The following is a 121,559-nucleotide window of genomic DNA, read 5'->3' on the forward strand; positions in this document are numbered from 1 at the left end:
CCCTTAATTCACTGTTGTTTAAAAAAACTTTGAAGCAAAATGCACTCTTTGGCAATAAGGAAACCCACAGGCTTCTGGCCGTTTTGATCAATCTATCTGACGCCTAGGAAAGCAGAGGCCTTCCTCCATCTTAAAAAGCATGTTCCTGAAATAGCAGACATGGTACACATTGACCACCTATTTACATTTCAGGAGGACATTAACCAAAAAAACCCAACAACCAGGAGACATTGTTTTCAAAGATGTAGAATAAGCTACTGCATCTCCTTGAATACCACTGTTAAAAAAGGAAGGCATCAGATCAGGAGCTTTCCTTTCAGATGCTCTGGCTTCAGGAGAAACAGCTCCAAAGTATCTGTGGCCAAGGCTTTGTATTATGAGTGTTAAGAGAGTAAGACAGACAAATATGGGAGAATCAGAACCCAGTGGGAAATATTAAGGCCTTCCATATTTCCAGATTAATGGTCAAACTTTAAACCCATGCTTTACAGAAATTCTAACTTGAAGTGCTGTCTTTACTAAACATAAATCAGATTTCTCTGGAGTCATTACTGGGTATGCTAAATGGCTTCATTTACAGTGGATATTGCAAAGAAAAATCCAGTTCCCTACGCAAGGAGCAGGAGTTCAGATTCCTTCTTGAAATTTTTGCAATTCTCCTTCATGATCCCTTTCTACAGCATAAGGCAAACAGTAAAATCATTGTTTCATCCTGGAATGGTATTTTTAAGTAAGTTTGAGATGGATGTTGTAAGGATCTAAACCACAAGTTTTATTTTTCACATTAAAATAAAGGATATAAGAATGACAGTTTGAGATGCCTTAGAGATTTCAGCTCTGCAGTGCTCTGCCAACATGGAAAAAAATCAATTTCAAATATCTGTTACGCAGTAGAATTTGTACCATTCCTTATGGGAATACTCTGATCTTTGGTTTTGCTTGTGCCCTTTGCAAATTCTCACAACATTCTCCAGAATGCTGGTCAGTCAGAGTACTGTGCAGTTGCTGCATCCTTCCTGTTTTGGGGTAGATACAGGAAAAACCATCACGTGTTAATTAGGAAATATATCTGAGAAGGTCAAGATAATATAAACAACTGAAAAAAGCATCACTTTTTAAGAACATAGCATATGACAGAGAAGAATGATTCAGACCAAACTGATTAGTAATTGTTATGTTAAATCACAGTGACTTCTAATAACAAAGACAAGGAAAAACAGGCATTTCAGCAATTAACTTAAATGAGATACAGTTACAGCGAGGCTCCTCCTTTTACCCCCTAGATACAACCCCTGTGGATTTGCTGACCATTAGGCAGACAGCCAAATGAGTCCTGTACAGTTGTTGCTTTAGGCACCTCAGTTCTGCTCCTAATAGCCCAGTACTCCTTACCAAGCTTTTTTTTGGAATGATAAAACTTAAAAAAATCTGTTACTTTGCCTGAAATGGTGAAGTGAAAAGCAGAGGGTTAGTTAATTAAGTGAGCGAGGCACATATTGTATCATATTACTAAGGATTAGCAAATGGAGTATGGGGAGAGAAGAGGAAGTAACCAAGTAAACTACAACCCTATTAAACTGACTTTAATAGTATGCAAGGTTTTAAAACACACAGCATAGGAAAGAACAATTAACATGTCAAGGTAAATGGAAATTTGAAAAACAGTGAAGAGTAAAATATCATTTTATGCAAAGCAGACTACATGAGATCTACCTAGTTGCCTTTTTTTCAGATAAAAACAACTCCTCCTTTTTCTAGTTAAAATAAGCCAAATAAGACTAATTTTGATATACCTTATTAAACCATCAAACCATTAGCCCATCAAAAATTAGCCCACAATGGGAAAAAGGCTTCACTGTGAGAGACAATAAGAATTTAGAGGTAGGAAATGAACTGGAATCAGATCAAAATTACAGAGAAAAACCACAAACTCCTTAGTGTTGGACGGATTATACTATCTTCACTACCAGGGCAAAAATACAAAGATTCAACCTGTTGCGTTGAAAGGGGAAGTGTATGTTTGGAGGAAAGTTACCAGCAGAATCCTTTAGGATTAGTTTGGAGACTAAAAATAGTGCATAGTATCATAGCTAATTTTGGCACAGTGTAAGTGTGTGCTTATGACATTTTCTGATGACAAAGTCTGGAGGCAGTGTCAAACTAGAAAAGGCTCGGAATATCATAAAGGTCATTGAACTTCAGTTACTGAAAGGGGGTGAGGTTAAAATGTACAAAGTGCAAGGTTGTCCACTTTGGAATTAATAGGAAAAACAGGAACTTTCTATTACCAGCTAATAGTTCATAGTTTAGGAAAGACACTTAGGTAAAAAACCTAGTATATTCATCTGTTGCAGCAGAACTATGTACTACTGGGGAAATGAAGCTATGAAACCCTCCCCACAGTTTTCCTGTAGACAGGCAAGTGTACAACCTTGTATTACAACATGTAAGAATTTGTTATGTCCTTTTCTGAAATAATGTAAAATGGGTGACAATCTTGATAGAGGAGATTAAAAGGATTTACCTTATTTAGTTTATTACCTTATTTCCTTATTTAAAGAAAATCTGAGAAAAAGTTTATTATTGCTTTCCAAATATACTGGGGATAAAGGAGGATAAGAGAAACACCGAAAGGAAAGATACTTAAAGTAGAACTCAGTATCAGCATAAGATCACCTGAGTAAATTGCCATGAAAATTTAGCATGGAGATTAGAAAAGTTTCCAACTGTCAGGGACATAAAGTACTGCAACAGCTTCCCAATAGGAGTATGAAAGCAAAAAACCCAAACCTGTTTTAAGATGAAAGCTTGATAAATTTACAAATTAGATTATATGACCTGTTTAACTGCTGCAGGAAGAAACTAGACTCCATAGTCCATGAAGTCTTTTCTGACCCTGTGTTCTATTTAGAAAAAAGCAGATGAGAAGGCTTAAGCAATGAAAGAAGCAAAAGGCAACAAGAATATTTCAGTCCAAATATAAAGGAACAAAATTTAAATGAAATGCAGCTGTGATCTGATCGCCTGGACCTAGGTTAGCTGGCAATAAGGTAAACTCTCTTACTTGAAATTTTGGAAAACATTACTATTCTGTTTCTTTTACAGCATAGCCAGCTGCTCTTACAACTACAGTTCTGGGACATTTCCAAAGCTGCTACGGGAGATAGATTTGTGTCCTCTCTGAGCAGTTCTACTTTTGTTTCAGTTATAGCAAATGAGGGCCTAATTTCACTATACTCATAGTCCAGAACCAGAACCTCTTTTGGCAAGGCTCCTGTATACCCCCAAAAAACCCCACTTTGCTCCCCAGGGATATTCCCTATGTAGCAACAGCTTTCAAGTCTTAGCTTGAGAGTGTTTGGCAGAATGGAAAGGAGTTCCTGTAATTTATGTACCTGTGACACCTTTCTACAGCTGCACAAACCTGAAGGTTTTGCTTGCCCTAAAGCTTAGCTGTTTTCGCCAAAAAGAGCAGTTACTCCAATAAAAAGCAATTCTCTTTATAAACCTTGCCTTGAGCATCTTGTAAACAACAAGGGAAAGTCAAAACCTAAAAGCAGTTCTTGGACCACCTTATTTACGATGGAAACAATTTTCAAAAGTCTAAATAAAGTAATTCATAGCCAATTTTTCACCCCCAGTCTTGGGTTCTGCGTTTTGGTGCCCTTGTTTAGCTGGATGCTAGTCTCCGGTCATAACCGACTGCCACAGTTGTGCTGCCTCCATCACTGTGGGTAACTGGATTCATTCCCTTGCAATGGCCATGCCCTCACTGGAGCAACCTCCCCTTGGGCGGTCTTTTCTCCCATCTCCCCAGCACGGGTGAGCCCAGGGTACGCCGAACGCACTTGGGCCAGTACCTGCCTCAGGCCAAAGCCTTCTGCAGCGGCTGAGGGGGCAGCTCTCACCTTCGGGGCTCTGGGGCCTCCCGGTATGCCTTTCCGGGTGCCTGTCAGTCAGGCCTCGCCCCCGCTCCAGGCCAGACGCCGCTTGTCACAAGCCCCTGCGCCCGGGCAAGCGCGGGAGGTCCCTGAGGTAGCCCTGGCGCTCGCCTAACTGGGGCAAGGTTGCTCTTTGGCGAGCGGAAGTCGTGGGCTCCCACAAGCGAAGGCCCCGGCGGCCCTTGGGCGGCGCGCGGGGGACAGCAGAGGGCACTGTGGGCCCCCGGCCCCTGCGGCGGCCGTTGGCGTTGGCCGTTGGGGCAGGAGCCGAGGGGTGGCAGCCGGCGCCGCGGAGCCCCTCGGCAGGGGCAGCCCGGGCGGAGAGCGGGAGCCGGGGCAGAGGGGCCTGGGGCCGCCGCGGCCTTGCCGGAGGCCTGAAACCTCTGCCCGAGTCTGGCCGGGAGCGGGCCGTGGGGGTGGACCGCTTCGGTGCGCCCGCGAACTAGAGCGAGAGGCAATCCCAGCGCCTCGGAAACGACTCTCATCGCTCGTATGTTGTCCCCAGGCAAGAAAACCTCACCCTTTCCCTGTTATTTCTAGTTAAACCCTCCAATTCAGAACAAAGTAGCCCCCTTCTCCCCACAAAAATCAGCTAGTTTATCCACGGCTCCTCTCTGTGTTCCTGCAACTTAAGCTTTTCCACAAAGATATTTCACTGTTAAGGTCATGACTTAAAACTCTTTGGCTAGTCTCCTCAGGCAGCCAAACATGCAGGCTGTGCTTTTATTTTAAGGAGAAATGGGAAAAGCATTTGATTACAAGGGACACTCAAACAGGCCTCTCTAATTTTGATTTCTTCCCACTTTAAGCTATAAATATAACTGAAGATTACAAAGGGTTGTAAAGTAAATACCAAAAGACAACATTTACAGTTTTCCACACAGCTACACCCTCAACCAATAATATATGGAAATCTGTCCAAAACTTTGAAGTGCTATTATAGTTTGTTATATGACAAAACACTGGGGTTTCTATGTATTTATTTAGCCACCTACCACTCCCTCACCAACTTTTTAAATCCATTTGTTTGCTATATAGAAAAACATAATATTAAGGGGAGTTGTATTTTCAAGTTATTTGTATTACAAAAACATTAAATGAAAGCAAATTCATGCTAACAATGTATCTTTGACTTGTACTGCATGATAAAATCAAGATCTGCTTTTAATCTATTTTAGGGGGGGAAGGAAGCCTTTGATCTGATACACCTATTTTCTCCTTAATTATTTTCCTCCCACTGAATGTTTTTCCTATGATTCTAGCAAGAAACTTTTTTAAAAGTAATTTTTACCTTGGATCCCATTAAATAAACAAAACAAAACACAAAAAGACAGATTAGTAGTAGTATTTGTGCTCATTTGGGAGCGCATTGAAGGCAGCAGTTGGTACAGATGATCTAATTTAACCAAATGATGTAATAAAGCAATACTGAGGATTAGGAAGATTTCCTTTCCCTATTTAAATTCTCTATCATCTGGATTATAGTGCCTCATGCCTTCCAAAAACAGATTCTATTATTGCAGCTGATAGAATTATATCTGAAGACCTGATTTTTTTTTGCGTTAGCAATTTGTCAGGTTACACTGCCTACTTTGTGTTTTAATCTGTTTTTTCCAAAGGGTATCTCATTTGCAGTTCTCTGTGATGTTCCCAACCTAAACAAAATTGCACTTTTGCTTCAGATAGACATCCTACATTATGATTTCACTTTAGCGCAATATCAGCATATTTAATATGAGTTAAATCTCAGATCTCTTCTTGTATAGTTTGGTCTACTGAAGTTTAAGGAAACACCTTAATGGATCTGAATTATCTCAGCTAGGTGCTGGCTGAAGGATCAGGATGCTTATTTCTCAGAAACAAATGGTAAACTTTTCCAGTAGGAGTGGACTTGATATTGGCCGTGTAATGCAGCTTCTCTTCTTTGCTACATTTATAAGAAAGCCATTCAGTTTATATGGGAAAGCTTGAGTAGAATCCACTGAAGTCATGTGTAGTTTGGCTGCTAAGGATTTGAGGAAAGCTAAAAGAAAACATTTGGTTTAAACACTGGATTGCAGTGGTGTGTTCTTGGAAAAAGAACAAAAATATTTTGCCATTAAATGAAAATATTTTTAATCACAGGAGAAACCACACTGAGTCTGTGATGTCTGTTTGAACCCTTGTGTCTACAGAAATGCATTAACAGTCAATTTCAAGCATTTCCATCAGATGGCTACTATGCATTGGATGGGATTCTTAGTGCGAATAATTCCACAGTACTATATAATAAGTTCTTCCTAATATTAATAGAAGCTATGTTGCCTCATTTTAAACAGTTCTGACAATTAGTCAATTGTCTATGCATCTAAAATTTGTACTACGCATCCAAAAATTATTAAAATCCTAGTGCTATGTGCATAGGTGTGTAGCAGCATTGATAGATATGTGCTCCAGGCATCCCCGTACACCGTGAGATAACTGAGGTTGTAAAGTGTAAGTTTTGTGAACATGCTACAACCTTTTTTTAAAAGGAGGTATTTATAGGCAAGCTAACCTGAAATTTAGTGTTTCTGCAATGGAAAGTTGCAGCTAGCAAAGAGCACACAATTTGTCTCTTTTGTAATTTTAGACAAGAAGGGAGTAATACTAAACCAGTTAAAACCACTGAGCCAGGTGCAATTACTCAAGTAATTTACTGAGATTACTCAAGAGCAGAAGTGTGGGTACCTGTGAATGTGCCACAGGATTTATTGTACCCATAAGGAGTTCTCACCTCAGCTCTCAGTTTCCAAGGAACAGAGTAGAATTCTCCAATAGTATTGCTTTTCCTACACCATGTATGCATTAGGCTCAACATTGGCTTAATGGAATTATGGCATGCTACTAATAGTGCGTATCAGTTCACTGCCTAAAATTATTGAAGAATATTTGAACTTCTATAACTGTAGCAATGAAGATGAAACAAAGATGACCCTCCATGAAGTGGAAAGAAAGGCTTCAGGAACAATATTGTCCTGATGGCTTTCAGAGTTCCTTATTAGATACCTGAAGAAGGTAGTTTTTTGAGATGTAATACTCCCCAAATACTGATCCTGCCTAAAAGCTTCTTGACTCAATCATCAGTGCAGCCAGAACATTATGTGGTGTGTATGCGCAGGCTGCACCACTTTAAGAACAGTCAAGAGAAATGCTTTTCGAAAAGCACCACTGACAGCAATCCAGATCATAAGAGTCTTCTCTCAATACCAAAAGTTGAGTGGGTGTTACAGACTGAGAAAAAAATAAGACTAAATTTGAAATGAGAGATGGTTCATTACTGTTCACTAATTTCAGTGTCAGATTATTTTAATTTGAAGCTGTACCTCATTGCTTCTTTCAGGACACAGAAAATAAACTACCTTTAACATGTTCTTCAGAGAACCCAGATCTGTCTGATAGGGTAAGATTCATCTCATTTAACTTTAGCTGGGTATGTATCAGAACTAAGCTAGTTGCTCTCTTCTATGAGAGAGAGAAGAGAAATGATTTATCCAAGCTGCTTTTGAATGGGGTGTGTTAATTTCTGTCCTTTTAGATTGGCTAAAGAAAGCCTACATGACTTACAGTAAATACCAAAGTTTTAGAAAGCCAAACCAGACAAGATGAATTTCATAGTCTGCAACTTAGCTGCATCTCTTTCATATAAAGATTAACCATTCTGGAGCACAGCTTTAATCCTTCAGGAGTTAGCTGCATGAATGTGTGTGTGTGTGTATAAATATTTAATAATTATTAATAAATATTTAATATGTAACTGTTTAGGGGGTTATAGTGAAGAATATGTGGAATCAGACAAGCCAAGGGAAGGTTGCAATAGGACATTTAAGTCAAATGATAAACCATAACTATTTGAATAGGGTTGATCTATTTTTATCTTTATAAATGGGATCTATCTAAAGGCAAGTTTCATGGGAGTTTATGGGGCAACTGAAAAATAGTGGGCTTTTTATTGTAATTATTAACATAAATTTTATTGGTCTCCTCCCTCTTTACAGGTCTTTCTGGACAAGCTTCACTAAAATGGAGGGTGAGTAAATACATCTGGATTTGGTACAGAGTAGCAAACTGAAATCAGCCTAAGCTGAACTCCATTTTCCGGCATCTAATCCATTTACCAATTCAACAGTACATCTTTAATTATAGTAACATAATATGTGATATGTTAAAGCAGTAGGAAAGGTTATGCTAGATCTGGAGCAATACATAACAAGAAAGTAAAAAAAAAAAAAAAAAAAAAGAACAATGCGGGTTTTGCTTGCAGACTCTAAACTCCAAAAGCCTCTCCATAGCACAAATTCAAATCCTGGAATGCCTTGAGTGTTTCCTGAGAAGTTAATGGTGTTAAGGCATCTTGAGAAACACCTTTAATTCCAGCTGGTTTTACATGCTTTAGCATGTAATCCCTTTACAGTTGTCATGGAGTAATTGTGCTTTGTATGTAAGATTTTTTTCTCATTGATACACTTAACCTAATCCTCCAATGTCTTATAGAAAGTGAACAGAAAATTTTGTATATTGGTAACTGAAGTCATACACGTTGTAGAGCTGTAGAGTTATGTCTGCAGTGTTTTGAAAAGAAACTCAAGCTAGATTCAAATGAACTAGCTCAGCTACTGGAAGCAGCGTAGCCATGGCAGCAAGCAGTTCAGTGTCAGCTGTAAAATCTGCCTGTAAAGGTAAGTAAATATTTGGACAACTTGCTGGCACAGAGTTCTTGTGCTAGAACGTTTACACTACTTAGCTATTTTATATGCTGCTCAGGATGACCTCAGCCTAAGACAAAAGCATGGCTGTACCTGTTGGCTGTTCAATGCCTTGCACAAGCTTGGAAGCGCTCATGAAATGAAAAAGAAATTAAAAACTATACCAGTTCTTTATGAGTATCTGTGTAGTAATCTCTTAGTCAAAAATGTCAGAGTGTAACAGGTGCTTATTCCTAGTCTTGAGATGCCAGTACCTTTTCCCTCCCCAGTACTCAAGTATCCCACATTATAGAGGAAGTGATAATAATTATCAGTGTATCCAGTGAATATTACCAGTTCTTGTATGTATATTTTTTCTAAACACAGTGTGTTTACATATACATCTAATTATTCAGACGATCTATTTACAAACTTATTTTTGTTTCTGCACTGTTAAACTGAGGAGTCCAAGAAGACTAGTGACTTTGGCCAGTACTGTTTCAGGGTGCCCATTGAAGGCCTGATTCCATTCCTCTTGCAAATTGCAAACCTGGATCATTTCACTAAGTTGCTTTATAGCGCAGCCCCTATTCAGGGGAATATACATGTGGTAAGTCACTATTCAATGTGTTGAAGAGTGTTAGTCTCAAGCCTCTAGGACTGATCATTTAATATCCACATGGTTTTGTTTCCTGCCCTGAAACAACGTAAGCAGGCTAGCACTTCTGGGGCAAAGAGATATGCCATTAAGGTGCCTTCTGAGGCCTGTTAACTAAACTTAACTTTGCACCACTGCTTTTATATTCAGTGTCTGAGGAGGGGGTTTACATGGTGATTGAGGTACTATTAGCAACCGAATGATTGTTAGAAATCACTGTAGCTAAGCCAGCTGACTTTACAATTCTGCTGCCCTTAAAATGGGTTTCAGTAAAGGTTTTTTTCTAAAATCTAATTTGGTTTAGACATGAATAATTTACAGGCTTCTTTTACGAGACACCACAAAGGATCGATACAGATATAAAACATACCCACTACTGTATATGCCAGCTATTGCAAAATGCCATGCTGTTCTTTTTGCACAACAAATTGCAAACATATGCACCAATTCAATACAGATTCTTTTCTTTAAATCATACAAGCTATCCATTAATTCAGCAGCTAATAGTGATTTTTAGTTCTTTTATCTTTCTTCTAATTACAAAGTCAGATGCCAACAAAAAAAAAAAGTTGCTTTTCAGTGCTCAGCTTAGGGAACAATAATGACTATTCGTTTCTCAGGGTTTACTTCTATTTTAAATCTGTGTACATACGCTAATAGTTAGAACCTGTGTTTCCACAATGGGGGTAGCAAGGTGTTTGATACATATTTTGTCATATTTATGCTTTTATGTACTTATGCACAAAAGAAAATTGGACATCAGGAAATGTGGTTATTTAGATGGCCTATACTTATTTGGCTCTATGGTTACAAATAGGCAGAAAAATGCATTGAAATGCCTCTGTGAACATCTAAGTTCTGCAAAGTACATAGGTCAGTCTTTATACTGTTATAATTAGGCTTCAAAAATTAATATTGATGTGAATGATGATAGCTGGCTCTGTCTAGAATGATTTGGATCTGATTTGAAAGTTCCACGTTTGAGACATAAGTTTTGTAATTGAAGCAATTCACATAAACGGAATCCAGGAGAATCTAGAATACAATGATGCCCTAGTATATAACCTGAAAATGTAATTGACATTAGTATCTAAGTGGAATCTAGTTGGTTAATCTCAAAAAGTGGACAGAAACCAGTGTAAGTGGTTAGTTGCTGTAAACAGCAACATCTTAAGGTAGAGTACATTTACCACACACCCAGCATTCATGGTTTTTACTGTGAAACCTCAAAATTTTTTTCTCGAATATGTATATGCAGAGTTTACCACCCAGCAATACAAGATAACATCATAGTCAAGATTTGCCTGGTTCCAAAAATAGCATAAAATACATATTTTTTAACTTCTTTGGAGAAAATAAGTATTTAGAAGTTACACTTAGTTTATAATCACAACATAAATTTTGCCAAACTTGCAAGTCTGACAGGTTTTACTAGTTCTTGTCTTCAAGTTTCAGTGATGAACCAACATAGGATTTACCCTTGGGGTAAACAGTTTGTATAATGTCGAATATGTGACTATGTGGAGTATAATACAAACTTACCCTTCCCCAGGTCTGGCCATTATTGTTAAAATTTAAATAACAAAGTAATATGCACCTACACTTTCATTTGACCTTGGCTGCTGTCAGTGTTTTAAACCACATTCCTCTACTACCTTTGCTCCTGAGGGATTCTCTAGTGCATTTTATATTCTGGATTAAAACTAATGTTACCCAGCTGCCCTTATGGTGGTATTCTTCTGTATAATATTGGAATGACTCGGCACTCCCTCTGCAGTGTCTTAAAAGCTAGGCAGCTATCGTTAGGATCTAGTGATGTGTCTAACTTGTACTTTTTCCTTTAAAACTTAAAAATATCCTTCAGAATAATTTGTTAATTTTACCTCACCCCATTCCCATTATCTATATTGGAGGGAAAAATTTAAGAAGCCCAACCTCACTTCTCTTCACTTGGAATAGTTTAGTTTCATTTGCAATGTCAGCAGAGAAGTGCATGGCTTTGGACGGTATGAGTTAACTTCTTTTTCAATGTTAGGGGTTCAGAGACACCAGCAGCTGTAGCAACAGCTGCAGTGATAGCAGGCCACCACTGGCAATGGTGGCTCTTGTCCCTGTGTTAGATTCTGCATCGTTTTGAAATCGCTCACTGACCAAGAGCAGTGCACGTACCACAGAAATTCCCATTGGAAACTCCTATTCTAAGGACAGAGCAGAAAGTATGCCTTTTGATGTGCCACACCAAAATAAAGAATGCTACATTTTTTTTCCACTAAAAAGACTATAAATATTTTTAAATACTAGATATGATAAGACTAGAAAGTCTTCAATTTACACTGCCATAGTCTGGTAGAGCTTCAAGAAGTTCCTTACATTTCACTTGAGCTATGATAAAATGTATTAAATATCTCTATTGCTGCAGTGTGCTAAACCACCTTTACTAGGATAGTTAAATATGATGCATATAAGCTTGCTGAGTATTGTTTCTTGAATATCAGGGATAAACAATTTCCTACATTTTCTAATTGCAGTGGTACATGAAAGAAATATAGGGAAATGTTTTAATCATTATTAGGCAAATGGATAATTATTGCACAGACTACTAATACGTCTTTTAGTTGTCATGAAGTTGGATTCTGCTGTGTCTGTTCTGTTGTGATATTTTAATCTTTTTGTAGTTGATTTCCTTTCCATGCTTGTCCTTATTTATAATTTTTTGCCTCATTTTGTTCTAACATACTTTGCTTTCTGTTTCTATATCAATATACGCAGATTTGCATCTCAGGAACCCCCTTTTTTAGGCACTGTGGCACAACATGTCTCTAATACTTAGCTAACTTCCACGTACTTCAAAATGCAGTGCTAGTGGTAGCTCAGCTTCAGAAGTGGGCTATAGTGTCCTAAACCATAACAGACTTACATTTGTGGCAGTGTTTCTGTCAGCACAAAAGCACCTGATCACTACTTGTGAGGGTGAAGTGGACAGAAGAGGTCAACATGTCATTTGCCATACACTGGCCAAAAGCAATGGGTGGAAGGAGGGTTTCCATGCTCTGGGACAAATTGGAGTTGATTCAGCCGCTCATACTCTTGCATTAAAGACTGATAATTTATAAAAAAAAAAGTGGAAACAGACATCAGCACCAGTAATGTTGCTTGTTCTCTGCAAATGTGAATCATCTTTCTATGAACTTAGCTTGGATAGCACAAAAAGTAGTCTCCATTTAGGCAAGCTTCTTTCTTGCCTCATTTTTACCCATTGTCATCAATCACTCTCACACAAAGAGAACACGACATGAATATAATGTTCTTCTGACACCCTACTCTTAGGGTTTTTACTAAGAGTTTAATCCAGTTTAAAAGATTTTTTTAACTTGGATTATTTCACTGAGCTGATTTAAAGTACAGGCACATAGTTTTTTTTCTCATAGCAAAGGAAGCATTAAATTGTAGCACTTCGGTAGGACTGAGTACTAGGGGAGGAGGGGTTTGGGGGCAGGGGGTAGCAAGAACCTCTTTAATTGGCTTTGACATTCAAGGAAACTGTAATGTCAAATTTAGTTGATGGTATAAAATGCTAGTTCTTCAGGATAAAAGCATTTTTACCCTTACCTTGCATCCAGTTTTTAGAGATGAGAATGTCTTCAGCAATTGACAAAGCTTGAGAAAACGTGACAAAGCCCAGCAAACTTCCTTATTGGTCACATATATAAGGTAATAATTACTGTTAAAACTGAACAATTCAAAAAGTTAAATAGTCTTTCCCTATATGTACATAACATCTGTTATCTGCACTTGATGTGTTATGCAAAGTATACACAAAGTACACAGAGTTAGCTGTGCTTTCCATTTCTTTTTTCCACGCATTAACATTTTCTCCTGGTGTTTGGTGTATGCCCACTTCAGGAAAACTTAGAATCCAAACAAATATTTTTGATTTTAGTAAGAAAGCATATCAGTTATTAAATGTCAAAAATGTATATCAGAGCTCTTTTCTCAGCTTTATCTACCTGACAATATTTTTATATTGTCTAAACAAATAAATTTATGATCGAAAGTGATTAACGTTTTGATCAGACAGTTACTAGAGATTTGACATTGGTTAATGTGGTCTGAGGGGTTACTGCTTACTCAGCAAACATGCACTCCTGGCTTGCTGCAATGTTTAGTAAAATGTGTTTGTGTAAAATACTATGGAAGGTATTGTAAAACCATTTTTCCTTGACACTGTAATTGTCTGGTGATGATCACAAATGGGGATTGTTAGAAGTAGAAGAGGGAAATGCCAAATAGATAGAAGGAGAAAAGTATACTGGTGAAGAGGTTAAGCACTGGAATTTCTTGACCCAGACTTTATGGAATCTACATCCTTGGAGTTATTCAAAACTTGACTGGACAGTCCTAAGCAAACTGATAGAGCTTTACATTTATCCCTGCTTTGATAAGGGTTGGACTGCATGACCTCCAGAGGTGCCTTCTAACCTAACCTCTAGGCTATGATTTACAATCAACTGTCTGTGCCCTCAATTACACCTTATGTTTCAATCACAGGAAAAGATGGAAATACTGTAGGCCACACAATTTATAATAGAAAATGATACTCAGTATAAATTTATGTTTTTGTTTCCACTTGTACTATTTTAAAACACAGTTTCCAGGCTGACTTGTTTGAAATATATTTTTTAATGTGTTTATAGGCTGAGCTGCTCTGTATTAACTCTAAAAAAGGCATTTATCATGGAAAGCTTGACCCAGAGTTAATTTTAGAGGTGCTAGCAAATGCTGCTGTTATAAAGCCTCTTTTCCTGTTTATGGTAAGAACCGATCTTCTCTTTCCTCATACTTCTTATCTTGCCAAAACCAGAGGTCATTAGCAAGGTGAACCTCTGTTTTTTCAGTGTTTCTGTCAATATAATTTTAGGAAATACACACAACTGCTGTACAATACAAGTTTTCAAATGGAAACCTATGCAATTTTCAAACAGTTAAAGAAACAGTATTTTAGTCCATATTTTTCCCATTACTGTTATTGATGTTATTTGTATTTGGTATGAGGGATGTCAAGATATTTCCCCCCCCCCCCCAGAAACTGTATGGGATATATTGTTGAAACATAAAGACGTCGCTGCAGTTTCTCTTACACAGTTAATTTCTGTAGATTAAGAAGGGGTTTTCCAAAAGCTGAAATGGTTGCAACTAATACAAGTATACATCCATTAGGGCTTAGGATGCTATGGCCCATATCTTAGCTAACATTAGCAGTACTTAAACAATACAAGCAATATACCTGTATAAAAAAAAAAAGGCAACCTATTTAGTATATAATCGTGCAAAACCCTGGGAAGTCAATAAATATATAATACTGACAAACTTAACTTTTCACCCATGCTCAGTAATACAAGTGCAGACATACAGTCAGTTTTCCAGGTTTTCGCTTTTAGGTGAGGATCTCAAAAGTATTTTAAAAAATGGACAGATAAAGGGGGAGAAAAATTAGGGGTGTATGTGTCTGAAAAATATATGTATAAACTTATTTGAGGGTTTCAAAATACAGTCCCAACCCATCAAAATCTTTGATAGAGGAGGCTAGTCACAGGTCCCTTGTAACTGGGCTGTCAAAAAACAGTGAACACTCATATAGTTAGAAGCAACTTGCCCAACACCACAATGTAGAACTGGAAACTGAATTCCAGTATTCTATTTAAAAATCCTAAGATAAACACTAGATTTACAGTGTTCCCTATCTTCTATACAGGGGTTTTTTTTTTTGGCAGGCTAACAAAGTTTAGCATAACACTGTGGGCTTATGTGGCCTTCTTTCCCTCTGTAGCATTCTTGGAACAATGCTGTAATATGGTCATGTTAAAAGGATTTTTCCAGCACTTTCTGATTCTGAAGTTCCATGTCATATTTTGTTTACCAGAAGCCTGATCTATCTCGCATCCGTACAAGCACGCATAGAGCCACTCCCCCTGTTACTAGTATGTTTGAATTCTGGGCTTATTTCAAATTTCCAAGATTTATTTATTCTAGACACACTAGATTTCCCACTGATAAAAAAATGGTGTGACGTTGGCTTACAGTATATGGATCAGTGAGCTGAAGTCAGGAATCCTCATCCTATTTCTGATGTGCAGCTGAACCTTGGAGAAGCCACCACTGTACAATCTTATTTCTATCTGATAACTGGGAAAATCGTACATGCCTTTCCTTTCTAAAAAAGCCTGGAGGCATATGGATAAAAAATACTGAATATTATATTACTAATAATAAATGCTTAGAAAAATCAACTGAATATCCATTACGTATTAATCTTTCAAGGAGGACTGAAAACATTAAAATTATGTAAAACTTACATTAACACTTAAAGAAAACACCCTTACACTATGTAAAAAATAACCACATCTTTATTTTCTTACTGACGTAAGTGTTTAAGTTATTATTCTTCAACAAAGTCTTAACTTTTTGTCACCTTGAGAATCATATAAAGAAAAGAAGGCAGGTCATACAAACCTTGAATGAAAGTGAGAATATACAGAAAGCACCGCAGCCATCAGAAAATTTGCAGAGCACAGGGAAGGAGTAGCAGAGGAGGATGATGAAAATAATAATGAACAGGGAAAGTTACAGTAAATTTAGGCAGAAGAGAAGCAGTCATAGTGTATATGCCTCAAGACTTTGAGTTTGGTAATTCATAACTGGCTTGGATTCTACCATCAGTAGGAATTAAAGTTTATTACAACTGAATAGTCACTGTGAAAATGAAGTATTTACAACTATAACTAATCTTGACAAATATATTATTCTCATACTACAGCTTCTATTCTTGATAAAGAAAATTTAAGTAGAAATTTTAAATCCTGCAGAACAGAAATTGTTGTTGTTCTCATCCTTTTTCAAATGTTATTCCAAATTACAGAAAAAGGGATGGATATAGGGCTTTCTTCCATTTTATTTTGGAAACTCCCTCCTAGATCAATATAAAGAAAGAGCTGGCGATTGTCACCCATTGCCTACTTGGGTGCTAAGGACTGAAATAAAATATGATTCTGGATTTCTTTTAAAAATGTAAAGTCCACAAAAATATTTCTGAATATTTTATCATATAGAAATTTAGTGGAATTTCTAGGATTTTATCAGTGACCTGCAGAACTTCATGGATTTACAATAATACCAAAACTTTTAATCCAGTACCTCCTTAACCACTTTACAGATTTAGTAGATGGTCAGTTAGAGCAGAGAATAAATTTGTCAGAAGAAAAGCCTTAGTGAGGACCTAGCAGCAGGCTTCCAATGCTTAACAGAAAGTTACCAACCAGGAGTCCGATGCCAGGCTCTCTACAGAGGGGCAGAAAAACAGAATGAGAGACAGCAATCAGAAATTGAGAAAGCGAGTTCCAGCTAGATATAAAGAAAACATATTTCAGTATGATGATATTTAAGCATTGGAGCAGGTTTCCTAGAGACACTGTGAGGTCTCGGAGGTTTTCAAGACCCAACTAGACAAAGCCCTGGACAGCCTGGCCTGAATTCAGTGTTGACCCGGCTTCGAGGAGGGGGTTGTACTAGGTGACCCCCAGAGGTCCATTCTTGCCTGATTAAGTCTCTTATTCAATTTGCAGCTAACCCTGGCACTGAATGTGACAACTTTTTAATGGGCAGCATGCAGCACTGCTTAAGAGTTTAGGACAGAAAGCAAGATGTAATTCTGATACTCTCACGGAAAATTTAGCTAAGTAGAACAAATGTAGGCAAATTGCAGTCCACTTTGCTCCCAATAACTGAAGTGAAAACCAATGAACATTCTACAGTTTTCCTTTAAGCCTCTTTGGGCAGTCACATTCAGCAGTATTTGCATGCATCCCATTTATGCCTTAGTCTGCCTGGTATTTTTTAAAAAATAGTGGCATAAAAACTTCACCATGTGAGAAAGTAATTTCCATAAATCCATTATAAGGACTAAAATGTAATTCTACTAATGACCTTTAAGTATTGCAACTGTTTAAGAGAAATATACAGGAAGCAAAAATTATCCCAGGAGTTGATGTCTGCATAAAAGGACTGCATGATCATAAACCTGTTAGCATCAGCATGTGGACTGTAGTGATGTATAGGAAAAGAGTGGAATGGAAGTGATTAACGCTGGCCACTGGTGGGTTCCATTTCTTCTGTTCTTGGGATGCCCAGGTGTAAGCTAGATCATGATCTCCTAGGCAAGAGCTCTCTGGTTCAAAGGCAATTAATCCCCAAATGACTCCAGAGATGTAAGGACTGTAAGACACTTGTATTCCACCTTACTTCCCAGATTTTATATTTCGGATATTTTTTGTTGTAGGAGATATCCTGGTGCCTACTCTAAAAATGTTTTTCCCCTCTTTCTGACTGTAACAGGAGTCAGAAACACAAACAAGGACATGTGTACTAGGGACTGTCTCTACTTTGTCCTTCTCCTTGTCTCCATATGGCAGCAAAATAACAATTCCTTAAGATGTAAAGAAAGGCATTTTGAATTAAGTAACAATAGGTTTTAAAAAAGAGATTTTAAAAAATCTCAGTACCTCTAAATACAATGTTTAACTAACTTACATAATCACTGCACCATGAAGTCTTCAGGAGTCATTACCTAGCCTCCACTTACGGCTCTTAGGTGATGTGAAAATACTTTTCCACTGTATTGTGGATTGTGCCATCCCCAGCCTGCATCTGTCCCAGGCCCCAGCAGAAAGGCATAGAAGAAGGAGGTCCTAATTAACTAACTCCCAGTTGCCACAATATCCAGTTTAGCCATGACTGCCTACTATGGCATAGTTGTCTGTTGCTGCAATATTTTTCTGTTATTCTCATTAGCCTTTTCCTCAACATTTTTGTGAAGAAATAAACAAAGTTATAAAACAATGTTTAGAAAGTATCAAGCAGAGTAGGAATAAGAGATTTGAGTGAGAGTGCATACTGAATATTTACAGTGGGGTTTTTTTTGCCTTAGAAAAGACCACAGGTACTACAGGTTTTTCAGATGGACTAGAAAAATGCTTGCCTGGAGTTATTTCTATGAGATGATCGACAAAGGCTGCTTTTGGTTCAGGGAAACATGTTAAAAAGCTGCTTCTTTTCATTAATCACATTTGGTCAGTAACTCACTAGGGATATTATTATCAGGGCTGTGGATGCCAACACTTTCACATAGCAGTTATATGATCAGCAGTGTTTCCACAAGTCAGTTATTCCTGAGTCAGAAAGGAGCACTACTCTCCAGTCAGAGCATAATATACTTTGCCTTTCTTCATACTCTGAAAGGAAGCTAAGGATCCTCATATTTCTGGTTCCAGTAGAGTTCCTTCTTCAAAGCCTATTACCCTATAGATCTTTCATACTGTCATACTTCTTATGCCTACCCCTGAACTGGCACAATGCCAATTCAGCCTAGCACATAATTAACCAGTATTGATTATATTCATAGTAGATACAAGATTCCCATCAGCTTCAGATTGCAGAATACTCTTCCGTTGCATCTTACTTTCTGTTGCCTTTCCTAGTGTGTGCAACCTTGGACACATCTATATTTACAACTCCTTGTGATTTATTCTTAAGAGTAGAACAAGAATCTCCACTCTTAACAATGAAGACATCTCAAAGGTCTGCCTACATTTAAACTTGTAGTACCTAAAGTCAAGATTATGCTATGGTGTTTTCCATTGAGACATTTCATGGAAAACTGTCAGCCGCCTAATCTCTTCTGAGATCTGCCCCTCTTCTCAAGCTAGAGACTTGAGAAGACTCTTCATCTTTTTTTCTCATCAGATTATAGGAAGAACCCTTCTCCCTGTATTATGACTCACCCGTTCTGCATCCTCTCCAAATCAATTAAAAAATATGAATCAAAGGAAAAGACACTTTAGAACATGTTTTTACAACAGTAAATGTACATTTGGCAGGACATAACACTACCCGGATCCCTTTACTTTGGCTTCATGCCATCAGAAGCCATCTAGTCACATCTGTGTGATGATACATACAAACTGGCATAAAGACTCATCAGGAAGTGCTTTTCAGTCTAAAAAATCATCCATTAATCAACATTTTCTCAACTGGGGCCTTTGTGCCAAATCTCTTGGCCATGACTTTCCACCAGGGCATTTTGCTCCCCTGTAAGAGTAAGCCCAAAATTACTTCTGCATACATTTCAAATACAGTGGTACAAATGTATACATGCATCTTTTCATCAAACTCATTTATCTTTTGAGTCCTCTGAAAAAGATGTTAGAGCCCTGCTAATACACAGAATATCAGAAGAAGCATGTCATATTTTAAATTCAGAACTGATATATGAGTCAGCTCTGTCTTTTGCTTCTTCATATCTCTGAGGTTCATGACTCATTTACTTGAAGGGTATATCTGTCAGAATGTCTTTAGCCATTATTTCACAGTCAGACTTTATTCTACAGTCTTGCACAAAGTAATAGCAAGATTTCATTTGAGACTATTTTGTACACCTTCCAGTATTTTTCCTCAAACCTTTTTAAACTCTTGGAGAAATAGGCATGGGATTGTGTTAAGACCTTACATACTTGAGGAGCATCACACTACACACACAAAAAAAATGCACCAAAAGCAGCAATCTTTTGGTGTTCGGTGCATAACTTCATTAAGCCCTACTTGTTGGTTGCTGGTCCTTTTATTTAAAAGGAGAAAAAGCACCTCCTGTTATGCTAGCCAGAAAGAAAATAAAGAGAGAGTACTTTGGAAGGGTAAGTAGATAAGCAGCTAGAATAGAAGGATCCTTTACTCCTTTCTGTCCTTTTCCCAGCTTTTATCGGTATTGCCATTGTGCCTCTTCTGAAGCTTCTTGCCTTGCCTGCTACCAGAGCCAGGACAGCAGATGAGATAGGAGGTTACCCTAGTATGATAGATCTCTCCATATGTTTCATACTGAATTTACATTCAGATGATAACAGCAGTCACTTTTTTTTTTTAAGTAGGCCACCTGTCCCTCATGCAATTGTGTCAGCTGCTTAGGTTTAAAAATAATTTTTGCTAAAAAAAAGTCCTCATACTAATAGAATCCTAAAATGTAAGATAATGAGATAAAAATTATATTGCTCATAAACTTCAATGGGGAGGGGTAAATCTTAGCAGTTTTGGATTGCTCATTCACATTCCAATCTTACTTCCTTTTCCCTCTATTTTTTTTCTCCTTTCCCAGCTGAGTAAGATAAAGTTCTCCTTCATAGAAAAAGCACACACACAGAGACAAAAAGAGATCATCTAGCAGCTCCTGTTCAGCTACCGTTAGTTTGTATTAAAATTTAGGGGCTTTTTGTTTTGCATTACCGGGGAAAAGCCCTATGAACTTTTTGTTGAAGAGGACGGTTGCTAGCAGTCAAAGCTTTGGCACAACTATTCTGCTTCAGATGGCCTTGCTGCAAAAAATCCCAAGGCTGAGAAATGAAAAGGAAGCTACATGGGAAAGATGGGATCAGAGAAGTTAGAGAGGAAAACTATTCAGGAGCATGAAGAGAAGATAAATCAGATAAGGCTGAGTAGCAAAGAAAATGGGCTAATTCAGCTGTCAGTTGACTGTGTGATAATTGTTACAGCTAAGCAGTCTTTTAATTTTCATGCATTTAATGTCATATCCAGAAATTCTTACGATGTTACAGAAAAGTCTTAATAAGCCTTTTCAGCTGCCTGGCATCATTCTTCTGATCTACTAGTTGTTTCCAAAAATGTTACCTCTTTTCCTAAAGAGGTTGAGAATATTTCCCATACTTCTGCTTGATGCAGTTTCCTAGAATCACCTTGATTTTCAAACTTGCAGATAGAGACGATAAACTAGAATTTATTTTTATTGTTCCCTGATCTTCCGTTTCCCCCCTACACCCTCTGTCAAGTAAGTACCTGCACTCTGTTTCTTCCGAAGCCTTGTTTCATGCAAGAAAAGCATTTCTTCAAATGCTGCTGTTGTGTATAGAAACAGCTCTGAAGCTGGAGTCAGTGATTTTAGATGCGTATATTTTTAGATAGAAAATTAATTTTTGGCTTCAGTCATAAGGGAAACTCGTTTAAAGAAACTGAACCAGTTCTCTTATTTCACAGCTTCTACAGCATGTCCGATTTCAGGTAGTTTGAATACTAAAAGCATTACCAAAACCAAACAAGCAAACAGTGTCCCCCCCAAACCCCACCTCGCAGTAGTATCCAAAGGAAAAAACAGGGTAACTTTGCGATACAGCTTTTTCTGCTTATGTAAGTGAAATATTGAGAAGAAAGTGCAAAGTTTGTTTTCAGTTATTGCTTTGTTAAAAAAACAAATACAAATCACTGTAGTCTAAATCAGTTTTTCTCTTTCCCATGAGCTTTAGTAGGGAGTATAAATTCCAGAAAGCTTCAGTATTTTTTTCCTGAAATTATCCAAGGATGTTCTCAATAACATGTAAGCCTTTGGAAAAATAGTTTGGAAAACGTAGTATCTCTGCTCTGCTTTTGGTTATGAAAACAGCTAATATAGCAATTTTTGAGGAATGTAAACCGTATAAAGCGCTAAGATTAGACAACGGGGAAACAATAATCACAGGGTTTGTAAGTCTCGGAGATTACGAGAGAGTAGCTGGAGGAAGGCCCTACCCTTCAGAGATGCTTCAAGCAGTCCCAAGCTAGCCAGGCTGTTCCTGAAGACCAGCCTCGCTAACAACGGCAGCTAGAGGCAGCGAAGGCCCTTTCCCTCCCGGCAGCGGGCCGACATCCCGCCCGCCAGAGCCACAGCCGGGCACCTGCGGGGCACGGCGGGCTGGGCTGCCTCAGGCCGCCCGCCTGCCATTGGCCTGCCGCCGCTTCCCGCCTCCTTTGAAAGCTTGAGAAGGGCGGGCGGCAGGGGCGCCTCGGCAGTTGGGCGGCAGGGCAGGGAAAGGACGGGACGGGAGCGCCGGGCTCAGAGCAGGAGGCCGCAGGTAATCCCCGGGCAGTCAAGGGACGGTGGCTTTTTTCACTCAGAGTTTTTTTTCCTCATGAGGATTGAAGGCGGGTTCAACTGACTTTAGTGAACTTCGCTGAGGTTTCTTTGCTCGCAGGTCTTCTTACAAAGTGGTAGCATTAATCAAAGTCTTCTAAGTTTGTACGCTTAGTATAGCGGTGCTTGTCTTGACAGCTTAGTGCTTTATAGTAGGTAGGATTCTTTTTCTTTGCGTGTTTATTTGGGTTCAGCTTCTACTGACTTGTTAAGGTAGGTTTGGTATCTAAGCAGCTGAACTTGTGGTTGTGCTAACTGTGATGATTTATAAATGCATTTCTGAAGATCCTAACTCCTACAATAATAGGGCAGTACTATGTACTTTTGAACTGTGATGCTTATGAAGTAATAATGGAAAAACTTGTCTTACAATTTCTTTTGTGGATTATCTTTTCATCTACTTGTTCAGTTGCCAAAAAATAGTGGCATTAATGGTGAACCTATAAGGTAAGCTTTTTCCTTGTTCTAAAACCCTTGATGATGAAAAAGAACTAGTGAATTGATTAAAATAACTAGCTGGAGATATAGAATTCACGTCATCACTGAAATGCATCTAATTCCAAAATTGCGGAACTTATTTTTGTTAGGTGTTGTTAAGTATTTAGTGAGTGTATGCTGATGAAGAATTTCTTTATGAATTGAAAATCTACATACGTTTGGCTTTAGTGTATTTTATTCTTTCATAATTGGATAGGAATAACAAATCATTCTGGAGTTACTTCATCTGTTTCAAGGTGGGAGTATCAACTAGCAACTTCACAGATAAAATAGGACTGCTGTGAGAACCAGGGTACAGAATATAATGTTAGGCCTGTATAAAAGTAGTTTGCAGGATTACCCTGATTTATATGCTACTTGAAGAAAAAGCCAGGAAGAATTATGAGGGACTATACTTATGGGGGGGGTACGGGACACTTCAGTGTAAAATACCTATATATGTCTTCATCTGCCCTTAACACAGTGGTAATAAAGCTACAAATGTGTGAACTCATTAGAATACATGTGTGCTTATTAGTTCTTCCCTATCAAATTTCTGCATAGATGTCTGTTATGGCTTGGCTATACAAGTAGGTTATTTTTTTGTACTACTGTTTACTCTGTCTATAAACTGTAAAGTCAGCTTGAACTAGAAATTCCTATATGGTTCTTGCTTCCCCCCCACAAACCCCACCTTGCAGCTTTAGTTCTGTCCCATGGCAGAACTAAGCAGGATTCTGGTGGTAGCTGCCTTTGAAAACCGCCTGGGTGTCTCTTTAGAAATAGTCAGAATTTTAATGCACAGGCTGGCTGTGTTCGTTTATAGAATTACTGTTTCCAATAATATCCCTGCTGATCTCATGAAAGGGGGGAAAAAAATAAACAGTAATGAAAAAGATGCTGGGTTTGTTCCAGCTGAAAGGAACAGTAATTTTTTTTCCTCAAAACTCTTCTTCTCTCCTCCCCCCCTCCCATCCACCTCCCTGGGAGGTGAGAGGGAATGTGACTTGTATGTTGGTCTCCCCATGGAATTTTGGATGTGTGTGAGAGGTTTCTTTTTCCTCATAAAATAAGTCATCATTCTGCAAGTCTTACGTTCTCTCCCTCATAATTCCTGTCTGAAAAGGACTTTGTGAAGTAACCTAGTTTAAAGTAATGTTCAAGAGATGCGCTGTTAATTCCTCTGCCAAGTTTTGTGACTTCACAAATATGCTGCTTGCTTGCAAAAGTTTGTTGCTATGCAAGACTTGCAAACAGTAGTTACCAAATTAGTTACAGACCACCTCCTGCAAGCTAGTCTTCATAGATGCACTTCTGAGCTCAACGGGAGCTCTGTGACCAAGTTCTACGCTTCTTCAGCAGGTCACCTGTGAGGATGGGCTTGTAGGGTTGGATGTGAAGTGTAGCCTTGAACAGTGAGGTAATGTGCTGTTATTTTTTGCTCTCTCAAATGCAGTGCTTCAAAGAATAATATTTAAAACTGAAGAAAGGACAGTGTCAGATGACTGTTGTATCTAAATAATTTAGAAAAATGCCAGTAACTTTTCCCTTCTTTCCTTTTAACCTTCCTTCCTTAAATGGCTTTTTTTATTAAAAAAAAGAGGGAGGCATCTGTCTAGCATTTGCTGTATCTATATGTATGTTTGCCTGTACAAACATTTTTTTACTCTCATTACTATTTCTACTCTTGAACTGTTACTCTGTCAGTCATTATCTTCTTTGTATAACATCTTCAAGTAAAATGCAAGTCTGCAAAGACTTGCATGTAATTAAGTGTGTGCAATTAAGCATATGTATGTCTTTGTAACCAGTTAAAAGCAAACGCCCTGCCCACGGTACCTCTATTGTTTTTTTTTCAGATTTGTTTTAAAGGGTGCATTACCCAGTTACAGGAATTGGGGGGGGGGGGGATCAGAGTGGGTAGTGAAGAATGCTGTGAGGTTCCAACAGATTTCTTTGATTCGGCTCTACAGGTGTGTATGTGCATTCACCTAGCAACAGGAACAGCAGTAGTCTAGCTGAATTGTTCATCTGGTTATAATACACTACTCGTGTTAAGCCTGCAGGAGGGAAAACCTAAAATCCTGGCATCCTGTCTATACCAGCATTCTGCCTGTTGCTATTAGAGCAGGGTAGAGTTTCCCTGTCCCACAGAACTCTGAGAGTGCAGAAAATGTTTCCACCCTGTGCTGGAATAAAGCAGATTCCCCCTTCCCTTCCCCCAAGCTTTTGTGGAAAAAACAAAGTGTGAGCAAACCAAGCAGAATAGCCAATAGCTGGGTGAAGGGGGCTTTCCAGGGATGTAACAAATACAGGGTCAGGTGCCTTCCTTGAATCCAGGGCTGTGAACCAGGCCTCCTTTCTTTCATGTGACTGCACTTGGTGCTAAAGCTGTTTGACTTTAAGGCAGGACAGGTGTATCTCAGCCAAAGTGAGTTTTGGTGTGGATGCGTTGGCACCTTCTTCCCTCTTGATCCCCCCACCAATCCCATGTTTGTTACACTGGAAGACTCCTAACAAAATCTGGCTGCTACATAATGATGGGCAACTCTTTTAAAAACAAAAGAGGGAGGAAAAAAAACCCTACCCCTCCACCCGCCAAAAAAAAACCCCAAGCAAAGCGAAGTCCGAAGACGGGTGAAACGCATGAGAAGCAGGGGGTTTCATCCTTCACTTGAGAACAGAGTTCGGGAAATTAAATCCCCCGGCAAAACCGGGAAGCCCTTCCCTGCTCAGGGCCGCGGCGCTCAGGTCTGGCCCGGCTATGGGGGTGCGGCGCAGGTCCCACCGGCGGGGACCGGGGCGGCCCCGAGCACCTGCGCAGCTGCAGGAGCCGCGCCTCTGCCACCGAGCTGGCTCCCGGGGAGGGCAACGCTTATCTCCCAACAAATATTTTATGGGTGCAGTATAGATGTCGGTATCCCGTTTTGCGAGCTAACTTAACCCTTCCCCCGCGGCAGGGGGGGGCTGAGCCGCTCCCCGAAGAGACGTATGTGGTTTGAAGAGGAGAAGGCGGCTGCGGGCACGACAGATGGGATCCGGGCAGAGGCTGCAGGCAGGGAGGGGAGGCCGGGGGGAGCCGTGGAAGGGCACCGGCATCTCTGCATCTGCCAAGACCTCGCGCACGCGGGAGGAGGTGCCATCCCCGGCGCAGTGAAGGCGGCTGGGCAGAGCCGGGAGGAGGCTTCCCCGCGCCGGGCCCGGCCGACCGGGGCGGCGGGCAGCGCGCGCGCGCGCACAGGCGCGGGTTGAGGGGGGGGGGGGGGGCAACCGGGAGGGGGCGGGCGGGGCCGCGCCGCCACCTTTAGCGGCGGGCGGGGGCTCCGTAGAGGTCCTGCCGGTTTTTCTAGCCCTGCCTCTGAATAGCAGCAGCGCCGGGGTGAGTCACTGTTTGGAAATGGAGTGGGCGGGTGTGCGTGTAAGAGAATGAATGATGTCAGGGAGGACTGTGGCTCTCGCGGCGAGCATGAGACTCGCGGTAAACACGGCGGCAGCGGCGGCCCCGAGCGAGCGCTGCCCCCGGCGCCCCCCGCCCCGGAGCCGCCCTCCAGCGGGGGAGCGCTTCCAGCTGCGGCACTGCTGAGGTAGCGCTGCGGGCAGGAAACCTCCCTGAGAAGTGTCGCCTCCGCTGACGCCCTTAGAGCCAGTCCCTTTCGCCAGGAAGAAGAGTGAGGCTGTGAGAGGAGCAAATTGCAGGGGAAGGTAGAGATTGTGGCAAACTTTCTAGCTGCTTCTGCGTGCTGCTACCTCAGTGGTGGGAGTGTCTGGCCATAAGGAACTGCAAAGCCCAAACCTAAGAGCCCTGAGGCTCCAAAAAAGACTTCCAGCTGCCTTTAGAGGAGGAACTGCAAGCAGTGCAAGCTTTTGCATATACAGCTGAGTAGGTAAGTTGGGAACAGCGCAGGTGGACTAAAAGCATGGCATACCACAGATACGCACTTAGAGAACCTTTTACAGAAGACCTGTACGTGTGAACTGGACAGAGGCTGGGAAGAGCAATCCTACACTTGCGGTCTCTTCCATTTCTAGAGTACGTATGTTTTACCTGTAAAATAGTCGTAATTTTACTCTTGAAGAGGCCCCTCTAATTAGGGAGGGCACCTGCTGTTTTGATTTCTCTTGCAAATATGTAATGCATGGAACATAGTTCGCTAGTAAAATTGTACGTTCTTGATGTGGGCAGCGTGTGCATACCACTTTGAGCAGTACCACATACTTAGTTGAACAGGAGGGGACTTCAAAATGCCTGATTTCAGCTCAGGAAGATAAAGGATTACTATAAGGATCATAATGGTGTTGTAAAGGTGTGTTGCTGTACAGTTTGGGGTTTTTTTTGTTGCTGTCTGTCTGATCCGTTGAAGCCACTCATAAACTTCCTGAAGTGCAGCAAAACTGAACTTTCTTCACTTAGTGGCAGACTACTTTTCTATTAACATTGCGTGGTTTCTAGCTTAAATTTAGCTCAAAATCCTTGTGAAAAGTAGTTAATGCATAATCTTCTGGCAGAATAAAACTCCTAGAATACAATGTAGACTAGCTGTTGTTTAGTTTAATCCATTGCTGATCTTTTTATTTGATTTTTTTTTAAGGCCTTAGAAAATCAAATGTCTATCTAAAACCACTTAACAGCTGTTAATTTATACACGGTTAATTATATAGGTGAATGGTTCCATAGAGGTATTAGCATAAACCGAGCAAGTGCATGGTATTTTCTGAGACAGCGGGCCTTGCAGGAGTTTTGGCAAGCTTCACTTTAAGTTGCATTTTTTAAACGGTTTGCCTAAAAAACAAACTGCTTTTTTGATTATATTTAATGTAGTTGCTTATGTGTATTATTGTTTGACAGGGCAGGTTTTTGGAGACTGTATAGCCTTAGATACTTTTTCTGTATGAAACCAATAACTTAGTTTTTATTTTAACCAAACTTAAATGATCTAGGGCTTAATTTACTAGAAAGATCAATGTGCTTCCATTTGTGGCTTTTCTTTCCTTTTGGATAGGATTTACATTGCTTATCAGTAAAAATTTATAATCCATGTCTGGTTTTAGAGAAACATATACTTGTGTCTCTGTCCTTCAGAAAAATATTCTTCAAGTTTACCCTGTGTAGTATGTGCAGTCACGAGGGGTATTTGGACAAATCAAAGTGGTGGTGGTGGGAAACTTCAGGTGAAATTGTAAGGTGATGACAATAGTATGTAGATAAAGGCCTCTAATGAGATTGATTTCTGTACTGTCCTTGAAGTGAACTTACACAATGGAGAAATGAGAACTTGAAGAGAGCAAAGATGGATTTTTTTTTTTTTTCCCCCCTACTCTTAGGTTGGTAATCGGAATCTAGAATGACTTTACCCCTAAATTTTAAATATTGAGCCCTGGTTGGCATGTTGATGAGCATCTATTTTTCTGGACCATAGAAGCATCTTGTGACTGTAATATTGTAAGACACAAATATGATAGGGCTTAACAATCCTGTTTTCATGAACTAGTTTTCTTCTGAATTCAAAACTTAATGGTCTAAGTAGACATCAGAAATAGTATATCATGGATGCAGTATTGCAAAAAAACTTCACATTTCCTTATCAATTAAAAAAAAAAAAAACCCCCCACACATACCTCCCTGTCTCTGGGAGCTGAATAAGAGACTTAATCTCAAGTATTTTTCATTCTAAAAACCAGAGAATTCTTTATTTACAGTGTATTAGTATACCAAATAAAAGTATGAAGACTGGAAAGTAGTGTATTGATTTTTAAGGATTAACAAAAAAAAAAATTGAAACAAGTGATGGATTTGAAAAATGAGTAGTTTTTTCTTAAGGACCAGGGAATATAAAAGAAGGTTTTTGAAGAAATGGCTCATTACAGTTAAGTCTCCTAGTATAGAAATGGACTTTGAAGATGCAGATATTTGTAACAAAATTGCATATATCTTCTGTTTGGATTTTTTTTTCTAATTTTGGTGGGCTGTTGGCCTACAGTGTTCTTTGATACTATTTGTGGAGACAATACAGATGCTGTGACATTTTATTTAGTATGGATATGGTATTGCAGTAGTCCGAACAGACGCTGGGAAGATTAATGTAACACTAGGTCCACTGTCTTCAGAGATCTCTGTCTGCTGGGAGAATTGTTTGTACCATGGACACCACTGTCCCCGAAGATGCTGCGGACACTAAGAATGTCGGGCATCCAGGCACCACTGTCCCAGCAGATGCTGAAGACCTTAAGAGCTGCTGATGGGAAAGTTTTATGTAACACAGATAGCTCTGTCTTGTCCATTCTGCACCTGTTTGAAAGATATTTCTTAACTATACTAAACCCGACTGTTTTAGTGAGGTTCCAGAACTTTAATAACCACAAGTGTCTCCCATATGAGGACACTTGCTTATGTTACCACTGTTTCTCTTCCCCAGAATAGCTCGTGTGGAGATACGTGTAATACAAACAATAAAGTACTTCTTACCAATATAGGTGGTTTTGGAAGTTTACTGTTGATATGAATTTTAATAGGACTAAACTGTATACTAAAACTAAATCAGCTTCAGGAAAACCTGTTACTTACCCTCTAGCTAACATACATGTAGTATCTGTAATACAAGGGGACTACTGTGCCTTGAGGTCATGCTTGTGGTTGCTGAGTAAAACTTCCTGCCTTACTGTGTGTTAAGTCCCTTATAAAATACGCAATATCAAGTGTAGGTCCTCTTGTTGTTTGCAGTCTGATGGCATTAAAAAAATATTGAAGTCTAGTCTGCTGTACGGATGAAGAAATTAAAATAGTTTGTCAGAGTATCTGCAGCTGTTGAGTTAATCATTGCAAATAGAATGGTTCTTAATAAAATAGTGTTCAGGTCTAAATCATCAAAATAGTTCTTGAGCACGATTACTCGGGAAAACTTCATTGTATTCACTTTGACAAGACAGTTTTATAGCAAAAAAGTACGTATTCAGTATTTAACTATTTAATTTTCCAGATAAAATACCCTTTCTCAGATATGTAACCCTACCAAAGGAGAACATCCTGTTCACTTGAAGGTACCTGAACAAAAAAGCAGGTATCTTGCTTTCACTTACCTTCCCCAGTTTGTGTAGTTAACTTGTGACTGCCATGTTTAAATTTCAAGGACATCCCACTTATTTATAAACTTCATAAACAGAAACTGAGTTGCTGCTATCAGTGGAACTGTGAGGCTTCCAAAGGGTGAGCTTTGCTGCCCCAGAAAGCAATGTCTTGTTATTTGTAGCTTGTAGAGTTAACTTCTTGCTGCTTCCTTCTGTAGTCTTCTGTTTCCTTTTCTTTATATATTCAGATTTCCTTAGGCTGAATCTTACTAAAATCCTGTGCAATGCAGTAAGCTTCACACTTAGCTTTGCAGTGTTTTTATGTATCTGTGGTTACTGATGCAAAGTGGACTAGGGTTGTACACCTGTTCTTCCTTGAGGAAAAGATGCTGAACCTCTTGGGTGCAGCACTGAATGTTTTGGAAAGTTGCATCAGCTTAACTTGGGTGATTTAAGCTGAACTGATGCAGAGCACTTCTGGAAACTTTTCTTCTTCAGAATGGCTAAATTTAAAATAAATTCATTCAGGATTATTTTTGATTTAGCAGTGTCGTGGTTTAACCTCAGTCGGCAACTGAGTACCACTCAGCCGCTCGCTCACTTCCCCCCCCCCCCCCGGCCCTGGTGGGATGGGGGAGAGAATTGGAAGAGTAGAAGTGACAAAAACTTGTGGGTTGAGATAAAAACAGTTTAATAATTGAAATAAAATAATAACAATAATAATAATAATAATGTAATACTAATAATACACAAAGCAATTGCTCACCACCCACAGACTGATACCCAGCCAGTCCCCGAGCAGCAGCCCCCCCGGCCAGCTTTCCCCAGTTTATGTACTGAGCATGACGTCACATGGTATGGAATGTCCCTTTGGCCAGTTTGGCTGTGCCCCCTCCCAGCTTTTTGTGCACCTCCAGCCTTCTCAGTCGGGAAAGCATGGGAAGCTGAAAAGTCCTTGACTAGTGTAAGCACTACCTAGCAACAACTAAAACATCGGTGTGTTATCAACATTGTTCTCATCCTAAATCCAAAACACAGCACTGTTACCAGCTACTAGGAAGAAAATTAACTCTATCCCAGCCAAAACCAGGACAAGCAGTAATCTGGAATCTTAAATGGAGTGTGTAGAGTTGAATTCAGTTTCTTAGATAAGACGTAAGCATATCATGGCTGAAACTGAATAGAAAAGTTTGGAGTACAAATAATGATTAAATGTGTATCTTCAATTACAGTAATGTTACTTTGATGGTGAAAAAGATGGACATCATGAAAGAAATCAAACAAAGCGAGCAAAACAAAATCAGGAAGCCAAATATATTTAAGCTGTTCGTTCTAATCCCCCATCTGAGAATTTACAAACTGCCTGCAGCAGTTTGTAATTGCTGGTTTTCAGAAACTCCCCAGGCAGTTGGTAATGTTCTTAATGAAATACTGTTTCAGAGGCAAGTTTGCCTGTTACTTGTCATAAACCAGTATGTCCCATGTAAAGTTATGTAACTTACTCATTTGGGAGAGATGATCTTTTTGCCTGGTGTCCCTGTTGATATCTTAGGCCCAGGTCAGTCTTGCTACTATCATAAACTCAAATGTTCCAAGAGTGAAGTTTTAAGTACTAATATGGGTTAAATCATACTAGTATGTTTGTTCAGTTTTTGTCTTTATGGAAGTTCTGATGGCATAGTGTCACTGTGAACTAGCAAAACTTACTGGAGTTTGCATTTGTAGAGTGTAATTTACAGGAGGTTTTTTTGTTTTGTTTAATCACAGATCTCTGGTGTTCATGCCTCTAATATTAGAACTTAAAGTTGGTTGGTTGGTTTGTTTTTATTTTTAAAATCTTGGTTAACTGTAAAATAAGTCGGAGTTTGTAATCCTATCAGAGTGCAGGAATCTGTCCAGCCTCAAAGAACAAGCCTCTGGCAGAGCCTGTCTAGAACCTGGATCTTTGAAGACCTAGCTTAAAGCCGTAAGCAAAAAGTAATGGTTTTCCTTTATTGAAGTGTTATTACAAGCGTTTTGGCATATGATACCTCCCCAATATATCTTTAATAGAACACTTCCATCTGTAAAAGTCCTTTATTAAGAAGTCACCTGCTCTCACTGATTATTTTTTTCTGTTGAAATATGTTTGCATTTTTTAGTTTTTCTCTTTTTAGAGTTCTTAACTCTGCTTAGCCTCCTAAGATCTTAAACTGTTGTGTGATGAGTGCTGAATGACTTCTCACAATTAGTTTCAGTTATGTGAAATGTACATAACAGTGACAAAATGTTTACTTATGTACCCACCCAAGTTCCTGCTTATGTTCACTGTAGTGCTGGACAGTTGGTTAGTGGAGCAGACCTAAATAAGGAGACAGTCTCTCCTTATTTAGGTGACATAATTTGCTAAAGAAAAACAGCAGTAGAGAAGGTCATGCCTCATAGTCGTTAATTCTGTCTTTCATATGGAGGGCACAATATAATCCTATAGTTCGTTGATAGTTCTAATACATTTCTACAGTAATTGCAGCTCATCTGATTTTTTTTTTTTTTTTGTAGTTCCCCCACATCAACCTTGTAAATGGGAAACAGCACTTGCTGTTTGTAGATGCTTTATAAGGGTGCCAAATACCACTGCCCATGTCTTGGTTTGAGACTGAACACAAGACTGTATTGAAGCAAACTGTTCCCATCACTGCTGCTGCCTCAAAAGGATATTTTAAAAACTGGAATGCTGTGTTACTGTCTTAACGGTGCTAAAAACACGCTTAATGTAAAATTCTGTTGTTTCATCCTCTGCCAGTTATTCTGGTTCAAATTAATGTATTACAATTTCAATATAAAACCAAAAGCATTTAAACTGAAATTTTGAAAGCAAATTTTTTTTTTTAATGCTGAGAGAAATTAATTGCTATGGATCTACTTTGGATTAGTTTGTACTTATTAGTTTTTCTGGTAACTTACCTATTTCAGGAGTGTATAGAAACTGTCAATATGTTGTAGCTTAAAAAGTTAACTCATGTTACTTTTAGTTCTGTGTATTAGGAGCCTGACAAAATTCCTACCAAAGCTTGTGTTTTTTCCTATTTTCATAATACTGTACTAACCTGTAAGGGTGCTATGTAAGAGTTCTTTACAGTGCCATTCTCAGAAGCATGAACTTGTCTTCATTTGATTTTGCTCTGATTTTATATACCATTTTGAGTGTGTCACTTGACAAGAGTTCCTTCCTCTCTCCTGGCATACCACCTTGGTCTTGTAGAGGCTCAAGCGCACAAAACTTGGCTCTACTTAATAAGTAACAAGGCCAACTTAAGATACTTGCTCAGCTGCAGTTACTGAAGAAGCACAGATGCTCAGTCTGCTGTGTTTTCACAGAATTGTTTTGTTTCGCTGCATATGTATACTTTGCATGCAGCTATAGGGAGTGATTTTGAAATGTTTTGGAAAAAACAAACAACTCTACTTGATGTGGAAAACATGCCAGAAAGCTAAAGGTGGTCCTCCAAAGTGAAGTTGTGTTTCTTTCTGTCCTGTGAGAAAGAGGATTGACTGAAATGGTTTGAATCCTGTATTGACTATTAAAAGTGATCATGCGCTAAAATAGAAAAACAACTCTCTTCAGTGTTTCTGTTTTCCTAGAAATGTTAACTTCCATGATGGACTTCAGTCTTGAGAGGAAGGGCTGTGGCATCCTGTTTGGCTCTGAAGCAAGAAGTATTAAAGACATTGCTTCTTCTAAGGTGCCATAGTGAACTTGGAAGTTAATATGAAGACAACTTACTGAAGAGTTGAGTGTTATGGGTTTAAACTTCTGTCCACTGCAGTGATTGTATCCTGAATTTGCAGACACTGTTTAAAATTCATTATTTTAGTAGTATTTACCACCATGAAACTGAATACTACACATGCTATATAGCTGGATGGCAAGCTCTCTCCACTGAGGATAGCTTTTTTTTGTGGTATCCATGGTCATTAGCTTCCTCTGTGCAGTTCTTAAAAAAAAAAAAAAAAAAAAAAAAAAAATAAAATTGGCTAAGCTATTTTCATATGCACAAGCAGGCATAACTATTATAAGTAGTCCTTTCTTCTGTGTAGAACAAGTAGTCTAGTAGTCTATGTAAAGTAGGGTGGAATAATGTGTATGTCTATGGTAAAAGTCAGTAACTTGCACTGACTTTTAAAAAAGTTAGAAGGATGACGGAAATACATCTCAGCTGACCAACCACAGGACAAGGCACAATGCCTGTCAAATATCAAAGCTAAAGCAGTTGGACTAAAGAAATTTTCAGCTCTAACAAAAATCTAAATAATTACACTTCTTGCTTTAAAAGTATTTTTCATTGATATGTAGTGTTTCTTTTTTTAAAAGCAGAATTCTACAGGTTGCAGGCAGTTTACACTTTCCTGTGTACACTGCTTTCTAGTCATTGGACAGTCTGAACAAGGTAAGTAGCTGCCTGGCTTAGTTTTACTCTGCAGGATGAATGTTCCCATAAACAGTTTCTGTGGGTTTTTTTTTTTCCTTAATTTGGACTTAGAGAAAGTTTATTTTAAACTCTTAAGCATCATAGGGTTTGGACTAATCTCTCTAGCTCTCTTACATTTGAGGAGCTCAGTACTGAATGACTTGAAGTTAAAATGGGACACTATTCTTCCTCAAAGGCCTGAAGTGCAGAGAAGAGTTGCGAGAAAGCAGGAGCTCTCTGTTCTATTGTATAGCATTAACGGCAAACACTAGAACTATGTTCTTTTACCTTACCCACAACTTACTTGGAGTGTGCGTGCATGTGCGCTTTCTTCGTATTCACCCTCTGCATCCTGTTGTAGTGAAATCAAACACAAAGTTTTAGCATTGCAAGCCTTTCTAGAACATGTTTAAGGCAACACAGTTTAATCAAAATTTGACTGTGATGCATGTAATATGCAGAAAAGGTTGTTGGTTATCAAAGTCTGCATTGCAATTATAAGGACAGCTACAAGAGGAGTATTGTACTTAGTTCTTTGAGCAAATTATGTGAGGCCTACTATCTTGATTAATCTTCCATAACACTCAGCTATTACAAAAATGCTTACTCTGGTTTTAATGGTTTATATTACTCAGCAGGTGTTAGACTGATATTACATAGCTTATGATTTGGTCACGCGTTGCTGAGAATGGAACATGAAAAATCTTACACGTGCATTGATAGTGATATTCTATAGTGTTTTCAATTAGAATCAGGTTACGAGCCTTCCTCCTTTCATCAAAGGGCTTGTAAACTGCAGGACATAGTATTTTTGTTGTTGTATGTTTGTAATAGTGCAGTTCAATGGAGTAACAGACAGTCTTAGTGGACAGAAAATGCATTGTTATTTAGGATGACTTTTTTGTTTTGTTGCTATTATGACTGTTTTAAAACACTCTTTTTTCCACACCTCTCATCTTGTCTTCTCATGAGTCCTATAGGTCTAGGATAGGTCATAGATAGAGTTAAAGAGCAAAGGCAGCCTCTACTTCACTTTTTTTTTTGCCAGTGCTGTGTCACTTCATAATTCCAGGTGTGTGAATTGGAAGTACATGTACATGTAGAAAACCTCTCCACTTTCTTAGTTTAGATTTTCTTGGGCATTGTTTGAACTATGAAGTGGCTGCTGCTTGTGTCTCTGCTAAATCTCACCATCTTTGACACAAACTCATCATGAGCAAAGTGTCAGACTTAGTCTGAGGGAACAGATTGAAATGCTTCACTTGAAGCAAGTCTGTTTGGGGAGTTAAAGGCACGTAGGCCAGATGTACTCATGAGTTGACCCATTCCTTAGCTCAATAGGACCTTCTTTCTGAGGAAATCAAAGCATCAAAACTGGTTAATCAGTTTTAGCCTAATGTTTAATGTGCAGCCTGATGTAACTTAAGTCTAGCCTTGTCTGAGAGGACCTTTTTGTCTGTGTTTACCTCGTAGCCAGGCAGCACCTATAGAGTGATCGCCCGTGAGGTATGTTTGCAGATAATCAAGATGTATTTCAAATAGATCTTCACATTGGTACATGTCAAACAACATACAGCCTTTTACCTAACAGTTCAGAATGGAGTTACTACTTTAGAGGAAGTATGTAGGTGTGTGAGCACCCTCTTGTCTTGTGTTATTGTGCTTCCTGTATGTGTGATGAAAAATGGTTCATATAGTTAAACTGAATAGTAACTTGTTCCCTAGTTTTTTGGCTTGGTTTTGGTGGTTTTTTTAAATTGTCTGCTGTGAAGTCTGCACTTTAGCTCAAATGTTGAGGGTTAGTGGAAACTTGAGTTCTTTCTGGAAAGTGTCTCACTATGTGTGTTTGAATATTGAGTGTTCTGGTATCTGAACATGCTTAAGAAATTTTACTGTGAATTCTGACTGTGGACACTTCAGGTGACTGCCCTGACTGATTCCTTGCAGAGTAAGAGATCACAGCTTGTGCCATCATAGGGCTTGTGCTGTTGCCCCATAAAAGCAGAGTTGAATAGGTCTCAACTCTGTCCAAATCTGTTTCCTAAATCTTACTGTCAGACATGAGGAAACTTTGGGAAGCCGAGAGCTTTTTCTGAATAGACCTCTTTAGACTAGGATAGTTAATTACTCTGTTGGAATTGAACTATTTCAGAGTTGAAGATGATAGAACTTTTTTGAGTGTATGCTTTAGTATAGCTATCCTAGGAATGTAGTAAGAAATATTTTTGGCTTTGGAAGATGTCTTTACTCAAAAGATGTGACACTCCTTTTCTGCTTATGACCCACACATCTGAGTATTCAATACTTAAGGCCGGTCACAATATGCATTGTTTTAAATAAAAGGAAATCAGGTTTGCTCAGAGGCTGGATGTGATTTTTGGGCTGACTTGTTTCCCAGTCTTTGCTGGAATGCTGACACTACTATGTAGAAAACCTGTTTCTTGTGTGTTTGTCTTGAGCGAGATACTGAATGATGGGAACTCATCTGGGAAGTTCTAGGAAGGGATAATATATCTGCTGTAGGGCATAGATCCTGCTTTCTGAAGGACTTAAACTACAAAATTCTAAATCAATTTGTATCTTATGCCAGAGCAGCATTTTGCATTCCTTGTGGTGTAAAGACTTTTTTAGACAGTTTCCTTAATATTGTGCACATATGAAAAAAGTTTAAAAGAGCTTCTGGTTATTTAAAAAAAAAAAATCCAACAGAAGACGACTTTGACTTCTTAAAAGTCAAAGTATTAGGAGGGGGAAAAAATAGATAAATTCCTTCTTTTATTTTAAAAAACAAAACAACAAAAACCACCCAATACATGGGTAACTTGTGATCCACTATCTTTGTTTATACAGATATACAATAGAGATAACTGCACTTCATGCAGTTAAATAACATTAACATTGACCTGTAATATGAGTTAAAATTGCGTGGCCTAGGCTGTTTGCATGAACTATCTCTAATTATTACTGCTGCACTGAGGGGAGTGGAGCAGCTTAACATGGGATGGAATTGGCTTGTATCCCAGCTTGACTTCTGCTTCCAGCTAAATAAAAGATGCCCTTCTGGGTGGCAGCTTGTATGGCAAGTCCTGAACCAGCCCCATGTTTGTATCGTGTCTTGATAAAGCAGTGTTAAGAGATTGCATGATCTGGGATTAGTGTAGAATGTTTCAGGCCATCTTCTTGGGCTGCCCCAGCTGTCATTAACAACTTAGTACCACTCAGATGTTAGTGTTGTAGCCTAATGTATGTGGGTCTTTTGTTTTCTTCCTAATTGGTTTGCATTAGTCTGGAGGGCTTTTGTCTCTCTCCTTTGCAGTCCTGTAATTGCTACTGTGGAGGTGTTTCTTATTATACAATATCTGTCATGTGCAGCAGCTGGTATTCATATATTTAATATTGTCCTTGTTATATTGTGAGGTAAAGTGTTATCTTCTGTGCTTCAGTTATGCAGCTATGAAATTGTGAAGTTACCTACTTTTTAAAGTAGTGACTATCAAGTGAAATTGGCATGGTTGGCCTTCTAGATTAAGTGCCTATGAGAGTTCCCTTCATGCCCTTTGCTGTCTCTCTAGAATAGATGTGAGTTCTTAGGGTGTTATTGGCACCGCTGATAACTGGATGCACTGTCCTGCTCCTGGCGAGGAGAGTAGTTAAGAGCAGAGGCATGTGCAATGGCTCTAGCTGTGAAATGGCCATGCAGCAGCAGTTCCTGGAACAGCTGATTTTAGCAGAGGCTAGATTCTGCAAGCCCTTGTGCTGGCTTGTGTTTAGCTAGGTAGGTACCTTAACATGTGGCCTGGATTGCTGTAGTACTATGTTGATGAAAGCTCTTGAAAGCCAAGCCACTGTAGTGTCTAGCTTTCAAGTTCTGCTCTAGACAATAATTCTCTCAGATTATGTCAACTTGTCCTAAAGTTAGAAGGTTACTTCTGAAGCCAGTACGTGAACTGTCCTTGCTGATACATGCAAATCTCTTTGGGCATAACTGGTATTTTTGAGGAAGACTCATGCAGGAGCACAGCAGAAAACAGCAATGTTTAATCAGGTGTCCTTCTTCATAAGAAGATACTAGTTGGTAGACCAGAATAATTGTTTTTACTGTGCCGTAATTTTGCTGAGTTCTGCATTCTCTTCCTTTAAAACCGATTACACTATTTCCAGTTGAACACTTAGTTCTTTCCTTACACTTTTGTAATTGATCACGTGGAATTAGTTGATTCACCACTTATTTACTGTACGCCATGGTTACTTAGCACACATTCACAACATCACTGGTCTTGGTGAGTCTAGAGATGAGACTAGCTTTATTCTCTTAATCAGTTTTGTTGTCTGCAGTTCTGGCTGCTGCAGTGTGTTTTGGAGGAACAGTTTATAGAATCTGTTTGTCACCTGGCAGTTACAGTCTTTCCGTATTTCAGCTAGTCTATGTGACACCTCTTTGTCCTCCCTTTCCTCTCCCAAATCAGTGTATATATAGATGTCTGGCTGGACATGGGATAAGAATGCTTTAAAATGCTTTTTGAATAACTTTTATAAAATGCTTTCTGCTAGAAAGAAGTTTTAGAGCTCTAGGACCTCACATGAAAATATGACCAAGAACTATTAAATAAATTTGGAAATAACTTTTTTCAAATGTCCTTTCTGAAACATCTTGTTTGATCATACATTCTGTTCTGTGTGTGTGTGTGTCCCAGTTTCTCGTGAACAGTAAGACAAATGTCAGAACTGGACTTGAGTTCCAGCTTGTGTTTTTTATTGTGGAAATAGTATCTTGACTCAAAATTTAAAGCAATAGTAGTGTTACTGTTCAAGTCTTTAAACAAAGAAATGGAAAATAAACAATGTTCGGCTGCAGCACACTGCAACTGATAAAAATGCCATTTAGCAGACAGTTTGATTGGCCAGCTTGTATTTCCACCTCACATTCATGCTTGATTAGTTTGAGTGGTCGTTTACTTTCCTATATTCCTAAAGATAACAGGTTCAATGATGACTAGAAGCCTCCCTTGGGCATAACAGGTAGCTTACAGAGTGGAAGTTGCTACCTGAGGTATGTGGTACAGTGTGTTATAAAAGCATTCTATGTAGATTCAGAGTAATGTCAGTACTTTCACACCAGATTTTACCAATTGGCAGGGTAGATCCGTATAACTCCAATGATTAGTTTATTAATTTAATTTGTACCTTTTTAGTCATGTTGTAGATGTTACAAAGCAGTTGTCTAATGCTACAATGAGAGAATCTAATGATGGCTTTTCTAGGAGCAATGCTGAAGATGGTAATTGGCTGTTTTCTTGCAGGAATAGTTTTAATCTTGTAGTTTTAGTAAATGAGAATTTGGGATAAGCATCACCAACTTTGTTCTTTAAATCCTTTTTAAAAGCTTTAAAAAAGCAATAAACTTCTCAAACTATTAGGTGAGAAGGGGAAGGAAAATAAATGAAAGGATTGTTGTGAATGGTAAAAGCCTCTATGCTGAGCCTCATGAGAAGCTTGGCATAAAAAGATTTCGTTATTGCAGTGATGTTCAATGCAGGGTTGTTAAATGCTAGAGGATAGAAAATATTTCTTACCAAAGGCAGGGAATAATGAGAGGTTTGAATTATTTTGGAGATGTTTAGTTAAGTACTTGGGTAAATAGTAGCTCTGCGAGGGGCAGTAAATACAATTAATAGTATTCTCGGCCTCTTCTGACTAGGGTGAGGCTCAAATGGAGATAGCAAAATGTCTGGAAAAGGTATTACAGAAAGAATTTGGGTGATACTTGTAATTATTTTCTACTGCTGTCCCACTGTTACCATCCTCTTGAAACTTTATTTAACGATGATACCCAGTGTTGTGGTGAGATAGTGTGCCAGGCAGGAGAAGCGAGAATTCTAAGGAAATGTGTGTTCTGTTTGTCAATCTGTGGCAGAAACAAAAATGAAGGAAGTGGTGAAGTGCATAGTACTTAAGTGTTTAGTGTTTAAAGCTGAACAGTGTCTTCTTCCCTGACTAATTACATAATATAAAAAGGAAATGTTTTTTTTCTTGTCAGTATCACGTGGAAAGTATTTTCTTCTATTAATAGGAAATCTTGAGCTAATGGAACACTTGAACAAGTTTAAGGAAGACCATGGGACTGCATTGGGAGCTTAGGTTGTGATGACTTTTTTGAACAGTTTTAACTGTGTAGTGCTTAAACTTGATGGGTAGAATTTCAGTGAAAAACCCAGTTACATATAGGAAACTTGATATAATTTTGGTTATTGCAAACTGGAAGCTCGAATAATATATTATGAAAGGATTCAGTGCTGTTCTAATCCCCTACATAAACATCTGTGTGGGTTGATCGTGGTAGTCACTGAAATTGCTCCGTAGTCTTAACTTCTTGGTGTTAAAATTAAACTTACCTGGTTTTACTTCTGAAAGTGTGGCATGAAAAGCTGCAAAAAAGAAGTGAGAGGGAAACAAACATTCAGTGTGTGAGCTGGACATAGATTTGGATGTCTGAGCCTATGAACAAACAGCTTGAAAAAGAGGTCTGAGTATTCCCATCTCTATTTTACTGGGGGTGTTGGTTGTGATGTGAGAACCTTATGCTGTTGCTGCTTGGTGGTAGGTGGGGTTAGGAACTGGTAGTTGTGGCAAGAAGGTAGAGGGGAAGACCAAAATAGAGAGCAGTTCATGTTTCATGGTCAGTTCCAGCCAACCTGTGTGTTTACCGTCAATGACAGAGGATGTGTTGTGTCTGTATCATCCCTCTTAACTAATATTCATGAAGCTTTCCAGGCAGCTAAGTCAGAGTTGAGCAAGCTGAAAACTATCTAGGAGTTTTTTGGGGGAAAGAGGAGAAGGTGTTCAGTGACTTGTTCCCGGCTTGTTTGACAGTGTGTAGTGTGCTAGATTTTTAGCGTTGGCACAGAGGGTAAAACATTGATCAGGATACATATGCAGGATACCATAAGATAAGGGGGGAGAGGGGGGGAAGGAGATATTAGTGTTTCTGAAAAGGGATGTTTTCATTGCTTGAGCCTCTGAACACAGCCAAGTGTTGTTCCTATGTAGAGATCCATCATTTGTAATGTGCCAATCAAACTGAGGGTTATGTGAAACTAGCTTATAGTATGATACTAATCAATTTTAAATATGCCCTGTCCTAAGAATTCATGTGGTGTCTTTCTGCTATCACTAGATGAGGATTACAATTAACGGTCATCTCTTTAATGTCATATGCCTTGCAAGGACTAATGTCTGTATTAGACTTCGGTTAAATGTGAGTTACGAGGTATGAACCTCGTGTATACTTCAGTGCTAAAATAGCTTTTATCTGGGTTGTACAACTTGTGCATGTATTTCTTACTTATTACCTGCTAATGTTGTAAAATACTCTGCAGATTTAAGCAATTATTGTCCTCTCACTTTAAACTTTTAAGAAGAGTGTTCTTACCGATGCAGGAAATGTTCAAGAATGTTCTCATAAATGTGACCTCTTATTTTGGAGTTGTCACTGCTGCTTTTTGGGGGTAGCACAGGGGAAAAATTTGACAGGCATTATCTTCTTAATAATTACCCAAATATTTTTAGGGTGTATCACTGATAAATTTACTCTAAGTATGTGACTTCCTCTTCTAGCTGCCTGATGGCTGATAAGCTGTAGCAGAGTCACTTTAAAGTACACATTAGTCACTGTGATTCCTCACTGCCCTGTACTGAGAGTGGTGACTAATCTCTGGGTCTCACTTTCCATTATGAAGTGCAACCTTTACCCATGGTAACTACGTGGAGGATTTCACAAAACAGTCTAAAACATTCCTGCCTTCTGTGCCAGGCCCCCCCACCCCACAGCCAGTAGTCTGCAACTTCTGTGTGAGCTAGAAGGGATGTGGGGCATCAGGTGTGCTGCTAGGCTCCTAACAAATCTTTAAACCTTGCTGTGTCTTTGAGAAGAATCTTGTTTTGGATAGTGGTTCTTCAACAGTGTCTGCAAAACTATAGCAGAATGAAAGCAATTAGCAGCAAGAAGCCTGAGACACTCAGACAGCAAACTACATAAAAGCCTGATGATCCAGAGGTTTCTTTTGGCACTCTTTCGGAATTACTTTGCCTGATAAGACTGAGGTAGTACAGTGACTTCCACTCTTTGTAGAATGTTTATAATAGTCATTTTTAATGAACGGAAAAAAGGACATATGCCCAACACTTCTTTGCAATGTTACAAAGTATGCAGTGATAGAGGACCTTTTTTGCCTTTATTCAAAAGCGCCTGATTCAGAGCTTAAGTATCAATTCAGGTTAGCAGGCTTTTCTGTCCAGATCTGAAATATTGAAACAGGCTCATTTTGGAGAGGATGGATTAAGTAGGAAAAAGACTGTTCTTAATCTCATTTTTCTGGAGTGAAGAAATTGTGAGGGAGTCTTTAGCCTCTTGGAAAAAGGTCAATATTTCTTTTGGCTCTGTTAAAAAGGGATTTAGCTTTGTGCATTGGCAGTGAAGGCAGCCAACGCTATCCTGAGCTGTATTTAATAGGAGTGTAGCCAGTATTTATGGGGAAGTGATTATTCCTGTCTGCTCAGTACTACTTAGCTGTATCTAGAATACTGTGTCTGGTTTTGGGTCTTTGGTCCAGGAAAAACATAAACTGGAAGCAAGCCCAGCGGAGGGACCATCAGGGTGGTCAGGAGGCTGGAGCACAGGCCCTGTGAGGGGAGGCTGGGGGAGCTGGGTTGCTTCAGCCTGAAGAAAAGTTGTCTCAGGGGGGCCTAACAGCAGCCCCTTCATACCTACAAGGAGGTCATCAGGAACATCAGGGCCAGGCTCTTCACAGTGGTGGGAGGATGAGACACAAGGGGCATAATTTGCAATAAGAAGTAGATACAAAAAAAAAAAGTAGATTACGGAAAAAAACGCCAACCTTTCACTGTGGGAATAACCATACTGTGGATCAGGCTGCCTGGAGAGGTTGTGCATCTTTGGAGGTGTTAAAAGTACAGCTGGATGAAGCACTGAGCAACGTAATCTGAGGTCATAGCTAATCCTGGCTAGAGGCCTCCTGAGGTTTCTTCTAACCTGAATTATTCTGTTTGCACTTCTGATTCTACAGATATGATTCTGACCATTCTCAAAACCTTTGTTTTAGGAAAGACTGTTAACCTGTAAATAAAACTGTCTTTGTTTATGCCATATACATGTGGATTATTGCCAGAATGAGCTACACCACACTAAAAAATAACAAATAATTGCCATTTAACAGGTATCTTTTAAGAACCAAGGTCACAATAAGGGTAAATAACTGGGAGGAAAATCTAAGCCTGTCATGGTGTCAGGATACGAAGCACCTTTAAAGGACATCAGACTCTTGGTTACCAAATATGATCCTCTGGAGTGTGGGGACCAAATAGTTGGAGAGTCTGAAGATGCCTTCATACGATTAAGGAAAACCTACTCAGCAGTGTTCACAATGATAAAAGAGCTCAAAGATACTTTTTTTTTTTTTTCTTGCTTAGGTAGTCATTGGGGTCCTGGTGAGTGTTCTTAAAAAAATTTACATATTATTTATAATTACATATCTACACATGTGGGTATGAATATTTTTTGTGCTTTTTGGGACATACTGTTTCAGAAACCTGGCACTGCTGTGGAATACATTGAATACTAAATGCCAGGAAAATGGAAACTAATATCCTTCTTAATATTAAGAGGTGTGAAGAAACAGAATTCCACAGAACTGGTAAAAATTGGATTGTACAAATAGATAACCAGTAATCTTGAAGCTTTTCCCTTCTATCTAGGTAAGTATAGGGATTTAGTCCTTAAAAAACAGCTTCTGTTGGTACATTAGTAATCCTAAATGAGAGAATTACTCCCTCTACCTCTTGAGAGTGATTTTGTATCTGCTCTATTTCTACTACTGAAAAGAATTTTATACAGGGTAAGTAGTTAATACTTTTTATAAAAGTTGAAATTTATTGCAAGTGACAATATGATGACAATCAATTCTGAGAGCACTTGAACGAATGGTACTTCTGTAATACAGTTTTATCTTACTTGCACTTCTTTAGCATCACAGCAAGAAATGTGTTGGCAGCCTATTAGAGAATGTAGATCAACTTGTAACTTTTAGAAAAACTGCAATTCACTTCGTGCATGTATTTATATATTGTAGGCATAAACATTGTACAGCTGAAAGATGAACATAGCTCTGAAAATATTTTTACTGTAGGGAAATAGAAATAATAAGCAAACCTATTAAACTCAGTCCTGTTTCTGCATACCTAAATGTACTTTGCTCAGCTCTGGTTTAGCAGTTTTTTGGTGTTTTGTGGTTTTCTTTTTTTTTAATGGTCTACATGCTGTGAGGCATACATATAGCATGGAAGAAGGGATATATAAAAACAGAGACCTGGAATGCTTTTAAAAATTAAAAGACAAATCCCAGAAAGCCAGTTTTTATTCATTGCTGTCAAGGTAGCAGAGGCTACCCATCTTCTTCTAGTTCTGGTCCTATAGGTAGTCCTAAAAATTTGACTGAAGAAAATACAAACTAGCTAACAGTTGTTTCCTGCTAATTGTGATATATATAACAATATGATACTATAACTTTCTCTCATGTTACCTCCAATTGTGTAATTTTTTCTGTAGTACTTTATTTGCAGACCCTTTTTCTGCAACTACCAAATACAAGAATAGATTACAGCTATATCAAATGTTTGAGCCAACCTTAACAAAAGTGAATGAGGTTTAAAAGTACTACTGCCTAGAAACCTTTTCCATCTTGTGTATGAGTGTGTAGCTTTCCTTAATATCAGAGTAGATCAGTCTTACTGTTTTGGATGCTCTTGTTCCAATAGTATTGTTCATATTTGGAACAGCAGGTTAAGAACTGCTTATTTGGAAGGCCTGTGCAAATTGTCACTATTCATTCCTTGATAAATTATAGAAGTTAAAATATTTTGAGAAGTGTTACAGAAGTTCCAAATACCGGATAAGAAACACCAATTGTGAGCTAACTTTATGTGAAAATGACCTTTATGTGAAAATCAGATGACTAACAAGCTAAATAAAACTGCTTGTTATTCCTAAGTTCTAGCATAAAGAGCCAAATGTAGACGTGCTTTCTTACACTTGTCTCAAAGCTGTACCCCCAGTCAACTATTTTCTTTTGAATGACAGTCAAATGGGGGTGCAGAAAACTAAAGGAGCTATTTGCATGGGAGCAAGTAGAAGCTCAGGATAAACAGGTAGGACCTCTGCTCTTTTTGCATCTTTTTCACTCTTAAGATTTTCCTTGAACTATGTTTCTTGTGGCAATTACGACTTCTGCTGTAATATTGATGGTTAAGAAGCTCTGCTCCTTGATGAGGGTATGTGTCTATTTTTAGAAGGTATTGAAGTGGTTCCGAAAAGAAAACTTGTTCCTAAAACCTGGGTGTATCCCTTACAGGAATTTTATTTATCCTTTTGGGTTGCTTGGCCAATTTTGTGTGAGTCCTTGAGACTCCCTCAGTGGATATTCCATAGCTTAGAGCAATTTGGTTTGATTTTTCAGACCCTAGATGTTGGCAAGATGGCCAGGTCTGAGCATTGCTGCCTGGTTACTGAAGAAGTCTAAGGCCTGCTACTAGGCAGTTTATGGACATCTCCTATTTTTGATATGGGGGCACTCCAGGTTTGACAAAAGAAGCAATAGGATATTTTACCTAAATTAACATAAGGACAACATGGAAGCTAAAAGGAACACACCCCTCACGAGGACTTGGATGGATATGTGAATTGGGGACAGGAAGTTGGCAGAAAAAACTGTATTTCTGGGGAGTTCCTTTTACAGCCTGCAGCAGAGGATGATTAGGCTGTTGGCTTCTCTGGCCAGTCAGATTGGCAGCAAGGGGCTGAAAGCTTCAAGCAGAGTGTTTTTGTCTTTTTCATAAATAGAGTTTCTGCTTTCTTTTAGAATATGGGAGAAACAGGTTGAAAAGGTACTATAAAGGAAAGCCTTTATGTTCTTACAGATCACTGATCAGATGATAAATAGCACCTTGAACTATCAATGTAAACAAAGGTTTGACCACAGTATGCACTCTGCTTGAAATAATCTTGATGAGCCATCAGAAATGGTAGATCAATATGCCTTACAATCCATTTAAAAGTATCAGGAAGGAACACAACTTTTTTCCTGCAAAGCTGTAGGTATAATTGCTTTGCTTAATAAGTTAATAAAAAAACCTGAGTGCCACTCTACTTTTAGGTTGTTAGGTTATTGTTCATCTGTAGTTCAGATGCTCTTTGATCTTTAAGGCTTACTTGGATGTCATAAAATATCTGAAAAAAGTCTTCCTTTTACTTACGTTACTAGTGGTGTTAGGTATTTGTGGGGAAGAGAAGTAAATAAGGTTGCTGCTTACTGTGATGCTGTCTGTTCTTCAGTAAATGCATAATTCTAAAAATGCTTCAACTGCACAGGATATGAAATGTATCAAGTTTTGCTTGCTGATCTCTACATCAGTGACTTAAGTATAACATCATGTTGAGAAGAAGGGTCTTGACTTAGGTGAGTGCTAGGTAGACTTGTGTTCCAAAACTTAAGCAATTAGACAGATTCAGATTTTTTTCTATGCTGTCACTTAAGCGTTCTGTCATATGCTTATCTTTAGTAGACAGAGGGAATAGAAGAATGTGTGTGTTAAGAAAAGGACTTGTGAAAGTTGAAATGTTGCTCTACTAGAGTTTTAAGTAAGGCTGTTGCTTTTGCAGCTGCTCTAAAAGAATATTCTTAGTTGTAGGAAGCATCAGAGGGGTTGTTGCCTGGCTGCTGGGATAAACATCCCCTTCTATTAGTGAAGCAGAGTTTATGGTCTGATTAATGAGAGGGAGAAAAAGCATCTGAAATCACCACTTGTTTTCTCGGGTGTTGGGTTTTTTGGGGGGTGGAGAGTTGTTGTTCGGGTGTTGTATGTGTGTTTCAGTTTTCATACGCTTGTTGACTAGGGATTTAGAAAAGGTCAACCAATGACAGTGGATTTCAGAAACACTGCTGAGAGGTTAATTTAGAAATGCTTCTTGACTGTTTCAGTATTATTTGTATGAATCTCACATATTTGTGATTGGAACCTTTACCTCTTCTCTCTTTCAGCAGTAAGAGCAGCAGCTAGGAAATTGGTGGGATTTACATGCTGACCTTGTTAAATGTCTTCTCTATTTGGGTGGGTGAGGGGGGAGGGACCAAAACACAAACATCCAACTTCCCAGGCTGTTTTGGTTTTAGATTGTCCTTGCTATCAAGACATCAGTTACTGGACAGGTTTTTTCCACAGCAGGTTATTTTCTCTTAAGCCAAGTTCTGTGATGTACAGTTAGGGAGACTGGCAACTCTAGTTTCCATCATGATGACTCAATTGTACATATAGCATGGCAAACTGTGGCTGCCTGTGTTGGCATGCAGAGACTTGAGGTGGTGGTAGTGTTCAACTTCTCTTAGAGGAACAATTAAAAAAAAAAAAGAATTATATTTTGCTGGTAGATAGTTTTATCATATACGAAGTGTTCACTACTTTTGTCATAGAGCTGAAGAGAGGAGTAAGAATAGGTACATCACAACTACGATAAGTGGTTTCACAGAACTTTAAAGGCAGGGGGAAGAATGGCCTTTGTTTTGACTAGAGCAATATCAGTTCTGTATAGGTGAACGGCATTCTTTTCTCTTTGTAGAAAATGTTGTTATAAAACGTATGCTCTTACCTAATTTTTTATCTAATGAGATTTTACTGAATTGACAAATGTAGCCTGAAATAAGTCCTGTGTGATAATGAATCTTGCTATATGTTTCTGTTAAAAAAAAAAAAAAAATTAGACATATTTTTAAGTAATTAAAGGCCAAACACAGATCCATTTGTAGTCTGTTCTACATACAGGCTACCATAACTAAGAATCTAATCCAGAGGTGTATTTCTCAGTTCTCTGAAATTTCAGACGTTATTTAGTGGGTACTTCAGTAGCTGTGTAGACACCTTTTTTACTGTTTTGGTTGAAATACTCATTTAGATTCAAGAAAATTTTAATGGAGCTATCCACTGAGTAGATTTTCTAGATGAATCTAAATTACTTTATGCCTTACAAAATCAAATCCTGTAGTGCCCTTCTGTTTTCTGTCCTATCACCTGGACTAACGAGATTACCTGATCTATATGGACAAACCATGTTAATATCTGTAGCAACCCTAGGGTCAAAAAGGAGATATTTTGTATGGAATGCCCCTAAGCAATAAAATTTAATATTGTTGCAAACATGGATTAGTCTTAATTCTGACAACTGATAAAGCAAGTGCTGTCGTGATCATTAAAGTCTGTGGATATTAGGCTTTTTTTTTTTAAAGGACAAATTGCTACTAGTTCCTAAATGGATCAGAGTTTTATCAAGTCACTCAGTAGGAACTGGCTTGAATTATTTCACAGTAACCACCTGTCTCTAGTTTGCCTTCTGACTGTATATGTAAGTAGACTTGGATGGAACTTAGAATAAGCATTTTCAAGATATCTGTTCAGTGTCACATTACTAGTTCTGAAGGTTCTCAGTATCTGTTTTGGTTTTTTGCAGATGATACAGCTCTAGAGGAAAGAAAGATTTGTCTTCACGACTTGCTTTACAGTATCTGAATAGTGAAAGCACAATGGACACTTCTTAGTTTTACAGAAATCAAAAATCATCTAAGAACAAGAACGTCAGACTTCGAGGAATAACACACTTTAGAGAGCCCAGAAATTGGTCACTGATAAACCCGATCTGGCCATACAGCTTGGGAATGAATACCATTGAGACAGCAAAGCTTGAAGAGCATATGGAGGGTCAAAACAATGACACTTCTAATGGCTACTCACGACCTACTCTCTCAGTCAGTGAAGAGAACAAAAATGGCACTAGCAAACCAAAGGGCTTGTCTAATGGCTTGCGAAAAACAACAAAGAAATATCCTGATTACATCCAGATTGCTATGCCTGCTGAGTCTAGGAACAAATTTCCTCTGGAATGGTGGAAAACAGGCATTGCCTTTGTCTATGCTCTCTTCAACTTGATTCTAACAACTGTCATGATCACTGTGGTCCATGAGAGAGTACCTCCAAAGGAGCTAAGCCCTCCCTTGCCTGACAAATTTTTTGATTACATTGATCGAGTGAAATGGGCTTTTTCTGTATCAGAAATAAATGGAATGATACTAGTTGGATTATGGATATTCCAGTGGTTGTTTCTTAGATACAAGTAAGTAGCTATATATATATTTTTTTTCTCTGCTGTATGTCTTCAGAATGTTCGTTTCTCTCGTTCACTTTGGGTAGAAGAAATCTTACAGTAGCATCTGTTGCAATATTGTAGAATAGGACTGGCAGGAAAATGACAAAGGGATGACTTTTTTAGATAATGTTCCGGTGTCCATGCCAGATATGGAAACACAAGTTTCTCTTGATTATTCAATAATGTTTTTTAAATCTGAATTTCTGACACCTACTAGTCAAATTTATTCTGGAATTGGGCTTTTCAAAATGTGTTTACTGACATAGTGATGTTTGTTTAAACAGAGGGAATCATGATGATGTAAAAAATCTCATCCAGATTTGGAGGGAACCCACTGTCCTCTACAGCTAGACTAGAAGCTTTTTCCTTTGTCTTCATTTGCTTAAACTATACATATTCAGGTCGAGTATGTGGTTATAATATGGGACTAAACAGAGAAGGTCACTGAGTTGAGGTAAACTATGCCTGACTGCACACCTAAGTGAGACTGAGGCCTTGTTAAATTGGTTAGATAGCTTTGGTGGGAGCTTTGAGGTAGTTACGTACTATTATGAGCTAGCAAGACTAAAACCTGAAGAAAGACTTTATAGTATTTGATTTAGAGACGTGTGTGGTGAAGAGCAGGGGGTGGAGTTGCTCTTTAATTCTAGGGCTTTAGCTATATAATAAAGCTAGAGTTCCATAACTGTTACGTATATCCTGCATGTGAACTTTGTACTCATTTTCCCCCCTTCCTTTACTTTCAGATCAATAGTGGGACGCAGGTTCTTTTTTATAATAGGAACTTTGTATCTGTACCGCTGTATTACTATGTACGTTACCACCTTACCTGTGCCTGGAATGCATTTTCAGTGTGCGCCAAAGGTAAGAGCCTTTGCTCTCTAATTCTTGCCTTAGTCTCTGCCTGAGTCCTTATGGCTTATTAGAGCAAATAGAAGATAATGTTCCAGGTGTTATTAAGTAACATAAATTACTTTCAGTTGATGTCTTCAGAAACATTGATAGTGATAAACCAAAAGTTGTGTGATACAGAAAGAGCCTCAAGCCGTTGCTGCAGTTAAGATGCTTTAAAGCGGAGTACCTATGTTGAAATAGTGCTGCTACCAAATTGGTAAACTTGCTTCTGAGGCTCAAGCTAATCACTCTAATACTGCACCAATATTTTTTTCTTACATGGTGGGATACCTAAGGTCAATATTGTAGTTCATAGGCTCATACGCAAGCTTGTGTTGCAGTATCCTTTTAAAAAACCCACAATGTTATCATATGCTTTGTCCTGTTTCTCACGCTATTTTGTCAAGAGCTGTCACAATACTTGAAGTCAGGTGCCTGTCCCTGGTTCCAACCTGCAAAATGTATATAAATGTGACTGAAACAAGTTCAGGTATTTAAATGAGCTGATACATATAGAAACATGTACATGCTAATATTTCTCCAAGAATATTTAAAAAATTTTGTGGCAGTGTAGTTAGGTGGTGACACAAAGGAATTCTGTAACTGCCATTTTAGGTTACTAATAAAAAGTTGTAGACATACGGTTTGTTCCAAGACAATTATATTGTGTTGGCTACACTGAAAGAACAGTGCACTTGAGAGAGTAAGAAACAGTTTTGTTGTGCACTGAGAAGATAGGCATTTTGAAACCTAAAAATATTGCCAATTTGCTTGGGGGATAAATTTGTCACTTCTTGGGTAGGATCTCATCAGTCTTGGAGTACAGCATCATGTCTCTTCAGTGTTATTCCTTCACTTTGGGATGACTTAGGAACGTAGTGGATGAACTACTTATGAATCAGTATCTATTTGAAAAAGCTTTATTTATGTACCACTATTGTAAAGACTCAATTGTTCTGTTCTAGTAGCTTGGGGAATGACTTTGTGTGTAGTAGACTGTGTATTGAGGAATGGGAAGGGGTTAGCAAAGGAAAACTTAAATGTTTCTGCTGAAAGTGCATTTTGCTAGCATTAAAACAGGATTAATTACTTGAACTCTGGAAAAACTTGATAGCTCTTCTGGATTTTGGTTTTTTGTCATGTGAATATTTTTCTGATTATGGAAAAACTCAGTTATCCCTTCATTTTGTTTGTTTTTTTTCCCCAGAGTTAATCTTTAAACAGCTAGGTGAAACTGAGTGTTTGCTTAGTATCTATGAGAAATCAAAAACTGATCCTAATGCATGTTTAAAAAAAAAAAATCGTCTAAATCTGAGTACGTCCTTACTGAGTTTGAGTTTGTAACTAAATCTAAAATTAAGCGAGTTTGAGCTTTTTGTCCTGTAGAAACACTGCTTGGCTCTGAACAGAATGGCAGAAGTGGTATGCAAGGTTGTACTGTATTGGGACCGGTTTTGAATGGGTTTTATCCATTCCGTCAATGGCTATCATGACATACCTGACCTTAAAAAATTTTTAATGATTACCTTTCCAGTATACTCTGCATCTCGTTCTCATACAATACATATTTTAAAATAGCCTGGGAAAGCATAGACAGAATGCTAGTGTTATCAAGCTGATCTTTAGCACCTGTCAACTTTGATAGCATGCTTATTTGTTTACAAATATGTGAAAGAGAGCCAAAGAAACTGAAGATAACTTGTGTCCTTTTCTCCCTATCTCCCTGAATCCACACACGTTTGGGCAAGAAGTTTACTCAAGTCACTTATGGTGTATCTTAAACTTTTTTGTACTTTTTTTTTCTGGTGTTCTAGCTGAATGGAGATTCTCAGGCAAAGGTTCAGAGGATCCTGCGACTGATTTCTGGTGGTGGTCTATCCATAACTGGATCACACATCCTATGCGGAGACTTTCTGTTTAGTGGTCACACTGTGGTATTAACGCTGATCTACCTGTTCATCAAAGAGTGTAAGTGATGGTATTTCAATGCACTTTTCTTGGTGTTTTCTCAGTACAACAGATTTGAACATGATAAAAGTGCATGTAAAAACTATTGCCCTCCAAAAGTTAACTGGTCGGCTGTACACAGACTGTACGTGTATGAGTTTGAAATACAAAACATGACTTTGCTGAGCGAAAATGGAACACGGGTATAGTAAAAGTGGTGTGGGCTTTAATTAAGGGCTTACTGTGACTAGACATGTCACTTCTATCTTTACATAGAGTGTTTGCTGGTTGATTGAAGCAAGCTAGCTTTTCATTATCCATTGACAGGTTATTCAAATTTTGAGTGAAACATACTGTAGTTAATCATGCAGATTAGCTCTGTGCAGGTTGGCTGATACACCTTAGATGTTAAAGAATTTTTTGGCTTGAGCACAGCACCATTGCACACTTGTACTACATCCAGAAGCAATGCTATTTTTTTAAGCATGCTGTACATCAGTTACTCCAAACAAGGGAAAGTTGATTCATGTTCCTTGGATGTCTTCTGCTAGAGTCCCCTACTTATGCCTCTTGAAGTTGATAAGAATTTGGCAAGCACAGAGAAGATACAGTTGGGGTTATGGTTTCCCCCTTTGCTTTATATTGCTATGGGGCATGGGGGGAAAAAATCTATCTGTGCTGCACACACAGCATCGATTGAAGCTTTGGAGAACTGAGCACCAACTTCTGAATCTGATATATGGTAAGCAATGCTTCTACTCTGGGAACTTGGCCACTCATGAATGCGTAGTGGGGAGTTCCCTTTCCAGTTCACATGTTTGGAATTGGAATCTTCTCTCCTACTGTTGTGTCCCAAACTATGCAAATGCTAGCTTGGCTCATGGGAATGTGTAATTCTCGCTGAAACAAAAATAAGACTAGCCAGTGTCAGTTGAATGCCTTCCTTTTATTAAAATGTTGAGGGAAGGAAGTGTTGCAGTGCTACATTCTGCCTTAAAAAACACGATATAAAAATGCCTGTTTAATCTGACAAACTTCAAATCTGTGGATGCAAGACATTCTTCTTCAAACAGTGATTTAAGATGCCGATTATAGTCTGCTGATTCTTAGGCCTAGGTCCTTCATGTAAAGTGAATGTTACTGGGGGAATGGCATGTGTAACTCATGAAAATTACCAGAACAGTATTAGGAAAATAGCCTAATAATAGATTTGTTGTTCGCCTTGTTTTGTGTGTGTTATTGCAGCTTAATGCTGGTCACATACTCTTCAATATCTTTAGTACCAGGAAAGATGCAGATAACCCAATATTTTCAGGGCTAGCATAACTCATGTACTTTTATCATAAGGGGTTGGAGGAACTGTATCGTACAAATTCTTGTAATAAGCCCTTTGCCTAATTGTTAGGCATACATTTCAGTGGAGTTGTGCTCTATAAATGAGAAATGCATAGCTTTCCTTTTTCTGCCTCCCATATAATTAGCAAAATGTTATCTGAGCAAGGGCTTAAGCCCTATAATTGCTCTGAATTAGAGGTTGCTTATGGTATTCTTTCCTGCTCTCTTGTCAACACGTCTTCAGTACAAGATGCATTCTGAGGTATTTATTATTTCTGGCTTAGTGGATTTTTTTGCTCTGCTCTTCTCTTCCTTTCATCCTTTGCTGCTTCTTCATTTATTCCCCCGCACTCCAGCTTTTTTGCCCAGAATAGTTATTTACATTTTTAGCCTTGGTATGTCTGTCTTGGGGCTGTTTTCATCAACTTCTCGAGATGACTTGGCTCCTTTTTTTTTTTTTTTTTTTTTTTTTTAGATCAGTAGGTACAGATTTGTCTGCAATGTTTTGAGGAGAGTTAAGAGAATTTACTGTTTTGACACTTGCACCAAAATTTAAGTCCTCCTACAGTAACTATTTTGCACAGGCCTCAAACTACTACTGGGTAGGCTTGTTGAGATCAGTAACTTTTCTGCTGGCATTGTGTGAAAGTAAAGGCTGACCATTGCCCCACAAGGCAAGGGGTGCCAAAACCTCCCACTGTGAATGAAATGAAGCCCATTAGCCCATCAGAAGTTATGAATGGTCTTGTGACACCCAAGGCATTTTTCAATGGGGAAAGAAGGGCAGGGGAACTTTTCCACTGAAGTGGCTTAAATGCATTTTGAAGAATAGCTTCACTCCCATTTGTTAATCTTTAATGAAAGGGTATAAATTCACATATTGTACTTCCCCGTACAGCGTATTCTGTTTCACAGAACAGAGGTTTCATGCAAAGTAGTTAAAACCTAGGAATTAAGAGTGCCTTCTCCTGTTTAATCTGTGATCTCTGCTCAGGTTTATCAATTCTAGACATTTTACTTGAGTGTAAGTTTACTTGAGCACAGACTGTAAAAAGAGCAGAGATTCAATACACCCAAGTAAAATAATCAAAGTGTATGTCTTGCCTCAATTCTGTCTCTTCCCTTCCACCCATACCCTAGAAGCAATTTAACTGTAAAACTTACTTAATTTGACTGGAAAATGGGTGACGGTGCTGTCTGTTTCTAACTGCAAGCTCATCTTGGGTTCATTTTACAAAATAAGAACACCTCAGTAAGTTTATGTAACTTTTAGTCTTGTTTTCTGTGTCAAAACAGGGTTCTCTTACCAGTGTGGTATAAATGAGTTATGTCTTAAAATTTACTAGCCTTAATTAAATCATCTTTTTTATCTTTTCCCCTTCTCTTTGTGGATTGCTATAATAATGTATATGGTTTTCTTTGTGTTTTTTCCATCACCTCCCTATTTCACAGATTCACCACGTCATTTCTGGTGGTATCACTTAATCTGCTGGCTAATGAGTGCTGCTGGCATAATTTGTATCCTTGTTGCTCATGAACACTATACCATAGACGTCATCATTGCTTACTATATCACCACACGGCTTTTCTGGTGGTACCACTCAATGGCTAATGAAAAGGTGAGTGGCAAATACCTTTAGAATCAATGTATAGCCTGCATTTGTTAATACTGCTCAAAGGTCAAAATTAGTTCTTAATTTCAAATTAAAAATAGAGGTTCCATATTGAAGTTTAAACAAATGGGGCAAGGAGTTTCACTTTACTGCGGTTTAAGTAAATAGTTAACGGATTAAGGTGTTCTTTTTTGATCTGTGCCTGTTATTCTTTAAAAATTTATTTTTTTGTAGAGTTACTTTTTGAAATTCCTGATATTTTGGCTTAAACATTTTTTTGAACTTCAAGGTTTTATTGCTGTAGTGGATGTATGGAATAGCTCTTACTTGTCTAAGCTTATGAATAAACAGTAGTTTAGTAATAAAATTTCTGACCAACCTAAATTACCCAGACCATCCTAAAATTCTAGTGACAGTTCTTCTGTAAATGTTACTAAAAGTACATTGTTCAGAATGTATCTTCTGCCGTTGTTTCAAGAACACTTTCAAGTAGGAGCATAGCTCTCAAGCCATTTTGATCTAGTTTTCAACTACTAGTCATCAATGGAAACATGACATGCCTGAAAGGAGTCGCATTCAAAAAGACTTGAGTGCTTCGTCACCCTAAATTTTGTACAGCAACAAAGCGTCCCTTTGTGTTAAAGATGCTCAGTTTGTAGTATACATTTGGACTATGATGTATACACTATCTCAATACTGTTTTTTTTCTGGGCTAAATGCACCTTGTTTTTTGCAGAAATGTATGTGAATATGTTGCATTTTTGTAGTTGTTTTGACTCAGTGTAACTGATTATCATGTTTTAAACTGATTGTCTGTTTCCATTTCCTCTTTACCTGCTTGTGCCAATACAGACTTTAAAGGTCTCTTCGCAGACAAATTTTCTCTCTCGAGCATGGTGGTATCCAATATTTTATTTCTTTGAGAAGAATGTGCAAGGCTCTGTTCCTTGTAGCTTTTCCTGGCCGATATCTTGGCCTCCCAGCTGCTTCAAATCTTCATGCAAAAAGTATTCACGGGTTCAGAAAACAGGAGAGGACAATGAAAAATCTACCTGAAGAAAAGAAGGAAAGCATCTGCTCTGTTTGTTGTTTTTTTTTTTTACCAAAACATTAATGCTGTAACCAAAGTTCTTAAGAGGACTACACTGTAACTGAAGAAGTGGACCAAGCTTCTGTGCAATTGATTGGAAAGACAATTGTAGACACACATATTGCCATTTCATATGTTTTCCTATCATCAGGCTGTACAGACCTATTCTACTCTTCAGTGCTAATAGAACATACCACTGATGGGATTTTTTTTTTATTAAAGAAAAAATGGAGTAGGACTTTGCTTTACTAATGAGATAGAGGTGCCAAAGACCACATTAACACTTTCATTACTAACTATCACTCATCCACAGAAGCACCCAAAAATCTCATCTTTAGAGTTCTGGAGTGCGTAAGGGCAAAAACATGCTAAAATGTAAAGGCACGATATCGGCGTATTGAGGTATATAAAAAAACCACAATTGTGGGAAGTGGTTTGTTGCATTATTCTTGCTAATGAAGGTAAGGCCTTTGCGTGACTGGTACAGCTGGAAGCGAGTCTTGATTTTTCTACACTCTGTGGGTATGAATATCTTATGACCCTAAAATACTACTTACCACCATTATCTCCCATATATTCTATATACCAATTTTTACATTTTTATTAGTAATTTTATATTTAAACTGTTGTGCTACCTGATGACTTTGCAAATTAGGAATAGCTGCTAACATCAGAGCTCAAGGAGCCTAACATTTTATTTTTAAAAACGACACAGTTTCAAAGTCTAAACCTTTAATTGCAGTTTGGCCTTGTGTATATAGCTATACCGTGCCTATCGGTGTACGTACATGCATATACACACAAAAGCACACACTGCTGTGTAGTTAAATGCTTGTTAAACAAAACTACTTACTGAAAAGAGTGATCATACAGTTCTTAATTCAGGCAAAAGTCCTACAGATCTCACCTGCTTGGGGAATGCAAGGCCTGGTCCAAAATGGGGCTATATTTAAAATAAACTTTTTAATTTTAGTAGCTATCTCTTGCTGAAACTATGTAGCAAGTTTGCTTGGGAGCCATAGTTTGCATTGAATTTCTTTTTTACCTGTTGGCACACATTTCTGTGACTTTAAAAAAAACAAACAAACAAAGAAGTGCCAAGGTGAATGCCTACAACAGTAGCATTTCTTCAATTATTACCTAAAACCATTTCATATTAAATGACACCGTGATAGAACTCACATGCAGATTCTTCTTTTCCCAGGGTTTCACTCCACCTAGAATGGCTATTTAAGCAAGTTGGCTGAGAACGTGGGAAATTACCATGGCAAACATGTAACAAAACCGCAAATTAACAGCTACCTGGTTCTTGTTGGTTTTTATTGTTTTGTATTTTTGGGAAAGCAAAGTAGAAAATTAGCATACCATGTTTAACCATTTATGTTCTGTATTAATTTCTGCAGTTAACTCAATTTTATTTTCAAATCTTCAGTAAGACCTGATAGCAAAGATAAAACTGCATTAAGTGTTGAAGTGATACTAATATAAAGGAAATGCTGTTTATTTTAAGAATGTCCTGAACTGAGTGACAAGTGTGAACACAGTTTAAATAATGACAACTTGTTTTTAAGAAGTCCAGTTATAAAATGCAATACAGAGTATTCAAATACGATTTTTTTCAGTTAAGGGGATCAATTGCTATGAGTTGTACATGAGAATATTATTAATGTGCGTTTCAAATATTTTTGTGCATTATCAAAGTAATACAATAAACAATGTTCCTTACAATACATCCTTGGTAAAACTTAGCTAAGAAAGAAATTCTGCTGATGTTCGGTTTTGTTATTTTAAATAAGCTTCTTAGAATCTTATAACATGCCCCTGGAAGCTGTGTGTGTATGGGCATACCTATGTTTTCATTTGCTTGCTCCTGGCAGACCTTGAGCAGCTAAAAAGCCAGTATCAAAACATTTATATGAAAGTCCTTTTTCTGTATCATATAAATGAATCCGTTTGATGTCAGTCTGTAAATCTCCCAAGATACTTGTTATATCAATACTAGTTTACAGAGCATAATGGTTTTTTTTGAAGCTGAATTCTAAGCTTTGTGATACCTTAAATACAGTCATGTTAAGCCACTTGTAGTAATACTGTCTTTTAGAAATCGTGAATGAATTTCATTAGTGGTAACGATGCCTTGAAAATAACATGACAAAAAGTGTTCCAGTAAGGAGCTTAAATAGTGGTTTTCATCTGGTGGCTGAATAATAAATGCTTTGATAGTCTAGATAGCTAATTGTCTGCGTAACTACAACGTCTCAGTGGGATTTCTGTAATATATCTGAAAAGTAGAATTTCTTCATGCAGGATGAGGTGTTTGGGTTTTTTTACACTTATTCCTATTTCTGGAAGGAAAAAATATGAAAGTGATGAAATAGAACCAAGTAAAGATTATGCTTTTGTTGGGCAGTGTGAGCTTTCATTCTACTGCTGAATTTGATAGGAACTTCTATTATAATACAAAAGGAAAGTTTAAACGGCAGCCCTAGCTCAAAATACTTGATTCCCGTTCTGGCTCAGCCCTCCCTTAAGTGCTTAAACTTTCTCCATTGTACCAAAGCCCTCAAAATGGTGTGTGCATTTAATTAGCAGAAAATCCCACTTCTCTACTATCTCAATAGCTTTAAGTTGCTTTTGCAAACTTGGATGGTATAGATGTATTTGAAGACTCTTTAGGCGTATATGTAAGGTGATGAAATGGGGTAAGTAATGGTATATGCTAGTGCTTATGCTATAGTAGTTTATCCAATACAAACCACAGCTGGTACTTAAAAATTACTAATTTTAAGAACTGAGTGATCATTATATATAAATACTGTGAAGCTGAAAACATGGTTTCATCCTAAGAGGAAAAAAGGATTGCAGTGGGTAGAAAGAACAAGAGAAACTTAGGCTTCACTTAATGTACTGATCACTTGATTGTAGGCTTATTTGGGCTGTATATGCCCAATGTTTTGCAGTATGTCACTGTAACTATTTTTTCCTGGAGTTACAATAATAATCTTTCGTACAGATGTCACATGAGCTGCACCTGTACTGTGACTATAAATAAAATGCTCCTTCTCTCTACTGAAGAGCATTTACATGTTAAACTTCCCAGACACTTTAAAAAATAACAAAAACAAACAAGGCACTACACTTGTACACCTGGCATATCAGTATGACTTAGATGCTGTTGGGTGCTTTGCATTTATGAAACAAGCTTTCTTAAATGCATAACCTAAATTTAAACCTGGATTTAAAAGGTTAACTTGAGCACTTAAAGAAATGTGCTGCTATGTGGTCATGCTACAGATGCTTAATTCCAATGCCAGAAATGATTAACATACACTTGAAACCACTGTAAATTGACATTTCTATGGTATGTGGTTAGCACTCCCATGTGGACATAAATGGTACTAAATGTTAATTATTCTTCACTGCTGTTTTCTTGGAATGATAGCTACAGGTGGGGTAGTAGCAAAAAGAGTTGTGCTAAACATTGCTATGAACTCTAGTACTGGATTTGCTTCCCCCCTTAAAAAAGGGGTGGGAGGAAAGGAAGGAAGAAAAAAATCAAGACTGTTTATATGTTAAGATACACTACCTTCATGTAATAGAGAAATAAAGCTCAGTAACAGAAACAGAACTGGGAAGTATTTTAAGAGAAGAGAGAGGATTCTCTTAATTAGATTATTGCAAATTCTGGATCTTAAATCAGAATCTGTTCAAACTCTCGCTTTCTCCCATTAGTAGTATCTGGCTAGACAATTTATCCTAAGTTGTTTGGTACTAACCCAAATTCTTTTTCTCATTGCAGTAGATATGAAGTATGATTTACAGTCTAGAAACCAGATTCATTAACTTCAGTGCAAGGTGAAGTCTTTCCATTTATTTTAAACGAACTTTCCCATAGCTTTTTTTTTAAACTTAAAACTATCTTAAAGATTCATGGGGTAATTTTGAAAACATGTACTGGAACCATTTTTCCTTACTGACAGACTTAACAGCTGTAACTCCATTGTCATCTTGACATGTTTACAATGTATGTGTGTTGGACTTGCCTAGAAGTCTTCTATAGGCACACAAAATTAGAGTGATACTGTAAGATTGAACACTTCTGAATTTGTGTTCTATACTAGGCATTGTAAAATCAACATCTTAAATTCAGTTACTGAAAAAAGGGGTCTTAAAAATAAATACTTCTGTTGGACACCATTCAAATGAGTGTTGCTGCTTAAGTGCACATGAGAAAAATATAGCGTGCCACTGAAGTAACTTTGTTAGCCTTCATGTGCTACTTTATGATGCTTCCCAGTGTCAAAAAAAAAAAAAAAATTGTGCTGAGTAACTGAGAATGAAGACAAAGGCTTTTGTTCTAGTATTTACAAGAAAAAGGAAGATGAAAACTTTGAAGTAGATGGTGATCATATATTGCTTTTTACATGAAATTGAGCTACAACTACACCTAACTTCCAAGTAATGTAGAATTAAATTGTTTATGTGTAATAGTGCTGCAAAAAAGCCTCTAAGGAAACAGGCAGTATTAAGCACTTCTTTCTACAGTACAGATGTGTGTCTTGTGCTGTGGACTGTGCTGGTTCTCATCTATAACTTACAATATAAAAATCCAACTCATGCTTGGAGATTTTAGAATATTTAAATATGATTAGCGAATTTTCATAAGCTGTTCTTCCAAGCTGCCACTAATAGTTTCTACAACAAGAAGAAAGTGCTGCAATGCTTAAAACATACTGAAGCTTCTTCTAGTTGGCTCAAGTTTCCATGGATTTAACCATCTGATTAAATGTTGCTAACCTAGGAAGTAGCAAGTAAGAATTTCAGGCTAGGTACAGATAAATATTGTAGGAGGAAGTTCTAGTTCTGAACTCATCTCTTATTTCGGTTGATAATCTTTCCTAACGAAACACTTAGAATGCCTGAATGATGTTTTGACATGAAGTAATGATATTGTGCAGTCTCTAGTGTGTATCTAAAATGCTGGTGTTGAAGAGACCTTCTCTCCTGGTGACAGTGCTTAAAAACTCAGGAAGATTTGACTTGTTTTCAGTGACAATATTTTAATTCCTAAGGACTTGGAGTTTAGCAAATATTATGAGAAGTTTTGTTTTCTGCGGCTGTTCGCTGTGGGCTAACCTTTACCTTAAAGATGCAACCCAGGTAGGAGGAGAGGGCAAGCCAGCTCTTGCTGGAAGTAGTAGTTTGTGACTTTTTGAATTCAAATGATATTGGCTGCATGCTACAAGCAGTCTTATCCATACTATAGTGGAAAAAAGATGCTGTATTATACTGTTTTATTTAGTGTTCACTCTTCTTCAAATTATTCTGTATTGGTTGGCCCAGTCCTTCCCCTAGATGAGTGAGTGTTCTTGTCCTTTGTGTGCTGTATGGTTAGTCATAACTGGGTTTAGTTCTGGTAAATGTCAATGGAAAAAATGCAGATCCATTGTATACAGTGCCTAAGGTGTTTTTAAAGTCTCTACATGTGGGTTTCTTCTAGCAGAAATACTCTGCTTTCAAGCTATGCCTATATAATATTAATTTCAGCTTTTGTATTTGCCCTCTGCATAATAAGGTCTTTAGGAGGTTAGCACTTGTGGAACTGCAAGACTTATTACAGAAGAATCTCCTTTGTGCCAGCTGAGATTAATTTTCACAAAATAGCTTTGCTGAAGTGTGTTTGAAGGTGACTTTTGCCTTTTTTTTTAATTAAAAAGTGGTCAGAAGCTAGTCTGAAGTAAAGGCATCTTGAGCAGCTGGCACATGTGTGCAGAGAGGGATCTCTGCAGCATATGCAATATTGGATGTAGTACAGAGAGACTTCTCTGGGAAGATAAACGAGGCTGTACTTACATCGTAGGCCGTGAGCCATCTTTGCTTCTCCTTTTGAGCTCCTTTCAGACTGAGGGCACAGTACCAAAGGTGGCAATAGCTAAAAAGTGTAGTGAAGATCACTTACAAACCAGAAAACTATGGAAGGAGATGAAAAGGCAGACCACTGTAAAACCAGTCATCAGAGAGCAGTGTTCTAATTCAGCGGAGTATATAATCTAGTATTACTTCAAGTGTCTGAGTTGCATTTAAAATGAGTGGGTCTGTTTTCTTTTTAAATTATTATTACTAGTTCTAGCTCTGAACTCATCTCTTGTTTCGGTAGGTAATCTTTTAATAAGAGATGGCAGGAGTGCTGAGAATATAAAGAGGAAATTTATCTCCCTGCTTACTCTTACCTCTACCAGTGAAGTGTTTGTATATGGACCTTAAACAATATTGTAAAACTCCAACCCTTCTTCCATTTTGAGTAACTTTTTACCAGTGCTTTATTATTTCTGTAAAACTGGTTTTGCATTCCACTTTTTTCATAGTTTGTTGCCACTCAAAATGCTGCCTTTTAGCAGCACTTTAGCTTAGGCTGCTTTGGGCTCCTGTCTTACTTTATGTGCTTCTGTATTGAGCCATTTAGAAAAGGCAGTTAATAGAAGAGTAGGATTTATATTTGAGAAGGCTCCAAAATTAACACTAAAGCCAAAAGGTATTCTCGTCAGACATATCTTTGCAAAATTTGAAACTTGACATTATTTTCAAGTACAAAACCTAACATCCTAGGGCATACTTTTTATCTCAGGAATCAATTCTTGCTCTTCAAATGCTTAGTACATTCATTTGTGTTTATTTTCCTGATTCAGGAGAGCATGTGTGAGATGTGGGAAAAAAACAGATTCTGGGTGTTTTGTGAGGTCAGGGTCACACCAAGGAACCTGAAAGTAAAAGAGGAAATAATGGTTTGATGGCTGTGGTTCTCATGCTTTCCACGTGACTTTGAAGACTTCTCTAAAACCAGTACAGGACATCACTTTTAACTGCAACATGGTTTCATTCTCATCAGCTGACAGCTTTTCTTGCGTGATTTCTCCTAGGTTGAACCTGTAGCTCTGTACATTAATTGGAGCTATGTAGCCAACCTGGGAAAAACTAGGCAAGAAAAGCTGTTGGCTGCTGAGGAACCCTAGGTGGTAATATAGGAATGCTGTAATGCTTGCTTAATAAGGAGCTAATATATGGCCTTTTTCTATAGCTTTAGGGTCCAGTTCTGCAAACACTGTACAGCATAATGCTAGAATAACAAATGATACTACTTGGAGACCTTTTGTGCTGTAGTTTCTACTAATGTTTGCAAACTGGGCCTCACTTTTACATAAATTGTTCATAATTAGCAAGAGTTGGCTTTTATGTTGCAAAACTTTCAGGATGACACTTTCTAGCATGTCAGCTATTTTGGTTAAGTGGATGACAACTGAGTGTTGTGGTTTGTTGTATACCATGAGATACTAGAGTTGTGATTTGTAAGACGTTGCAATCTATCTTCACTATGTGTGTTTAAAAAAAAAAAAAAAAAAACCACCAAAAAAACAACCCCACCCAAACCCCACACACCATCACCACCAGAAAACCCCTATTGCACTATCTGTACTTTATAAAAAGCAATAATGTGAGCATCTTGTAGCTTTTATCTCCAAAGGTGCTATCTGTCATGATCACTTGCACTGTTGACCATGAATTTGGTAAAAACATGCTAAAGAAACTGTCTTATGTGGTTTACTCAGCACATACAAGTTGAAACTTTTTATGGTTAGCCTGTGTACTAACAAATGCAATACTTTGTTGGACTACTTACTTGACCCCACACATCTTTACAAATCAAAAACCGATGTCCATTTATGGTGCTAATGATGTCTTAACAATTATCAAGAGCTGGTATTCTCTTCTTACCCATGAACATAAAGGAAAGCTGGTGTGACACCTCTTCAATAAAGCAAAATTTCTCTACATTTTAAGCCTGTTCCAAATACTTTTTATATAAATATGACCCTTTTCTATTTCTGTTTTATATAAAAACTGCAAAATATTATAGTAAGTATTTTTAATGCAGGAAAACATTTGAAGTGTATATGGGTCCAGACTACATGTCCAAGATTAAATTTTCATACATGATTAGGATAGCTCTTCTGAAACTTGGTCTAAAATATGAGACTTTTATTGGATAGGATTAAGGCATAGGCTAATAGTTACAAAAAAAAATTCTCTGGCTTCATCGTCATTGCTGAAGCCTTGGAGACAGAGAGAGAGGATGTGAAATGGACAAAAGTGCATTAGGAGAACACTGATTATGCAGCGTAGATCCATCTTTTGCTGAAACTTCTGAAAAACAAACTTGTGGAGGAACGTGACCATGTAACCATATCTAAATAACAGCAGTGAAACTTGACATAATTATCAAGGCAATTCATAGTAGAATATTATAAAAACACATGAAAGAGCCTTAAACTAGGATTGTTTAGATTGTGGAACAGCAAAGTAATTTTCTAACTTTGTTTTAAAGCTTTACAAGCAACCTTCTCTTAAGATGAAAAACTGTCTTGTGCAACAAGATATTGTTGCTTTTTTTCCCCCCTTTGGTTATGATTTTATGTTGCATATAATGAAGGACAGTGCACTTCCGAATCTTTTCAAGAGGCATCTTTGGGCAGCAGTACCTACATTTTCTTTCCATGGAGAATACAAAGCCTTTAGTTCTTGTTAAAGGCCCCTTCTCAACTCAAGTTGTAAAAGTGTCTGCCTGTAACACATTTGGAAATCCTACTATAGTCAAGTCTGAAATAAGTATGATGCTCTTAATTGATATGGACATATGAACATGCAGAGCGGGTGCCATGTCCAGGTACAGACTGGCGAGTGAGCAGGGTGCATGTACAAGGGTACAGTCTGGAACACTGCAGCACACTTCCTCTGCTCTAAAGTAGTTGCACCCTGAGGTTTTGGTCACTAAACAGCTCTCTCTCATATACTAGAGTAAGTTCTCTTGAATCGCTTGCACCTAGTACTTCAAGAAATAAACAGGCTTCTCCGAGATCCATTTTATGGAACTTCTGTGTCTGTGCAAAGATATTCCAGGTCCTTAGAGTAACTTCATTTAAAGCAGAAACAAACCCACCATCTGGGATAAAAGCTGGGCTGGCTGGGTTTTTTGTTGAGTGAAGATGGATAGTCTAGTAACAATAGTCTATTGTTCTATCTTTGGCTCTTCCAAGTGTCCTACTATTAAAGCAAGTGCTGAGAGAAGTAGCAAGACACAGTCATCCGTAACATTCTAAGCCACACTGAAATATAACTTTCCTATCTTTTAATGATGCTTCAGAGAAAACTGGTTGTCTTTTTTAATTTACCAAAAAAATGCAATAATTACAGAAATATTGAGATAAATGGCTGCATTTTTAAATGCCCTGCAAAAATTAAACCTTTGCGAGCGTGTGACAAGTACTTGACAGAGAGCAGATTTTCAGCATTAGCATCTGCTGTGAGTTACAAAAACATGTTTGGCAGTGCACTAGTCTAAGTCAGAACTTTCAAATATTTTTCAATATTCTTTTGACAAGGAGAGTGTTTTTTGTGAAGTGCCTGTGGAAATAACAATCCAAAAGTTGCCTGCAAGCTTAAATAAAGCATATAAAAACACAGTCCATACTTGAAGAGAATAGGTGCTAACTCAACAACTGTATAGAACAGTTGCTTGCTCAGAACAGTCAACAGTTGCTAGATGTTGATAGGATTCAAAGGCAAGATAAAGTTTGAGAAAGGAATATTATATTGCTTTTGAGAGTTTACTGCGTTAATTAAACTTCCAATGTTGCTTGGCCTCAACTCTGTAACTTGGTTGTCTTTCAAGAAAAATGAGTTAATTTGGACTATTTTTTTTTTTTAAACACTCCTTTTAATGAGTCTTTACTCTGGTGGGGTTTTTTGTTTGCTTGTTACATGGAGATTTTTCTACCTGTTAAAAGTAGAGTCACCAAATGCTTTGAATACTCAATTTAGGGCAAAACAGTTTGAGGAATGGATTTTCTTTAAGTGCAGAATTAAATGGGGGTAGTTTTTATTACACTGATACTAGGACTGAGGAGGAATGATTTCTATGGAAAGCATTATAGTGCTAAAACTTGTATATGTAGTTACTTGGGGTATGCAGATTAGTAGTAAAGTACTTGGTTATATTTTGCTGTTAATTTTATGCTTTAAAAAGAGGCTATGGTTCTAATTTTAATTGGAAAAACTGAGTTTGATGTTGCAACAACATTTTATTTTTAAGTAGAAACATCCATTTAATGATACTTCAGAGAAAAGTTTACATTTAATCAGTAAACTCACTTAAAACTATGAAAGTAGTTTCACTTTTATCAAAATTAATGTGAAATTTAATCTCTGGGCAACCTAGAATTGGCCATATGCCACTGAAACCAATCTTTCAACTGCATATGGAGGCAAGGAGAGAATTTCTTTATCTAGTGCTACTTCTCAACTAGACTGAGAAGAAAGTGAGGCTGGATTACTCTTCTGTAAAAAAAATATGCAAAACCGGTAATGTTTCAGCTGTGCTGACTAGCTTAGCTTCTTATTTTCAGACTGCAGAACTTAAACTTTTGTTGAGACTCAGATTTAAAATGTCTTTGGATCAGATAAATTTTCACCTGTGTCTTTCTGTATTTTTCTAATAGATGCATTTTATTGGTGTACATTGTAATTAATCACTGAATTTCTGCCAAATATGGACAAAAAAGCTGCATTCTGTTCTGCCGATTCAGATCTGTGATCTTAGTTTTTCTACTTTTTCATCCATGGCTAGTAAAATATCCATTTGCTGTTTATGTTAGATTAAAGAGATTGCATCCCGTTGCCTTAATTGCGTGGCAGAAAACTGACCTTGACCATTTGAAGCTTTATGTATTTCTAAAATTCCTGTAACTTCTGTATAACTGCAATAAAACCTTTTTAATATAGTCCAGCTACTATTTTAAGAGCCACTTGTCACTATCTTTACTGAATGTTCAACTATTAAAAAAAAAAACCCAACACCCTTTTTAATGGGTAAGCACTGCTTGTTCTTTGCATTTTTATTTTTTGGGGGTCACTTTAAAGGTGGTGTACTTGTGTTTTGCCCACAGTGCTTTTCTCTGTTAGTGAAGGAGTATCAAGAGCGCTTACTAAAATCCCTGATGCTGCAGCAAATGGTTTGGAAGACCACACTACCATTTTTCAACATCTAATGACCTTTGTAAGGATTAAATTTTAGGTTGATCAGCTGGAGAAAGTGCACTAAGGTGTATTTCACAGTGTTGGGGAAGTTACCCGGAAAACCAGTTAGGGTTTTTTTTTGGGGGGGGGGGTTGGGTTGGTTTTTGTTTTGTTGTTTTTTTTTTTTTTTTTTAAATGGGGAAGGATAAGAACTAAAACCATCTTTCCTCTAAAATTTAGGTCCAGCTCTGAGGACCCTCTCTGCTGTCCAGCATTTGCCAAGCAGTTACTTAACCTAGAGCTAGAACATTGTTCCAGGTTAGTCCTTGGTTATGAAAAGAGAAAATTTTGGTGTATTACCTAGAAGTGCCAGCTTTTGTATTTGGGAAGGGGAAGAAGGATCATCTGTATTTCCTTTCCTTCTAAGGCCCAATAAAAATAGATTTTTGTATAAGGGGCATTTGAAAGTAAGTTCTATGAGGCTGTGAGGAGCAGTCACATTTTTTTACATTGCTTATGTTTAATGAAGTCTTTTAAACTTGGACCAAGTCCAAGCACAGAGTCAGGTTTTGACACGCACCCCCAAAAGCCAGCCCCCCCCCCCCCGGCAACAACACTCCCCTGCAAGAACCAATTTTGCATTTCACCGTGTCTAACAAAGCCCCCTTACCCTCCGCAGATAAACGTCTGGATTTTCTGGATGTTGTACCCCCCGCCCCGCGCTGCACCTGCGCCCTGCGCCGCCGCGCTCCGGCGCGGGGCTGGTAGCGGCGTGTGAAAATCCCCCGTAAGCTCCGGGCCGCTTTTCCTCCTCCCGATTACCTCAAGTCGGCCACGGCGCGGCCGCAGCTGTCTGGCCGCCGCTAACGGCCGCGGCGGGAGCGGGGCCCGGCCCCGGGGCGGACCCGCTACCCGCCCACACCCCCGGCGGCGACGGGGTCAGGGCGCTGCCAGGCCTCACCTCCCGCCTGCCCGTCCCCGCCATCTTAAGCCGCTGGGCGGGGGGCGAGGGCGGGGCGGGGGAAGAAGGAGGGCGGCGGGCCCGCAACGGGGCGCGACGCCGCTTGAGGGGGCGGCGGCGGCGGCGGCCATGGCCACGGCCACGGCCACTTGGACGTGGCTACTGCGGGCCCCCACCGCCACCGAGCTGCTACTGGCGGCCCTGTGCTGGCTGGGCTGCTACTGGCTGCTGCGGCGGCCGCGGGCGCCGCCGGGGCTGCCGCCGGGCCCGGCGCCCTGGCCGTTAGTGGGCAACTTCGCCTTCGCCCTGCTGCCGCCGCCGCTGCTGAAGAGGTGGGCGGTGGAGGTGCGGGGCGGCGGCCGGGGCTCCCCTGCCTTTTCCCCCCACGTCTTCCTCACCGGCCTCACCAAGATGTACGGCAGCGTCTTCCGGATCTTTGTGGGCAGCCGCCCCTTCATCGTCCTCAACTCCTTCGGGGCGGTGCGGGAGGCGCTGGTGCAGAAGGCGGAGGTGTTCAGCGACCGGCCTTCCGTCCCCATCGTCCTCATGATCACCCGCAAGAAGGGTAAGGGCCCCCCGGGGGGCGGCTGCCGGACCCTAGCTCCGACGGGGCTGGCAGGCTGCTGGGGTGCCCGGCGGGCCGGAGGCGCGACCACAGCGGGTCCCGCTTGGTGAGCTGCCGCACGCTTAATGAACTGCCAGGGCGGCTCTTGGCAAGAATATCGAGCGGGAGCTGTTCGGTTTCGTGGCTGTTGTGCCGAAATTTATAAATAACTGTTTGTGAATTACAGGCTGAACTATCTACTTGCTTTTTGTTCATCGTGTGTGTCCCCTGCCCTGCTGGTGACAGAAAACATACAGAGAGAAAGTCACCCTACGTTTAGGTGAACATGCAGCATCCCTATGAACTTCACAGTGCTGCGGTGTGCACAACAGACAACGTCACCAAGACTGAAACGCCTCATCCCTTTACCTCTGTTTACAGTGAAGGGAATGGCGTTTGTGCAGGGACTTAAGAAACAGCTAGCCTGTCACCCAGGGACTTCCTGATTTTAGCTATATCAGGAGAAGAAATTTCGAATACTTTGGCAGTGGTATGAAATAATTTTGCCCTTCCCCAGTTCTTACTAAGGTAACAGTAGCTAAGAGCAGGCTTCTGTGGAGTCCCATAGCTGCGCAGTCTGTGCTGCCTGCATGCGAGCTACTGTTGCTGAGATGTTTGCAAGTGTGTTATTCCACTTCTCAAAACTTGCTGGGCATATTTGGGTTTTTTTTAATAGGTCAAAGGAGAGTTTACTAGCTTTCGCAAAAAAAGGGCATGGGGAGTTTAAACATATGATGGCAATACCGCAGTTAGAATTTCTTCATGTTTACCATTGCTGTAATTGGTTTAAAGGATTAAAAAATAAATGATTAATGATACTGGTTTAATGATGTTGGTCTGAGGCAGATCTTACTGGCATGTAGTTGTTACAGTGCATGAGTATTTTTAGGTACAGTACATTTAGCAAAGACTGGAGGAGGAAAGGGGAAGAGCAGTTAGACATTAGATCAATTTTAGCGGTTCTGTAAAACTGCATGTTCAGGCTTGTGGTGGATTTCTTTTTCCTTGAATGCTGTGAATTTTGTATGTTTCTTGTTTTTTGCAGACAGTTCTCTGTTAGACTTTTTTAAACACGGTGACACAAGAGTAGCCAGGGCAGTCGATGCATGTTACTTACAAGGAATTCATGTAAACACCTGACTAAAATCTCTGATAACCAAGTTAGCAGCTTCCATGGTTGGATGCTCCAGGGGAGTTGAAAGTGTCGGGAGCCTGTTGTCCGGAGCGTGCTGCGGCCAAGTGCAGGGACCCTGCTGTGCGGCGGCAGGGTCATTACGTTGCTTTACATTTTGTTTTCTCTGGAAGGTCACCACAGCTATGCTCAGGTACAGGGACTGTTATGTGAGGGTTACCCAGTTGTCCGTAAAATGTACCGAGCTGTTATGTATTGCTTACATTAGCTGGTGCAACAAGTTGAATTGCTGCAGATGCGAAAGTATTGTAGAATGAACCGCAGGGGTAGTGAATTTCCAGTACACAAAGGGAAAAGTCAGTGAATATGGGCAGTGTGGGCCTGCCTGGCCCCTGTGCAAGGAGGTTCTCCAAAAGCAGCTGGAAGTCACAGCTGTTCTGAATGGGCTGGCTTGGGTTTAGTGGTAGTATGTAGGAGATGACTGAACCTCTGCGAAGCTGCATTTGTGCTACTGGAAAGGCATAGTATAGGCACAATGTAAATCTCTAACTTCAGTTTTAAGATACTGTCCGTAACAGCTTTGGGCTAACAATTGTTTCTTTTTGTGTGTGGTTCATGGAGGAGACTTTGCTACGGATCAGGGCAGCAACAGTTGTATTTGTATGTACTAGGAAAGGAATCGATAGAAGTAGGATGATTGTGTAACTTCAGATCTACCACTCATGGCTTGGGTACTACAACGCTGGGATGCTTTGAGTCAGTAAGTGTGCATTTTGGATTCCTACATCTTCGTTCTGTAAACAAACTACCCAGTGTAAACTTATGGGGCTATTTTCTTTTAAGCTACATTTTCTGTTATAGTTTTGTCTTACCCAGCAGGTCAGCTCAGGGTAATGTTATGGAAGAAAGAAGGGCTTATCTCATCTGTGTGTGGCTCTATCACTTGTAAGATGCAAATAAAATACTATGCTCAGGGGAGAGCAAGTAGAAGGATCAGAAATGACAAATACTGCATTTCAACAACTGAGTAGCAAAGAAGGGAGGCCTTCTTGGCTGGATGGGAAGTGTGGTGAGAATTTAAGGGAGAAGGTAGAGGTCAATTCTTAATTGAAGGCTTCTGCACGTACACCTGCAGAAAGATAAATACTAGACTGGGGGGGGAAAAAGCAGGTTTTGGTATTTTTGTTTTAGTAAAGCATTTTTGTATTCTATAGTTATGAGAGGTAGCAAAGACTCAATCTCTAGAGTGGATGGAGCCTGAGTGGTTGTCTGCCTTTATAGTCCTGCCTTGTGCACATCCAGATGTGGACATCAGACGCACAGAAGTTAAATGTTATTAAATGTCGTGAATTCTGTGTTTGTCGATGTTCCTAGTGTTGCAGCAACACTAAAGCTAGCAGTGAGAAATTTATGTGTGTGTGGAGTTAGCCTTTGCCAGAACTTGCTTCTCATAAGGAATTGAATTTTTCATGTAAAAAGGGAGAATAAAACAAACTTTCTGGTTTTCTGTGTGTTTGGTTGCTTTGTTCGTTGTATTGAAAGGTTTTCATTGTCAGTTCATAGAAAATTAGCCCTCTGTAATGAGCATGAAGTCCTGGTTTTTCTGGGTTCTTGTTGCTTCAGAATTTATTATTGTATTTTCTTCAGGGTTTTTTTTTGTTTTGTTTGTTGTTGTTTTGTTTTCTTCTAAGAATACAGTCATCTGTGCTGGGTATGTTGACTTTTCAGGTCATGCAGAGATTTTCTTTGAAAACAGTGAAGTACTATTCCATTATTATGGCCTGGCAGCAATCCAGTTGGCAGTTTTCTTTTTTCCCTTCTCTCTGTTATTCTAACTTTATGCACTTCTTCCTCCTTATACTGTCTCCTATGTTATTCTTTCCCAATTTGAGAATCAATTATTAATATTCTGTAGTAGTTTGGGGTTTCGGGACTTCAGAAGACATCATGCCGCACAGCCATGCCCTGTGCAGGACTGCGGGAGAGACTCTGAGCGCAGGGAGGTTTGTTGTTGGTGTTAGCCTTCCCGTGTGGCTAGGAGTCTTCTTTACATTCAAAACAATAGGTCTCGTCTCTTTTATGAAGGTATTTGGATCCTAAAACTAATTTTCCTAATGACAGAAAGGGGGAGAGATTGTGGATGTATAGTCTGTTTTGGAGATATTTGCTGTGGGATAGAAATAGTGATAACATTGTTTTGTTCCAAGAAATCCACGTTTCTTCCCCAGCCCACCCACAAACCCTGAAGACCCAAGATGGTTCTCGGCCAAATTCAGCCCCAAATAAGCCTGTTTTTTCACCTACCCTACTTGAGGACACCAGTGCTACCAGGAAACATTACTTGAGAAAGGGAATCTGAAAAGTTGTTGGTTCTGTTTTTGAAGTGCCAGAGAGTAGACGTTCAAATAGGTTTCCTAAGGAATCTCTTCATGCAGAGAAGATGAAGTTCAGCTGATTCTCAGCTTGCTCTGACTCTTCATAATGTTCTGCTTATTTTGTTTAGGGCTTTTGAAGCTAGGTCATGTGTTTGTATTCTTCGGTCTGTTGTTGCTACTATGAGTAGATAATGTAATCAGAAAATCTGGCTAGAAAGATTACCAGCTTTATGTTACACTGTACTGTTTATACCTGTGGGATTGCATACCCTTCTGAGTACAGTTATCTCATTTACATATGCACAGATTTCTGTTTCTAGCTATAGATTTCTTAGTTGTTAATTCTCCTTTTTGCATTAGGGGCTATGAACATTAAGTTGTAATAGAAATGTAGGTAATGTTAAGTATTGAAACATGGTGCATCTTTCTATTGCTAATTTCTTATGGCCATTTCTCTTTCTTTTAAATTCAACGTTAAGATTTGCAGTTGACAGAGGAATTGATGTTGCTTTTATAAACTTTTTATTTCCAGAAAAAAACAGACGTGGTGTCACTGTACTAGAAGAACAAAAGCAGAACGAGCCCGTGTTTTGATGACTTTAAACTTTCTCAGGTTAACCATGGAGTACATTAGAAATAGCAGGTTGTGTATTTAGTTACCGGTGGTATCTTTGGTGTGGTCTGTTAATTCAGTAAGAGATGTTTCTGTTTGTAAGTGAGCAATATTTATACTTGAAGCTAAGGGTTTTAATTTAAGTGGTGTTTCATAACGACATAACCATGCAGAACACATGCCTAGAGGCATCAGAACTGTTGAGATGCAAATCAAGCAGGTTTTTGCCAAGTGCCTCTGAACCTGTCTTCACCTTCCCAGTTTGTTTGCAGCATGCATATCCTGTATTTTGATTATAAGTTAAAGAAGAACCTTGCTTGTAATAGAAATATGTACACACGCAAACAGTATTGAGAAGTTTGTATAACATGAAGGGTGTCCTGGTTTCGGCAGGGATAGAGTTAATTTCCTTTCTAGTAGCTAGTACAGTGTTTTGGATTTAGGATGAGAACAAAGTTGATAACACACCGGTGTTTTAGTTGTTGCTAGGTAATGCTTACACTAGCCAAGGACTTTTCAGCTTCCCATGCTCTACTGACTGAGGAGGCTGGAGGTGCACAAGAAGCTGGGAGGGGGCACAGCCAAACTGGCCAAAGGGACATTCCATACCATGTGACGTCATGCTCAGTACATAAACTGGGGAAAGCTGGCCGGGGGGGCCGCTGCTCGGGGACTGGCTGGGCATCGGTCAGCGGGTGGTGAGCAATTGTGCTGTGCATCACTTGTTTTGTGTATTATTATTATTATTATTATCATATTATTATTATCATTTTATTTCAATTATTAAACTGTTTTTATCTCAACCCACGAGTCTTTCTAACTTGTGCTCTTCCAATTCTCTCCCCCATCCCACCGGGGGGGGGGGGGAGTGAGCGAGCGGCTGCGTGGTGCTTAATTGCTGACTGAGATTAAACCACGACAAAGGGGAAAAGAAATGCAAACCAGTTTGTGTTTTAGTATCTTCTTATTCTGCCTCACTGAAGGAATTCCTGTCTCAGGACATTGAGGAGAAAAGGCTATAGCTAACATACGTCCCAGAGTACCAGTTCCTACAAAATTGTTATAAATTGTAATAAAGCATCTAGAGTACCTTTTCTCCATCTATTAGTGTCTTGCAAAGACTAATAAAACTATTGAGGTAACTGTTACGTTCATTTCACTGATTAGGAAAAGGAGGGACAGGATTTCCCAAACCTATTATAAAGAACCCCAGTCAGCAACTAAGTACCACACAGCTGCTTGCTCACCCTCCCTCCCACCCCCTGGGGGGGATGGGGGAGAGAATTGGGAAAAAAAAGTAAAACCTGTGGGTTGAGATAAAGATAGTTTAATAGAACAGCAAAGGAAGAGAAAATAATAATAATAAAAGAATATACAAAATAAGTGATGCACGATGCAATTGCTCACCACCCACTGACCGATGCCCAGCCCACTCCCAAGCAGCAATCGCTGCCCCTCAGCCAACTCCCCCCAGTTTATGTACTGAGCATGATGTCACATGGTATGGAATGTCCCTCTGGCCAGTTTGGGTCAGCTGTCCTGGCTGTGCCCCCTCCCAGCTTCTCGCTGGCAGGACATGGGAAGCTGAAAAGGCCTTGACTAGTGTAAGCACTGCTTAGCAACAACTGAAACGTCGGTGTGTTACCAACGTTGTTCTCATCCTAAATCCAAAACACAGCACTATGGCAGCTACTAGGAAGAAAATAAATGCTATCCCAGCTGAAACCAGGACAGTATCCACCCCTTATTCTATACCATCTATGTCATGCCCAGGTCCTACCCTTTGTAATACATCCCAATTAATCACCACCACCTTTCCTGTTTTTTGATATATATACACACAGATATCATTCCCTTAGTCTATGGGCTATCCCTCTAAAATATCTGTTGAGTTCATTTAGTCCATGACTTTGGGCTCCATCTGTCATAACAGTCCTTCAGGGCAGGAGAGATGGTGTGTGGTGTTGGACTGTTGCGTGCTGAAGCCAGTTCTGTTTCCATCACTGCTGCACTTTGCTCGGTTTCATCAAAGGTCATTCTTCATTCATCTGGGTGATTCTTACTGTAATACCATTGATATGGCATGTAGCGGCCATAGTAGTGATGACATACATATTACATAGCAGTTAACATCATACAATTCAATTCATTGGCTATTCTCACCCAAAATCAAATCCCCTTGAGGTACACATCGGACTTCCCCATCCTTCTGCATTACCCATCAAGTGCACCCAGGTCCCTGGGTTTGCCTTTGCCTGAAGGAGTAACCCAAACTGTCTTCCCCAGCATATTTTTTATGTGCGCTACAGGGACTTTATCCCCTTCTACAGTACGTAAAAGTTTTGATTGGGCAGGGCCAGCTCGATTGGCAGATCCCCTAGTGTTGGCTAACCAGGTGGCTTTTGCTCAATGTGTATCCCAATGTTTGAACGTCCCACCACCCATTGCTCTCAGTGTAGTCTTTAACAGTCCATTGTATCGTTCAATTTTCCCAGAGGCTGATAGGGGATGTGATACACCCACTCAATGCCGTGGTCTTTGGCCCAGGTGTCTATGAGGTTGTTTCGGAAATGAGTCCCGTTGTCTGACTCAATTCTTTCTGGGGTGCCATGTCGCCACAGGACTTGCTTTTCAAGGCTCAGGATAGTGTTCTGGGTGGTGGTACGGGGCATGGGATATGTTTCCAGCCATCCGGTGGTTGCTTCCACCATGGTGAGCACATGGCGCTTGCCTTGGCGTGTTTGTGGGAGTGTGATATAATCGATCTGCCAGGCCTCCCCATATTTATATTTCAGCCATCGTCCTCCATACCAGAGAGGCTTTAACCACTTGGCTTGCTTGATTGCAGCGCATGTTTCACATTCATGGATAACCTGCGCAATAGTGTCCATGGTCAAGTCCACCCCTCGATCACGAGCCCATCTGTATGTTGCATCTCTTCCTTGGTGGCCTGAGGTGTCATGGGCCCACCGAGCTAGAAATAATTCACCCTTATGTTGCCAGTCCAGGTCCACCTGAGCCACTTCAATCTTAGCAGCTTGATCCACCTGCTGGTTGTTTTGATGTTCTTCAGTGGCCCAACTCTTGGGTACGTGAGCATCTACGTGACAGACTTTTACAACCAGGTTCTCTACCCAGGCAGCAATATCTTGCCACAATGCGGCAGCCCAGATGGGTTTGCCCCTGCGCTGCCAGTTGCTCTGCTTCCATTGCTGCAACCACCCCCACAGGGCATTTGCCACCATCCATGAGTCAGTATAGAGATAGAGCACTGGCCACTTTTCTCATTCAACAATATCTAAAGCCAGGTGGATGTCTTTCACCTCTGCAAACTGACTCGATTCACCTTCTCCTTCAGCAGTTTCTGCGACTTGTCATATAGGACTCCATACATCAGCCTTCCACCTCCAATGCTTTCCCACAAGACGACAGGACCCATCAGTGAACAGGGCATATTGCTTCTCATTTTCTGGCGGTTTATTATACACTGGGGCCTCTTCAGCACACGTCATGTCCTCCTCTGGTGATACTCTGAAATCTTTGCCTTCTGGCCAGTCTGTGATCACTTCCAAGGTTCCTGGGTGACTGGGGTTTCCTATTCGAGCCCGTTGTGTGATCAGTGTGACCCACTTACTCCACGTAGCATCAGTTGCATGGTGTGTAGAGGGGACCCTCCCTCTGAACATCCAGCCCAGCACCGGCAGTCGGGGTGCCAGGAGGAGCTGTGCTTCAGCACTAACCACTTCCGAAGCAGCTCGAACCCCTTCATGTGCTGCCAATATCTCTTTTACAGTTGGAGTATAGTGGGCCTTGGATCCTCTGTATCCCCGACTCCAAAACCCTAGGGGTCGACCTCGAGTCTCCCCTGGTGCTTTCTGCCAAAGGCTCCAGGTAGGGCCGTTCTCCCTGGCTGCGGTGTAGAGCACATTTTTTACCTCTTGTCCTGCCCAGACTGGCCCAAGGGCTACTGCATGAACTATCTCCCGTTTAATTTGTTCAAAGGCTTGTCGTCGCTCAGGGCCCCACTTGAAATTGTTCTTGTTCCGGGTCACTTGATAGAGAGGGCTTACAATCAGACTGTAATTTGGAATATGCATTCTCCAAAAACCCACAACACCTAAGAAAGCTTGTGTTTCCTTTTTGCTAGTTGGTGGAGACATGGCTGTTATTTTGTTGATCACATCCCTTGGGATCTGATGACGTCCATCTTGCCATTTTATTCCTAAAGACTGGATCTCCCGTTCAGGTCCCTTGACTTTACTTTGTTTTATGGCAAAACCGGCTTTCAGAAGGTTTTGGACGGTTTTCTTCCCTTTTTCAAAAACTTCCCCTTCTGTGTTGCCCCATACGATGATGTCATCAATGTATTGCAGGTGTTCTGGAGCCTCACTCTGTTCCAGTGCAGTCTGGATCAGTCCATGGCAAATGGTGGGGCTGTGTTTCCACCCCTGGGGCAGTCAATTCCAGGTGTACTGGACGCCCCTCCAAGAGAAAGCGAACAGTGGTCTGCACTCTGCTGCCAAAGGGATTGAGAAAAACGCATTAGTGATATCAATTGTGGCATACCACTTGGCTGCCTCTGACTCCAGTTCATATTGAAGTGCTAGCATGTCCAGCACGGCAGCACTCCGTGACTTCAGTGCAGTGGTGTGACTTCATTCAGGCCACGATAGCCTACTGTTAGTCTCCACTCTCCATTAGACTTTTGCACTGGCCATATGGGACTGTTAAAGGGTGAGTGAGTCTTGCTGATCACTCCTTGGCTCTCCAGTCGATGAATCAGCTTATGGATGGGCATCAAGGAGTCTCAGTTGGTGCGATATTGCTGCCGGTGCACTGTTGTGGTAGTGATCAGCACCCGTTGTTCTTCGACCCTCAGCAACCCCACAACAGAAGGGTCCTCCGAGAGACCAGGCGACGTAGACAGGTGTTTAATTTCCCCTGTCTCCAAGGCAGCTATACCAAAAGCCCACCGGTACCCTTTTGGGTCCTTGAAATACCCTCTCCTGAGGTAGTCTGTGCCAAGGATGCACAGAGCCTCTGGGCCAGTCACAATGGGGTGCTTTTGCCACCCATTCCCAGTTAGGCTCACTTTGGCCTCCAATACAGTTAGCTGTTGGGATCCCCCCTGTCACTCCAGAAATACCGATGGGTTCTGCCGCTTTATAGCTTGATGGCATGAGGGTACACTGTGCACCAGTGTCCACTAGAGCCTTATACTCCTGTGGGTCTGATGTGCCAGGCCACCGAATCCACACAGTCCAGTAAACGCGGTTGTCCCTTTCCTCCACCTGGCTGGAGGCAGGGCCCCTCTAGTCCTGGTCATAGTATTCGTTACTCACTTCTTGTGGCTATGAGTCAGGAGTCCCTTTATTAAGATCAGGAGTAAGATCAGCCCTTCTACGCTGTCTGGGGAACTGCCCACTGGAAACTGGAGCAGCAATTTTCCTGGAAGAACCCCCTTTTGTGATTGTTTTTCCTTGCAACTCACGTACCTGTGCCTCTAGGGTCGAGGTAGATTTTCCATCCCACTTCCTCATGTCCTCTCCATGGTCATGCAGGTGAAACCACAGGGTGGCCCGTGGTGTGTACCCACACTCTCTTGAGCAGAGGAATGCTTACTCCTAATAGCCGAGATACTGGTCCGTACAGGTGGGGAGCAGGACATATCCTCTTTGAGTTGCTGGACCTCCTGGGACAGTTTCTCCACAGCCGAGATGCAGGCCTGTAGGGAGGAAGAGAGACTTTCTTCATATTGCTGGAGTTGGCCAGCCAATTCATCTACCATTTGTCCCTCTCCGTCTTTCCAGGTCGTTACTGCCAATGAGTTGGCATACAACGATGGCACGTTCCGTACAAACTTCCGCCACATGGGTCGCATGCACTTGATTTCATCTGGATCTTTGGATAACTGCTCGTTGTCCAGGTCATCATAAATCAACTCCAGCACGGCTAATTCCCTCAGGTACTGGACACCTCTCTCCGTGGTGATCCACTTGCCTGGGTGACATATAACATCTTCCTTGAAGGGATACTTTTCCTTCACACCTGACAGGAGTCACCTCCAGAGGCTGAGGGCTTGTGCGCCTTTTCCAATCGCTTTGTCAATGCCCCCTTCCCTGGAAAGGGATCCCAGCTGCTTGGCTTCCCTACCCTCCAATTCCAGGCTACTGGCCCCATTATCCCAGCACCGGAGCAGCCAGGTGACGATGTGCTCACCTGGACGACAGCTGAAATCTTTTCGCATGTTTCACAGCTCACTCGGGGACAGGGATTGGGTGGTTACTGCCTCGTTTATGAGTTCTGCCTCTTCCTCCTCCTGTTCTTGTGATGGGCCTGTTTTAGAGTAGTCTGCCTCGTCCACTTCTTCCCTTAGTAGGGGAAGAGTTTCTTCCCTTACTAAACAAGCTGACTTTTGCTTCCAAGATTTCTTCTTGTGTATGGGGGCGACAGATACCAGCATGGGTTGGTTCTCTGGTTCAGCTGCAGTGCCTGCCGCTGGGGTTGGAATAGCCACAGTATTCTTAAATAGTTTTTTAACCCTAAGCAAGACCTGACACACATTCAGAGACATAGCAATAGGAACATGCTAGTTTGAACATCCCAAAGATATGCAAAATTCTTAGGAGCTATTGTAATTAGCCTGGAGGAGAAGGGGGAGGTGGAGGAAGATGTCTCCCTCATAGGTTGGCTCTCCGAGAAGAAAAAGTAAAAAGTGTAATTATTAATAATTTCCAGTAGATGGCTCCCAAAGTACAGAGGTGACAGCAGTGCTGAGTTCAAATACAAGATTGGTCTCACGTCCAATAATTTTATCATACCATAAGCCAGTGTTACACAGTACAGCAAAGCGATAACCTTAGTCCACCTGCCAGAGGTGATAAACAGCAGATAAATACTGATAAACAGTATATATGACAAATAAGGTGTTACGTAACACAACTCTGTGAACAAATACAACAACTCTGAGAGCAAATAAATCAACGTTGTGACCAGCGACTACTAAACTACTATAATGAATGCTTATAACAAATTTGTTTTAACACGCTCTGGTCAGATCTGTCGTTATCTCAACCCTTCATGCCCCATGTTGGACGCCAAAAAGAACTGTCGTGGTTTAACCCCAGTCGGCAACTAAGTACCACACAGCCGCTCACTCACCCTCCCCTCCCCCCGTTGGGATGGGGGAGGGAATCGGGAAAAAAAAAGTAAAACCTATGGGTTGACATAAAGATAGTTTAATAGGACAGCAAAGGAAGAGAAAATAATAATAATGACAAAAGAATATACAAAAGAAGTGTTGCACGATGCAATTGCTCACCACCCGCTGACCGATGCCCAGCCCACTCCCAAGCAGCGATCGCTGCCCCCCGGCCAACTCCCCCCAGTTTATGTACTGAGCATGATGTCACATGGTATGGAATGTCCCTTTGGCCAGTTTGGGTCAGCTGTCCTGGCTGTGCCCCCTCCCAGCTTCTCGTGCACCTGGCAGAACATGGGAAGCTGAAGAGTCCTTGACTAGTGTAAGCACTACTTAGCAACAACTAAAACATCGGTGTGTTATCAACATTGTTCTCATCCTAAATCCAAAACACAGCACTATGGCAGCTACTAGGAAGAAAATAAACTCTATCCCAGCCGAAAGCAGGACATTCCTTTAGGTCCTAGCCCAGCGCTTGGGATAGATTTGCTATGTATTGTTTCCTTCTTTTCTGGCTCTTGGGTTGCATGCCTGTCTAACTATTTCTTCTTGAAAATAGAGCATTTTGGTTTCAGACTCTCCCTTTCTCTTCCAGGTGTTATTTTTGCACCTTACGGCCCTGTCTGGAAGCAACAGAGGAAATTCTCTCTCTCAACACTGCGTCATTTTGGAGTAGGAAGACACAGCTTAGAGCCTAAAATCATTGAGGAGCTGAAGTTTATAAAGGAGGAAATGCTGAAGCATGGAAAGGATTCATTTAATCCCTTTCCGATCATTCGCAATGCAGTGTCCAATGTTATCTGCACTATGGCCTTTGGCAGGCGTTTTAACTACGAAGATGTTGAGTTCAAGACGATGCTGAAGAATATGGCCCGCGCACTAGAGCTAAGCGTGAACAGCTATATGATCCTGGTCAATATCTGCCCTTGGCTGTACTACCTTCCCTTCGGGCCTTTCCGGGAACTTAGGAAAACAGAATTAGATATTACTGCTTTTCTAAAGAAAATAATTGCACAGCACAGGGATACACTGGATGCAGCAAATCCCAGGGACTTCATTGATATGTACTTAATCCATGCAGAAGAAGAAAAAAACAACAAGGAGAGCAGTTTTAATGAAGACTACCTATTTTTTATCATTGGTGACCTCTTCATCGCAGGCACAGACACTACTTCCAACACATTACTGTGGTGCCTGCTCTACATGTCTCTCTACCTAGAAGTACAAGGTAAGACTATTTTTATTCTAGGTGTTTTATTCCAAACTGGAAAGCTCTAGATGGATGTTCAGAAACAGAAGCAAACAGTGACAGTAGAGAAGTCATTTGGAGTGCAAATAGTACATGTGTATGTGTAATTTGAAAGGTTGATATGTAATTGATCGTCTTCTATCCTGCTCTGCTATGATGATCTCTAGGTTAGTGCTATATATTAACTATCTAAATGGCCCTTTAGTTTATGCATTTCTTCTGTTTTGGGACAACTTTATCTTTCCCAAGCAATTCCAGGGAACCTTAGCAAGTTTCAAAAGCTTTGACAATTGTGGCATTCCAGGCCTATAGTAGTGGTATAAGATATGTGAGATACGTACTGGTAAGCTCTGCTTTTATGCCTCCCTGAGCAAGTAGGTTCTGGAGCCTAGCGGCAGAGTCTGGGGAAGTGAAACACTACCTACTGTACCAGAAGATCAAATTAGAGACAGCTTGAGCAAATTGGGCTTACACAAGTCCAGGGTGCCAGCTGGTCAGTGTCGTTGCAAGGCCTCTCCCCGTCAGTCTTGAACGGTCATGGCAGTTGGGTAGGTTGCTGATTACGGGGGCGGGGGAAAAGGCACATGGAGCACGTGGCCCCAGAGGAGAGGCAGAAGGAACGCTAACAGTGTTAGGGAAAGACGACTGAGGGGAGACCTTACGCTGTCTACAACTACCTGATCGGAAGATGCTAAGAAGATGGAGGCAGTCTCCTCTGAGATGTGCAGTGGAGGGAAGAGAAGCAGCAGAGAGTCTGCAACAAGAAAATTCTGATCAGATACCAGGAAAAAAAATTGGCCTATGAAGATAGCAAGGAGTGCAACAGTTTGCCCCAAGAATTAACAGAATCTCCGACTTTGGAAGTATTCAAAACTCAGTGGGGTATGACCCTGACTAGTCTGATCTACCCTCAGAGTTGGATCTAACTTGGAAGATGATTTTGCTTTCAGTAAGGGTTTAGATCAGATGACCTCCAAGGGTTCCTTGCAACCCAAATTATTTGATGGTGCTATGATCTGATTACTGTTTGTGACAGAGTTCTAGAAAATGACTTGTAGATTTTTGTGGATATAAAAAACACCAATGGTGTTAGAGAGGTTACAATATTAAAATAGTACTTGCTAGAGTTGTATTTCAGGACTTCATAGGATAAATTTCCATCACCAAAGACTTAAAATTAATTTTGGTTAAATATTTTTCTATACTGAGTCTTGTTACAGTACATGTGGTTGCAAAGCCAGTGTTTTCTTTAGTACCATTTAGCAAATTTAGATGGTTGAATTTAAGAAAAATAAAGCAATTGATTTATTAATTTATTAGCAGCTTCTCCTAAAGTCCTACATAGCAACTGATTTCCACTAGAAGGATTGTTGGGTATACGTGGACTGGAAACCTTGGCAGGATGGACAATTCTACTTAGGTAATTCTACCTCAGTTTATAGTAATGAAACATTTCCCCGAGAGACCACTGCTTTGCCCAGACTTCTTGCTAACCTGGAGTGAAGAAGGGTAAACCTCAAGTTATCTAAGAACAATATAAACCTGGAATACTTTTATCAGGTATTTGAGATTTTGAGGTTTTCATGTGCTGCAGCTGCTTTGCAAATAAGCAAATAGATACTTGTTTACAGGACCTATCTGTCTGGAATAATCTCTTTAAATAGGTCAAGATCATAGTTTATTGCACAAAGTCAACCACATTGTTGAGCAAAGATTGCAAAATAAGGCATCAGTTCAGTATGGGAGAGAGAATCCACCGGGGACAAATGTAAAATAAATTTTATTGCATAGCCTTATTCTTCTATTTTTAATGGTTGTGTGTTATCACTGCTTGACTTGATACGCAGTTACATGAATTAGATATGTTCTAAATTACACAAATGAGATCTAGAAGAGTTTTGTGTTTGGTTTTTTTTAAACCCTTTCCCTACTGCCTGGTACTGTACGTGTATACGCTAGTCAGTTTTCTCTCTTCTGCCCATCTCTAACAGTTTTATTGCCTCTCTCTGATTTCACCTTTCCTTATGCTATGGCTGTTGTCAAACAATATAAATAAGCTCAGTAGTCCAGAGTGTATCACTTAGCTGTGTAATGTGATTCTCTTACTTCTAATATCCCGTTCCTTATGTATCCTGATTGCCTGGGAGTCATGTATGGGCCTCTTTTTTTTTTTCCTGGTAGGATGTTTCTCTTATCCCCTAAAGGAAATACCTGGATTGCATAACTTTTAGCAGTAGCAAATGTTGCAGACATGGAAAGGCAAATGAAGGGCTATCGGGGGGAAAATCAGAAAGAATGTATTTGTCTGTGGAAGCCAGTTTTGCTTTTTACATGGAAAAAGAGAAGGGTGGGTATGCACATGTGTGTGCGTGCGTGCATGTAGGGAGGCAGTGGGGAGTATTTGGTTTGGTCTGCTCCCTGACTTGGTTTTAGTCCTTGACTTCTGAAGATCTGTGAGATTTTTAAATATATGAAATGTAGTGAAGCAGTTCAAATAACATGCTGTTAGCGGAGAACTCCTGAAGTCTACGTTTTTGCAGTTGGTAATGTGAGCAGCAGTTTGGCTGCTTTCTGTGTAGTTCCACATATCTTTACAAATTCCGGAGAAACGTGGTTCAGGATAAAATGGTGATGTGACATTTAGCATGAGACAGTCTCCTTAATTTTTTTTTTTTTAATATTGAAAACTTTACTTGTTTAAATTACTGTGGACGTGCATACCTGAATACAGGGCTATAATGTGTCATTAAAAAAAGTAGCAAAACCCCACAAAGCAGGTACTCGAGAGCCACAACATTAGCAAATCCCTTACTGTCGAGGTATTTTTTACCGTGTGTTCCTCATACGAGAACTTGTTTCCCTAGCGAACCCAGGAGGTGGCAGCAACTGTTTGTTCAACGCGGTTCAAACGGTATTTCTAAATGCTTCTCTGAAAACAGAGAAACTTTTTTGCATTGAGCTTTTATTTAATCTTGAATCAGTGCTAAGGAGAGAAAAGAGCAAAAACTCGAGAGTATCAGAAGCCTGGATTCTGAATCTTGGAAAGTGCAAGCAGGACAACTACAAAATATTCAGGATATCAAGGGTGAAAAAGGAAAACTGACTTTTATTATTTTTGATTAAAGGTTAATTTTGAGGTCTCCTCTTTCAAGATTGTCTTTTGCTGTGTAGCCAGATTCCAGGTTACCTGGAGGAAAAGGCGCATCATCCTGTACGTGGGTGAAGCAAATCTTGCATCTTGGAAACTTCTGTGAAGAGAATTACTTGTATGCTGAGCCTTTAGTGAGATGAAAGGGGCAAATATTTTGACACTTTGTGCCTCACGTGAATGAGAGAGGAGATAAGCTCGTTAACTTCTGTTTTTCCTTTGCAGAAGGGCTGTGTGGGGGAAGGAGCATCTGCTGCTGCCTTTTGGGGGAACTGGGAAATAGCTGAGTTTAGGTTCTGTGAACAGAAAGTAGGAAACAGCCAGAACAAGTTAAATGGCTTCAATGCTTGCAGTAACAGCACCAGAATTCCAGCTCCAGAATGAATTATCTAAAGCGGCTGCGTAAAAAGCTTCCCCATTCCTTCACCACCTTTCCCAGTTCTGAGAACTGGATCTCCCCAGGGAGAGAGGCCAGCTCAGGCACGCACTGTGCCTGAGACTGCAGTCTCTTTTTGTTCATTATTTTAATGCAGGCCAGAAGCTTGATGTTTTCACCGTTCAAATTACTGTATAGTTAAACTCTTAAACTAAGATTATGAATACGTTTGGAACTGGAACAGAACTTTTCCTATACTTTTCCAATACAGAAGTGCTAGCAATGTCTGTCATCTCAGTAGCTTCACTCTTGACAGTTGTCAGGATTGCGCTTGGTTGTTTTGTTCTTAACTGAGTCTGTTCTTAAGGCTTTTGTTGGCGTAGTTATTTCAGCTAGGGATTACATGCCGTGTAGTCATTTTTGACAAATCTATGTAAACAATGAAGCATAGGCAAATGAAATTGAGATGATGTCTTCTCACATATTGTGCATCTTTTTTTATTTTTTTATTTTATTTTTCTTCTTTGAATAGAGAAGGTTCATGCAGAAATTGAAGCAGTTCTAGGACATGACAAAGTTCCCTCTCTTACCCACAAGGCTCAAATGCCCTTCACAGAGGCAACCATTATGGAAGTGCAGAGAATGACTGCGGTTGTTCCCCTTTCTATTCCTCGAATGGCCTCAGAAACTGCTGGTAAGCATTTGTAGAGACTTGTTAATACAGTGTTTCTTTTGTGGATGAAGAGCTGATGGGACATCTAGTGAGAATTTACAAAGACCTCATTTATGTATTAGACATGTAATCCAAGTATAAAATGCCGTTTATAGAGAGTAGGTGGGCTTGAGATACTCCTCTGTTTAAGCAGCATGTCTGATCTAACATCCAGCAGTTTTCTAATTTAGAGCGATTTCTTTTCTGGGGGTCAGCTTGTGTTGACTGATGTGCTTAGTGGTAGTTGGCAGCTGAGACTCCACCTTTGTACCTGAAACGGCAGAGTTGGTTTTGGCCATCTGGCACAGAGGTCTGAAAACATCAATTTGGAGCAATTGGTTTGCTAAAGCTTGAAAGGCTTATACCATTGAGCTCCGCATCTACAGAAAACAATAATAAATATCCTTTTTGAAGTCATCTTGTTGGCTATATGTTTTCATAAACATAGCTGAACACTGGCTAAAGTGAGTGGGAGGTAGCAATACTTGGTTTTCTAACCCAGTACTGAATTGATCTGCTTTTTTAAGTGTTTTGGCTTGCAGGACAGTGAGGTGCAACAAGCTGAAATGAGACTAGCCAGTTCAAACCCCTTTGGTGATAACAGTTCAAAACCCGTCCCTCTTCCTTACCTCCACCTTCACTGCGGTGGGGCTCTGTGACAGCACAGGAACAGGAGGAAATCGGGTCACAGCACTTCCATGCAGCAGAGTGCGTTTCTAACGATTGCTGCTGCCTTTTCCCCGCAGGGAGCTGTTGGTGTAACTTCTTGTCTTTCCAGCTGCTCTGGCCTGTGTGATTCTGACCCAGGCAGGCTAGCAGAGATCACCTTTGCCTTAAGCTCCTGCTACGTTTGCAGCCCGCAGTTAGGGATCTGTATCATTTTTGTGACATCTTCTAGTCATCTTTTTAATAAGTGTAAGTCTCCCGCGTTTACTTCTAGCAACTTGTCAGATCCACTGTCTCTGTGCTTTTGTTTAAAGTGCTGCAGGGATATACTATTCCGAAGGGCAGTGTGATCGTGCCCAACTTGTGGTCAGTACACAGAGATCCTAATGTTTGGGAGAAACCAGATGAATTTCAACCATCAAGATTTCTGGACGAAAATGGCCAGCTAATTAAGAAAGAGGCATTCATTCCTTTTGGAATGGGTAAGCTATCCACATGCAGTCAGTAGCTGGTTGGGGATGGTGGTGGTGTGTCAAGTGTAGGGCCTTGGAGGCGTGAGATGTTGCACATAGGACCAACTACAGAATTTGTTTTATTATTACAGTTGGTGGCTTGCAAAATGGGTTGGGGTCCTAAAAGCTCCAGTTGCCAGGCAGAAATGAGAAATGATGAATTGTTCTTTGATAATACTTTTGCGATGGATGTAAATGCTGTGAAGCGTTTACTGCTATGAAGCAGTACAGCTGAGCAAGGCTTAGACTCAAATGCAGGAGACATAAGCTTCAGAGTTCATAGCTTCATAGTAGCTTGAGCCTTTCCGTGTTTGGACTATGCTAGCATAGGAACTGCATGTATGTTAACAAATGGATCAACAGTATAAAAACAGTAACATGTCTCTTCTAACTGTTCTTTAGGTAAACGTGTGTGCATGGGAGAGCAGTTGGCAAAAATGGAGCTGTTCTTAATTTTTGCAAGTCTAATGCAAAGTTTTACCTTTTTGTATCCTGAAAATGCTGCAAAACCATCTATGGAGGGAAGGTTTGGTCTAACTTTAGCTCCATGTCCATTCAATATAATAGCTTTGAAGAAATGATATAACATCAAAAAAGATTAAACAAAGAAACACTGCACTTTTAAAATCCAGCTTTATTTTGTTTCCAGCTTATTTTGTTACTTTCTTTCCAGAAAAACACCAACTGCATAGGCTTTCATATTCAGTGAGAATGATCCGTTTACACTTCTGGAAGGAGAAGATTTTTTTGTCAGCTGTTGCATTCCACAAATGAACTGACAGCATAGTTTGCAATGTGATATTACAACTTGCTGGGCTTAACCCCTTTGTCCATAAGCTATTACTGTCAGTTTGTCAATTATTTATTATGGGAGAATGGTCCAAAACATCCATTAATGCTTTAGCAAATAGTAATTGTTATTTTGGTAAAAGCAGTACGTAAACATTTAATTTACCAAATGAGTGGAGGACATCATCTAAAACGAAAAGGATTAATGAACGAGAGGGTATTAGCATTTTCTGTGTAAAGAAACGTTATAACTGAGCTTAAATAATGACAAATACTTTTTGGAAATGACTAAATGACACTTCTTTTAACCTTGGAGGATTCTTTCTTGCAAGTAACTCATAGATGTAGATTGGATCGAATCAGTCTGGATTCCTGGATCCAAACATTCTTGACTATCAGGGCTCACCATAAACAAGCAGGTACCAACTCTGAAAACCCAGGCGTGGAGGCCAAATGAATCCTGGAATATACCATGTTCTTAACATGAAAGGAGTGTGCAGCGTCTGGATGCAGATGTTTTATCTCAGAATATAAATGAGAGCAGATTTCTCTAACAAGAAACAGAAGTCTGTTCTCTCTGGTGCCAAGCAGATATTCAAGACATCTGTGCTGCCACCTCACATTTGCTGTTTTCCCCACGTCAGCAGTGGCTGCAGTCTGGACGAGACCAACAGCCCGCTCATTGGGGAGAACTCTACGTGCATGATCCTGAAGTTGGTGCTTGCACTCAGGTTTTTCATTTACAGGCAGTGTGGACAGTACTGCCACAACCTGTTTGGCTTTGGGAACTGGAGTCTTACTTCAAATATGGCATCAATACGGCACTACAGATGCAGGTCTTATACATTTAGGCATGGAACATGAGGAATCTGACAAACTTGAGGTTTGAGTATAAAGGCTTTCTTTTTGTTATCTTCCATATGGAGTAAAAAGATCTGTAGTTCATACAATATTAGTGTATCAGTACCTTACTCTTTTCATATGCAAAATTTTAGTGCTGTTTACCACTATCAAACCAATTGCCAAGGAAACCTGTTGGTAGGTGTTTGGGAAGGGGGCACTCAGTCTTGCCTTTCGTTTGAAAGATCTCTCAAGCATCGAAAGTGATCTTTTGGGGGACATGTAACAATTAACCTTTAAATAATTGTTCTTAATCATCTTTATACACCTTTTGATCTAGCAGAACTTCATATCAGATGAAATAAGTACATGTGTACTCTTTTAAGGAATTTCCCCCTTCCCCCCCCCCAGAGATCAAGAAAATACTAGTGGTCCTCCTCATGTCAAGTTTACAAGACTGGAATGTGAAACTGACTGTAAAGTGGAATTGGGTATTCCACAGCAGAAACTAAACCTAAATTGTAAAAGAAGAGTCAACTCTTCAGCTTTAAATCAACCTCTGTTTTTGTCACTTTTTAACTTGAAGTTTTAGAAGCCAGGTAGTGCCTAGCAAGGACTGTAAGATAGTTATTTTGGATTTAAATTAAGGTTTTCTGTTAGCTGTTTTGAATAGCAGAGGGGCTTAATTTCTGAATTATGTATTTGGTTGGTCAGGTACCCCATGGTTTGTGTAAGAACTTCCAGTTCTTATATAGGCTAGCTTTTGACTTTATAGGTTAGCCCGTGCTTGTGTTAAATTTTTTCTTTGTATGAAATTTTTGAAAATCCCATAGCACAATAAAAGGTTGAGTTTGGTAGCAATGCTAGTAAACTTGCACTAAAAGCTGACAGTATTGGAGTAATAAGCACTTCTTTAACTTTATATTTTCCAATTAATAAATAGATTCTGTACAGTTGGGATTTTTGTCTGGAAATCCTTAAAATGGTATATGCTTAATTGCAAAGCTAAAATTAAGTGCTGATAATATTTATCTTTCTGTTGATGTGCCTCTTTAAGCAATGTAATGATGTTGGTGTGCAACTGATTGCTTATATAGAATACGTGTCCTTTTAATCGATGAGGACACATTTGAAAAGCACTTTATTTTTTTTTTTTACAGATTCCAAAGAAGGCACAATTCGCATAATCCCCTAGTATGTGGAATTGTACATATTTGTGCTCGTTTTGCCTGCTGGGTTTAGTTTAAAATGTCACCTTTGAAACCTATCCTTCGAAAGTTATCCTTCTACAAATAGTACTTTGAGATGCGGTTTTTGATGATACCTATAAGCAAATGCTGCATAGTGCGACAAGCTAAAAATACTGATGTGAAGATGCGACCATGTCAATGTCTGCCAGAATGCAAGATGCTGTTGGAAATGACAATAAAGACCTGCCTTTCATGCCTTCCAGATGCACTGAAATTTTCATAGGATGCCATGAAAGTAGCTAAACAATAGCATAATAAGAAGAAAAATGTATGTTTATATAAGTGGATGGCTATTTCTGAATGCTGAAAATGTCTTTGTTTCTAAAAAGGACTTCAGACTTTGCTTCAGTGTAATTTTTTTTTTAATAAAGTAATTCCCAAGTGTTTTACAGCTTTGCATAGTCATTTTAATGAGTTCCACTTTTTGACTAAGCTTGTGGTGTTTGGTGTTTTACATCTTACAAAGAAAGCTTTTGAGTGAGAAGATGTTACAAAATGTTTTGGATGAGGAGTGCAGGTGGTGAGGAAATTGGGAAAATACAATGCCAGGCATGTTATGAGCAAAAGATAGAAAGAGTATGTCTGCTCATTCTCTCAGTGCAGTTTTAAAAACACTGTTAGTCGGAATAAAAGGAGGAGAGAGAAGAGTAGAGATGAGGAAGATAAAAAGGCGAGTGAGTTGCCACCAGGAGGAGATGCACAGTCTGAGGAACGAGGTGGGAAAGAAAACCACGGGCAGAGCGGAGGTGTAGTTTTGTTGGACTCCCGGCATAGAGGGGTCAGAGAGCGGAGGGCAGAGAGGGAAAGGGGTGCCCAGGGACAGCCTGGGGTGGGGGGCAGAGAGCGGGGGCCTCTGGCCCGGAGGGAGCCCAGGGAAGGGCAGGAGATGCTTGCACACAGAAGGGGAGGGCCGAGCAGGAGACAACCGAAGCGCTTGGGCGGGGGAAGGGGTGGGTGTGGGCGCTGGCATGTACGGGGAGCTGGGCGCTCGGAGCAACAGCTGTGTGTGGAAATCCTGTGTCTTACACCCTGAAGTTAGGTTGCAGGTAACTTGGCACGGTGCTATTTTTTTAGGGAATGTCACTGGTTACCCGCTCAGCAGTCGTTTGTATACACACGGAACAGTAACTCTGGGTCTCTGTTTGGGTAAAGCTGTTTCCAGCGGCCACGTACTGCTCCTGACTCATCTGCCGTCAGAGGAGGCCGAGTGAGGAAAGGGAGTTTTTTGCATTGCGCGTTTGGTACAAAGTGCAGAAATAGGAGAATACTCCGCTACTTTTGTTTGAAGAAAACAAGTTGCTTAATGTTTACCCCGATGCTGACTCAAGTAGAATACACTGTAATCGCAGTGTTGTCAGCTGCCGCTGTTGCTGACTTGAAGTGCCGGTTGTTCTGGCAATAAAGGAATTAGATACAAAATTATGGCGGTCTGCATCTGATATAATTCAGCCATTAGTATTTATAAAGAAAGGATTTAATTTTTTTTTGTTGTTTACTATATAGTTTGTGCTAGCCTGAAAAAGAAATCCCCTTCTAGTTTGGAAATACTCTCATTACGGAGTGCTTCTAACGTTGAGAAAATGAGCTGCTGCACAACAGAAGTGTGAACGTTTGGAAGGGAATGCAGTGACCTCCCCTGCAAGGGGCAGGCATTGGGGCAGCCTCCGCATCAAGCCTGCCGTTGCCAAACGCCAGCCAGGGGCCAGCAGGGATTTTTAGCTGCGCGCGGCAGTATTTCTGTTGCGCTGACCTCGGTGTTGCTACTTGACTCCTCCTAAGGAATCAAAAGTAGCGAAGGTGAAGGATTCAAAGCGCCTTTCCCCGCGGCGGGCAGCCGGGCCCGGGGGCGGCCACCGCCCCCGCGGCTCCCCGGGGCGGAGCGCGGCGCTCGCCCCGCCCGCCTCGGCCTGGCCCGCCCCGGCCTCGCCGCCGCCGCCTCTCGCTCCGCGCCTTCGCCATGGCCTTCGCCACCCGCCACTTCGTGCGCGCCGCTTCCTCCGCCGCCGCCACGGCGGCCGCCAAGAAGCTGATCGTCAAGCACGTGACGGTCATCGGCGGCGGCCTCATGGGCGCCGGCATCGCCCAGGTGAGCGCGGCCCGGCCCGGCAGCGGGGCGGGGGTGAGGGGGGGCGGCGGCGGCGCCGGCGCCATGGCGGCCGTTGGTGGGCCGTTACTTGGGGAGTGCAGCGGGGGGGGCCCTTCACGTTCGGTCGGGGCTGGGGCTCCCCTCGTCGCGGGCTGGTCGGATGAGGTGGGGGTCGCGCTGGCGCTCAGCTCCCCCAAAGGCTGCGCTGGCAGCGGCCGCGGTTCGTGCTCTGCGCCCAGCGGGGGCCCCTTCCCGGGCTGTGGCGGCAGGGGGAACGCCAGCTCCAGCCGCCCCGCGCTGCTCCTCCTCGCGTCCCCTTCGCTTCTTGCTTTCCCCTTAGGTTTTTTACTTAAAGCTGAGCCCAGCTCCGATGTAGCGCTCGAACCTGCCCCCGAGGCAGAGGGGGAGAGCGCCGGAGAAGGCGAAGCGGTCGGTCTCCGCTCCCGTTCCGTTGGGGCCGTCACGTGTTGGTGCCAGTTGCTGGCCCGGCCTTGCCAGCTCAAACGAGTCGAGTCGCCGCTCAGGTATTCTCTCCGAGTTGCGAGGCAGGAGCAGTATTTAAAAAAAACCCAAACAAACCCAAAACGAAACTCTGAATATATTATAGTTTGCATTCAAATTATTTCATGCTCCGCTTTTTTCAGCCTGTGTTTGCGTGAGAAGTAGTGGCTGCTCTTGCACTGGAGGGGCGTACACTCAGCAATGCCTGACGGTCCTCGTCGACAAACCAGCCGGACAGGCGTACCTGCTGGAGCATGCTGTGGGTCTCGCCCCGTCGGCTGGCTCTGTGCAAGGCACGTCAGGGAGCTAGCGTGGGCAGCGTGTTCATCACAGCCCGAGGGTGAGGGCTGCTGGGGGTCTGGAGGGACGCACCCGTTCTGCCGTGTTGGCAGACTTCTGTGAATTTTGGTTTTATTGCTGCGGGGAAGTAGAAAGCGCTGCTGCACCGCTGCTGCCCAGTTGCTCGACTTTCAAACTTTTTGTTCTCTTGCTAATCCACACATCTTCAGGTCAGATGGGTAGGCAAGAATCACCAAGGTCAATGTTTTAAATTGTTTAAGGTGGTTCTTAAGACAATGTGTGCGCTATTTGTAAACCAGACAGTGTGTAGTAATATTTGGAAAATGTTGGTCCAAGAAAGAAGCTTCTTCTAACTTGCCAAGGGAGCAGATCAAGTGACATTTTACAAGTTATTAAAGTAGAATACAGCAGCTAAAATGAATGTTTAGCTGTCAGTCATCTGCAGAATTACAAAGTGGTTAATATTTAAATAGGACTTATTTTCCCAGTGTTTAATCTCAGGCCTTTGGCTTTCAAGTTCATCTTTAACTTGATAGCTTTGGGACAGAAAACCGAATGGTCCTGTCAGTGATTTAAGATTTAGATATTTACTTAATTCACAGAAAGAGCCTGTTGCCCAAGATACCAGGGTAGTTCACAAACTTCACAAAGAGTAACTGAGTACGCAGGCATCCCCAAGTGGAAACTGACAGTGAGGTTGGAGTTCATAAATAGCAGTTCTCCATTTTAATGAATTAATGGGTTTCCTTCTCAGAACTGAAGATTTCTCACATTCCTGGCAAATCTCTAGCAGGAGGAATACAAGGGCTATTTTTTTTGCTAAGGAATTAGTTGTTTATTAACTTGTCTGGTAAAAACACTCCTCTGTACCTTGATACTAGAGCTTGAGGTTTCCACTTGAAGGAGCCATCAAAGAACAACTCTGAAGAAAGTTGTTCTCATTTTGAGGAAGATGCACACTATGCAAAGGTTATAATTCTGCAGGGAAAGTGAACTGATCTGCATATTCTGTTAGACTGAACGTTTTCGGAGAGCAGCTTGTCAAGAGAAACATCTCTGGTATTTGGCAGTAACAGGGGTTGCAGTCTTCTACCACTGTTAAGGACCAAGGATTGTTTTGCTGACCATCTGCCTCTGATTTATCAATCCAAAATTATCTCAAAGCAGAGATGATTGTAACACTGAGTGGGGTCTCCTCTGCACCCTATTAATAAAGCTTCTCCCTTTTAGAACACTTAAGAAATTGTCTCTCCTCTTTCCTTGCTTTCTCATACCATCAGGAGAAGCTAACCTCCGCTAAAATGTATGGCTGAAAGCCAGGAGTTTATAATTTCTGATTTTGCCACGTGAAAAGCACTTCTGTATGAGAAAAGCATTAATTGACTCCCCAGCACTCTTGTGTTTCTTATTTAGTATTCTTAAGGTCACTGGATAGTAGCGTCTGAGTGAGAGTGTGTTTGAGTCGCAAGGAGGCGGTATGACCTTTTGCTATTTTTCTTCTTTCCTGTCTATGTAGATATGGTAAGAATGAGGTGGCAAAAGGGAGATGTTAATTTTTCTAGGATTTTTTGCCAACTGGTCAGTGATGGTGTAATCGTAAATGGATAATCAGTGAAGCATCTCTTATAAATGTGCTTGGTATTGATTTTTCTTCTGAAGAGTGGAGGGTCTTGCTTTGCCATTGCAAATGATCAGCAACAGATGAAGCGTTAGGAGTGCAAGTCCAAGCTTGGTTTAAATATTTTTTTATGATTCAGTTGTTTTTATGAAATGGCTGTAGTGTAAAAAAAAAAAAAAAAAGTGTCCAGCTGCAGACTGACACCTTGTTAAAGCTGTACTGCTGCTGTCCAGAGGCGGTCTGGCATTTCTTTATTTGCTGGATTAGTGAGGCAACTTGGATGTGAATAGCATCATGCTTTTCTTCAGGAGATATCTCTGTATTTTTCATTTCAGCTAGCTTCGTTGGAGTAGGTCTTGTAGGCACAGGAGAATCTTTAGTCTCCAAGTGCAAGGTTACATGTAAAGTGAAAGTTTGCAGAAGGTAAGCTGCTAAGTTGTGTGACTTTAAAAGCAGTCAGTGGAACCATGTTTTAACATTTGTTTTCCACAATTGTTATATTACAACTCTGTTAGTTCAAGAATTCCAAAAATGAAGATAAGCTATTGCTAACTAACAAGCAAAACATAAATTAATGAATAGTGAAGTAACAGATAATGAATAGCTGATTTTTAATAGGCTGTTGCAATGTGAGAAAGTGGCATTATATGTTTGAAATTAATTGAATATCAACCAAAAAGACAACCTAGTAGTGCTGTCTGTAGCTGAGCCAGTGTTTGTACCAAGTGCATAATAAGGAGAGTTTGTGGGCCATTCAGGTCTGTGCAGAGTCCTGGAGTGGTGAACATTTCACTGCTACTCCCAGCTCCACTGTCACCTTCCTGTTGTTGCAGGGATGTGCTCATGGCCTAACAGCAGAGCTGTGTTAACGCTACGTCCCAGGAACACAGGGTTAGCCATCCCTTATGCCACCTCTTCACCGTGCCAGCATTCCAGTTTCAGTCTCCACAGCCCTTTCTCCTTACAAGATCTAAGGATCACAGCTAAGCCACCTGCTCTTTTCAAGACATTCGTTCTTTAGCCATAGCCGTAGAATTCAGCTGCCTCCAGGCGCAGGTAGCGTTCTGCAGACAGCTTGGGGGAAAAACGGATTTCTTTTTCCTTTTCCCTCAAGTTGTTTAAGACCTTTATCCCTTCCCCTCTGCCCCAACTGTGTGCAGGTTTTTGTGATTTTTCTAGTAAAGTGTCTAAGTCTTGATTCAATGTTCTTTAGCTCTCTTGCCTAATTCATTGTCTAGTGTATTGTCTGTGCCAACACAAATCAATATGGTTGGTTGTTTTATGATACTGATGTTCAATCTTTTTTTTTAACTTTCAGGTTGCAGCAGCCAGTGGTCACACTGTGGTGTTAGTAGACCAGTCAGATGAAATCCTTAAAAAGTCTACAAAAGGAATTGAAGAGAGTTTGAAGAGAGTGACAAAGAAGAAATTTGCGGATAAGCCTGAGGTTGACATCATCTTCTTTATACCTCTAGGAAAACTTAGGACAATAAAACTACCATACTGAAGTTCTGATACTGTGTACAGTTATGTATTGTAGAGCATGTTAATATACTGGCTTAAGAAGGAAACTTTTTTGAGTGTGCTGAAGAACTTGGATTTTTTTTTTTTTTTTGATTCAAGGAGGTTGAAAGATGTCTTACCTTATTTTCTTTCTTTTGTAGACTTCAGCCTTGAGATAAAGATTTAAAACAACTTGGTGACCTTTTAAAACAGATGCTAAATGTGAAATGGTGCGAAATTATTCATCCTAACTTAATAGCAAGCTGTCTTTGAGTGCTTACCTGGAAATGCACCAATTTTGTCCAGAAGCCAATAGTAACAAAGTTGTTGTAATACCTTTTTAAGGACTTTTTTTTTTTTTTAAAGACTTGGGCACAGGATTACTGCAAAGGAAATTAAAGTGCAAGTTTAACTACCCTTAAGTAACTTGAATTAGATGTATAAGATACTTTGCATTTACATTACTGAGTAATACATACAGCAAATCACTGTGAAGCAGTTGATGCATCTAAATTTATATCCTAAGTATCCTAAGGATTATTTGTTGCTATGCCTGTTTCTCTAAATTCCACAGCAGATTCAATTCTTCTTTTGATACATGTTAACATATGTAATATACGCTGGTATTGATGATTACCAGCATGAATGATGCAGCAGACAAAGGAAATGAAAAAAGGCTTCTTTGCATGAGGGAGTACGGAGGAAAAATTATAGTAATACCAGGATAACCAGAGCAATATAATTTCCTGTACATAATTATGGGGTCTTTTAATCCAAAAGAAAATTGTCCACATGATGCTTGTACTTTATATATGAAAGTACATTCTAGCGTGCAGGTATGTTTTTACTTGTACTACATCTCCATTTACCCTTGGTTCAAAGTCTTGCAGTTCTGTTTGATTTCTGTCCTCACAAACTATGTCAGTGATTGGCAGACTTACTGGTCGGAAAACAGAATAATTTTTCCCCACATTTGCACTGAAACTGTAGTGAGTGTAGGCCACTTCATTCCCTGAAGTATTCATGAACAAGCACATATCTGTTCATAAGAGTGAAACCAGATAATCACTGAATGAAAACAATGCAAAGGTTTGAAACTGGAAAAGTTCTTCTTTATGGAGGGCAAGTCCAGGTTGTCTCAGAAACTACTGGTTGACCAACCAGTTGTTCACTCAGACTCTTATGCTGAAGGTTGGACTGCGGGAAATAGTCTTCCTAAAAGAATGAATTCAAAGATCTCCTCTTTGCTTCAAAGCAGATTTGATTGGCTAGGAAAATTTTGTCAGTGAAAGCATTGTATCTGTATATACTTGGAACTTTCTCACTGATTTGGAAATGTGACAGACTGCCTGAATTTCTGAGGGCTCAAAAACACTTCAGAGCATATAAGGGGATTTTTTGTGTAAAAATAAATCTTTGTACATAGACATTGCAACTTCTTGGAAATGTTTCAGGCTGGTGCTGAGTTCATTGAGAAGACCTTAAAGAACCTCACAACAAGCACAGATGCAGTAGCAGTGGTCCACAGCACGGATCTGGTGATAGAAGCCATTGTGGAGAACCAGGAAATTAAAAATGAACTCTTCAAGAGGCTGGATAAGTTTGCTCCAGAGTACGTGTATTTTTCCTGTTACGTTTTGAAACTTAGACCTTTGTATCTTCTGTTTTTATTCTTACACTGTTAGTTCTGCATTGTCTTAGCTGATTTTTTTCAAAAACAGGAGTTTTTCTCCCTTAGACTAATTCCAGACTGTCATGTGGTATGGAATAGTTGTTGTGCCAGGTGCATATGCTACAAACACTTTCAGGTGTATTCAACCAGGTTTATTTACTTGTTGCATTGCTTCATTTGATGTGCTTCCGGGTATGTTTAGTCATAAGGTTTGTCCATCTACTCAGCAAGTTCAAATCCAAATGCAAATGCACAACAGTAGAATAAGCTTGTCCTGGTACACATGAGGTATGGTTAATGTACGTGTTCCCATATTTAAACAGGGAATTGGGATGATAAAATATTTGTTTTCAGCGTGCCTAGCATGAAAAAGTTTTAAGAAGTCTCAACCTCTTAGCTGTAAGTCATGATCAGCTCAACAGTGGCTTAAGTGAACTAAGTTTACTTTGTAGTACAAGAGTTTGGAAATAGCTCATTGCTGGTTATTGTGTGTGAGGTAAAAGTGTAAATGATTTCTTAGCATCCACTCACTTCGTTACTTACAGTCCCTGGCACTTTCTTTGAACTATATTTGATAACTGTTGGAAGTTAATGTTGAATTATATCCGAACTCAAAAATGCTGTTAAGCGAGCGCACGGTCTCAGAAGCTTGATCCTTGTAATGGATGACTCAGGATCATAAGACCTTGACTGCTTGCAGGTTGGGGTTTTAACTATTACAGCTAAATCTGGGAGTATTGGCTAAGAGGTATTCTAGACTGTCTAACTAAAGAACTAGGCAAGCTGCGGCTTGAATATAATGTCAAGGGAGAAAAGGTGTTACTGTTAGTTGACTTCAGCCTGGGGAGATTTTCAGGCTGTCTCATATGGTTGGTAATCAAAATTACCTGGTACTTCTGAAAACAATAAATGACCACAAACAGCAGTGCACTGAGCACAGGGTAACTTGCTGTTACCCTTAGTCTGACAGACAAAAGTAAGTTGGTGCCTTCGGCAATTATCAGGATACCTGGTCATGATTAGATTCTGCTTATTTTGTGAAAATAGACCATTGGTTGCCTGAGTCTTTGTTCATATTCAGCAGAGAAAGCTAATGAGCAAATTAGAGCGTACTAAACGGCAAACTGTCTAGAACCAGTCAGCAAGGAAAACCGGGCACGGGGACTTGGACCCTCATTTAATAGTATGTATATCTGGAACACCTGAGGCTATTTTTCGTAAGGCTGAGCTGTTTATAAGCATAGCTGACTTAAAACATCAAATTTTATGTTAGAGTGTTAAAAGATATTGGGAGTTGTTCAGATACGCTCCTTCTTGTGGCAAAAGGCATGATTTTGCAGGGTTGGGAAAAATGACATAAGACAAGAAGCCTTCTTTTTTAAGAGAAATGATGATAAACATACAGATAGCTTACATGTAGGATAAAGAAAAGGGAAGTGAATGGTGAAGAATATGGGTTGCAGTGTAGAAAGTCTAGACGAAAAGAAAGAAAAGCTAGTAAAATAGTGAAACTTATAGTAGCCAAGAGTTTAAAATATTAGCTATTAGATACAAATGGTAATTTGTAATTATGTGAGGAATATAGAGTTGCAGATTGTGTGAGTAGCATGGGGAAAGGCAGAAATGTCTAGTGAGTGTTTTTCTGTGCGTAGAAGGAAGCAGTAGGCTTTATTCATCCTGCATGGCACTGCGGTGGAATGGAGAGCGCTCTCTGTCAGTGCAGGCATCCTACAGCCTTCGCTAAGATTCAACGTTTCAAAATTTCTAAAACTAGTGTGTGGACTAATTGTTGCGTCAGCTTAATGGGGGTGGTGGACTTGTGGTTGGTTGGTAACGAAGACAAGATTTGTTTAAAGATAGCTTTCAGTCTCAGGAGAAGCTTTGCTTCTGTGCGGCCCTGGGTGTTAATGGCACTGTGAAGCGTATGTTATAGGCAGAGATGATGAAAGACCAGGCTTCTGAGGAGGGAGGACTTGTCTTAATTCAAATCTCGGGACTTACTGCGGGGGGTAGCTGGTCGAAACGTAAGGGGCTGTGTATTACAGTTGCTCAGACCAGATGATGAATTATGCCTTTGGAACATAAGCTGTGTGAAACCTTGCATTTTTTTTCTTCTGTACTGTATCCTGTGTCTCATGTGTTTCCTCAGCTGCAACAGCTACATGTTCGTCTCCCATTTTTGCGCTATGATGACCTCTCCAATGAAGATAAGTCTGGGGACAGCACAAAACCAAAGCGTTGCATTAAACAAAACAAAACACAATTAACTTGTTTCCTCTTCCTTTTTCTCTATAAAATAACTATAATTTCTGTGAAAGTGGATCTATAAATGGAGGGGGGTGGGAAAGCTATTCTTTATTGAGAGAAGTTTTATTTGGGGGTGGGGCGTGAATTTCTCTTAAGTTTTCAGAGAAAATGTAATGAGCTGGGAGAGTTTGGCAACCCCAGAGAGCATTGGGAACTCAGGGTATTCCTCATCTGGGTAACTGTCCAGGTGAAATGGTGACTGCTGTTTCTTGGATGCCATCGGTCTGAGCGCATATTGTTGTATGTTCTTAGAGCTTTGCAAAATTGCTTGTGCATGTTATATTCCTCTCAGTGTTATACTCATCCTCCTAATACGGTAATTGTTGTTGTGTTACATGGTCGTCATCTTCAGAGCAGGCGATAAAGCATTGTTACCCACTCTTCAGTTCTGTTTTCCTTTTCTTGAATTGAGTCAGTCTCATGTTTCCATTTTGAAAAGGTTGGGCTAGGGTTTTTGTAGAATATCCCCACGTTCTTTGTGGCTTTTAGGCCTTTAAACACTGCAGCACTTTTCCAAACAGGATCGTAATGAACATGACAAAAGAATTTTTGGGTATCCACTTTAAGAGCTCTTGCCTGCTTCCTTTTTGTTTATTTCTGGGTGGTGAGAATGCCCGTCAACATCTCTTGGTCTAGGATTTATCTTTAGGTGTGGAAATGCAGCTAGGAACTGGCTAGTGGTTTTCAACTGTTCGCTGTGTTAGAATCGGTGTGTTAGAAAAGGGTTACAAAAGAAGTGCTGTTCAGTGTTCACTGTGTAACGGAGCTGGACTGTAAGAGTCAGTTTTATTGAAATGGTATGTTTCTCTTGTGTTGGACTCTGTTTTTAATGTGTTCCCAAGACCCACTAGATGGCACCAAGAGAAAGCACATTGGTGCCTGGAAAAGCATCACTAGGGCTTCACTACTACTGTTGCTTTCAAAAGGCTTCCAACTCTGCTGTCACCTGAAGCATGGGTTGTGTAATTCTAAGTCACAGAGGCATGTAAATTCTATTTTAAACTCAATTTAAATCAATCGGTTGGTCAGAGCAGAAAGCGTAAATAACATGCCCTTGTACACAATACAAATTTAATGCTTTTTTTCCCAAGGCTTTATGTTGTGTGAGGCTGCAGTATTCACCTGCAGAAGTGATGCTGAGGTAAAATCTCTTACTTTAAGTGAACCCAGATATGAACCTAGCAATGATTACATCTCACAAATCAATGTGCTTAATTTTTGTATGAATATTTGAATTCTTTGTATACAGTGGCAGATTTTCAGTGAAGATAAATGTCTTTTGGATGCATTGACTTTGCAAGGTCAAAACTATGAAATGTAGAATACTCTTTTTAGGACCCCACCTCAGAACAATATAAGGCCCACTTTATGGTGGGGAAATAACAAAAGAATATTTGTAAGAAGTGTAAACAGGAATTTTCAGCAGGGCTGTTAAGGTTCTGAGATATTTCTGGGAAAAAAAAAACCAACCCAAACCATTTACTAATTGCAATTAGTAAATCTGGTTTATGTCTGGAAAAGGACTTCACGTATGTCTTAAGTCTTGTGATTTTGTGTGTCCTTTGCAGTGTCCTATGCATGGCGGTTTTTCTTTTCTCTGTTTTTTTCCATCATCTCTTTGCTCTGGTGGTAGGTTTGGTCATCATGTCTACCATTGATCATTATTAAAAAAAAATAGATTCCAAATTTTTCTTAAGGCTCCAAAGTGCATTTTTGACATGGCAAATTATTTGGTGTCCATAGATGTGTAAATGATTAACAGTAAAAAATACCATTAGGTTTCCAGGATTCCTGGATACCTGGAATAGATTTGGAGAGTTAACAAAAATTTTCTACTTACAGAGTCTTTTTTTCCATCACCTAATACAAATATTCAACATACTTACTTGGGAGTCAGAAACTCACACAGCCCTTCCAGTGGTTATTTCATCATTGCTGTACTTACACCTCAGCAAAAGGACCGCGATAACCTGTAGGGATATTTCTGAGAATTCTGTGGACGGTTAGCCAATGGATGTCTATTATGTTTAGTGCACCAGTCTCCTACTGTCAGGAAAATAGCTGTCATTTATGCAATCCATATGTTTCTTTTTTCCAGGCATACGATATTTGCAAGCAACACTTCATCCTTGCAAATCACGCAGTTAGCTAACTCAACCACCAGGCAGGACCGATTTGGTGGTCTCCATTTCTTCAATCCTGTTCCTATGATGAAGCTTGTGGAGGTAAGTGTTTTATGGCATCATCATAATAATCACTGTAGCACAGCAATGCAGTTGTCATTGCTAAGAATTCAGTTAGATGAAAGAGTAGATCTCAGTTTGCAGCTCTTCTGATATGGAATAAGCTACCTCTAGTGATAAGAGGGTCGTGCAGTCTCTTGTTGAGGGGCAGATTGAACAGACAGAGGTCACTCCCTCAGTCTCGAGGCTCCGAAGTTCTCCACTGAACTGCTGACAGGTGCCGTTTATAGTGATCATTTCAGGCACACAGGCAAGCTGATTAATAAGAACTACTGGCAGCTTAAACAAAATCATCTGATGACTGGCAGAGGAATTTGGTTGTTACCAGTGTAGAAATCGATAGAAAATGATGTGCAGATGAAATCTTACTGCCTTGTGGCTTTTGAAACAAAGTCAATCATGCTTGTTTCAATGTTCCAGACGATTTGTCTGGACGTATTACAATATTTCCCAACCTTTAAGGAAAAGAAGGTTTTACATAACTCTTCAAATGTCTTTTCTAAACATATTCTCTTTGGCTACATCATATAATTTCTAATAATACTGCAATGCAGAGCAGAATAAGAAATAATCCCATATTAGAGTTTATCTGAGCCTCCAAAGTAAAGATCACAGTGCAGAAAAAACGACAGGTGTCTCTTCTGCTTTTTCTTACCTTCCCTGTTATGGCTGACCTTGATCAGCTAGAACTTATAAAGTCTTGAGTAAATGAAAATAAACTTTGCATTTTGGCCACTCTGCCCCAAAGTTTAATGTACTTCGTGCCCCTAAATGCTGTAAATCTTTTTCCCCTGTCCCATGAGTGATGAGTTCTAGTATTGCTTTGGTGACAAGTACTTGAAATATGTTCTGCCTGCCTTTTGAACTCCTGAGATTCACTTTATTGTATTTTTTTGCTTGTTTCCAATTAAAATACATATTATGCACTTGCTTGCTCTGTATCTTTGAATGTATCTTTCTCTTCCTCCCCCTTTTGAAATGTTTGAACCTTTTGGCTCAGAGTATGATTGTCTGACGAGGGCTCAGACACTTGCAAATTCTCTCTCACTAACTTCTGCACCCATGTGGATTTTTTTTTTTTTTTTTAGTTTAATATTGCATCCTCTTTATTGTAACTAAATGCTCTGGGGAAATGTTTTAAGAAGGAAAGGAAGAAATTTTGTAGTGTTGTGAGAGATAACAGAAATCTTTAGCATAATTCCTTAGGCTAACATAGGCTTTATTGATTTCTGTGCTAAGAACTACTTGTTGCAGTAATTTATTTCTATGGATGAAATGTTCTATGCCTTGTCTCAAGCCTAAAACAAATTATAGTCTTTAGAAATCTAAACTAAGCCACTGTGAAGTTTGAAAAATACAGAAGATATCTATCATCATTTGTAAAAATTAAAACAGAGCAATCTCCGTATGACTGCTGTGGTCAATCTTTATAATTTGTGGGGTTTTTTCACCTGACTTATGAATGTCCTAGCCCAGAGTCACTCCAGCTGATTAGTATTTGGAGAACTTTAAAACACAGAACTGTGCTTTTAATGACTTGATCTTGAAAGGCACCAATGTTAGTAAATAAATACACTTTTTAAGGCTTTGCTTTTGTTTCAGATCTACTGCTGTAAATCAGGATTGGCATTGACAAACACTGTAAAACAACATTTTCTATGTAAAACAGATGTTTCCGTTTGAAATAGTTGGGGGAAAATGAAGAGAATTGCCCAAACTATAAAAGATATTACTGAAATAGCCAGTCATCTGTCATGGAAGCTGTCCTTCATGGGTCACAAGTCTGCAGTGCCTTTGAGTCTTATCTGCTGTTTTCATAGATTGTTGATCTCATGCTTAGAAGCGCATAGCTTTGAGGGCATTTCTTTCTCTAATAATCCAAAAGACTAGTGCTAATGTTTCGAAATCTTAAGTGTATATTAAAAATTAATTCTTGAAACTGTTGCAGTCTTATGTAAGTATCTCAGATATTTTTATCTAATGTCAAAGTAAAAGAACACTATTTTTTCTGCTGAGAAACAAGCCTTTTCCTCAGTCCTAACAGTGTTTTTTTTGTATTGTCCTTATGTCGCCATTAGGATGGGGGGGAAATATCTGTGTGACTTAATTGTACGAACAAGGAGGTCAGCCTTAACTGCTTATATATAGCATTTTTCAGTTACTGCACATGGAGGTCAGTTTCAACACATCAGTGTCACCATCTGATGGTCAGTCACCATCAGTTCAGCTTCTGCAAGTCTTTTTTTTTTTTTTCTCCTCTCCCCGCTCTCCCCTCTCTCCCCTTTTTCCTTGTTTTTTCAGGGGGGTGGGTAGGTCTCTAATAAATTACTTACTTCACTGGAGTTTGGATGCATTATAGAAAGTACTACATGTGATAAAAGACTCAGTTCTGAAGAAAATCAATATGGAAACATACTACTCAAAAGCTAAGAGGCTGTCACATATTCGAAAGATAGATTTTAAATTTTATTTAGAATTAAGTGTCTGTGTTGTGTTTACGTTGGGCACAGGGTAGATGTTACAACCGTCTATATCAGGAAACATGTCTGTTAATATGGTTTCCTAGATTGATGCCATTGTGTTTCCTAAGGCAACAGAGGCTATGTAGCTTTTAAAGTTGTCCTGTTATACTATAATCTCTAAGTGGGATTCCAAAGGATGGTCCCTTTTACCATCCATACTGGCTGAGTAGGAAAGTATCTTAAAGAAACACATAATTTCAAACTGTGCAAATTGCTGTATCTATCTTTAAAATAGATTTCTGTGTCTGTTACATATCCACTGAAACTGGTTTTTGCAAAACAAACGTTTTGTGAATGTTTGGAATAGTGTTCTGGATTACAGTTTAATCATTGCTGTATTGGGAAATGAGAAAGATTCTGCTCATAAATGTTCTTACGCTCTCCCCACCTTCCCTCTGCCCAGGTCATCAAGACTCCAATGACCAGCCAAAAGACTTTTGAATCACTTGTGGATTTCAGTAAAGCAGTAGGAAAGAGTCCCGTCAGTTGTAAGGTGAGTACATTTTGGTTGTATGAACCAATAGTCAGAAGGACTATTCTTGAAAACTGTTAATTTTAAGGTGGTAGGTTTTAGTAGATGTAAGAGCACTTCAAGAATCTCCAGGCTGCTTTTTGTCCAGTTTCTCTTCCCTATTAAAAGCATTTTGACAAAGAAAATGCCCACATTTACCATAAATTCCTCAAAGCAGAGTGACTTTAGACATCTTGTGAGAAGCAGCAAAACTCACAAGTATCAGGGTTTACAGGTTTTGTTTTTTCTTTTTCAGTCGTGCAGAAGCCTGGACTGGAGAGCTTAAGCAGGAGCTCATCTTTAGCCATGCTAGAGACAAGTCTGCTACCTCTTGTACTGTGAGGCAGTTAGATGGATCCTCCATGGTGTGCGCTCATTGCAAGTTTTTCTTAAGACTGTAGTAACTAGACCCATATCAATCTTCGTTGCTTTGCAACTTTGGTTTTTTTCTCTAGAGGAACACCCTACTTCCTAAGCACACTTCTTCCGAGTCCGTTAAGTTGTGGTCTGGGTAGCTTTATACAAGCTATTGCCTTGAGTTTCACAGCCCCCAGGAGACATTTGGTCATAAAAAGAAGGGCCTGCAATTCGGTAGTTACCAGTAATTCAGTGTCTGGATGCTGGACTCTAATTGTGGCTGTACTGCTAAATTGCTCTGTGGCCTTAGTTGACTTTTTTCCTGTTTCTGTCACAGTTTTGCAGTATGTAATGTGCAGAATATGTGATGAATTATTGTTTATAAATTAGCTTGGGTAGAGGGTAATGCAGTCTCCATATCTGAACCTTTTTTTTCTTTTTTTTTAAATTCCTGTTTGTAGAAGGAAAGTTGCTTGGAATTCTCTGGATTAAATATTGAGATAAAATGGAATGAACAATAAACATCTGAAACAGTAGTAGTAGACAAAACACTATATTTGCAAAGCTCTTTCTCTTTTCTTTGTATTTTTTATTTTGATTAAAGCTTGTGTAAAAGCAGTTTTATATCAGTTTGTTATCTTCTGACAGCATGTATCTTATCTTCTCATTGGTAGCATTGGTGTTTGCTATTGAAGTTATCCTAACTTTCAAAAGCGTGGTTTACCAGTGAGCAATGGAGGACGAGTACGCTATTTATCCAGGAGTGTTTCTAGTAGTGAACGCACAAAAAAAACCTGTTAGGGAAGATGTGCTCTTCTTATATCCTTCAGGAAATTGTATCAGCAGAATTTTGCTAAAGAAAAGGCGTTTGCCAGCTGACCACATTAAATTGTTTTAAGATTAATTGAGTTGGGCTTGTAGTAGTCTTATTGTTCTCAGTCACGATGAATGTTTATGTGCCATTCCTTGTTTGTGAAATTCATCTTTTGTGTTTTAATACTGAGCAGATAAATTTGATGAAAAATACAGTTTAGAAAGTACCAGAAGTTGATGATTCAATAAGTGTCTTCATCCACTTGTTTAATTTGTCATGTAGCGTTTGAGTGTAGTACTGGTAAAGAATGTTTATTTAGAATCCCTTTTTTTGTTTTCATAGGATACTCCAGGGTTTATTGTAAACCGTCTCTTGGTGCCATATATGATGGAAGCTGTTCGACTTTTTGAGAGAGGTACTTGTTGGGATATTGACTTCAGGGAATGTTGACATATAACACTGCTAAAAGTTATATACCTTCAGAAAAGCCTTGGGATTCCCTCAAAACTTTCAGACCTTAAAGGCTGGAAGTGAATAATGAACATCAAATACGAGCCAATATGTGTAGTTGGAAAGACCTTGTCTTCACTTTGAAATGTCAGTGTATGCAGAGTCAGAAAGTACTTGTTACTTGTGTGGGAAATTTCTGGTGATGGAAAATGTTTCTGGTTTGGAGATGACAAAGTGAGTGTAGTGCCACTGTAAAAATATCCTCTGCCAACTGATCAGGAACTTCCCTCTCTCCATCCCAAGAGACATTAATGAAAGTGGTTGAAAATCACATAGTGGGACCATTAGCAAAGTTCTCGTGAGTTCGCTTATGTTGGGCTTGTGAAATAAAACACCAATTTTCAGGTGAGGTAAGTAGTGTAATACTCAGTGTCACACTATGGTACTGGCATACAAGTGATTTGGGCTCAACTATTGCCCTACAAAACTTCCTGTTCCCCTTCTATGTCCTTTTTTAGACATAGGTTCTTTAGGAACTGGTCTCTTTTACGTTAATACTGAGGGTAGGTAGAAATAATCACGCATCTGCAAAGAACGACTAATTTTTTCAAAGCATTGATAATTGTTTTGAAAAGGAAGCAAGCCAATAATCTAGTGGATAAAGAGGAAATTATGGAGTATAATTGCTTTTATTTCAAGTGCTCTGCTTGTAGCTGCGTGCTACTGAGAATGTAATTTGAAACATTTTGGTTTTGAAATCACTGCTTTTTTACAGATGAAAGCACTCCATTATCAGGATTCCACCAAATATGCTTTAAATATTGAAAATCTCTTTTATAGCACATGGAAGGGATGGTTTGATCTCCAGAAAAAAATATAAGCCAACACTACTTGTTTATCCATCAACAGATGTACCTAATTACATCTCAAAGGGAGAAAAGAGCAAATTTAGTGACTTGAAAGGCAAAGGCATGGATGCGAGGAGGCGTTATTCTCTTAGAAAAAGTCACAATTTTAAATTAAGTGTATGGGTGTTCCGGTGTGTGTAAAAGAGGTGCCTGTAAGTGGCATGTATCATTATGCATATTTCAGGAGACAATAGAACTTTTAATTAAATGTAGAAGAAAACAGTCACTGAGATTGTATGTTAAAATTGACTGTTCTCTGCCTAAGCAAAACAATATTTTGATTTAATCTTTATTCTGTTTGTATTTTGTTCAACAGTATGATATTTCCAAACTTGTTAAAGTTCATTTATGAATTTTTAACTCTAACGAAATCTATTTAAAAAGCTGGTTAATGTTTTGAAAAGCCTGATGGCTGTCTTCTAATTCATAATTTCCATTGAATCAGGTAAAATCTTTATCATATCCTTTGCATTAATTCTCGGAGTAGACACTTGAGCCAGATTGTCATCCACATTAGTATGAAATTTGGATCTCTTTCCTGGCAACTGCAAGTACTGAAATACCATTTTATTGGGTCAGTCCTTGAGTCTTTATTTATGGGTTAAATGTGCGCTTTTGCATAGGCAAAATACCTTTAGTGTATTAACAGTGATTTAAACAGCGGGCATATTATAAATATTAATGTATGGTGGGCTGTACTGCCCTATGCTTAATGGAAAACTAAAAAAGCAGTCAGTCGAGTTTCTATGGAAGTCTGCTTTATAGTAGGAGACTAATAAGAACTAGGGGTACAACCCCTGTTTGCCTTTTTACTATTTTTAGTTGTATTGTAACGCAACTATGTGCTGTCAGGTGGCCAAGTCCCAAGTTTGACAAGAAAGTGGGACAAATCTGTTGATAGAAGAAGTATGTACATCTGCATCAACTTCAAATGAGTTGAGGATTTACATATGTTCGAATTTGGGGAACTGAAATTATGTTAGAATTAAGTAAGGCTAATTTTCTCAGTTTCTCAGAAATAAAACGTGGTTTTAAAAAAAAATATTGTCAGCTTTAAAGGGTAAAAGGAGATATATAAAAATGATTCCTTCATACAGAACTTTCACTGAAGTTGTTGCCTTTACAAGAGATTTTGAAAATTTATTTGTAAGATTCTCTGATCTTAGGTGTATAAATTGCATAGGCTATGTCTGTCAAGCTTTCGGACACCCTGAAAACCTGTACGCATCGAGCATGGAAGTTATTTAACAAGTACCTCTGGGGTTTGTTAAACTTCGTCCTTTTTATAGGATCTGCAAAGAAGTGCACTGCCTTTATCAAAATATGTATTAGTAGTGTTAAGCAGTAGAGGTGCATCTGCTTTCATGACAGTATAAAATATGCATTCCCAGCAAAAGAATGAGGTGAATATTAACTGTGACAATGTGGCAATGCAGGATTTGTATTTTTATAGGCAGAGACTGAAGTAGAAGTAACAGATTTCTGATAATTTTGACTATTTTTTAAATAATTTTGGAATTCACAAATTTAAGTGCAGATACATCGTCTCTTCGGGTCACTCCTATCATCTCTGGTGCTGATGGATATCCTCCGGTGAAAGTTGCTGTAACTAAGCATGTTACTCAGCTGCTACTGCTTCCCCCCTGCCATGCCTGCCTTGTCTATCAGCTGAATATCACTTGCCTTCTGGCTGTTGTAGAGTAAGGGTAGCTCTGTCCTGTGCATCATTCAAAAGCTGCTGCTGATCTCATGAAGCTGAAACTGAGGTCTTCCCTTAGCTACACTCTTCAGCTGCCTCTAAAAAGTTCTTGATTCTTCACAGCGACCAATTCTTCCTCTAGTCTAGTCTTTCTGATAGGTTGAGCACAGTAGCTGTGGCTCCATCAATAGCACAGTGATCTATACTGAAATGCAAGAGGAAGCTAGAAAAATGGAAAGCAGGCCTGCAGGGCGCTTTTTTTTTTTTTGTGTGAGGGATTCAGCTTTATACTCCAGCATGTGTATGCTGACTCCAGTTTTTGTGGTTCTGAAATGTGCAGCGATTTCTGTGAAGAGCTGCACAAGGGTGAAATAACACCCTGTTAATTATTTATAAGTGGTGCCAAGTAGATGCGGAATCTTCTGTTCATCAAACTGTCAATCTTTTCTCTAGGAGATGCATCAAAGGAAGATATTGATGTTGCTATGAAGCTTGGGGCTGGCTATCCCATGGGTCCATTTGAACTGCTGGACTATGTTGGGTTGGATACCAGTAAATACATTATAGATGGTACTGCATGCTTATTTTCTTCTATTTTTCCCCTTTTTAGCCAAATTGTAGATGAATGTTCTAATGAAAATCTGACTCTTAATTAGTTTAAACTGAATGTTTATGGCATAGCCTTTTAACTGTTGAGGAGAAAGGAATGAGAATTCAGCTCAGAATGCTGTATGAGTACCCTATGAACAGTGGTGGGTTTGCTGACTTCATCAAGTTCCAGTGGAAAATAATAATAATATTAGTGGAATTTTATACAACTAAAAAGAGCCAGTGGGAAGAGACACATGTACTGAAGGTAAGAAACTCTGATGAAAAGCAACAAATGTTGAGACTCCCGATCCTATTTCTGCCAGTCATGTTTTCATTCTCAATTAATAGGAAACCCAGTAAATACCTTAAAAGATGCAAGTATACCATCTCCCTTTCACTTCAGTTGACAAGTGGATGAATGTCAGTACAATAACAAAAAAAGGCATAACTGGTGACGGCCTGTTGATGGCTGTTGTATTATTTTGAATGAGCAGCTTAAATAGTCTCGAAGGCAGAATGTCACTTTCAAAACGGCATCTTCAGTGAAACCATTTTTGCTTTTAGCCAGGACTGTGGAGTAGTGTTATATTGTTCTAACTGACCATGTCTTTCGCAGGTGTAAGTTCAACTTGGAATTTCTTTCCACTTGAATTTCTTTTCAGCATAGCCTTTGTTTTATTTCCTTGTACTTAACTATATTTTAAAAGTTCTCAATTTTTTTTAAAGTATTAAAAATCCTCAGTCATGGAGATTATAAGGTGTTCAGAGTAGACTATGCCTAAAGACTAGTTGCTAGATTTGCTCATAATCATCAATACTGATCTGTGCTTTATGAAGCTGTGTATTGAAGGGTCTCAGAGAGTCTAGAATAAGTTCCAAACCTCCTCCAGTTTTCTGACCTCTTAATATTTTTCTAAGGAGATGCAGATCTCTATTATCTTTGCATATAAACAGAACTGTTACTAATTCATCCGCTTCTTTTCTTCCACCAGGATGGCATTCATTAGAGCCCAACAATCCTCTTTTTGCACCCAGCCCACTCCTGGATAAACTGGTAGAAGAGAAGAAGCTGGGTAAGAAGACTGGAGAAGGATTTTACAAATACAAATGAACTCCAGACCTCGAGAGGCGTTAAACTATCTGTGTATGTTATTCAGCATTGCCATATTACAGGTGAATCCTTCCCAAGGATGGCACAAGCTGCATTTAGAACATAACCCACCTCTGAACTGAGTGATTGCACTAGTTAACTATTTCTCTGCTGAAAGCTTGATTTGGTAGATTATTTTTTTCTTGTAATTCTGAAAAGCTTTGTAAGTACAGTGCCTTCATGCAGGTGTTGATTTTTCAGGTGCAGGACAGAATGACAAGTGACTTTATGTATTTGAAACATTATTATATTAATGGGAAAAATCCTAAAAATAACCGCAGTTTCTTAAAAATAAAATTTTCAACAATTCTGTATTGAATGTCATGGCATGCACTTGATGTACTTGGTTGTAGTCCACTGGGTGGCAGTCTCTTTTCACTCTGGCAAATGTAGCGACGGAAAGGCAGTAAGCTGTTTTGTTAGGATTTTTCTTAAATGCAGCGCTAATCTGTAGGTGTAAATTACAGTGCCTTGAACAATAATTTTTATAATGTCATACTGTTTAAAAATAAAAATCCTGCAATGGCAGGCTGTCACCTGGACAGAAGGTTCCCAATACATCATTTAAAAGCAGAACTCATGACTTTTGTTGGGCTTTCCTGGCATTTTCAATTACCGGTTGAGGGCCGCCTTTTGCTAGGTGCTGTGGAAACATAATGAAGAGGTGGTTTCTATTCTGAAGGGCCTAATACATAGATTTGTTTTTTATAAACTAAGCTAGGAAGCTGGCGAAAGCTTCCGTATGCTTTCTGGAGTCCTGTAAATTGGCTTTATTTACTGACTATTCATTTTAAGTGTCATTTTTACACACTACACTACTACTGTAGTTGAGTACTTTGGGGGATTGAAACTGGAGTCTGTGCTGTGTAAACAAATAGGTGTGTCTGGCTGTGTGAGGCACCTTCTGTTTTGCAACTTTATTTCCTTGGAGCTTAGCAGAGCCTGGATGCGTTCATGGCAGGAGTGCTGCAAATCCTGCCTTTTCTCCAGATACTGCAGAGCAAGTGGGCACGAGGGTTGGAGTTCCAGTTCAACTGAGTAGTAGCCTTCTTTTACTTAGTGTATTTTGGATCTGAAAACTGAGTGCTTATATATATTTTTTTTTTTAATTAAAGAAATGATGAATAATTATTTAACTCTTAAGTTGCCTCTTTCTCCCTCCCCCAACATCTAATTCAGATTGCATATAAAGAAACTGAGGCTGACATGTTAATTTCCTTGCACACGACCACACAAGAAATCTCTGAGTAGAGAATAAAAATTGATGGTTTATTGGATCCTGGTTCCTCATTACAGATATTCTGATTTTGAGACGCTTGTCTTGAAAGAAGAGGGTTAAAGGAAAGAAATGGTACTGTAGACAGTCTCTTTCCTTTACTAATATATTGTTAAATTGAATTGGTTTTCCTAAAATACGGTACACTTCTTGCACCCGAAGTCTGTTTCACTTGAAGGTTCTTAGAGCCTGTAATTCAGTTTAGTGACTTCCAAGTGCTGCAGGATGAAGTTAGCTTCAGAACTACTGTTTTCAGTAGTAATTAAAAATGGAAACATGTATTACTCTTGTGTCTTAAACAATGCTATTTGTTTTTACAAAAGCATTTGGGTAGAATTAACTTGATGCTGCTCCCTTCACTCGGAAGATCATCTTTATTTTTAATTTGGAAATGCTTAGGTTTATAGCAAGGTATAGGCTATTTAATAATAAATGTGCAAAATATTTTTCACTGTCAAATATGATATTTTAGAAAAACAAACTTTCTCTAAAACAGTGTTTTCCTTTCAGGAGCTCTAACAGGTACAGTACGTAAATATGCAAAATATACAAGAAACCTGAAAGAGGCATTTGTAAGTTTGGCTTGCTATTTCAGAAGAGACTTCTTTTTCTCTGTAGCAAATAGACCATGTGGAGGTACTTTACTGGTGGGTGGGGATGGTTTATTTTATCAGCACATGGAGTACTGTGCCAGGACGAGTAGAGATGAGGTAAAGGGCCAAAACTTCAAATATTGTCCCTTAAATCTAGATCAGAATGCATAGTGGTAACTGAGTGACTGAGGCCACTGAATCAAGGTGAGCCTTTTCTTTTGCTCCTCGGTGAGGAGGTGTTGAGGATGTAGAAGTCCCTTCTTGGGTTCAAGATCATGATGAAATTGGTCAGAAGTAGGTTATTAAATAGTCGCTCCTGATTTGTACAAGAATTTCTGCAGCTTTGACAGTTTAAAGATGTCTAGGAGGCTCAAAGAATGAGTAATGAAATAAAGGAATTGTCTGTCTCCACCTTTCCCTCAATAAAGATTATTTCCCAGCCCTTGCTATGCCTGGACTTGATGCAGAGGTACATGAACCACCTTCCACTGCATGTAATGTTGATGAGTGAAGGGGAATCTCCTGCTAGTCAGTACCTCAGACTAGGACGTGGTACATTAGACCTGCTCTCACCAGTCAGCTCTTCCTGAATTTTTATTAATAGGGGAAAAGAGATTGTGGAAAAAATAGAGGGATAGAAGAGAAAGGAGGAAGGGTGTTTGGTCTCCCTCACTGCCTACTTTTAAAACCTTTAGTCTTCGTTACCCTTTTTGTCAGCAGGCTTCGCAGATTTAGAGCATTTGCCCCACTTCGGTCAAAGCTTTGAGATGTACGCTTGGCACAGCTTGGGGGCAGCTTGACAGCCAACAGCTGAGGAGTCGCACGTGAGCCCAGCTACTGCCGCTGGGAAGATGGCTCCAGATTCAGCATCTGGGTCATTTCAGCTGCCAAACGTGCTCCATCTATGGTCATCCTAGCTGCTGACACGGCTGGGGAGAAGACGGGAGCACAGCAAACTTTACAGAGGGAGTTGAAAGCAGGGTCCTAATTGGACTGGAGAGGAGGATGCTCTGCGTGAGTGGCTTATGGAGTATAAAGTGCAAGAGGCAGCAATAAAGTTTGATCTGAAGAGGAACTAAGCGTGTAGAAGTTAAAATTTGGCTTTGCCCTAACAAATGAGATATTCTCCATTAATGGCACTGAGCACAATAATACTTGTATGTAGGTCAATAGTAACAGCTGCCTGTTGAGTGTAGATGTCCTGAAGTTCTAAATTTGCATCTGTGTCTGCAAAAGTTATTGAGCTTTTCCAGTATATTACTGTAGGAGATTAATTTTCTTAGAAGATACAGATACCAACTTGCAGTATGGATTTGAGTGGAATGGAAAGTGGAGTTTGTTGCTTCCTCCTTCCTTCATTGTGGGGACTTGCAGAACATCACCTTGGTAGGAATTTAGTTGGGAAAACAGCATTGCCAAAGAATTTAATGTATGTTAATTGTTTGTTGATGAAGTTTAGCCCCTGGAAATGAGTAGCTGCCTTGAAGTGAATAGCCCAGCTCTGTCCAGATGGGAGTTCTGTGAATCTATGCCTTACTTTACACAGTAGGAAAAAGGGTTGACTGAGCAACTGCATAAAACAACTTGAAAAAGTATCTTTTTTCTTTCTTGTCAAAGTTGTACTTTTCCCCCAAACCATCTGACCCAAGGGTTTTGAAGTGACAATGCAAATGTCCTTCAAAAACCAGTTGTTACAAATGGCAGGCTATTGACAAGACCGGCGTTAACTCCAGCATCTAGCATAGGCTCTTCAGAGCCATGAGATCCAGTACTACCAGCCCAGTGCTCCAACAGTGAATCAGGCCTCTGAAAAGCTTGGCGGTGGCTTCCAAATGAGATTGAGTTTTGTTTTGGTTTTGTTTTCTTAATGCCATATTTGGTGGTTGTTCTTCTCCTGACGTTTGTTCTGTGGATAAGGCTCTTACCACACTTTCAGATAGCTGTGAAACTTTTGTTGATGTTTGTCAGTCGATCTCTTCTGTAGATCCACTTACTAGAAATTAGTGAATGTTTATCAGGCTGGAGAAGAAGAAAAACAAGAAACTTGCTGTAAGTGTAGCGAGATGTGATTGTCTGGTTAAATCTGTACTTCTTATTAGAAAGAGAAGGGCATCTGAAAAAGAGGTATTTCCAGTTTGCCTGCCCAAACGGTTGTCTTGGTGTGAAAAGGTCTTGCGTGTTCCTGACTTTGTGCCAGGCTTTGGTCAGTAAAGTCTGCAAATGAGTTAGGTGTAAGCTAACTCAATGTAACATATTCCTGTGGTCAGAAAGGTAGGTGCTAGAGGATGTAGGTACTAGCAAACGATCTCTGTTGTGTTACTTTGTACTTTAATTGCAGTATAGTATTGAGGTCTGAGATCCCTGAGGACAGTGTCGTTTGGGTGTGTGCAGTGTAGTAGCATAAAAGTGATGGGATTGCATTGTTCCTTAGGAGAAAAAAAAGAGTATGATCAGCCATGAGAAAGTATGTGCTGTTTCTGCTGCTGCTTTGGGAAAGCACTTCTGACTTTTTTTTATTTCATGAAAAATTCTCCTCCTTGCAGAGAGATTTGAGAACTTGTGTGAAACTACGGATGCTTGCTGTTCTCTAGTGAATTCTTTGTGTAAGCATCCACTGTGTAGCATCATGAGATACGAAATGTTTTCCATGTCTCAGAGTATTGCTCTTCAAGCCTGTGTCCATTTTGATAGATATATAGCTGATGGTTATTGCAAATGTTCATACTAATAATTTTTCTTAAGCTATCAACATGTAATTGCCAAAGTTTAATGCATGCTTGTTGTTCTTACATCTAGAGAAAGCCACTTTACAGTACCAAGTGGCTTTAAAGATGTGGGCAAACCAGAAGCAGTTTTTGTCGTTTGTAGTGACCAACTTTCCCTAAAAATTTACTGCTGACAGTTTTGGAGTTAATTTTTTCAAGAGAGGCAGTAGTCGTCTTGCACCTGTAGCTATGATGCTACGTTCTTACTTTTCTAACTAGTACGACAGCAGTGACCCACATCTCAATGTCTTTATTCACTACAGTTTGCAACCACGTGAGCAATTATAAAACTGACCTGAATGATGCCTATTTCCCTGTGCTCTTTGGAAGAGCTGAGACCAGGAGCAAAAGCAGATGCTATGATTCTTTTAAGAGCTAGATCTTTTCATGTTACATGTTCTTTCAGTAGCTTTTCCTGTTGTTCAGAGCCAGAGGGAAGTGCTTCTGCTGAATTCTGTTAGAGAAGGGTTAAGTAGAGCCACAATCTGGTAACTGTAAAGATGATTTGTAGAATGATCTGTCTTGAATTTTATGATCTTCTCAAAAGTTCATGTTAAAACTGAAATCCCTTTTTATGTACCATTTGCTATGCAGTATACTTTTCCATTTATAAATGCAGCGCTATGCAGAGTCTTAAATTAAATGTATATGATCACAGAACAGTATGTAATGAGGTCTGGGGTTGTTACTGATAATATATTATTCAGATTTAGGTTTGTATGCCTGTGGAGCAGCTTTGCACTTGTTCAATTCACTCTTTTATTCCTGTAGAGGTTTTCTGTTTGCTTTTCTTAAAATTGCAAATAACTGGCAGCAGTGCATTCTTTGCAGAGAAACTAGGACCATAAAGCTCTAATGCTGGCTGGATGTTTTGGTTGCTTCTGGGGTAGGAATAATACAAAACACCAAGCCTAGTTATTAAATGAGCTGTTTCTTTTGTTATGTGGTGGCATGAGACATCACAGTGAGGCATAAGGCCAAGTTTTGTTTCCAGCCTTGGGTCAGATGCTGTAAGTTGGCCAGGGCACAGGAGGATATTTTAGCACAAGGCTTTTGCTTGGCGGGCACTGAGGAACTTGTCGCTTACTTTGGCTGTTTCGTGCTGCCAGATAACAGCATTTTTTCCTAGCCTGTTGTTCACTGCTGCTTTTTTTGGTCCATCTCTGTCCTGCCTGGTAACAGCGTCTTCTATTCTGGTCCCATTTTTCTGCCAGCAGCCACTTCTAGGGTGGTTTTCTGTAAATGGACAAACCCTTACCGTATTCACTAGTTAAAGAATGCAAAATTTTTGTCATTAGTAACCTAAACCACCCATTTGGAGCCTTGGCTTCAGCAACAAAAATCTTGTGGATTAACCACTTTCACCAGTAAGAGGCTTTCTGATGAGCTGTGGGAAGAAGTGTATGCTTGGTGGTAAGTCTACAGTGAACAGCTGGAATTTGCATGTGGTGAATTAGCACCAAATAAAATCACCCTTTTTTTTGCTTAATTATCCTTGCGTACTTAAATGGATCTATTAAATGTTTGTGCAAAAGAAATTGGTAAAACCACACATTTACAATAAGTGGGTTTTGATTGTGCACAGACAGATTTGTCTGCTCTGCTGGTGGCAGGGCCTGTGTAGGTAACATAATGGGCTATGATCTGATGAAGGGACCGCTCTGTTCCCTGACTCCTCCTCGGCATGCAGTGATGCCCTGAGCCGGACTGAAGTGCTCCAGCCATTGGAAGCCTTTGCTTCAACTCTGAATCTTCAACTACTTTACATTAACTTTGTTTGAGGCCTGCTGTTTTGAATCCTACAAAGCTGCAAGCATAAGCAGGTGTAAGATACACTGCATTTATATTTCACAGGCTTTTTAGTTGTTGGTTTTCTCTAAAGAGGTTGTAAAAGGTAAAATGTTTCTGACAACTATTTGAAGTCCTTATTTCTCTGAAGATGACAAGAGGGCTAATGGGTTCCTTACAGCTGATGTTGCAATTCTTTCCTCTTTGCAATTTAGGGTGAGATTTGTAAAAGCCTTTTGTTTCAGTTGGAACTTAGTGATGTTTTCCAGAATGTCCAAGCAGGTGAGGCATCTAACTTCCAATGATTTCTTTTCAGCACTGAAATGCCTCTCAGAACTTAAAGAAGTATTTATGGAAGAGCCTGGTTTTAGGGGTCCTAGTTTTATTTAAATCTTGAATTTCATTTTCAAAAGAATGGGGACTATTAGAAGAGAACTGGTGTGGATTTTAATGACAAGTTCCCCCCCCCGCCCCGCTCCAGTTCTTGAGAGAACGTGAAAGAAAACAGCAATTTTCAGCCTTTTCCTTCTGTTTGCTGTTTATCTGCTTTCTTGAACACAGAATCAGTTGCAGGAACAAAACTCTGCTCATGTTGCTAATTATTAATTTCAGGCAGTAGCAATCAGACTGTACTTCTAACAGTCAAAAAATACTGCCTTCCGATTTCTTCACCCTCCCACTTCACTTTCTTTTGAGCCAAAGGGTTATCACAACTGCTTATGGATGGATTTCTGGGTGCTATCATGACATTACTGTCAGAGAACGAGCAGCAAAAGTTAAGCACCCAAATAATGTTTTAAGTGCCTAAAAAAACTTGTGTGAGTCCTTTGAGGAAGGAGCATGGGTGAAATAGGCTACAGGGAAATATTTCATTGAGAGCGAGCTGATTTGAATGAGGCTGTGGATTCTAAAATCCAGTCAGGGTGCTTTTAGGAAAATGGCAGTGTCTCTGAAGAGTGAGATCTACAATAAGCATTTAAGTAGTTTACTTTAGGAGACAGAAGATACTTAGTGAATTCAGTTTATTCAGTACTAGAGAGATGAGGTTTTTAAAGTGGTAAATTTTTCTTTTAAAAGGAGGGAGAATATGGGGGGGGGAGATGCTGTTAATTTCACATAAGTGGTTTTCCTAATACCATCTTTTTTATTTCTTTAAACAAAAGCATTAATTGGAACTGAGGAAGAAGTCTTTCTCAGAGACTTGGCATTTTATTTTTGGCTAAGACTGAAAGCTATTGTTGCCTAAGTTGACACTAAACTGGCAAATCTATGAACTGAAGCCAGTATTGTTACTTGGATCTAAATTTGTAAGGACATTTGGTTGTCTTAGAATAAAAGTTGAGCATATAGTTTACCTTAAGGGCAGAGTTATACTCTAAAGATTATTTGCACAGGTTTACAGCTGAAAACGTTGCTTAGCTTATTGACATGTGACGTTTAAAGTAGCATGTTGGTGGAAGGGAAGAATAATGGCAAATGATGATGAATGTGTCAAATGGTCATACAATAGACATGATCTTCACCCGCAGGCTCACTGCTTTTTGGCAAAGGGCAGAGCTTTTCTACAGTGGCAGCTAACATTACAAGGAGGAAAGTTTCCAGTGAAGACTATGATTTTGAAAAATTGCTTTTATTGTGTTTTTAGGGAATGAACTGTTTCAGTGACAGATAAGACTGGGCTTAGCTATGGCTGGTATCAGTTTGATTTAGAATTTCATTTTAAGTCATGTTATGAGAGTAGTGCAAACCCGCAGGCACTCAGCTCAACTTACAACTGATTTATATTGAAATTGGGAATTAAAATCTAAAAATCAATCTAAATAATTAAATTAAATCAGTCTAAACAAAGGCAGTGCCTGTACAGCAGGCTATCCTGATTTAAGTATAGCAGTTTGCTAAGGCTTGCTTGCCCACAAAGCTTGCTTTCTTTTAACTAATATTCCATGTAAGTTTCTGGCGACTGGCAGGGAAGGAGAGCCACTTTCTCTGCCTTCTGCATGGAAGGAAGTTCTTTTGGAGAACTTGCTGGATCTGCTGAGGAAGAAAGAGAGAAGTATCAAAATTTGATATTTGATATGGCAGCTGGAAATCCAGCATGTGTTAAAGGATTTTAGATACCTTTGAACAGAACTGATTTCAAGATGTGAATTAGCAAGGACATTCTTCAACCCCAACTAGTGTATGCTCCAAAGAACTTTGCAGGCTTTCCTGTCCTGTTTAGGAGTTGTCATGTCTATAAATTACCCAATTTAACTAAGTATTGGCCATAATGTCTGAAAAAAAAAAAGGATGAAATTTGGTGAAGGGACAGGTGAGAAAGTGCTGCCTAGTCTTCAGTGTTCAGCAGTCATAGTAGTGGTGGGTAGCTGGGACTGGTGTTATACTTTCCATTTCGTCTTTTCTGTGAGCTGCTAATTCTGCTTCTCTGGGATCATGGAAGGGTAATACTACAGTAGTGCACAATAGAAAATAGTTCAGGTGAAATACTTAAATCCACACCCATCAACTTACTCTGTTCTCTTACTATTCTCTGAGTTGTTACCATTGCCTCTGGAAGTGAGGTAACTCCCAAACAAAAATGACAAGGGGTTAAGCTAGTGAGACAGCTGTTGGAGTAAGATGATCTGAAGAATTCTTCAAACGTTGGTTGATAAATACAATATATTCCATGTTTATATAATTGTGTGGTAGCAGTTATAATAACTATACCCGTAGTGTAGTTGTATGCATCTCATTTAAGATATCCCTTAATTCTTCTGTCTGTGGTTTACGCTAGTTATATATAATAGTATCTGATCCTCACAACATACCTGTGAGCTAAGGAAGTACCATCCTTGGAATGCATTTGGGGAACAGATTCAGGAAAATTCTTCCTTAAATTGACTTGAAAATAGCCTTTTCACCCATTCTTTCTTCAAGTGGTATTTATTTCCAAACTGGACTGAATGAAGATACAGTATAGGTGGTAGACCTCTGCTAGATTTAAATCCATCTTTTTATGTTCATAGGAAATCCAGCATCAGGTCATTGGAAAGGGGAGACGGCTTCCCAGTGGGCGAGAGCACTTAGCAGTGCTGTTCCATCAGCAGGGAAGCCCCAGCTGCCCTTGAGGACAGGGCAGGAGCAGAGGGGTCAGTCAAACACAGGAGAGAAGTGGGAGGACGGAGAAACCCTAGGGCAGGATTGAAATCGAATGAACCAGAGGACGAAGGGAATAAACTACTTGGATATTGAGAAATTGCTTGCTATTCTGTTTCAGTATGTAATTTCAGTAAATTCATACTTTAAAAAAAAAAAAGGTGGGGAGTAACTGCTTTAGAATACCAGCATAGGCAGAGCTAGACTGCTCAGTGGTTAATTGAGTGCTGCGAGTAGTTTTATTTCTGAGTCATGCAGTTATACCAGTCCCACACAAAGGGAAACTTTTAGACCATATGTCAAAATCTTCCTTATACAATCTGAATTTTTGAACAGTGACTAAAACCACTCATTGTTAAATTTGTTAAGGGACCTTAGATTAAGGTGTTTTGACTGTGAATTCTTTCAGGACATTGTACTAAAAAGTTGGGTAGAGTTTGAGCTAGTAGGTTTTTACAGGAAAAAAGCAGTGGGCATTCTGTGATTCCTCAGGCATGGTTTGTTTGCAAATATGATTACTGCCTATCTAATTTAGGATTGAATGGAGAGGAAGAAGTTGTTGCTGATGACGTTGGTCATAACAAAATAAAACAGATTTCACAGGAGAAGAGTAAGAAGGAAACTTATTTCAGGGTAGCAAAAGCAGCAACTAGATTTTAAGAATCTTGTCCACCTCAGGCTTTGAAACTTCGTCTCAGTCAAGGGGTGTAGCCACTGCCATGTTCTGGTGTGTACTGCCGCCTCTTTTATTACCCAGCACTTCACTTTCACAGGCAGGTGCTGAGAAAACCTAACCCTTACATAGCATTTTGCTTTGTCAAGATCTGAGTCCTTGTTTCTGT

General features: G+C 39.8%; 3 protein-coding genes and 1 long non-coding RNA gene across 9 annotated transcripts; 3 read left to right on the forward strand and 1 right to left on the reverse strand.

Moving 5' to 3' along the window:
* Positions 1-22,215: 22,215 nt before the first annotated feature.
* SGMS2 (sphingomyelin synthase 2) lies at positions 22,216-58,160 on the forward strand. Of its 3 annotated transcripts, none has more exons than XM_076336871.1 (6): positions 22,216-22,243; positions 48,859-49,518; positions 50,298-50,415; positions 52,260-52,413; positions 55,180-55,346; positions 56,193-58,160. In XM_076336871.1, the coding sequence occupies exons 2-6, from the start codon at positions 49,064-49,066 to the stop codon at positions 56,394-56,396; spliced, it is 1,098 nt and encodes a 365-aa protein (XP_076192986.1). In that variant the 5' UTR covers positions 22,216-22,243; positions 48,859-49,063; the 3' UTR covers positions 56,397-58,160. The 3 variants fall into 3 exon arrangements, with proteins under 3 accessions (XP_076192986.1, XP_076192984.1, XP_076192985.1); XM_076336869.1 differs by lacking the exon at positions 22,216-22,243 and adding an exon at positions 26,358-26,663; XM_076336870.1 differs by lacking the exon at positions 22,216-22,243 and adding an exon at positions 26,681-26,809.
* Positions 56,232-68,307, reverse strand: LOC143159672 (uncharacterized). The gene is made up of 2 exons (XR_012995201.1): positions 68,168-68,307; positions 56,232-56,392 (listed from the first exon to the last, which is right to left on the reverse strand). It is a non-coding gene; the product is annotated as an uncharacterized LOC143159672 (long non-coding RNA).
* Positions 68,308-68,587: 280 nt separating this feature from the next.
* Positions 68,588-90,312, forward strand: CYP2U1 (cytochrome P450 family 2 subfamily U member 1). 3 transcript variants are annotated; one of them, XR_012995200.1, is made up of 6 exons: positions 68,588-69,023; positions 80,979-81,611; positions 85,689-85,850; positions 86,849-87,016; positions 87,449-88,718; positions 89,836-89,889. XR_012995200.1 is itself a non-coding variant. In XM_076336868.1 (6 exons), exons 1-6 carry the CDS (start codon positions 68,870-68,872, stop codon positions 89,915-89,917), a joined length of 1,323 nt encoding a protein of 440 aa, XP_076192983.1. In that variant the 5' UTR covers positions 68,813-68,869; the 3' UTR covers positions 89,918-90,312. The 3 variants fall into 3 exon arrangements, 2 of the variants coding, with proteins under 2 accessions (XP_076192982.1, XP_076192983.1); XM_076336868.1 differs by having other exon boundaries at positions 68,813-69,023; positions 87,449-87,572; positions 89,836-90,312; XM_076336867.1 differs by having other exon boundaries at positions 87,449-89,906.
* A 1,523-nt stretch (positions 90,313-91,835) lies between these two features.
* Positions 91,836-111,471, forward strand: HADH (hydroxyacyl-CoA dehydrogenase). Of its 2 annotated transcripts, none has more exons than XM_076336872.1 (8): positions 91,836-92,011; positions 95,749-95,877; positions 97,388-97,545; positions 102,011-102,137; positions 105,081-105,170; positions 106,702-106,774; positions 109,870-109,986; positions 111,000-111,471. In XM_076336872.1, exons 1-8 carry the CDS (start codon positions 91,883-91,885, stop codon positions 111,116-111,118), a joined length of 942 nt encoding a protein of 313 aa, XP_076192987.1. In that variant the 5' UTR covers positions 91,836-91,882; the 3' UTR covers positions 111,119-111,471. The 2 variants fall into 2 exon arrangements, with proteins under 2 accessions (XP_076192987.1, XP_076192988.1); XM_076336873.1 differs by lacking the exon at positions 91,836-92,011 and adding an exon at positions 92,752-92,805.
* The last annotated feature ends 10,088 nt before the right edge of the window (positions 111,472-121,559 follow it).

Source organism: Aptenodytes patagonicus, chromosome 4, assembly GCF_965638725.1.
Source record: "Aptenodytes patagonicus chromosome 4, bAptPat1.pri.cur, whole genome shotgun sequence".
In the NCBI taxonomy this organism is placed as follows: Eukaryota; Metazoa; Chordata; class Aves; order Sphenisciformes; family Spheniscidae; genus Aptenodytes; species Aptenodytes patagonicus.

Excerpts from the sequence above, each read along its gene's own strand:
- HADH (XM_076336872.1), top strand. The coding sequence starts at position 91,883 with ATGGCCTTCGCCACCCGCCACTTCGTGCGCGCCGCTTCCTCCGCCGCC. Across the intron at positions 97,546-102,010 it reads CTGGATAAGTTTGCTCCAGA|GCATACGATATTTGCAAGCA; the intron begins GTACGTGTATTT and ends TCTTTTTTCCAG. Across the intron at positions 106,775-109,869 it reads TGTTCGACTTTTTGAGAGAG|GAGATGCATCAAAGGAAGAT; the intron begins GTACTTGTTGGG and ends TCTTTTCTCTAG.
- CYP2U1 (XM_076336867.1), top strand. The coding sequence starts at position 68,588 with ATGGCCACGGCCACGGCCACTTGGACGTGGCTACTGCGGGCCCCCACC. Across the intron at positions 85,851-86,848 it reads AATGGCCTCAGAAACTGCTG|TGCTGCAGGGATATACTATT; the intron begins GTAAGCATTTGT and ends TTTTGTTTAAAG. Across the intron at positions 87,017-87,448 it reads ATTCATTCCTTTTGGAATGG|GTAAACGTGTGTGCATGGGA; the intron begins GTAAGCTATCCA and ends ACTGTTCTTTAG.
- SGMS2 (XM_076336871.1), top strand. The coding sequence starts at position 49,064 with ATGAATACCATTGAGACAGCAAAGCTTGAAGAGCATATGGAGGGTCAA. Across the intron at positions 50,416-52,259 it reads ATTTTCAGTGTGCGCCAAAG|CTGAATGGAGATTCTCAGGC; the intron begins GTAAGAGCCTTT and ends CTGGTGTTCTAG. Across the intron at positions 52,414-55,179 it reads CTACCTGTTCATCAAAGAGT|ATTCACCACGTCATTTCTGG; the intron begins GTAAGTGATGGT and ends CCTATTTCACAG.